At 44.7% G+C, this 132,343-nt stretch overlaps 1 protein-coding gene across 2 annotated transcripts; it reads right to left on the minus strand.

Moving 5' to 3' along the window:
- Positions 1-3,860: 3,860 nt before the first annotated feature.
- FBXW8 (F-box and WD repeat domain containing 8) lies at positions 3,861-116,448 on the minus strand. 2 transcript variants are annotated; one of them, XM_055404327.2, is made up of 11 exons: positions 116,051-116,448; positions 98,962-99,066; positions 85,289-85,453; positions 81,344-81,432; positions 68,528-68,685; positions 42,216-42,412; positions 39,063-39,269; positions 21,202-21,329; positions 7,618-7,791; positions 5,118-5,228; positions 3,861-4,529 (listed from the first exon to the last, which is right to left on the minus strand). In XM_055404327.2, the coding sequence occupies exons 1-11, from the start codon at positions 116,369-116,371 to the stop codon at positions 4,385-4,387; spliced, it is 1,800 nt and encodes a 599-aa protein (XP_055260302.1). In that variant the 5' UTR covers positions 116,372-116,448; the 3' UTR covers positions 3,861-4,384. The 2 variants fall into 2 exon arrangements, with proteins under 2 accessions (XP_055260302.1, XP_055260303.1); XM_055404328.2 differs by having other exon boundaries at positions 116,252-116,447.
- Positions 116,449-132,343: the final 15,895 nt, after the last annotated feature.

The following is a 132,343-nucleotide window of genomic DNA, read 5'->3' on the forward strand; positions in this document are numbered from 1 at the left end:
AGCAGGTTTATGTATGGATCTGATCCTTGTCACTGAGCAGGTGAATCCATCTCTGCTACCTGGGGTTCACCAGGCTGAAGCTCCATCTCACACAGCACAGTGACTTAAGGTAGGCTGATGGAGAGTTAAAAATCCAAGTGGCCTTGGCAAGGGTTCCGCAGACACCCGCCTTGCAAGCTGTCCTCCCACACAGTGACCTTGGGAAGGCCTTGGAGAGTTGAGTGCGAGGGGCCAGCGCTGTCACCACCACCTCCCAGGGTGTCAGTGTTGCCAGAAGAGCCCTCTGTGGGCTCTTCTGGAACTGGTGACCAATGCCAGGAGGGATTCAGTGGTTGGAGGAACTTGGCCCCCAGGAGGGCTGAGGACTGACGGGCATGTAGTGGCTGCTCTTCCTCCTAACCCGCTGGTGGGCCAGGTCAGCAGGGACTGGGTTTCCCGTCTTTACCCCGGAAAAGTCCACAGGGCAAGCGGGGGCATGGTCCACTGGGCAGCGGTCAGGTGGGCGGGTGCACTAAGGTGGATGGATCCCCCGGAGGAGCAGCTTGCAGCGCCTCCCTCTAAAGGAACCCAGGAGGGGGCGTTCGCACTGGTGCTGGGAGACGGGGGATCAGGACAGGCTCGGCTCCGGGTGTGGGGGAGCCTGCCCACCCATTCTAGGGGCAGAGAAGTTCCCCGGTGGAGCCTCTGCTTGGAAGCCCCCACCCAGCAGCAGAGGCAAGGAGAGAGCAGGCTGGCGCCCACATGGCACCGGCTGGAGCCCAATGAGGGGGGCCTTGCCGTTGCCCACCCCAGGCAGCGCCATCCAAATCACCCTGGGCCCTGCACAGCAGCCAGGGAGCCATCTGGCCTGGCTGCGGGTGAGGCGGGCAGGTCCCCGTGGTTGGGGAACCGGGGCCTGGCGGCCAGCACCGCTCGCTCCTGGATGCCACAGCTGCTGCACAGAGCGAAGGCCCAAGTAAGGGAAGGCCAGCAGCCCCCAGCTCCGCCCGTCCTGACAGGCCCCAGTAAGAGAAGGCTGCATCCCCACCAGGAGGCCACTTCTCTCCAATGGTGAGCAGGGTTGGTTCACCGTGGCCAGTGTTTGCCATCTGAATGCAGAGACACACTGTTCTCTCAAGTGGAGAGGACCCTGACTCTGGAGGGTACGGAGGACTTGGACCAGAACTCCCCTCTTAGGGACACTGCGTTTTCCTTGAATCAGCTGAACCCAGTCAGCCAGGGCAGGCTCTCTACTTGCAGGGGAAGATGTGGCCCTAAGAGTGAATCACTCATTCCCTGGGCAGCGCCGTCTAGTGGCCACTGCTGGAATCCTCAGGGAGCTGGGGTTTCCCTTGGAGAATCTGAGGAAAGAGCCACACTTCCTCCCAGAGAACGCCCTTATGCACAGTTTCACACAGTGTGTGTGGGTCTCCTGGATCCTGAGCTAGGAGCCCCTCTAAGTGCTTCTGGGGGAGAACTATTCAACATGCTACGTGAGATTTTTTGGGGGGAGGGGGGGAGAGCTGGTAGATTGGTGTGTCGGGGGGTGGGGGGGGGGCGGGGGCTGGTGCCACACACCTTGCCAGGGTGACAAATAATTTTGGCAATACACTTGAAAAATTTAGTATCAGAACATGGACATGTTATAAAGTAGAAAAAGCCAAAGCCAGACAAGACAAAGATCTCTGGCATTTGGCCCTCTCTGGCTCCCCCAGAAGGCCGTCTTGGTCTTCAGGGAAGACCTGGGGCTGAGGCTGGCGGAAGACAGAGGTACAGAGAAAAGCAGCCTTCGGGTCAGTCAGCTAAGAACTCCACTGGCAGAGGAGTTCCCGCGAAACAGCCAGGGGGACCCAGGTAAAGGTGGGGTGGACGTGGGCCCAGATTTCTTGAAGCCGCTGGAAAGTGGTTGTTCACAAAGGAACGCCGAACCTTTCCCCATCAGGGCAACTTCTTCCGGGACGTGAGGTTTACTGCAAAAATGCTGACCGAGCTCAGCATGCCTGGAGGCTACAGTCTGGGTCCAGGAGACTCTCACAACACCCAGGTGGCTCATGTTAGCAACAGGCCAGGAAGGAAAACCCCCACGCGGAACATCTGTACCCTGGACCAGCGGATGGCAGTGAATCAAAGTAGTTGAAAACTTTTTATCTTCAGTAAAATTTTCTGGGTCTAATTCCTTTTGAACTCTTTCATTATCCTTAATTCCTGCAAAGCTAAGAGAGAGACTGTATCTGCAAAATGAACTGTGAAATCAGACTGCAAGGGGGCTGCTGCTTAAAGGAAAAACAACTTTCCCTAGTGGGAGGACTGAGAGATGGAAACCACGCAGCGCAGCGTCCCTCGGGGGCCAGAGCAGGGGGACCAAGTACAATGCCTGTGTCATTCGCCAGTGCGGGCCAGCTTCATTTGGAAAGTTAATGGGGTTTTCTGAAGGGAAGCAGGAAACTCCACTGACAGAGCTGCCTTCCTGGGAAGGGTAGCCGCGCTCTTGGGAGGAGGGACGGGTCCCAGAGCCACTCTCTCTCTGGCTCTGTCGTCCTCTCTAGCTGGATGTGCATCTTTTATGACCGAGGACCTTAATCTGAAAAAGAAAGCCTTCCACAACCCTCAGGACTCAAAAGTTCCAGGACTCCAGGTAACGGTGGGTTTCCCAACCACATGTACAGGCTTGTGAACAGCAGGAAAGCTGCACTTTGCTCTTGGATCAGTGTAGGCAAATTATCCCCACGCTGAAAATATACTTACTCTGTGTGATAGTCCCTTGGGCCTTCTCTTTTAAAACCTTATTAACAGTTGTGTATTTCATCTTTTAAAAAAACTGCTTCTGGCTTTAGGATCAACTTCACTGTTTGTTGGTGTTCATGAGATTTCCCTGGTGGCTCAGGTGGAAAAGGGAATGGCAACCCACTCCAGTATTCTTGCCTGGAGAAGCCCACGGACAGAGGATCCTGGGGAGCTGCCATCCACAGGGTTGTAAAGAGTGGTACACGACTGAGCAACTAACGCTGAAACGCTAGTTCATCAGTGTTTTTATCCTTAACGCCTCCCTTTTGTCGGGATCACTGGACCTCATTTAAGCTTTCTGAGGGGTCCGCGTAGTGCACCCATTTCCTGTCCTGTTCTCTGTTAAGTCACACGGTCTCCCTGTCCCATTCTGGCCTCATCTCCTGGGTCTTGATGGTCAGTGCTTCCACTGTCACCCTTCCTGGTTTCCATTTTTATTTCCCTCTTTAAAAGCACGTTAGAGTCATGTTGCTGTACAGCGGAAACCAACCCAATGTTGTACAGCAGTTATCCTCCAATTAAAAATGTAAAAATCCCAAGTTAGTTCAGGAGCACCTGGAGTTTCCAGGACTTTGTTTTGCTTAGCACTCTGCTGATGTCTGACTGTAACCCACTGGGACTGGGGGCACTGGACTGGGCCTGTCTGCTCGTACTGCTCTTCATCTAATCTGGGCTGCTCCTTGTGGCCTCCATACGTGGTCATTTCTTGTGCGTGGCCTGTGGCTATCTGAAAAGGTACAGAATGCTATCTACATCCACTCTGTTGAGTTTATAAATTATATTAAGTATGTCTTCCAAATCCTTACGTATTTTTACTGATTTGATCTGACCACCCACCATGAGCATGGATTTGCCTGTTTAGCTCCATCAGTTTTCTGCTTTGGTATTTTGTAGGTAAGGTAGGCGGCGGCTGCTGCTGGTTACAAGAGAGTCTCTAAATCAAGAGGAATGCGATGGTTTGCCCTCTTCATCTTACGGAAATGGAAGCTATTTACCAGCATGAACAGGTCTCTTGTGTCGCCCTGTCTTACCTCAGCGGGCTAGCATATAGCGGCTCCGGCGGTGCCATCCCCTCTTTTCACTCTCTACTCCAGAACCCGTCATCTGCCCTACGTGGAGGACAGCTGTTTATTCAGGAGTGTGCAGAAAAGGCCTACTCTGTATCACATGCTACAGACACCGTAGTAAGCAAAACAGTTATCAATGAAATCATCGTACAAATATATACTTATAAATCAAAAAAGCTACCAGGATAAAGGATGACCCTCCCAGACTGGGGATGACCCACAGCTGAATGCGTGACCTCAGATCCAAGAGCTGGGTGGGTGATGAGGCCTTGTCAGCTCGGAGACCAGCGTATCCAAAGGCCCCCAAAGAAGGAGGGGTTTGCAGACTGGAAAGAGGGTGAGTGTGCTGGAGAGGGGTGCCACAGGGCCTCACCTGGGAGCTACAGTGAAGGCCTCTGTGTAGGGTACACAACGATGCAGGGAGACCCCCAGCAAAGGGGAAAGCAAAGCCGCAGAGGAATGTGGGGGTCACACAGTGCGCCCTGGGGTTGCTCTTCTCCCCAACACTTACAGCCCCGTGCGGTGCCCCTCCCGCTCTCCAGGGAAGCGCTTCCCTAAATACTGTCAGGCGGGAAGGCGAGTGCGAGGTCGTAGTTGTAGCCCGGCATGGCGTCACAGGCCGAGCGGCAGATGGGCACCGTGCTCTGAAAGGCCAGCTGGTCCACTGCAAACGCGTAGGCCTGGATCAGCCCCCGGTGTCTAGAGAAAGCACAGAGAAAGCAGCACGGTCAGTCCCAGGGCCAGCCCCTTCCCCCATGACGTCTGCTCGAGACAGCCGTTCATGACGAATGTCCCAATGTGTCCGACACTCCAATCCCACGCCTAGAGGTGAAGAGGTGAGCAGACAGGCTTGACAGAGGGAACAGAGTGTGGGAGGCACCTGGCTGGGCAGGGAGCCAAGCCAACGGTAATAAGAAGGGCCTCTGAGCCTCCTGCGTGGCAGTCTCGGGCTGAGCGTGAGGACTGGGCTTTGGCACTGTCGCTAGGCTTCTAACACCATCTTAAGCCCTTAGTCTTGGGCGCTAGGCAGGTGGTCACAGCCCCGCCATGTCCCTACCACCTCCCCACCCCCACAGCATCCGGCTGAAGCTGAAGCAGGTGCTCAGCCTGTGTTACTGGCCACATCTGTCTGTCTGTTCCTGACTTCAATGAAAAGAACGGCCATGCCTGAGGGTACACCCTACAGGGAACAAGGTGGCCGGGGCTCTTCTAGTAACAAAATCAGGCTAAGAGTACCTGTCCTGAATGCCTACACACCCAGACCAACCCCGCGCCCCAAGCGCTGACCTGCGGTGGGTGGTGAAGTTGTCCAGGTCGCCGTTGCGCACCACCCGCTCATAAGGCACGTGGGCCGTGATGAGGCTGTGGCTGTTGAAGGAGATGTGCCGCACGGGGTGTCTGGAACACATGGGGACGCTCATAGGGTAAGCCTGCGGAAACTCACGACCTACCTCTGCTACCAGGGCCTCACAAGTGGGGAGCTGCACGGGGCTCCAGAGCCGTCTAAGCCAGGCTCTTCCTTCACAGCAGAGGAAACTGGGCCCCCAGCCTCGCAGAGGCCAGGCCACTCGCTGGGCCTGCTCTGTACTTGCATCTCCACGGCCCTGTGCGCTCTGGCTGATGCTCCAGCACCTGGCGCGCTGGGACGTAAAAGGACAAATAACCGGAGACGACTCAGACACATGCGGTGGAGAACAGCCCACACGGGCTGGCCTGGGCTGAGCCACCCCAGCTCTCTCAGCCGGGTTCCCCAACTGTGCCCAGTGCTGCCCACGAAGGCCCTGCCAGGTCCTGGACTCAGGAGCCCCCTCACCTCATCACTCTCGAGAGAATCCTCTGCTCTGGCTGAGAATCCTGCCCCGCCCCCGACCACCCCCAGGAGAGGACTCCCCCTCAGCCCCTCTCAGAAGGCCAGGCTGACAGTAGTCAGAGGGCTGTACCTTGGGTTATGACAGCACATTCAGAAAACTGAGGAACAAAGTGACTTAAAACCTATGTAGTAAAGACTTTTTTGTTCACTTAAACTTCCTCTGGTGGAGCAATGGGCCAGACATAGGATAGAAAAGCTGTCTAATGCAAGCAGACGCCTGCCATCAGAGAGCATCCCAACTGTTCAGAAGCTGGGCTCTGTTCCCATGAAAAGCAGCCAGTATTCCCAGAGCACCAGAGATGCGATGAGACACGGCTCAGCACTGGAAGGAGGAACAGGAGACGCCAGCGCAGATTACAGGGGGCTTCTGGGCCCAGGAGACTCTGGCGTGTCAGCCAGGCCCTCTGAGAAGGGCAGAGGGTGGCCTGGAGGGGCAGGGGGTGTCCCTGCCCCGGAGATGGCTGGGGGCAGAACAGGCATCTTGGTCAGAGCAGAGGATCCTCTTAAAGTGGCAACGGGGTTCCTGAGTCCAGGGTCTGCGCACCGGCTGGACAGAAAGTGTTCCTGGAGAACTTCGCTTAGGGCCCAGTGAGGCAAGAGGGTCGGAGAGCAATACGAGAGGAGGACGGGGAGGCGACAGGTCGGGACTCAGTCCCAGGCATGCCGCTGGCTGGCTGAGGGGTGGGGGGACCTGGAGAGTGCGGCTGTGGTGGGCAGTGGGGTAGGAGACTGAGAACAGTGGGACCAGAGCTTGAGAGGGTATGGGGTACTGGCCGCCAAGACTGGACTGAGTCTGAGAATCCCTGGCAGGCTGAGCAGCATCAGCCTCGCACTGGTAAACGAGGCTTTGAGACCTTCTCTGGGACAAGCGCTAAGCACTGGTGAGAACTAACGGGCACCATAAACGAGCTAGGAAGATGGAGCAGGACACAGCTCTGGGCACGACCTTCCTTACCCCGGCTTCACCTTAACGATCCACCTGAGGGAAGACAGCTTTTCAGGGAGAGAGAAATGAGCTCTGCTCGAGGGCAGGCCTCGTGGGCTGTAGGAGTGGCCAGGCTGAGACAGCTCTTGAGAAAAAAGTAAAGGTTGTCCTTACAGGAGATGGTTCTGGGAGGCCACGGTTGTGGGTGTTTGCTGTCTTTTGGCACCACCTGGTGGCAACTCGGTGCATCACCATGGAGGCAGGAACCCCAGCTGAGAAAGCTGCTGGCCAAGCACAGGCTCCCACTGCCCCGCAAGAAAGCGAGCCAGTCCTTTTCTGACATCGTCCTTAAACCAGACCTGTGAGCGGTCTTCACTTCATCATGCCATGCAGTGGGCAGGGACGCGCCTCGGTGGGTATCTGCAGCCCCAGCTGTGGAAGCTCCGTGTCTCGTCACAGCGGGGCACTGATGGACAACCAGGGAGGGTGGGGGTGGGAGGGGTTTGCTGCCTGTGTCCTGCAGGGACGTTGGGGGGTGGGTGGGTGTGGGCGAGGGGATAGCCTCAGGTCGGCTCCAGCAATCCCTGCTCAGGCGAAGCCATCTCTGCTTTAAAGGTTAGAAGCAAGCTCAAGATGTTTAACAGGTGAGGCCCCCTTAGTATCCATTTACCTAGCCAACTGCTCTGCTTGGGACAGTATCTGTCTCTTGAATTTTATAGCTAAAGGTTAAAGTTACAAATTCCTCCTTAGTTAAACCTGAAATTTTTCAGTGTGAAGCACCCTTATAAACAGCAACACTCCCTGGAGTGGACCGATGGGGGGTCTGCCCCATCACGATCTCTACCCAAGCCGGGCGGTGGCCGTCTGAACAGGCAGCAGTGAACCAGCTCCAGTTCTGAGCCCATTTCCAGAGATCTCAGCAGCTGGCACGGAGGATCACAGCAAGGACAGTCTGCGAAGTGCTTGCCACCAGCACCTGCAGGCCAGCCTACCTGGAGTGAACCTCCCACAGCTTCTGGCTCATCCGGTAGTCCCACACGGAGACCAAGCCCTCCTCGCCTCCACTGACGATCTTCCAGTCGTCCATCTGGACTGCGGACACTCCGAGCTGGTGGGCGGAGATGGACAGGGCAATGCTGTCAGTGCGGAGGTCGTGGATCCTCACCCTGCAGGGCCCGAGGTGAGCACAGAAATTAGCATTAGAGCCCGAGGTGACAGATTCCTCCTCGTCTTTGCACAGCAACCCTAAGAAGATGAAGCATATGAAACAGTTACAGACGTCTGAATACGGACAGTAAACGTTCTCCTCACAGGAGGCTACGGGGCATGAGAAGGGACCTAGTTTAGAGCACCTACAACTACTCAAAGCACAGAAAAGTGAAGGCGTTAGTCACTCAGTCATGTCCGACTCTCTGCGACCCCGTGGTCTGTAGCCTGCCAGGCTCCTGTGTCCATGACATTTCCCAGGCAAGAATACTAGAGTGGGTTGCTGTTTCCTTCTCCAGGGCACCTTCCCAATGCAGGGATCGAACCTGGGTCTCCCATATTGCAGGCAGATTCTTTACTCTCTGAGCCACCAGGGTAGATCAAAGCACAGAACAAGGACACAGATACCAGCTGTCCTGGACAGCAGCCCACGGAGAGGGAGGCTGTGACCTGACTGGCACGCTGCCTCCATGGGGACATTGGCCCGAGAAGCCCAGCATGGCAGTTTTGCTGTTTGTATGCAAGTCTGTTAAGGGCAAGATGTAAAACAGCTACATTTGTTTGCAACCTGAACTGGTACCCAGTCCACCCAAAAAATAGCCCTTTTCGGGCGGAGTGGTGTATGGTTCATCAGCGTCGTGCTGAAATTTGGAAAGGGGACGCATTCATAGCTGACTAAGCATAAGAGAATCATGATGAGAATATGCGGACACTGGGGAGTTGCTTATCTAAAGTCTTGAGATAAGTACCTACCTTGTAATAGTCTGAATTTAAGAACATCTTTAAAAACGACTTTTTATACAAGTATGTGCTGAATTTCCACCACCAAGGAAGAGACTACTGCTGCCCTGAACAGATGCCACCGGCTGCAGGGGAGCTGGACAAACACGTCCCACACGGAGAACGCGGCGGGAGGGAAGAACTCAAACACGCTCCAGGTCCTAGGCTCTTACAGCTGCATGAGCGCACCCACACACCAGCTACTTTCAGCATTCTGCAGGGAAATCCTATACCGCATTACTCACCAAGTCTGAGGGCATAATAAAGACTTTCTAATTTTTACCAGAAAAGGACTCAAAGTGAGCGACCCGTGGACACTCCCTGAAAGACAGTGGGGTGGCAAACTATCAGGACAGTGAGGAGCCCCCTGCCCCCGCCAGAGTCGGGTATAAGCATCTCAGACAGCAGAGAAAGGCCTACCGGCTGGGCAGAGACACGCAGAGGACGAGGACAAACCCACCTCTTAAGAGGAAGAGCCTCAAACAGGTCACAGAGCAAAACTCAATGAATGCTACACATGAAAGGCGCATTTGCGTGTGACAAGACAGGAGACAATTTTAATACTTGAAAAGGTAGATTTCACAGAAAAAAGCATTAGCTGAGAGTACTTCATAACGATGAGACGGTACAGTGCACTAAATGTTTCATAAAACTTGCCAGGAAAAAAAAGCCCACATGTAAAAAGTATAAATCAAATATTCCAATTAAAAAACCACCCCATGATTTACACTTTCACAGGTGGGCTTTAGTACATTTAATAAACTGTCACGCAGGGAGCTCAATCAACCCAGTGCTCTGTGACAGCCTAGAGTGGGAGGGAGACTCGGGACATTATGTATACTTAACGGCTGATGCGTACAGTTACATCATATGTAAAACAAAAATAAACAACACTTAAGAAACTAATTTTCATTTTGCTGTGCCCCTTCCTTCCATTACAAGAAAAGATCCCACTTAAATTACCAATTAAAGACAAAATACCTTATAATAACTTTCTCAACGTGGAGCTCTACCCACCAAAACTATAGAGGACTTAGAGAATTAAAAACAATTAAAAACATTCCAGATAGGCAGGCCTTTCTAAAAACATTAAAAAAAAAAAACCAAAAACAAGTCAACGCAACTGGTAAACTGGGGAAAATGTTTGCAGCAGAGAGGACTGGCTAAATTCTTGTTTAAAAAAAATTTCATTTAAATTAATATAACCCATTATTTTTTAATATTTACTTGGCTGGTTGGGTCTTAAGTTGCGGCATGCTGGCTTAGTTCCCTGAGCAGAGCAGGGACTGAACCTGTGCCCCTGCACTGGAAGGTGATTCTTAACCACTGGACCACCAGGCAAGTCACTGATAACCCATTATTAAACCCATAGAAAAGAAAAAGTTGACAGGAAAAGACATATTAATACTAATGGCTTTTAAACACGTACAAGATGTCCAAGTTCACTGGAAACTAGAGAAATTATGCACTAAAACTACAGCACCATAATAGCACTTGTCAAACTGTCTACCCTGCAAAGGTAAAGTTCTGCAATACTCTGAGATCTTCCATGCTGATGAGTCCTGGATGGACAGGTACTTCTGTGCAGCTGATGGGAGCACAAGCCTTCTCTTTGGGGAGTGATTTGACAATATCCAACAAATTAAAAAATATACTTCACTTCGGACGTAGCAGCTCTACTTCTAGGATTTTATCTAGGCTACATCTAATACTGGGGCTTCCTCAAGACTCGGTGGTAAAGAATCCGCCTGCAACACAGGAGATGTGCGCTCGATCCCTGGTTGGAGAAGATCTCCTGGAGAAGGAACTGGCAACCCACCCCAGTATTCTTGCCTGGAAAACCCCCTGGACAGAGAAGCCTGGTGGGCTACAGTCCATGTGGTCACAGAGAGTCAGATACAACTTAGCAACCAAATGACAACACATCTAATAAACGTGTACATCCTCACACATACGTATAAGGCCATAGGTCACAGCGCTTTTTTAGTAGCAAAGATGAGGCTTCTGTTTCAGGTACCTGCTGACCATCCCAGTAAACATCACCTAATATTGCTGGGTAAGACATAACTACATCCTTCTAAATGCCCTGATGAACTCACAGGGCAGCTGACCTCCCTAGGACCCATATACAAAACCAGCCTGGAGCGCCTGAGCTGCAGTTTCCGGTGCCGGTAGGCATGCGCAGTAGGGTGAGGCTGAAGGCAGGTCCAATCACAGGAAGCAGTGGGCCTGGCTCTTACTGCACCTCAGAGCCAAGACTGCGGTCCACCCAGACGGGGGTACTGAGAAGTTGCTTCACAAAAAAGCAGTACAGAACCTCCAGACATAAAAACATAATCCTGCAATTAAAGTCACGAGACAGTCTAGAAGCAGATTAGACAAAGCACTTGTAAATTAGAAAATACATCTGAAAAGTTACCTAGAATGGAGCAGAGAGAGAAGCAGATGAAAAATATGAACGAAGGGTTAAGAGACAGGAAGGACAGAGCGGACGGTCCAGCTTATTTATGCACGAAAGAAGTTTCCATAGGAGAAAATACAGTATGGCAAAGAAGCACTATTCGAAGTGTTAATGGGTGATATTTTCCCAGAATGAAAGACAGGCATACTCACACTCATGAACACTAATCAGAATAACTTAAAAAGAGATACGTATCGAAGAATATCATCATAAAGTGGGAAACCACAAAAAATAGAGAAAGGTCTTAAAAGCAACCTGAGACAAAAAGATGTTATGATAATTAGAGCATCGTTTTTGCATCGTCATGAATCTGAGAGACTCGATGGTGTGCACAGGTTACCCACCTCCATCAGCTGAGGCCGTGACGGTGCGTCCGTACGGGTGTGACGGAGGCCTGCACAGGCAGGAGAGGATGAGGAGAACGACACGGACTGAGGGCCGCCGTCACCCACACACTACCACACCCCAGGTGCCCGGGCCCAGCCGTGAGCAGGGTGGGGAGGGTGGCGGCAGCTGCACCCACCTGACTGTGAAGGCCCCCTCTGGAGAATGCAGCTACCCAGCCTCCTCGGAGCAGACAGACGTTCCCAGGAGACAACTTCTCCCCATATATACTTTTTCGTGCTTTTGAATTCAATTTTAAAGGTGTAGATGACTTAAGTTAAAGACTTTTAAAGATAGAATTCCAGAAGAACGTACATACTGAACTGGTAACAGCAGTTACCGTGGGGAAAGAGCGTCAAGAAGAATGAGGGGAATAAAGGCAGCTTTTACTGCTCATTCTAGACACAGCCAAGCTGCTTAAAAAACAAGGTCTTTCGTGACTGGGAGGGGCTCCCGGGGCCTTCACTGGGCCGTCAAGTACTGGTCATGCTCTGTTTGTAAAGTGCATGTGTGTGCCGGGGGGGATGCCCAGGCATTCGGTTGTTCTTTAAATTCTACACAACATACCTTGTAGACAGTTTCACGTAGGTGTTTTGTTTCAAACCACACAGGGTTTTGGAAATCTAGTGTCTTAGGACACAGAGGCGAGGTCCAGGCTGTCGGCTGGATGACTGAGAGCTCTGTCGACCTCCTCCCCTCCCAGCCCCGCTTCCCAGTGAGGGGGTCATTGGCCAGAGAGAGGCAGGGCGAGTGTGATGACAAAGAGCTCCCTGGGTCAGCATTCAGAGACACTAACCTTCGGGCATGTGTGGGTGAGAGAAGAGAGAAAAGGTAAAGCTGCTGTGAAGGGAACTCTGCCTGCAGGCTACAGCTGCATGGCCTACTAACGGGAACCAGAAAAGGATGAGGGGGAGGGAGAGATTTTTAGCTCGGGTACTTTGCAGTGCATATTTGGGTAATAAGGGTCTACTCTGCTCTGGTGATTTTCATAAAGAGCTCCTCTGTTGAATATTTATACTCCCATCATTTACAGTTTGGCTGTTAAGGAGACAAAGGCAAACACAAATTTGGTCCAGAAGTTCAAAGTTTGCCATCTGTTTTCCTATTGTATTTAGATACCAGCATGGATGGCTCCAAACAAAACACAAATACACTGAAAGATACGACACTAGTGCATTATATCACTAAGGAAAACAAAGATGGGCCAAAAACAGACTCGAACTTCTCCCCACAGGGAGAAAGAAAAGCACTTAGAAGGCATCTCCTTAGAGAGGCAAGTCTCTGGTCTTGGGCAGAGAGACAGCAACCAGGGTGGGAAGTCCCCACGAACCTTCCGCGGCCCCAACCTGAACGGCAGCGCTCCTTGGCAGGGCGTGTGCCCTCGGCGCACAAATCAAACACCTGATGCGGGGAAACAGGTAGCACAGTGAACGGGCACAGACATGCCAAGACAACTGATTCCAGGGACAAAAAGAAGCCTGTGGTGGACACGGTGAATTCCCAGCCAGCATGCGTTTCATCAACTTTGCCCGATGAAAAGGAAAAATAAAAAAAAACTGGTCTGAAAGCTGTAATTGTATTATGTTTAATATTCATGGTTGGGTTTGGAGGACTGTTCCAACACTCCCCTTCTCTCCAGCCCCTCTCTAATGAAAATCACACTGTAGGAGTCGGCTCGAGCCCGCCAATTAAAACAAAAGACACCAGAACCTTCCAAAGACTCCCAACAGAGGAGCATCCATCTGATGGGCAGGAAAACGTGCTGGAAGCGAGAGGGAGGCACGCTCTGGCTGGTCCTGTGCTAAGAGCTCTGAATAACTTATTATAACACTTGCAGATGGAGCAAGTGTAACATTTACGCCCCACTCGCTCTCCCTAACAGCCGGCAGCAGCACCAGAAGCCATCACAACTCTGCATTTGTCAGGGCGAGAAGCAAGCTCCAAGACTCTTTAATTAGCGGTCACAACTCAGAGCTTGCTTCCCATTGGTTTGGACTAAATAGTCCCTTATAATAATAAGGCCAAAAAAAAAAAAGGCAAAAACTGTATTTGATGGCAAAGATGAAGGCTGTTCAGACTCTGGCTTGGCAGTTTCACGAAGAAAGACCTGACCTTCAGCTATACTTCTATCCAGAAAATAAAGGCAACAAGCAAGATGGCATGAAAACAGTCCTTCTTTTTTATTTTACTTTTTTTATTCTTTTTTTTAATTTAATAAATGGTACAAAGCACAATGCCATAAACATTAACAGTTAAAATATCACCAAATGAAAAAAATACTATAGAATACACAGTTGCAAAAAGCTACATTAAGTTATTTTACAACTGCCTCAAGCTGCAAAAAGGAAAAAAAAAAATCCAATGCCTTACCTAAGTTATCCCTCTCTCAAAATAATGCCATTTATATTATAAACCACGAACTCCCCATCAAAAGACGGGAACTGCTTTTGTTAATTCATATATATATATATGACTGTATCACTTTGCTATACACCTGAAAAACACAACACTATAAATAAAATATAATACAATATAAAATAAAAATAAGTAACAGATCTTTGGGGCTTTACACTGAGTTAGAGTTCCTATCAGAGGGATATCCTTCTTTTTTAAAATGACCAAATTAATCAAGAAAACAAGTTTTTTGTTTTTTTTTTTAAGACATCAATAACATGGTCCTGTTTTGTCTCATCAAAGCTAGGCTATTAAAAAAAAAAATAAAGAGGGTTTTAAAATATAACACATGGCGAATCAGTAGCTGCAGCTACCTACCTATCTATATCTACACAGCACTGATGATGGCCTTTGGGGAATGATTTGTTTTTAACAGCAACTAGAAAAACAGGGAGTTTCAGGCAGAACTGACAAGTTGAATCCAACCAAGCCACGGTCAGAGCTCTCTGTATTGTAAAGCTGTCTCTCTAGAGTGCCTTGTATTTTGCCCACAAAAGTAATAAGCCCTGTGAAAGTGATCACTCGACCTTTCTGGGCCTATCTCCTTAGCTGGGCCAGCACTGGATGGTCTTAAAGAGCTCTGTGAGACCGAACACTCTGTAATCCTTACAAGACAGCCCATGACACCACCTGTGGACAAAAATGAGATGTGTATAACACCAAAGTAACAAGGCACATTGGGAATATGGAAACATTTAGCTGACTGTAATATCCTTTAAAATTTTAAACAGATGAGTATACCTAGCATAACCTCTCTGTTTTATGGTCAATTGGTTTTCAACAGTGCAGCCAGACAGTCCGATGGGGAAAGAATAGCCTTTTCTCAACAGACCATGGTTCTCCTAGGACAGTCGATATCCATAGGCAAAGAAGAATGAGGCAGGACTCCCAACTCACACTATATACAAAATTTAACTCCAAACGCACCATAGACCTCCATGGAGGGTAACACCATAGAAATTCTTCTAAGAAAACAGAGGAATATATCTGTGACTTTGGGCTAAGTAATGGCTTCTTCAATGATACCAACAGCACAAGTGGTAAAGAAAAACTGGAAAAGTCAAACTCAATCAAAAATAAAAACTTCCATGCTTCAAAGAACACTATCAAGAGCGTGAAAAGACAACCCACAGAATGGGGAAACATATCTACCAGTCGTATATGATAAGCGGTTGGTATCCAGACTAGACAAAGAACTCGTACAACTCAATAAATAAAAAGACAACCTAATTCAAGAATGGGCTAAGGATCTGAACAGATATGTGCCCAAAAAGGCCAAAAAGCACATGAAAGGATGTTCAATGTCACGTCTTTTGCTGAGTGGAAGGAAGAAGCCAGCCACAAAAAGGTCGCATGTTCTGTGATTCCATTTATATGAAATCTCCAAAGCAGATCCATACAGGCAGGAAGTGATTAGCAGTTGCCAAGAGCTAGAGGGGTTGGGGGGACGTGGAGAGTGTCTGCTAATGGGCACAAGGTTTCTATCTGGGGTGATGAAAATATTCTAGGATTACACCAACCTTGCGAACTTTACACAGGATTGTATAATTTAACTTGGTGAATTGTAGGTATGTGAATTCTCTCTCAATAAGCTAAAATTTTTAAAAATAAAGATTACAGGAAGAAAAAGCAGTGGGATTTGTTGGTTCAGTGAGTGTTGCCTTGGCAGCCCACTAACAACCTGACACACACCCTTACTACCAACTCTTTTTTTTTGGCCCCGCCACATGGCTTGCGGGGTGGGGTCTTAGTTCCCCTGACCAGGGATTGAACCCAGGCCCCAGCAATGACAGTGCAGAGTCCTAACCACTGGACCGCCAGGGAAGTCCCACCTTATCACCAGCTCTTATTCTGGTTGTCCCCAGCGGAGCATTCCTAGTCTGGATCCCTAGTTTCATTCATTATAGAGGAAGGAGCAGCTCCCAGATAGGTGAGAGCAACAGAATGGGAAGGAACCCCATTTAATACAGCTCTCTGACTTCAAGTATGCCCACAGCTGCCTGTCTTCTGCTGCTACAACCAAAACCTCTGGACAAAAAGGCAAGGACCTGAGGAGCCTGGAGAGCTGACTCATCATACAGCGGGTTGTGGAGGATGCGGTCGGGGGAGGAAGAGCCTCACCCCGAGCATGCGCTCCAGGAGAAGCCTGTGTGATGGTGCGGGAACTAAAATGCTAACAGAATCGTCACCCTCCTTCTGAAGAACCGACGACAGAAGTCCCTACGTGCAAACAATGTGGGTGTGGGTCTTTGGGGATTCCCTCTCCTCTCTCTCTGGTTTTGCCCATGGGCAGTCCGTACTCACAGAGCTGCATTCACAGGTGAGACTCTGAGACAAACCCCATCTCCTGGTCAGAGGCCCTGGCAAAGGAGGCCCAGAAAGCTAGGAAGTGTAGGGATGAAGAGCGGGAGGAACTGGGAGCCCGTGATACTGGGCGTGACTCCTGCTCATGCAGACGCTAAGCAGTGCAACAAAGGCTCCAGCAAGACTGACATCTCAGACTAAGCTCCAGGCGGTACATGCAGGACAGAGTCAGAGAAAAGGGAACTGACACCCACAGAAGGCAAGACACAAGTTGCAGTCTTAGCCTAACCAGGGGGAGTGCCTGTTTGAAACAAACACAGAACTCAGCATCCTCCAGAGGATGATGCAACAGGACACAGAGCGGACACAAAGTGTCCAAGACACAACCCACATTACTTCATACTCCCCCTACCGTGAAAGCCCCAGGAAAATGTAACCCATTCTCCATGCAAAAGACAATGTCAACCCTAAAATAACTCAGGCTTTAGGAATCATCAGTGACTTTAAAGCAGCTATTGCAACTATATTCCAGGAGGTAAAGGTACAGGGATAAGAAAGGATGAGATTAGGAGCAGAGAAATAGAAACAATGGAAATTTTGAACCAAAGAGTATAAAATCCAGAATTTAAAATTCACTAGGAAGGCAATGGCAAGCCACTCCAGTACTCTTGCCTAGAAAATCCCATGGACGGAGCAGCCTGGTAGGCTGCAGTCCGTGGGGTCGCTACTGAGCGACTTCACTTTCACACACTGGAGAAGGAAATGGCAACCCACTCCAGTGTTCTTGCCTGGAGAATCCCAGGGACGGGGAAGCCTGGTGGGCTGCCGTCTATGGGGTCACACAGAGTCGGACACGACTGAAGTGACTTAGCAGCAGCAGCAGCAGAAGATGGGCTCAACAGTACAATGGAGATGACAGAGGAAAAAGTTAGTAGATCCAAATTTAAATCAATAGATATTTGCAACCTGAAGAATGCAAGGCTTAGGGAAGAAAATGAAGAGAGTTTCATGTATCTGTGAGATAAAAGGTCTGTCCTTCACATCACTAAAGTCCCAGGGGAGAAGGGAAACAGATCAGTGTGGAAAAAAATATTTGAAGAAATAACGGCAAAAAAACTCCCAAATTTGACAGAAGATATAAATTTACAGATTCTGAATGTTCAGTGAACCCCAAGCAAAGGTAAAACTAAAAAAAAAAAAAAAAAAACCCAAAACCCACAGTGGTCTATTTCTTGTAGACTTTATCTTGGTAACCCAATCAAGTTTCTCACAACTGTTCTAATTTCTAAGTTATGGACTTATTTTTGCCTTCACTGAACAAATACAAACTTTTATTTAATTGAAAACGCCGTCCAACGTAAGAAGCACTATTACTTTATGTAACATTTTAACATGCTGCCAATTATTTGTAAGATGTTGTAAAAGACACATCTTGATTTTATAGATGTGAAAATGTAAAAAAACAAAAATCAGTGCATCTTAGAAGAAATGCAAAATATATAGAGTTAAGGGCTTCTCTGATAGCTCAGTTGGTAAAGAATCTGCCTGCAATGTAAGAAAACCCGGTTCGATTCCTGGGTCAGAAAGATTTGCTGGAGAAATAGGCTACCCACTCCAGTACTCTTGGGCTTCCCTTGTGACTCAGCTGGAAAAAGAATCCACCTGCAATGAGGGAGACTTGGGTTTGATCCCGGGGTTAGGAAGATCCCTTGAAGAAGGGAAAGGCTACCCACTCCAGTATTCTGGCCTGGAGAACTCCATAGGCTGTATGTATAGTCCATGGGGTTGAAAAGAAGGACACGACTGAGCAACTTTCACTCACTTCACATACAGAGTTAAGCCCTCTCTGAGCACAAGACAGACACTGTGGTAAGACACAAGCTTCTATTTCTAACACTGGATGCACAATCCACCCCTCCTCCTCTAACGCTGCTTAACCACTCTTTCTTCTTGGCTTAGCAGCAAAACACAAAACACACATTTAAAAAACCATCACTGATCTAGTGTACTAAAACTCTTCTGCACAGCCCCACCTATAAAAGCCCACCGTATCATCCTTCCCTCCCAACGAGGACAAGGTACAACCCAACAGTAACTCAGTTCCCACACCGTGATCATTAAATGTTTTATCAGACTCTACTTAACCTCTAGTGACAAGTTAGATGAACTATTTTTTCATTTTTAATTTCAGCCTGTACCATGCCGCCTCCCTCCATCCCAAAACACAACTCCTTATAAAATTCCACCCATGTTTACAAAGTTACTCAAGCTGATTTCCTTACTTTAACGAAACTTTTTGTTTTAACCTTGGACAGTTTTATGTACCTTTAGAGCCTACTTCATTCTCAAGTTATTTATAGAGTACCAAGAGAATGCAATAGAAATTTAGTTTTTAAATAAAAAAGGTCCCAAGGTTTTAAACTGCATGTGTCACTAAGTGAAAGCCACACAGTATTTGTCCCTTCCCCTCACTTCTGAAATAAAACATAAGCTGTACAACCTGGGTGGGTATCGCTAATGAGATCCTACTCATAGTTATTAAATATTAAGCCTTTGGGAAAATTCCAAAAGACATGCCTCTATACACTTAAAAGTACAGAGTCCATATTCTTTCCTTTTTGAAAGTGAAAGTCACTCAGTCATATTTGACTCTTTGCAAACCCATGGATTATACAGTCCATGGAATTCTCAGGCCAGAATACTGGAATGGGTAGCCTTTCCCTTCTCCAGGGGATCTTCCCAACTCAGGGATCAAACCAGGTCTCCCACACTGCAGGTGGATTCTTTACCAGCAGAGCCACAAGAGAAACCCTTTCTTTTTACAGATGTGTAATATTTTAAGCCCCGTGTTTCAAATTCATGTTGCCAACACTGTAAATGTGATTCATAAAGAACAATCCTATATACAATGGTGACCCTCTGAGGTACCAGCAACGGTCAAACCAGTGGCACACAGATCTAGAACTGGCCCCGATGAAATGCCATTTTGAATAGCCCCCTCCCCAACTCCAAGTCCCGAGTCCATTCTTTTCATCCATAAAGACAAAAGAAAAGTGAAAGTGTTAGTCGCTCAGTCGTGTCTGACTCTTTTTGATCCCATGGATTATACAGCCCACCAGACTCCTCTGTTCATGGGATTGTCCAGGTAAGAATACTGAAGTGGGTTGCCATTCCCTTCTGTAGGGAATCTTCCTGAACCAGGGATCAAACCCAGGCTTACTGCCTTGCCAGCAGATTCTTTACCGTACGAAAAAACCATAATGTTGGTATATTAATAAAAAGGATTTAACATGGTCAGACTGGGCCTTCAAAATGCCCTGAGAGCCCTCTTACACGATGAGCTCGCTTCTCCTCTGGCAATGCGTATGTAGTCAGGCAGCTCTGCTCCAGAATAAAACATCGGCTTACGTGCCGGCCTCCTCACTGAGAGCAGGATGAGCGGCTGACAATGGTCAGGACGATCTGGCTGTAACTGAGCTTCTAGAGCTAACTGGGCTGTGTTGTGCAGAGAGCAAAGGTCTCTTCTCGGGAACATCATTTTGGTTTCCTGGCAGCCTCGCTGTGGTTCATCACCTACACGCTCCTGCTGTCGGCAAACACTGAAGCATAACCCACAGTCCCACACCCTTCCATCTGGATGCCCCCCTAGAGCACTCCTGGAAGGCGGGGGTGCTACTGGGCCCCTGGGGGAGCGCCTATCAGACAGGCTCGGAGCCTTTGTCCAGTTCAGATCGGAAATGAAAATGCCAAGAGTAAACCTACAAACGGGTTTCTTCCGTCTGCTATGCCACAAGTGGGGCCAGCTATCAAGCCTAGGGTGTTTCCTTTTTCTTTTTTTTTTAAATAAAAAGAAAACCTGCCTGCACGTATACCGAGGATTTTAATTCTCAAGTATGAGAAGTATCAGCTGTTTCAGGACTCCTTGAGGGGAAAAAAAAATAAGATCAAGTATTTTCTTTCAGTAAAGCACACTCACATTATCTTTTTGCTCTATGGGAGTGGGGCAGTGGTAGTGAAGGTCAGAAGTTGGAAATATTATTTGACAAAATAATTATTTTTGCAAGCTGCTGCACTGGTGTGACAGAGGTCTTGGATTTGGCACAAAAGAGGACCCGCCTCACGATCTGATACCCCAACCGAGCGGCCCGCCACCTGCAGCCCGGAGCCGGCCGGGGAGGGGCCGCCGGCCGAACCTGGCCTCCGGCCACCCTACCTCTCTCAGGGCACTGGATCAGACGTGACAGATACCCAGCCAAAAAAAAGAAAGAAAGACAGGAAAGGGAGAGACAAGGGGGAGAGGGGACAGAAAGGAAAAAAACCTAAAATTCGGGCTCCGTCTTTTCAAACACTCTAATCCTTTCGTGCTGATGGGTCCTGGAGCGGCCGGAGCTGGCACGGGACCCTGGAACGGGAAAATCTGACTCCCTCAGCCAATACGTTAAAGGGAAGACTGCTAATCAGCTAAATAGAAACTGGAATCTGTTCACATGAAGTCTCCCCCACCTCCCACATCACCAGAGGGACACCATAGTGTTCTGAAACACACTCTTGACATCATTTGGCAGGCAACCCTGTTTTGCTTAACATGATTCATCCCTTAGGTTATTGTTTTTAATATTAGAAAGTGAGCTTTTAAATGCCAAACAAATTTTATAGCAGGGGGACAAAAGATATTCCAAGTGGTCTCACTGGACTTTCTACCAACTGCGTCCACCAAATGGTCTAAAAGACCCCCTTCCCATGGAGTTTCTGAAATGAGGCAAAGAGGTGGCTCCATCCAACTATTACCTAATACGAGACTTTGTTCTCTAAGTTCACAGAGACAGTATTTGTGGGGTCAGGGCTGAACTCAGGTGGGCAGAGCTGTGAGTGAGAAGTGAGGAGGCTGAGCTCTGCAGGAAATCAAGCAAGTTCAGTGGGGATGAGTGGCTCGATCTCCCGAGAAGCTGCCTGTGGCAGCCAGATATGCAACTGTATGGAGACGTACCTCCGGTCCATGTTGCCACTGACCATGAGGTTGGGAGGGCTGTCCCGGAGGTTGACGCAAGAGAAGTCGCCCAGCGCGTTGCCCAGCTTCGAGACGCAGCGTTCTGCTTCCAGACTGTACACCAGGATCTGGAGAGGAGGAGGAACACACGGGAGTGCGTTAGGGGAGCAGGCCCGCACAAACACCTTCCACCCAGCATCACGCAGGGCACAGTCACACCACTCGCTCCCACAGAGAAGAGGCGCTGTAGCCTCATTTTCTGACCCCTTCCAGGTAATAGCAGTGCAGGACATCCCTGCCAGAACAAAAGGAAATGCAGAAGAAAAGAAACTCCAAAGAATTCCAGGCCAAGGTGCAAACAAACTCAAAGGACACACAAAAAATGCCAAGTGGGGAAATTAGGTATCCCAATTTCCTAACACAGAAAAAGAAGCATGGAACCCAACTAAGGGTCACGGCTTCTGATTACATAATAGGGGAGACTAACAAGAAGCCAGCATGGGTTATCTTTATCCCTCTCTGTATTTACACCACAGCAGGTAAAAGAACGAACAGCAAAAGCATTAAGGAAGATGAAGCTTGCAGAGTTAACCAATAGATGACTTCCTTTAAATGACAAACCAAAACACAAAGTCCTATTTGAAACATTAAAAAAAAAATTTTCTTTTAATTGAGATACAACTGATACTCCCCAACAATTCTCTCTTCAGTCACCCTCCACTTGCTAATTATAGGAAGCTCTGTTCCATAAGGTATGGAGGCAGGTAAGAAAGGATCCTTGGTCTCCAGTCAATGTATTCATTATGTTCGAACACTTTCTCTTCTCCCAGGCTTCCCAGGGTGGCTCAGCAGGTGAAGAATCTGCCTGTAATGCAGGAGACCTGGGTTCGATTCCTGGGTCAGGAAGACCCTCTGGAGGAGGACATGGCAACCCACTCCAGCATTCTTCCCTGGAGCATCCCATGGACAGAGGAGCCTTGTGGGCTATAGTCCATAGGGTCGCAAAGAGTCGGATACAACTGAAGTGACTGAGCATGCATGTACATCTTCTCTCCAGCGAAAAAGGGGGACAGGGAGGATGATTCATAAAGAATCTTTCTGAAGATTATTTAAGTCTCTTACTAAAAAGTAATTCATTTAACATTAAGTCCTCACTATGGGTCAGTAACCGCTGTTAAGTACTGAAGACACAGTCCTTGCCCCAGAATTCACAGTTCAAAAGCCTCTTCATTCACACACACACATATGAGCACACACTGTATTCTGTTGATCATGGGGTTAAAATTCATCACTGAACTCAAAAGTTTTAATGTAATATTTTACAGAAAGTCTCCTCTCACCACATATATGAAGATTATATGCTATTTTTTTTGTTTACCTATACACTTACCAACTGTCAGTATACAGATTCATATTTCAGAATTAAGAGGTTAATAAACTGACCCCACTTTGAAAACCATCGATCTCACTGGCAACATACATTTATAAGAACGGAATCTTTGGAAATTCCTAAGAAACTATTGCTCATAGTATCTGAAAGGAGAAAGGGCAATTTCAAAATGTAAAATGCCTTCTTAATCCACAAAGACTATAGAGAACACGCTAAATTTTATTTTTATTTCATGCAGTTGAAAATAAAGTTTCTGAGAAAATTTCAACTAAAAATATCCAAAATAGGATTATGTGGACCTAATAATAAATCAATCTGCTATCTACAGTGAATATCCTAAAAACTGCATAAAAATTAGTTCCTAGAGGAAGGGAAAAAAAAACACCAGCAATCTCCTGGTCTCTAACATTCCGCACTTACATATCTCTGCCGAGTTTTCAATAGGACTTGGATGCAATCTCTTGTTTTTAAAATACTTTAACATTGACAGCAGGAAGAAATGGTCCACAGTAAATAGAAGAATTAAAACCTGATACTGAGTCAATTCCTATGTCTGTACTTTTTCTGGAAGTTCTTTTTTGGCGAGAGGACAGGTCACTTCTGAATGAAACAGTGGGATCTAAACCCTTTCCAAAACTTCATCGTAAAGACGTCTAAGTTAGTAGTCAAGAGTCAAGGATTTTCTAAAGTGTTTAATAATTCAACAAATCAGAACTACCAGAAGAGTACCTTGACCATTATGTTTAGTTAAAGACCACAGAGATTAGAAAACACATTACCCATCTCAGAGGCGGTTCTTCCCACGTTACGAGTCCCTCAACGACCTTTACTATCTCCCTCTCCCTCCCGTGCTCTCTCTCTTTTAATAAGGTTGAGCAAATGGGACTTCATTTTATCTGATTGCCACAGACTAGTGAGATTAATTATTCATGCTCACGCTCTCCCTCTTGTTAAAGCCATGCATTAGACTAATTTTTCTCTTTATTGCCCTAGTTGGGTGAGTCTCAACCCATGGCCACTTGACTCGCTCTCAGAGGTGTATGGATATGCTGGAAAGAGGGAGAAAACGACACGTAGCTAAAATCTTGGGAGAAAATGTTCTGCACTAATGTGACCGCCAAATCAATAGATGTTGCTGGGGATTTTTTTCTTTGAAGTACCAAGAGTGTATCATAAAAGGGCTTAAATAGTGACTACAGAGCAAATTTTTGTAGGAGTTGGATGTTTCTTTAAGAATTGTCCAGAAAGACTGAACCTGTTGTCTATTTTACAAAGAAAACTGCAGGAGAGGCAGTGCAGGGTCTCTGGACACTGTGGGGTCTACTCCTTTCTCTCTGGCTTCCAGGTAGATGGAGAGGGCACCTGGGGGCAGCAACAAGCACTGTTTAAAAAGCACTTTGCTTTTTTCCATCTTAGAGAGATCTTAAAGTATTTCTACAAACCCTAGTCTTAAAATCCTTTCATTTCTGTCAATTACTGAGATTTCTCTGAAATTTCCAAAAAAATTTTTTTCTTATTGCAAACATAATGTATAACAAGTTCTAATACAACAAAATTATGTAACAAAAACTTGTAACCTTCTGCATATCCATCTCTCAAAAAGAGCCACTTTAACAGTTCAGTGTATACAGCTGTCCCTAGGTATCCATGGGGGTTGAGACTCCCGGATACCAAAATCTGCCCACACTTATATAAAATGGTATAGTGTTTGCATGTAACTTACATTTTCTCATCTACTTTAAGTCCTACTTACACAACTAACACAATGTAAATGCTGGGTATATAGTTGCTGGTGCTCAGCAAATTCAAGTTTTGACATTTGGAACTTTCTAGAATATTTTAAAAAATATTTTCAACCTAGGACTGGTTGCATCTGTGGATCTGGAACCTGTCTAGCTGATTGGCCACAGCTGGACTTTTTCTATACCCATGTCTGTCCTGTCTGCTGCTGCCTTTCTCACTCTGTGTGTAAAATTGTTCTTTTTTCAATGGCATTATTGTTCTGTGACTTATTTCTCCTACTAAATAACATGAGAGATCTTTCTTTATCAGTACCTGTTAATAAGTTCATCTTTTCCTTTTTAAAGGTTGCATAGAATTTGTCATGGATATATAATTCCATATTGGTGGATATCTGGGTTGTTTCTAACTTTTTTAGACAAAGTAAAGAACAACTATCCTAATGTGTAATTCTTTCTGCAGTCAGTCAACAATGCTGACGACTCTCCTTTGTGCAGCAGGCACCGGAACGCACAGGGAGTGTGGATGACGCGCAGGAGCCCCGGCGGGCTGCCAGCCGAAACAGTCCACCTCTGCACCAGCTAGTGCGGCCACCCGCTGTTCCACTCCTCCGTCTGTGGGACTTACCTCTCCGAGGAGACCCACCTTTCCACCATGTCCTAGAAGGTGGCGATGGCACAGTAGGGGCAGCCGTACAGCCAGGATGGAGGTGGCAGCCACAAGCCCAACATCACGTAAACCTCAGGCAACACCCTGGTGCAGGCAAACCCTGATCCTCCCAGGCGTGACCCAGACCAGCTAGTGTATTTAGCACTGGCTTTCCAACCAGACCCTGAAGGAAAGGGATGAGAAACGGCTCTGTCCCTGCAGTGGGGTGAGCTCAAGGCAGGTCAACTACACCCAGTAAGACCTGGGTTTAGCTGCAAACATTTCTGAAATCTGGGACTGCTATTCCCCTCATTATGAAACAGGAACCATTTGTGTACAGAAACAGTTCTGAAGAGATTAAAGAGCCTTGCAGTCCCAGACTTGTGGTCATGTGCTAATGAAAGGAACTCCATTTGTGCTTTAAGTTTACCAAAGACAGTGAGTCTTCCTCAGACTACTCTGTCATCTGTCAAAGGCATGACACCACCACCAATGTCACCTAAGCAGCAGGCTCACCTCCTCTGGACCCTGCTCAGTCGTGCCCAACTTTTTGCAACCCCATGGACTGTAGCCCACCAGGCTCCTCGGTCCATGGGATTTCTCAGGCAAGAATACTGGAATGGGTTGCCATTTCCTCCTTCAGGGGAGCTCCTCAAGCCAGGTGTCAAACCTGAGTCTCCTGCATCTCCTACACTGGCCAGTGGATTCTTTACCACTTGAGCCACCTGGGAAGCCCTACCACAGGCTTGTACACAAGAAATACTCAAATGGGGCTTGTCTGCCTTTCCAAAGAGGTGAGGAGTGGTCAGAAGGCTTCCTCTACAAGACTACATTTTTTTAAAAAGTGTGAAATAAAGATAGCTCGTCTGCCACCATCTTAAAAAGAAGCGACAGAGAGGAAAGCTGAGGAGATGCTGCACTGGACGGCAGCAAAGTGAAAGGCAAAAGTCACAGGGAGAGGACCTGCCTGCCATTCGCGCAGATGACAAAGTCTACCTACTTGCTTTTCTGATCTCTAACAACCACCACAACAATGCTGATTTGGAGTGAAATAAACAGACAAACTCCATCTAGTCCTTATTACTCCAAACAGTCAAGTGCCACACATCAGGGCAATGTACCAGAAGCACAAAGATGCCAGGTGCATGGGGAACCTCCAGAAATGGGGTCTGGTGTCCTGGATACCTGCACTGTTGTGTCTGGAACACAAGATGGACTTGGTATACCTTTGATGAAAGAATGAGTAAGTGCTGCACATTTCTGCATGTGTAGATTATAGGCAAATGATACACCGGCCTTACATTAAAGATACCGCCACACATACAAATGAACACATTAAACTAAACTGCTTTCCGCCAAGAGCAACATATTTAGCTGGTTTGTAAGTGGGAGGTACAGTTTCATTCGATACAGATCTTAAGACTAGTAATGCTCACTTTAAAAAAAAAAGATACAAAAGCAAAAGACCTCTCAGTGTGGGGGCAGAATTTACTCATGTGAACAACCCAGGTTGATCTCCTGACCTGACATAAATATGACCCACAGAAACGTGGTCAAAATTTTACTACAAAAAAATGCAGGGTCTGCTTATCGATGTTCATATACTAAGCTAAGTGAATTGCCTCTATAAATTCACAGATGAGCTAAGATTTAAAAAAAAAAAAAAGATGAGAAAGACAGACAACTGGGCTGGGAGGGCAAGCCGGTGAGAAAAGAGTAAATCATACGCAAAACAGCCAATAAAAAAATAAAAAAGCAGTTAATATACTGAATAATGGATGTCTGATTTAAAAGCAGTTTACTCCGATATGATGTAATTTTTGACAATCAGCCAGAGAGACTATTTTGTAAGTCCCTGCCAGAGATAAGTCAGTGCGCAAGGCCTGCTAAGGCGGCTTATCTGTGAACATGTGGAAGACGACTTTCACTACCACCCCAAAGGTGACCCTCTGCTGGCAGACAAAAACTTGCCTCTCAGGTGCTTTCAGCAGCAGCGAGCACAAGCTGCCGAGCTGAAGAAATGGACCCGACTCGAGCACAGATCCCTCAGCCGCAGCAGCCTCCATGACATGCAACAATCTCCATGACATGCTTCTGGCACGGTCCATCCTCAAATGCGGCACAAAGGGAGCAATAGCCCGGGCTGCTTTCATGTTTAAGTTTTAATTGGAGTGACAAGCCCACGAGGCCAAGATATCTCAGGGATGGGACGGTGCTGCTGAGTGGCGCCAGGCACTGGGTAGGCAAGGTCCGCGTGTGCGCCCCACCACCATGCGCCAATGCACCTGCAACCCCCGCTGTTCCAGGACTGGACTCTGCCTGGGAAGGCACTGCCAATCGCCACAGACGGTGCCAAACGTGGGGCTTTGTGATGTGGGCAGATGTCTACAAAGGGCCAAAGCGAGGCCAAACCGACACCTATTGTGACCGAAGTCTGAAAAGAACTCGGAGAGCAAGAGCACGCTCGGGTGACAATGCAGGTCAGCCTGTGATCCAATCTCTCCCCATCCCCCCTACATCCATAGATGCTGGAAATAATAAAGGAAGGGAGGGGTACTCTGTGGACTGAGCCAAGAATGGCTCTCTGCTCTGCTTCAGGGATCTCTGTAGACAGTCTGTGTCCTTGTGCTAGAACGTGAAGAGGTGTGACTAGCAAAACAACGGGTCAACGGGGAACCTGAAATGAACAGGAGATGTTCACGGTCAGAGAATTCAGTGCAATGAGGAGACTGTAAGTGTTATGCAAGTGTGCAACTCAAAGCTGAAAATCCTCACATCCTTTCAAGCACCCAACAGGCCTCAACATAATGAAGAGTGTGCATGGACAGTTTCAGAGCACTTCACATGTAACTAATCACAGCCCCCGTGAGAAAGAAGGTTATCATTAAATCTGCGCTTGTAGAGGGAGGAAAACCTAGGCTGCAGAGTACAAAATGAAGGCTTAAAAATTCAAGACAGCTTGGACATTGCTTTTTAACTGGGAAGAGTGCAAGTGAGATGACAGTAGTGTAACAACACTTGTGAACCTGAAGATTCACACTGTGTATGAAGGTCAGCACAGTTTGTGGCTTGGGCATCAATTTTCGACTAGCCTGGCAACTCCCCATTTGGCCCCAAGTTGAGGCTGAACAAAGGCTTACAAGCAGGTAGAATGGCAGAATGTGGCTACGATCAGCTGATGGAGGAGCATGAAAAACCGCAGTGAATTTGTGGGGCCTTTGATGGAGGGTGCATAGTCCGCCCCAGCAGACTTCACACGCTTGAGATCTAACAACCTTTCAATGACACTGTAGGGTCCATGTTGGTATCGGCACAAACGTGCTCAGCAGTGTCTTGCACATAAAGACAAATATCAGCTGTTAACAATCATCATGACAGTCTTTTCTCACAAATCCTATCAGAATATCATTCCATTTGGTTCTCACAACCAGTAAAGGAAGACTACCATTACTGTACACATTTTGTGCATAAAGAAATTGAGCCTTAAAGTAACTTAAATATTAGTAACTTGCCCCAAATGACACAGGTAACAACAGCAGCCCAGGATGCACAAGGCAGAGCCCAACTAGTCTCATTTCCAGGTCAGTGTTTGCCTGACCATATGACAAGCTTTTTCCTTTTCCTGGCAAAAATAGTCATTAATAATGGCTGACAGTTACAGCGTCCTCTATGTCCCAACACTGGGACACTGCACTCACTCATCTACCTGATCCCCATAATTCCATAAGGTGGGTACCACAATTTTACTCACTTTATATATGAGGAAGTGGAGGTGTAGAGAGGTCAAGTCACTTACACAGTAGTGAAGTTCTGAAACCAGAACTCACGGCCAGGTGTGAGGACTTCTAAGCCCATCGTCCCAAACTTCCACCCCAGGGTGCTCAAAATGCAACCCCCAGACTAGCAGCATCAGCAGCACGGAGCAGAGCCTCAGGCACTCCCCCCACCCTCGGACTCATTGAGTCAGAAGCCTGAGGGGTGGAGGCCCAAGATCTGTATTTTTCTGAGATTCGCTGGCGTTTGAGAACCCCTGCCCTACACCTACCCTGCCTCCCAAGCCAAAAAGACTTTCCGACCTTAGAGCAGCGGTGCTCAGCTCTAAACCCTCACTCCCTTGCCTCCCAGCTGGCGGCCGTCTGGTTAAGATAGCGCTGGGCTGGGCAGTGACAAGACGGCAGTGTGAGATGCAGGGCCTGTGCTCCTAAGGGTCAGGAAAGGGAGGCGCTCACTGAGAGCCAGCGCTATGAGTAAGGCTGCTTCTCACAGGGGGACCCTGGATGGACTCCCTGAGAGGACGTGAGCAGACAGGAGGGGAAGAGGGGCTGCAGGGAAGAAACACAGCATCCTCTGCACCGCACACGCCTGGCTGGAGCAAGGGGTTCCCTCTGGAGGTGTGGAGAACAGGACGCAAGGCCAGGCAGAAGGTGGGCCCCAGGGCTTCGTCTACAGTCCTCGGCACGCAGCCACTGCTCCGACAAAACCCGAAAGGGGCCACGAGGAGGGGCACTGACAGGTGGCACAGGAGCCCAAACGCAGAGGCAGGCGAGGGAGGGGGGCTGGGGAGGAAGCGTTCTCATGTGACTTTCAACATACATTTCAAAACTTGTGAACAGGAGATGAGAGTTCACACCCTAAGGCAACAGTGCAGAGAGGCCGCCCAGGGGAAGAGGCGGAGCCTGGGCCAGAGGTCCGAGGCTAGAAGGAGCCAAAGAAACCTGTGCCATCCAGGCCGTCAGTTCCACATCTGCAGCGGGGAGGTGAGCCAAGGCTGGAACCAGGTAACGGCAGAGCTGCTTCCTGCACGTGGCAGAGATGCCGGGCCTCACTGAGAACCTCCTGAGGCCCGTCCTCTGGAAGGTGACCGCTCACCTGTAGACTGAGCTGGGGTTTCCTGTGTCCATCTACAGAACCAGATTTACCCTGTAAATTAGTAACACACTGGGAGGACGAGGAGAGATCAACTTTGTGTCCATTAGAAGAATGCATCTGCCAACTCAATAATTGATAAGTTAATTATAAACCCACTCTCTAACACAGTGCCTTATAGACTGAAGTGCTGGGCAAATTAATAAATCATATTTATCTACGTACTGAATAAAAAGCAAAAGCCCTCCACTTTGTAATATTTTCACGAGTCTAGTTTAAGGTGCCATGTGAACCTGCAAACAGTAAAACCTCTTAAATATTCTGAAATTCAAACTCACTCAGGCCATTTTCTATGTGCCCTCTTCTCCTGTCCTTGGCCAAACCAACACCGTTTGTCTCAACTGTCTGGACATATGTACATGGAAAGTCTGCGGCCTATTGTACAGTGTTACTGTTCCTATTGTAGGACAAAGGCAAACATTTCTGACAGGTCCCCTTGATCTTCATTAACTGGGAAAACAAGCTGATTTCTAACCCTAACAGATCTTGTTGCTCCTCATCGGGCAGGAAGAAACCAAAGCCACAGGTACTGAGAAGTTGACATAAATGCAAGATAACTCCAAGTTCACTCTTTCCCATGGCTGTGGAATGGTAAACCAGGATGAAAACTCCACGTAAATAATCAAGAAAGCCATTAGAAAAATTAGGCCCTAAATAAAACTCTAAGCTTAATTCAAAAGACAAATGAGAAAAAAGGAAATGATCATCACATGTCACTGTAAAGGTCGTGTAAATGTGCTCAGCGATTTGAGAATACGGATCAATGTTTTTTAGAAATCAGAAAATGGTAAGAACGTCACAGAGAAACAAAAGGACGCCAGCGTGAGTGAAGAGAGAAGACACGTAAGACGCAGTGCCAGTCCTCCCGGACAGGGCTCCACACCTCAAAGGGACCGTGCACAAGGTGGCTCAGCACACGTGTTAACCTCCTGTGCTCGTCCTGCCAGAGGCCAAGCTCCCCCAGCCCTCCCTACTCTACACGCATTCTCTCAGAATAGCTCTTGGGAAAATGAGCCCTGTGACGCACACGGACTGCTGTGACTGCAGGCGTGGCTTCAGCACAGCTCCCATACCCGCCCTCCCCACCTGTGTTCCAGTCCACCTGGACCACCCCAGCGCCCGGAAACCCTCCTCCAGGCCTGATGCCTCTGCACTGGTCCCCTCGCCCAGGCTTTCCTGATGAACTCTGACCCAAAGCTGGTGGGGGTGGGGAGGCGGAGGAGGAGTCTGAACAGGTACTGAGCACCAGCCAAAAGCACGCTACCTGCTCTCCCAGGTATTCTCCCGTTTCCAAATGGGAAGCCTGAGGCACATAAGCAACCTGCATAAGGCTTATATGGCTCTGAAACCCCTGCTCCGTCCCCAGTGGTTATACCACTGCCTGACTTATTTGAAAATACTTTTCCCTATACGCACTTTCAGTAACTTCCTCAGTCTCTCCCTGGAGTGGTTCCAGACCGCTAGAGATCCTAAAGCATTCTCAGCTTCTACAAGTGGCAGCATTCCAAAAATGGGTTTTGCAGAATCACCCACTACGGGTGTAGAGAATCCGAGAGATGGTCGGGTCCCCAAAGGTCTCTAAGTCAGAGACGGGTCTTGAGAAGCCCTGGGGCTCTACAGAGGCATTTCAAGGTTTTCACAAAGATGTGAAAACTATTCATTTTTAACAATATACTGACAGTTATGCCAATTACTGATGTATTTTGACATTAAAACATATTCAAAATGCGTATGAATGTTCAATCCTCATCTATGTATTCATCTACGCAATTTTCTATAATTACTCTGGAATCCAGCAGATACACTATGAAGGTCTCCGTATGACCTCATGTCCATCTCAACATGGAGGAAACCATCTTTGCATTTGCCACGCTGCTTTAAGTCTGCAAGACGGTGAGAGCCCCGAGGCAGATGTCATGTTTTGAGACATCACTGTTTCCAGCACAATCAGAAATCCAGCATAGAGCACGTGTTCAGTAAGCAGTGGTTAATGACAGCATCCTGAGCAACATAAGTGGGACCTCTGGCAACATCACTAACAATCCAGAAAATGGGTCTCCGAGTGCTATTTTCTTAAACTTCTCCAAGCAGAAAGTAAATAAATATGAAAAATATTAAAGGTTTAAGGCTCAAGTAAAGAGGAAATGAGACATTTATTTACTCTGTGAACTTTAAATTTCAAATTAGTCATCCTGCTCATAAAATACTGTTTTTAGTTCTCTTCTGGAATAGAACCTTGAACAAAAAGGAAGACAGATTTCACAAGTTACTGCAGGTATGGAGAATGGAGCTGGGATCTATGAGCACTGCGTTGGATACCAAAGGCTCTCCCAGACAGGTATTTCAACTTGTGATGTGGGCAATAACCAATCCAGAGTCTTTTCACATCTGCATTACGGGGAATGATTATCCTAAGAGACATTAGCAATTGTTTTCCAGTGTGATGTAAGCTGAGGAGGCAGCGCCAAGCCAGGGTCCTTGTCAAACACACCCAGCCTCCTGGATTACTTCACTCATGTCCCCTGATTAGGATGCATGTCGCGTGTTGCTTAACACAACCTGCTGCCGAATGCCAAGCACATTAGAACTAAATTAGGAAATATGTCCAAATACAAAGAATGACACGAAGAGCTCTAAGTGGGTCTCTCTCTTCCTTGATGAAGCATGAGACTCAGCGTCAACATAATGCTCTTAAATGAGGCAATTCTATCTCCTAATCCTCCACCTCAGCGAGCAAAATTTAATTCAGGTAGCAAAAGAATTAATAAAGATGACATAGCATCATAAAAACATTTTCATGGATGGAAGTATTTTTGACAGGTTCAGGAAATATGAGACATAAAAACAAATTTTAAGGGGCTGTTTGGGCACAGAGGGCTGCAATAATGGAGGTGACACCGATCTCTGCCCTGCAACAAGAAGAGATGAGACCAGAGATGCTATTACACTTGTTTTCTTTTACAATCATATGCCACCTAGCAATGGCTACCTTTAAGATCATTTATGCCACCGAAGTGTGACAACCAAAGAATGCAATGTCAAAACATAGAAAGTCTCTTTTCAAATAAAAGTAAAAGGACCTTCAAGCAGCTCACGACACATCTCCCTTGTCCAGCAAGACACAGGAACTGATGAAAAAGTACCAAACAAGTTCCTGCCCAATCATTCCTGCCAGCAATAAGCATGGCCTTTAGGAGATCCCGTCAGAGATTGTGTGCTCAGTCGTGTCCGACTCTTTGCAACCCCGTGGACTGTAGTCCGCCAGGCTCCTCTATCCATGGAATTCCCCAGGCAAGAATACTGGAGTGGGTTGCCATGCCCTCCTCCAGGGGATCTTCCCGACCCAGGGATGGAACCCGCATCTCCTGCATTGGCAGGTGGCTTCTCTACCACTGAGTCACCTGGGAAGCCGTCTCATTAGAGTAGGGGGCCCAGTTTACTGGACCTGATGACTGATGCCCTGAGCTGGAGCTGATGTAACAATAATAGAAGTGCACAGTAAATGTAACGCATGTTAATCATCCCAAAACCAACCCTCCCACCCCAGCCCGCAGAAAAATTGTCTTCCATAAAACCAGTCCCTGGTGCCAAAAAGTCTGAGAACCACTGTGCCAGAGAAGTATCAGGAGAGCAAGGGATTCCTTGACCCATTTCAGAAGCCCTCAGCTCCCCAGCAGCCCCCTAGGATGGATCAGCTCAACACAACTCCACAGGTGAAGGAAAAAGTTTAAACCACCTAACCGCCTGAAGACTCAAGGAACGTGGGTGCTGGACAGAAACCAAAAAGTCACATGTCCAGCCCTCATTTTACAGAAGAGAGGCAGGTGAGTCCACAGTCTTTAAAGAACCATGAGCTTCTCCCCTGTGGCAGCCAACAAGCAGAGAAACAGCACACAGTAGCATGTGTTACAGTTCTTTCCGCCCTAACGGTGGTCTGACAGGGCTGTCGGGCCCACTGCACTGATTCCGGGTGAAGCCTGTGATTCTAGATGAGGTCGTTCATCATCAAAGCAGAGTGCCACAAAATAATTTAAATGAGGGTCAGGACCAGACAGAGCCCTGTTTATTCCCTCTGGCCTCATTTTGTTTGTGACCTTTTTACAAAGCCTGTTGAGAGGAAAGATGCTAAGTAACAGCGAGGAGAATGGGACGCACTGCCATCCACCACTTTCCAAGGAACACCTTCTACAGAGGGCAACAGTTATCAAATGATGAAGGCTCAGACCTTTCTGACCCAGCAGGTCTTTACTTTGAGGAACTAATCCTACAAATACGTTCACATGGACCAAGTGTTGCTCACAACAGCAAAAGACTGGGAGCAAGCTAACATCCATCAACAGGGGGTAAGGTAGCCTAACTACTTAAGGGACAACTACAAAGTGCAATATCATTAAATCACACACACACACACACACACACAAACTACCAGGAAGTTCTTTATTATGTTACAAGAAATGATGAAATGATCTCCAAGACATTCTGTTGTAAGAAAAAGCAAGATGCAGGACAAAAATGGTATGTTTTACCATTTATATTTTTTAGAAAGAAGGGATGGAGGACACGTATGAATAATTTGCTTACATACGCATAAAATGTCTCTGCAGGGTTGTACAAGACACTGACAACACTGTCTCAGCTCCAGGAAGAGAACCTGGGTGGCAGGTCGAAAGCACTGGGAGGAGTCATCCCACTGTACATCCTCCCTTTCGCATCTTCTGATTTCTGAATCAGGTAAATGCATTACCGAGTCAAAAAACACTCTTTTTTTTCAAGGGTGTTTAAAGATCTGCTCTTTTAAGAAAGAATGAAAATAGATAATAGCCATTTTTCCATGACTTTACCTGGCCAAAGAAAAAGGTGGTAAGCCAAGGCAAGGCCTCTAATTCTGGCCTCTGAAATTCAGAAATCTGAGGATCCTTATACCACGGGCAAACCAAGATACAGCTGACCGTTAACATTTTCTCTGGTCTTTCCTACCAGAGCTGCACATGGCTAAGCCACCTGTAATCACATGTGTTTCCTTAGATTAAATAAATCCGTTTCTCCTAAGTCACTTGGCTTCATTTCCTTATAAAACTATGTCTACTAGCTTAGCAACCTGACTAAGCGGAGAAGGCAATGGCAAGCCACTCCAGTACTCTTGCCTGGAAAACCCCATGGATGGAGGAGCCTGGTGGGCTGCAGTCCGTGGGGTCGCTAAGGGTCGGACACGACTGAGCAACTTCACTTTCACTTTTCATTTTTACACATTGGAGAAAGAAACAGCAACCCACTCCAGTGTTCTTGCCTGGAGAATCCCAGGGACGGGGAAGCCTGGTGGGCTTCTGTCTATGGGGTCACACAGAGTCGGACACGACTGAAGTGACTTAGCAGCAGCAGCAACCTAAGTACCAGACTACTGAGACCTGTGCACAATGCTGTTTTAATTTTCCGATGCTGAAACACGACTGGTGCACTGTAACTCTCTGTGATGAATACGTGACAGGTAGTTTGCTAGTAGGCATGTCAATGGATGAGTCTGAACCATTATTACTATGCTCAGACAGCTACAGTGCCTAAAGAATGCTGGGATCATCAGATGGTACAAGGATATTCTCCAAGTAAACAAAAATAACACTACTGGAATACTCCTACAGGTCAGGGAAACCAGTTCCCGCCAAAAATCGACATCAACATTTGGACTTCACATCTACATTTATCACAGTCAATCAATAGTGGGCTCCAGCTGACCCCCAGTTCTGTATCTGGTACAAATGAAGAAACACCGAACTCTGTGTTCCCATAATACCTTCTTGAATCCTAGACATATGGCCAGAGGCAGACACAAATCCCCATGTGGACGCAGCTGCAGGCTCGCTCTACTGCTAACAATCTCACACTAACCTGATAAAAAGTGCTGTTCATATGCTTCCAGGCCAGAGACCAACAGAACCAAAGTGCGGAACTCACAAGCAAGGTAACTAGGAGGCCACACAAAAGACTTTGAGAATTACAATAGTGCATCATGCAATGGCAGGAGGCTACTGAAACCTCACAGAGCCACTGTGACACAGCTTAATTCACACGACAATGCTGATTTTTCTGAGGAAGCAGAAAACCCATTAAGCATAATCAGATGGAAAGTTCCACCTCTGCAAAAATAAGGCAAGTTTCACAGCAAAGGCTTGGCTTTCCTCACGTTCGAGTGGCTGGCGTTCATGTTGGAGAAACATCTTAATGCAGAGTTCTCACCAGTGCTACTAACAACAACCCACCCACTTACCCAAGGGTATGAAAGTTTGCTGGTGTACTCACAAAACTTCTGGATAACTAAATGCCATTGCCAGATTTCAGAGGTGCTTAAACACATTCCTGTAGCAAATTAACTTCCCCTCTTAAAACACCAATGAAAAACACCCACTAACAAGTGACAGACATTATTTTCTTGGGCTCCAAAATCACTGCGGATGGTGACTGCAGCTATGAAATTAAAAGATGCTTGCTCCTTAGAAGAAATGACAAACCTAGACAGTCTATTAAAAAGGAGAGACATCACTTTGCCGACAAAGGTCCATCTAGTCAAAGCTATGGTTTTTCTAGGAGTCACGAATGGATGTGAGAGTTGGATCATAGATAAGGCTGAGCACTGAAGAACTGATGCTTTCAAACTGTGGTGCTGGAGAAGACTCTTGAGAGTCCCTTGGACTACAAGGAGATCAAAGCAGTCAATCCTAAAGAAAATTAACCCTAAATATTCATTGGAAGGACTGATGCTAAAGCTGAAGCTCCAATACTTCAGGCACCTGATGAGAAAAGCCGACTCACTGGAAAAGATGAGTCCCTGATGCTGGGAAAAACTGAGGGCAAGAGGAGAAGGGGACGGCCAAGGATGAGATGGTTGGATGGCATCACTAACTCAATGGACATGAGTTTGAGTAAGGTCCAGGAGACAGTGAAGGACAGGGAAGCCTGGAGTGCTGCAGTCCATGGGGTCACGAAGAGTCAGACACGTCTTGTAAGTGAACAACAACAAGTTATTAGAGGGAACAGGAACTTTCTAAAATGAATTTTTATCAAATTAACATACAAATCAGCTAATTTTCATAATTAATGCTCCAAGTCTAATTTTGTGCTGAGCTATTTCTTTAAACAGGGGCTTGGCTTCCCAGGTGGTACAGTGGTAAAGAATCTGCCTCCAAAGCAGGAGACACAGGTTCAATCCCTGGGTTGGGAAGATCCCCTGGAGGAGGGCATGGCAACCCACTCCAGTGTTCTCGCCTGGAGAATCCCACGGGCAGAGAAGCTGGTGGGTCTCACAGAGTCGGACATGACTGAGCGACTGACCACACACACACCCCTTTGTATTTGTTTCTCAAATACTAAATACATCTGAGTACGACTAGATCACTACAGAAAGAGATCCACTCAGATAATTCAAAGAGAAATAGGACCTGTCAGCTGAAATATTTATTAAAATATTATGAAAGATTTAAACTAGGCTAGTATTAATTCAGGTATCACCTCACTACATTGAGAACTTGAGAAATAAGTGAGATAATCAAAACCTGAAAGCATGATGGATGAAAAATTAAGAAGCAAATAGTCTCTCTTCTTGCAAAAAATGAGCTTGCCAGGGATGGGAAAGAGTGTTTTCGAAGGCTGACAAAGGAAACTGTCTTAGGAAACCAACTGCTGTCCCTTTTCCCCCACTTTCCAGGAAGACAAAACACAGGAATTATATCATCACAGACTTTCCAGCTAAGATACGCTGAACAGGCTCCAGCAAAGCAGGCCAGCTTGAGCACAAATGAGTCTCATGTATTTTCAACCACTTTATCTGTCTTCCTGGTTGAAGAACATATAATAGGAATCCAAGTCACAAAACCAGTGAATGCCTAGAGAAGTGAGATGTGACCTTCCAAGAGACTACATAGGAAAGACAAAATGTAGAAACCACAACCAGAGGCTCAGCTCAGACTAGGAGTGGGAGAAAGAACAGGAAGCACTCAGAGACTGTTAATTCTCTGATGCCAGGGACTATGGGTAAAGCTTTACATACGTGTTTCTTTAATCCTAGAATTCTATGAGGTCAGAACTTCCTTTTTACAAATGAGGAAACTGAGGCACAATGCAGGTTAAGCCACTGTTTAAGGAGAGCAGCGGCAGGGCTGGACTGGAACAGACAGCCCGCATCCAGTCTCGCCCTCTCCCAGTTCACAACACTGCTACGTGGAAAGGGCTCTTTCCACAGGAAAAGGACGATGCCAGAGGAGGTGCTGGCTTGGGGAAGCTCCTTCCCAGGGATTATACCCACTGCCAGCAGGGTCAGGAGCCAGCAAATTGGAGGAAAATCAAAACAACACAAACCTGTATCCATAGCTCTCCCCGCTGATCCCACTGGGAGAGAGAGTTCTGTAAGTCAGTTTTAAGACTAAGTATCTGGCCTACAGTCAGGATGGTAAAATACTAAGTAATGCTAAAACCGAGTCATCATGCAAAGAATTTCAATTAAAAACCAGTCTCCTTGTTTCTGGCTCAAAGAGTATCAAGAGGCGCTTCACATACTGTGGAAAAGGATATAAATTTTGATGCAACCTCATCAGAAGGCACTTTGGCAATGCCCATTGACCTTCTGACCAAGCGACATAAATGCTAGGAATTTATCCCAGAGATTTACAAGTTGCAGTGTGCACTGGAGCACTATCTGTACCAGTCCACAGAGAGAGAAAGCAGTGCCCACCGATGAGGAGACTGGTGAAGCAGACTGTGTTGTAGGCGGTGCTGGAATCCTAGGGAGAGGGAGCTGACCCGGAATGCTCTCCAGGGTACACGACTGAATAAAACCTTGGGCACAAAACAGTATGTATACTATGACCTCATTTCAAAGATACGCTCTTTTAGTGTATGAATGTACCCATCTAGGCATTAAAATTTTCTAGATGGATATCTAAACACTGTTAATAGTTTCTTCTATGGAGTAGGGCTGGGGGATGGGAAGAGAAAGGAAATTACTTACCACTTTATATCATTTTGAGCTACTTGAAATCATTTTAACCAGGCTGATACTGCCTGAACACATCTTTTAAAAATATATCAGAGAGATTTAATTTTCAAATTGCCTCTTAAAAAATAAAATTCATGTTTTTTTGTTAAATCGTACATCTTGCTATCTTTGTACCTTGTTTCCTTCGTACACCCATCCCAGACTCTTCACACCAAAAGCTGCCTGGTTGGCGGAGACATCCAGACATGTGACAGGCTGCCCGTAGACGTAATGGAGGGTTCTGGCAGAGTCTTCAGCTTTTAGCAGGTATACCAGATCTCCAGCGGTGGCCACTGCCACAGGATACCTTTCAGCATTTGGAACTATTTCAAGGTAGTCAACCTGTTAAAGGATAAGCGTTGTTTAGTCCTTCAGGTTTCACCTACAATTCGTCCTGACTTGGTCAAAAATACACAATTCCTCCTGCATGTCAATGAGAAGATCAGCAACCCAACAGAAAAAGACAGGTCAAGGGCCGGTTCACAGGAAGTGAAACACAATTCCTACACAAATGAAACGATGCTCATTCTAAAAGAAACACAGCATACTCCTAATAAGAGAAATGCAAAGTGAAAATTCACCAAGATACCATTTTCACTTGTTGTGTCAGTAAAGATCAATTAGTCTATAAAGACACTGGGCTAGAAGTGAAGTGGCGGACAACCATATCTGTGGATCCCACAAATAACCATAAGGTTGGTGGGATGTAGTCTGGCCCAACTTCTATGAAGGGAAATCCTGGAACATTTAATGCAAGCAAATTGTGCTCTGATGCAGCACATTTGATGATCCAGGGATTTATTTAAACATAAACTCACGTTTATGCAAAACAACTGTGTACAATGTTATTTGCTGCAGCCCTATTTGGTCACAGCTAAAAACCAGAAAACCCAGAACATGCCTTCCTAAGGGACTAATTAAACAACTTACAGTACACCGATGCACTGGAATACCGTGCAGTCACAGAAAAAGGACAAAGACATTCTTTATAAACTCTTACAAATGGATCACTTCCGAGACACACTTGGGGGGAAAAAGCAAGGAAGCAAGTTAAGAGGACTTTACAATGTGCCAAGGTGTGTAAAAGTGGCAGAGGAAGCCTGTGACACACTTGGCTTGTACGTGCATAAATCTACCAGTGGCCGCCTTCAGGGAGAGAAATGAGTTGTGGGACAGAGCAGAAGGGACATTCTCACTGTAAACCTTATTGTGACTTTTAAATTCTGAACCATGAGGCTACAATAACTATTCAAAAACCAGAGTTAGTTTTTATTTCTTCATAAGAAACTGAATAAATGACAAAATTCACTCAGTTCCAAATTAGCCAAAATTGTATTTTCACGTTTGGGCAAATACCACAAATGTGTTGCTGCAAGTGTCTGAGTTCCCTGCTTTCTCCCTGTTGCAACCTCATCCAGGGTAGGAAGGCCACAGCAATGTGCGGACGCCACACAGTCCTGCCAGCTGCACTACTGCTGCTGCTTTCTCTAACTGGCGTGCACCAGAGGGGCTCCCGTTAAGAATAATTTGCTTTTCTAGATTCATAAGGGGCATGCCTGCCCCAGGGCCATTTACATCGGGTTTTCACATCCCTGAATAAATTCTAAGAGGACAAAAGCAGAAGGTGAGCCACCTCTGTAATTATGAAAATCCACAGTCCCTGACAAGAAGCCAAGTGAGTTCAAAGGCCTGAATCCTGAGACCTGTCCAGAAGCGCTTGAGAGAGTAAACATCTGGATGACTCTGCTAATCCTCAGGCCCGACGGTGTGAGTGGTGGCCCACACCCCCAGCCCAGGGCCCATCACAAAGGACAGCTGTTCTGGGCCGGCATTACAGACCCGGGAACACTGCCATTGTGACTCGGGGAGCCTATCTGAGGAAGACAAAGATGGCCCAGCCACCGGCCCAGAGGTGCCTTTTCCAGGGATGGCCCTCATCCAGGATGAGAAACAATAAACAGTGTTATGACACATGCCTCCTGCAGTGGCTGCTTGAGTCCTCTGTCCCTCATCCTAAATGTCACTTCTTGCTTTCCTAAAATCAACATCCTCAGTCTAGCTGTTAAATTTCACCTTCCTGTTGGATTTCTGACAGACCAAGAGCTCAGACTGACTGTGACTGTGCCATTTGCTGGGAACTGGACGCGACTTCACAAAGCTGCTGGTTGGTGCCAGCATGCCACCTGATTGCCAAGGCTGGATTTGCACTTTCTGGAGGGACTCACATCTTAAGTAATTGTCTGAGTTCATATAATCACTGTTAATCTACAGAGTTCTTTAGGCAGAGGCCAAATAACAAGCACTATGTGGTTTTGAGAAGAAACAGAAATATGGTACTTTTGCATTTCTCTAACAAAACCTCAAGAGGAGAATACAGCACCAGGCATTTTGGGGAACACCACCCCCAAACCAGAGAGGCTTGTTGTTAAAAAGGGACAAGCAGCTTACAGAGGTAAAGTGGTGACACCATGGCGTTTTAGTTATTCATGTCTAACAAGATTTCCACTGGGAGGAAAAGGGAAAGGAATAGAATTTGTTCCAGGTCAGGCCATCAATTTATTATTCAGTGTTGGCTTTTCTGTTCACTCTCCTATAAGTGCCAAAACTAAGTTCGCTTTATACTAAACCCAAATTCAGCATAAACAGGTTTCAGCTCTTCCTTCTTACCATCACATCGTCTCCCACCATACAAACGTAGAGGCTCGGGCACAACTAAACTCAAAAACAAGGCTCCATGTAATGAACTACTAAGGTGTAATGAACTACTCAGTTTCACACATGGTGTTGAGGAACACGGCTACCTGATCAACAGTGACTAAATCTATTCTCATTCAAGAATTACTCCTGATGCCAAGTGAGAAAACCTTCAGATGGAAAAAGTGTAGGAGGGAAACTTTCTTTCCCACGTGACCTGTGATGTACCACTGCACTCATTTTCACTCATGTATCAGGCCAGATCCTGGTCTCAGATTCCCGGGGTGAATGTCCTATTAATGCGAAGGAGGCTGAGGATGCCGGCGATGAGAAACTGCAGCCCCAGTGTCAGTCCTAGGGTCGAAATCACAACTTCTTATCTAGGGCAACAGTCAGTTCACCACTTGAAGTCTCTACTGACTTCTTGGTAAATGGAGGAAACAAAACTACCTATTTCACAAAGCTCTTGTGAGATTTATGGACAAAGAGCCACAGGAAGCCCCGAGTGGATGGGTGCTGTCAGTATCATTTCTGATTATATCAGACCCAGAGATTCTAAGAATGAAAAACAAAACAATCAGACTAAAAGCTCACCAGTTTCTGAACTTCAAATTCTGCAGCTATTTGCAAATTTCCCTCCTCGTTGGGGCATAACATTACGACATCAAAAGCAGAAGCTGTGGCAATTGTTGCATCTTCCTGGCTGAGGGCTAGTGCTTGTATTCTTGCATCATGCTCAAAACGATGAATAGGATACTTTCCAGTCCTTAGATTCCAAATATTAAGAAATCCTATGAAGAAAAAAATAATTCAGGAATCAAATTCACTTAGTATGCACAATTATAGAATAATCATGTAACATAAAGAAAATTAAAGATAAATAATAACTTGGTAAAAAATACTTGCATCATACATAACAGGTCAATTTCCTTAATATACAAAGAGTTTATATGATTCAATAACGAAAAAAGCAACTGAAAAGTGAGCAAAGGACCTAAGCATGTTATGCTGTTCACAGGAAAAGAAATACAACTGACAAACAGCATGTAAAAAAACACAAAAATTCACTCACAATTAGAAAAATACAAATTAAAACTATATTAGGATACTATTTTTCATCAGTTAAATTGACAAAAAAATTCATAAAACATTTTGTTGCTGAGGATATGGGGAAACAGGCTTTTGTTAAACTGCTGTTAGGAATGTAAACTATCTCACTTTACTCTGGAGGCAATTTGATAATATGTACCAAATTACAAATGTATGCAGGATAGTCACTACAACATTTTTAACCATGTCAAAAGACTGGAAGCTACCTAAAAGCTCACCAATAAAGAAATTCTTAAATAAGATTTTAAGAATTTAAATACCTCCATAGTTTGTACCTCCATTGCATGGAGTTTAAATGAGCAATCAAAAGAGTCAGTCTCTTATATACGAGCTATATGAAATGATTAACAAAATATACTGTTAAATGAAAAAAGTAAAGTACAGAATACTGCTATAGCACACTGTGTTACGTGTTTTAAAACTGTACACACACACACACAAATGTATACCTGGATTATCCCAGAAGGACACATAAAAAATTTAACAATGACTGACCTCTAAGGAAAGAAACCAGGGGAAAGAGACAAGAGTAAAAAAGAAATTTACTGTACATCCCCTTGTATATAAAAAATTTCCTCCAAAATTATCTTTGCCAAAAAGATAAACTTTTAAAAAACGGTTTTATGAGAGATTTAAGAAGAATTGTTTTTAGTTGCTAGGTCATGTCCGACTCTTTTGTGACCCTATAGACTATCGTCCACCAGGCTCCTCTGTCCATGGGATTCTCCAGGCAAGAATACCTGGGTTGCCAATGGGTTGCCATATCTTTCTCCAGGGGATCTTCCCCACCCAAAGACTGAACTTGCGTCTCCTGCATTGGCAGGCAGATTCTTTACTACTGAGCTACCAGGGAACCCCCTAAGAACAATAGGAGAACATAATTGCTGAATAGTTTTAACATATACACACTAGTAAAGTCATGCTCAAAATTCTCCAAGCCAGGCTTCAGCAATACGTGAACTGTGAACTCCCAGATGTTCAAGCAGGTTTTAGAAAAGGCAGAGGCACCAGAGATCAAATTGCCAACATCCGCTGGATCATGGAGAAAGCAAGAGAGTTCCAGAAAAACATCCATTTCTGCTTCATTGACTATGCCAAAGCCTTTGACTGCGTGGATCACAATAAACTGTGGAAAATTCTGAAAGAGATGGGAATACCAGACCACCTGACCTGCCTCTTGAGGAACCTGTATGCAGGTCAGGAAGCAATAGTCAGAACTGGACATGGAACAACAGACTGGTTACCAATAGGAAAAGGAGTACGTCAAGGTTGTGTATTGTCACCCTGTTTATTTAACTTATATGCAGAGTACATCATGAGGAACGCTGGGCTGGAAGAAGCACAAGCTGAAATCAAGATTGCTGGGAGAAATATCAATAACCTCAGATATGCAGATGACACCACCCTTATGGCAGAAAGTGAAGAGGAACTCAAAAGCCTCTTGATGAAAGTGAAAGAGGAGAGTGAAAAGGTTGGCTTGAAGCTCAACATTCAGAAAACGAAGATCATGGCATCTGGTCCCATCACTTCACGGGAAATAGATGGGAAAACAGTGGAAACAGTGTCAGACTTCATTTTTTTGGGCTCCAAAATCACTGTGGATGCTGATTGCAGCCATGAAATTAAAAGACGCTTACTCCTTGGAAAGAAAGTTATGACCAACCTAGATAGTATATTAAAAAGCAGAGACGTTACTTTGCCAACAAAGGTCCGTCTAGTTAAGGCTATGGTTTTTCCCGTGGTCATGTATGGATGTAAGAGTTAGACTGTGAAGAAAGCTGATCGCTGAAGAATTGATGCTTTTGAACTGTGGTGTTGGAGAAGACTCTTGAGAGTCCCTTGGACTGCAAGGAGATCCAATCAGTCCATTCTAAAGGAGATCAATCCTGGGTGTTCATTGGAAGGACTGATGCTAAAGCTGAAACGCCAATACTTTGGCCACCTCATGCGACGAGTTGACTCACTGGAAAAGACTCTGATGCTGGGAAGGATTGGGGGCGGGAGGAGAAGGGGACGACAGAGAATGAGATGGCTGGATGGCATCACCGACTCGATGGACATGAGTTTGAGTGAACTCCGGGAGTTGGTGATGGAGGCCTGGCGTGCTGTGATTCATGGGGTCGCGGAGAGTCGGACACAACTGAGCGACTGAACTGAACTGATGGAGTTCTTAACTTACTCTATTTGTCCTCTTGCACAACAAATAATTTTTTTCTAGTTTTGTTAAAATATAATTGATACACAACATTATATAAGCTTAAGGTGTACAACAGAATGATTTGATATACTGTGACATGATTACCACAATAAATTAACATCACCTCACATAGTTACAAATATCCTTTTCCTTATAATGAGAACTTTTAAGAACCACTCTCACAGTAACTTTCAAATATACAATATGGTATTATTAACTATGGGCTTCCCTGGTGGCTCAGTGGTAAAGAATCTGCCTGCCAATGTAGGAAACACAGGTTCGATCCCTGGGTTGGAAGATCCCCTGGAGAAGGAAATGGCAACCCACGCTAGCACTCCTGTCTAGGAAATCCCTTGGACAGAGGAGCCTGGAGGGCTACAGTCCACGAGGGTGCAAAAGAGTCAGATATGACTGAGTGACTAAACATTAGTGACTACAGTCATCACTGCACATTACACCCTCAGAACTTATCTTATAACTGGAAGTTTGTAACTTCTGTACCCACCTTAAATCAATTTCTCTACCCTGGCAACCACAAGTCTGATCTCTGTTTCTTTGAAGTTTTTCTTGTTTTAATGATTCCACATATAAGTGAGATCATACAGTATTTGTTTTTTCTCTGACTTATTTCACTTAGCATAATGCCCTCAAGATCCATCCATATTGTTGCAAATAGCAGGATTTCCTTCTTTTTTATGGCTCAATAGTGTTTCATATACCATATACATATACCACATTTTCTTTATTCATTCATCTGTCAATGGACACTTAGGTCGCTTCCATGTCTTGGCTATCGTGAGAAATGCTTCAGTGAGCACGAGGGTGCTTATATCTCTTCGACACAGTGATTTTGTTTCTTTCAGATGTATACCCAGAGTGGAATTAGATCACATGCTAAGTGCTACTGTTAAGTTTTTGAGAAACCTGCATACTGTTTCCCACAGTGGCTGCACCAATTTACATGCCCACCAACAGTGCACGAGAGTTCCCTATCATCCACATCCTCACCAACTGTTCTCTGTCTTTTTTTTTTAATATATAATTTACTTTTGACTGTGCTGGGTCTTTGCTGCCACACAGACTTTTCTCTAGTTGTGGCGAGCAGGGGCTACTCTCTAGCTGCGGTGTGCAGGCTTCTCATTGTGGTGGCTTCTCTCGTTGCTGAGCACAGGCTCAAGGGCACGAGGGCTAAGCAGTTGCGGCTCATGGACTAATCGTTGTGGTTCCTGAGCTCCAGAGCATAGGCTCAATAGTTACAGAGAACAGGCTTAGCTGCTCCTCCGCATGAGGGGTCTTCCTGGATCAGTGATCAAACCCATGCGCTCTGCACTGGCAGGCAAGTTCTTGACCACTGAGCCACCAGGGGAGCCTATCTCTTGTCTTTGCTTAGAGCCATGCTAAGAGATGAAGTAATATGAAACGCATTATTACTGAGCACTTGTTATACGCCAGGCACTGACACAGACTCTAGCAGGTTCTGAAAACAGCCGTTAACCTACATTCTAAGTTCTTACAAATACTTTACAAACTTCCTCACCACTACCTTCTTCTAGCCATGGTTAGCAGAGGTGTTTTCTTTTGCAAAATCTACAACACAAGCTTGACTTATCCCAGACTTGTTCAAAACTATGACTTAGGAAGAAATTCCTTGATCATACTACATAACCTTTTCCCAGTCTCCTGAATGTTGACCCCAGATGAATTCCCTTTACACACACTGGTTGTGTCTCCACCCTTCTCAAACTGTCTACAGCAATGATATTCAAGTGTAGCCCCTGGACAAGCAACATCAGTATCATTTGGGGGGCTTATTAGAAATTCAGATTCTTGGGCAGCAAACTCTGGGGATGTATGCCTAAGTTTGAGAACAAAGTATCTGCAGAAACTTACACTTTTCTATAGAAATATAAACTTTCCTATATTTCGAGTCCCACTTATTCTTTTCTTGTCAAATAATTTCTTTTTACCATTCCCATCCATGAAGCTACTTCCCCCCCCACAAAGATTTAATAACATGTTATTCAATACAGACAAAGGATAACTAACATGCATAGTTTTTAAGTCCTGAAAGAAGAAAACCAAATTCTAAATGAAACAAATATTTAAATAGATAACACAAAAATATTTCCTGACACATAAAGGCTATGAACATTCATATTGAAAGGGCACATGATATATCAGGGAATAAAGAGTTAATACCAACAGAATTGTTAATACGATTATCACTCCAGGGACATTCTTGGTTTTCTCAATAAAAGGAATAATTCCTTAAAAAAAGAGCCTAACTTTCTGGCTCATGCTGGATAATGCAGATGATCTGATACCAACTGGTTTTACTTTTCAAAAACCACTGAAAATAACTGCACACAGACAACGCAGTACGTGGCTGTCTGAGCTCAAAGCTGGCTCCACTGTTTGCCTGCTGAAGGCCTTGGGCAACTTACTTAAAGCTGAGTGTCTGTTTTCTCATCTTAAAACTGAAAATATTACCTACTACACAGGACTGCTGGGCAGATTAAAGGAGAAAACCACACAAAATGCTGGAGACAGAGCAATCGCTTTTACACCTGGATGTTATCCTATATGGCCTGCCATGTTACAGAGCCTGGCTCAGTGGTAAAAAATCTACCTGCCAATGCAGGAGACGTGGGTTTGTTCCTTAGGTTGTGAAGATCCCCTGGAGAAGGAAATGGCAATCCACTCCAGTATCTTTGCCTGGAATAGTCCATGAACAGAGGAGCCTGGTGGGCTACAGTCCATGGGGTCACAAAATAGTTGGACATGACTGAGCAACTAAACAATTTCCTCTCTGCAGCCCATCCATAAATCCAGTCCTATTTATTACAACTTCCTATTATCTAAAGCAGATAAAACTTTCAATTTCCATCTTTCTGCAATCCCTCTTCCCATTTTTCTTTGCCTTGTACTTTGTCTTTCACATGTCAGCAAAACTGGAAAACTCAGCAGCAGCCACAGGACTGGAAAAGGTCAGTTTTCATTCCAATCCCAAAGAAAGGTAACGCCAATGAATGTTCAAACTACTGTACAATTGTGCTCATTTCACATGCTAGCCTAGTAACACTCAAAATCCTTCAAGCTAGGCTTCAGCAGTAAATGAACTGAGAACTTCCAGATGGACAAGCTGGATTTAGAAAAGGCAGAGGAACCAGAGATCAAATTGCTAACATCTGTTAGATCATAGAGAAAGCAAGGGAATTCCAGAAAAATATCTACTACTGCTTCACTGACTATGCTAAAGCCTTTGACTGTGTGGATCACAACAAACCGTGGAAAATTCTTAAAGAGATAGGAATAGACCACGTTACTTGCCTCCTGAGAAACCTGTATTCATGTCAAGAAGCAACAGTTGGAATCAGACATGGAACAACGAACTGGTTCAAAATTGGGAAAGGTGCATCAAGGCTGTATATTGTCACCCTGTTTACTATATGCAGGACACATGTGAAATGCTGAGCTGGGTAAATCACAGGCTGGAATCAAGATTGCTGGGAAGAATATCAACAACCCCAAATATTCAGATGATATCACTCTAATAGCAGAAAGCAAAGAGGAACTCAAGAGCCTCTTGATGAGGGTGAAAGAGGAGAGTGAAAAAACTGGCTTCAAACTCAACACTCAAAAAACTAAGATCATGGCATCTTATCACTTCACTTCATAGCAAATAGAAGGGGAAAAAGTAGAAACAGTGACATATTTTATTTTCCTGGAATCCAAAAATCACTGTGAATGGTGACTGCAGCCACAAAATTAAAAGACACTTGCTCCTTGGATGAAAAGCTATGACAAACCCAGACAGGCTATTAAAAAGCAGAGACATCACTTTGCCAACAAGTCCATCTAGTCAAAGCTATGGTTTCTCCAGGAGTCATGTACAGATGTGAGAGTTGGACCATAAAGAAGGCTGAGTGCTGAAGAATTGATACTTTTGAACTGTGGTGCTGGAGAAGACTCTTAAGAGTTCCCTGGACTGCAAGGAGATCAAACCAGCCAATTCTAAAGGAAATCAACTCTGAATATTCATTGAAGGACTGATGCTGAAGGTGAAGCTCTAATACTTTGGCGACCTGATGCAAAGGGTCACCTCATTGGAAAAGACCCCGATGCTGGGAAAGATTGAAGGCCAAAGAAGAGGTCGGCAGAGGATGAAATAGTTTTACAGCATCACTGACTCAATGGACATGATTCTGAGCAAACTCTGGGAAATAATGAAAGACAGGGAAGCCTGGTGTGCTGCAGTCCATGGGGTCACAAGAGAGTCAGAAAGACTGAGTGACAACTTTGTTTCTTTCTTTTTTCTTTTTTACAATATTGTATTGGGTTTGCCATACATTAACATGAATCCACCCCGGGTGTACGTGTGTTCCCCATCTTGAACCCCCTCCCACCTCCCTCCCCATATCATCCCTCTGGGTCATCCCCATGTACCAGCCCCGAGCATCCTGTATCATGCATCGAACCTGGACTGAAGATTTGTTTCACATATGATAATATACATGTTTCAATGCCATTCTCCCAAACCATCCCACCCTCACCTCTCCCACAGAGTCCAAAAGACTATTCTATACATCTGTGTCTCTTCTGCTGTCTCGTATACAGGGTTATCGTTACCATCTTTCTAAATTCCATATATATGCGTTAGGATACTGTATTGGTATTTTTCTTTCTGGCTTACTTCACTCTGTATAATAGGCTCCAGTTTCATCCGCCTCATTAGCACTGATTCAAATGTATTCTTTTTAATTGCTGAGTAATACTCCATTGTGTATAAGTACCACAGCTTTCTTATCCATTCGTCTGCAGATGGACATCTAGGTTGCTTCCATGTCCTGGCTATTATAAACAGTGCTGTGATGAACATTGGAGTACATGTGTCTCTTTCAATTCTGGTTTCCTTGGTGTGTGTGCCCAGGAGTGGGATTGCTGGGTCGTATGGCAGCTCTATTTCCAGTTTTTTAAGGAATCTCCACACTGTTCTCCATAGCGGCTGTACTAGTTTGCATTCGCACCAACAGTGTAAGAGGGTTCCCTTTTTTCCACACCCTCTCCAGCATTTATTGCTTGTAGACTTTTGGATAGCAGTCATTCTGACTGTCTTTAAACAGTAAATGCATTGAACTTAGGATCTTACTATAGGGTAACATTCAGCACTAAATAAATGCAGCACGTTAGAAGAAAATAATACATCTGGGTTGCTCTGCAAGCCTTTCAAACTGTCAGTAGGCTAAGGAGGTGATTACGAACAAAAGCAGAGCTTTCTTCAAGTTAAACAGTGCTTCAGATGTAAAACAGTGCACTTTTCTAAGAATTATGATAAACTTGTTAGTAAGTGGATCGAGAAAGGCTCCACAACACATTCCTCTGGCAAATATTTTGGCAAATTCTTTCCATTCAGACTCAGAAACAACAGATACACTGTAGAAAATGCCAAGGGCTCTACATATTAAATGGGAGACAGGCACGTTCCAGGACGCGCCTCTTCCCAACAAGCCTGCATTACATTTGTTTGCTGACAACACAATAAAGCAGTAAAGCAACCGCTACTGCACGAAGCCTGCGAGTATTCACACGCTCACTTGTCTCCTCTCCTACAGTGCTTACTTCCACCTCAGGAGGAGCATCATTATCTTCATTTGACAAAAGAGAAGAAACAGAAGCTCTGAGTGGCTCAACAACGGGTCCAAGGCCACTTAGTAAGCGATGAGGCTGGGCTGGAAGTCAGCTAGAAAGTGCAGGGTGAGCGGCTGCGTTTACAAGTGCATAAAATAACCATGAACTCGATGAGTAATCGACATAAACTCAACCTGTGTTCTGCCAAGTGTGGAAGTTACTCAACCACAGCTCACTCGAAGCACACATGGAGTTTATCTGTAAACACATTTTTCATTATTAATCAAGTACTGGTTTTGTTGGCATCATTTCCCCAATAGAATTGTATGCAATCAAATACCCTTCACCGCAAGACAGCAGAGCAGTTCTAAGAAGGGTCTTCCTTGAGAAAACACACTCCAGGAGCGTCCATTTAACGGTCACACCTTTCTCTTCTGAACGTCTGTGGCGCCACGGTCTCTGCCAGTTTTCTCCAGCCGTGGTGTGTGTAACTCAGCCAGACCCTCACCTGCCACCCGTGCCAGCACTGCCCACACAGTCCTCCAACTTCACCTTAAGGCGTGCTAACATTTAGGCTGCACTGTTCTCTTGATGAGCGACCTTCTGTCATATGAAATGTCTTTCTGTTGCGTTCTGCCCTCCGAAATCTACTTTGATACTGCTAGTCACTCCGACTCTGGAGTAGTGTTAGCATGCTGTGTGTTTTTCTGTCCTTTCTCTTTCCCTTGTGTCTATCTACAGTGGGTTTACTTGGAGATGGTGAGCAGTTGGTCCTGCCTTTAACTGGGTCTGTAGACGACTCATCTTTACAGTGACTATTGGTAAGGGTGGGCTTGATCTACCATCTGGTCTTGCTTTCTACCTGTCCCGTGTGTTCTTTGTTCCCTTTCCCCCTCTTTTTCTGCCTTCTTTTGAACTGAGTATTTGGGTTAATTATGTGTTCATATCATTTTGATTCCTTTGTTGGTCTATTAGCCAAACTTTTTTAGCAGCTACTTTAGACTTGCAGCACTCATCTGTAACTCACCGGTCTGCCTTCAAGCAATACTGCACCACTTCACACACAGGGAAGCAGCACATTCCCATTCCCTCCCACCCTGCCTTTCTGCTATTATTGCCATACTTTTTAACCTCTACATACGTTATAAATCCCACACGCATTGTGATTATTTTTGCATAAGCAGGCAATTATCTTTTAAAGAGAAATAAGAAAAAAAAAACCATTTATATCTACCCATGTAATTACCACTTCTACTGCTCTTCCCGTATCACTTGTAAGATAGTTAAAACTCCAGCAGCTTTTGCAAGATGTGCAATTTCACTTTCCCACTGTGTTCCTGGATATCTGACCCCAAAATACAGAGACAAGTGAGCAGGAGCCAGCACAGCAGCTGGCAGGAGGGGTACCTGAGTGAAAGCTAATTTCATGAAAGGTCATTTTTTATTTTTTTTTTAGTTAATATAGTTAAATCATGCTACTTTTACAACCTCAAAACTACAGGGGCTTCAACAGTGAATACTTGAGTTATAAGAGTATTTTATAATATTACGCTTGAGTTATTACCCATGTTAACCAATACTTAGCCAAAAAGCAGTCAATGCAACAATACATTCAACACGTACTTGAGCCCCTGCCCTGGGCCAGTCACTATTCTAAGCACCAGGAAAACTGCAGTGAACAAGACAAAATAAAAAGTCCCTGACTGCCTGGAGCTGATGTCCTGGTGGCATCACCCAGCATCTTATTTGGGGGGCATGCAGGAAGGATATAAGCTTTACTCTCACAACATTCACACTGCAGAAAGACCTGTTATAGTCACGAAGATACAACAAAAACATAGCAGATATATACACAAAGTGCGACGGGACAATGGGTAAGCTTAACTTTTTGTCTTGCAGACAAACTATTTTAAGATTCCCAAAAAGGAGCGGCTAACTTTCACAGACATTTCAAGTTGAACTGAGTCCACACACATTGCATAATATTAAAGAAGCTGTAGTCAACATCTGTCAGAGCCCGATAAACTCCATTCCCAAACAGGTGACAGTTTAAAAACTCTGATGTAAATTCACTTGAAAGGCCAAGTTTTACCATATTGCAGACACGGCACTAGCATGGATTTGGCTCCTAAAATGGGTGGATTTCTGAAGTGGCAGGCGTGTGTCCTTTTTCTACTCCATTTCCAACAGAAAGTGGCTGAACATCCATAAAGGTTTGCTGAATGTTTGTCTTATGTTTTAGCAATGGAACATTTGGTTGTAAGAAACAAATCCACTGGCCTAAATACAAAAGGAAACAGACTGAACAGAAACGAGGCTAGTTCATGGAACCCAAGGGCAGAAAACATAGCTGGACAGGAAAAGGGATCAGAACTGGAAGTAGAAAAACATTCAGACCTAGGCAGTTCGTCTTCTGATGCACCACACGTCTTGCCTCTGCATCTCTCTGTACTGTGCATCCCTCCCTTCCCACCCCTCTCCACAGAGCAGCTTTCTCGCTTCCCAGTTTCACAAGGGCTTCTACTCCAAGCACACAGCTGAGACTGAGAAGTCTGGGCCCAGCGGCTCAGCCAAGAGCACGAAACAGCCGCCCCAGGCCTGGGGTCCCCATCATCGTCTACTCTACCGAGGCCAAAAGACCAACTCAAGTGCCACAAATATGTCCACCTCTAGAGGGGCTTCTAAGCAAGGAGATGCCCCCGAGGGTGTCTAGCACCTGTACTCTGCATGCTCAGCCAAGGTGAAGCAAGAGAAAACTTCTCAGCAAACACGAAGAGAGCTTCGCTGTGGCTCTTCGGTGGTGACCGAGTAAACAGGTCGTCGCCACCATTCCCTGAACCAGGCACAAATGACCCTCAGCACCGGGGCTGATGGCCCATCTGCCTCACACCGGGAAAGTTGAGAGGAGAGCAGGTGTGTCTGCCTTTCCCTCGGTCGCAGGGTAAAAGATGTGTAACTCTCAGCCAGTGCTGGATCTCCACAACACTGCTTCACTCATGAACAAAACAAAAAGGACTCAGAGAAAAGAAAAAGGAGGACCACAGCGAGGGAGGGCCGCCGGCCCAGGAACGCAGACAGGAGTTGGGCTTGGCAGGCCCCCCGCTCTCTGGGCCCGGGACCCTCCACCTTGACAAGCATCCGCGAGGCGGTGGGAACTCCAAGCTCACCCGAGCCTAGGAACAGTCATTAGCGGTGACATGAGTAACGACGGCCAGTCTTTGGAGGAGACATAAAGCCGGCTCGGCAGCTGTGGATGGGCACTGGTGCCAGTCTGCAGCACGTCCCTCCCACCTCCCAGAGGAGGCCAGCCAGAGTGTGGTAATGAAACTGCACAGAGTGGAGATGGGATCTCAATGAGTTTAAACTGATTTATGTTAGCTTTTGTAAAGAGCACGCGATATCATGAAAGTGCTACCACTGTGAAATAATGTCGACAATCCTTAAGACCTCCGCCTAATGGCACTTGGGCAGAATATTTATATGCCTCGTCCTGGGAACAAGGGCCATAATGGATACCATTTTTGTTTTATTAGGGATGCATATTTAAATTAATCTGCTATTTGCCTAAACAATTAGCTGCTTCTGTTTGCATGCACAAAGCCAAAACTGCAATTAGGCTTCCATCAAAAAGATAAGTCCCAACTAAAACTGTCCCAGTGGAGTCGTAAGAGCTCAGGGCAGAACTTTCCAAAATTACTTTTTAGCATAATGGTAATTATGTTAATTGCTTGAAAGGTAAATAACTGCTGAACTGGTTTTGGGAAAAGACAATTGGTATTACCCCTCCCCTTTGATCTTTTCCATGCACCATAAAATTTACAACAGGTTACCAGATTAGAAAGTCAGAGACTGGTCACTTCTTGAACTGCAAGGTCTGTCTTGTGGTCTTCTGTGCTATCTAAATTAGAACTTATTTTAGCCACGAGCTCCTCTTCACTTGAGGTGGTGTAACCAACACCTGAGGCTTGGTCTCAGCTTCCTAACAGTTAAGGAGACAGGATCAATTAACTGCAGTTCAGAGACACTCAGTGAAGCTGACTAATCCTAAAGATGGCTGGCAATCTCAATTTCCACCATGTAAGTAAAAACTTGCCTGTAAGAAACGAAGCAGGAGTCAAAAGGAAATTCTGCAATGAGAAAAAGCATCTTAATAGAAATTTCAGTTACACCCATAGCACTCACTGAATGTGTACCTCTTCACTCATTAAGCCTACACAGCATCACCATGAAATGCAAGCCAGAGATGGAGGCTGGTGTTAAGTTTGAGAGGACAACACAACTTCTGCTTTCAGAGGAGAAGAGGTAAGTAGGAGGTTAAAACCACTGCAAACAAGGGTCATAAGGTAGGGCTAACTCACAGAAGATCTTGAAAAAGATGAAACAGAATGAAATTTATTCTTTACTGAGATGCAGCAGCCACCTGCATGTCAGCCTTGACCTCCCAGTTGAACGTAGCTCTAAAGCTGAACTCCTTTGCTTAAGGCAGAAGAACTGTACACAGGAAGCATTCTGGAAGCTGCATCCCAGACTGACAACTAAGTGGATCTCAGTGGGCCTGTGGACCATAGAACTGACTGGTTAGCGCATAAGCAAGGGAGCGACCAAAGCAGAACCTGAGTCAAGGAGGAAGAAAGATGAATATATTCAGTAGTCTCAAGTTCAAAGCAGAAAGAACGAACATTCTAAAGAGAAGACTCAAAAACAGAGACAGGAAACTGAAAAGGAGGCAGATGATATGGTGTAAGAATACGACAATGTGACTAAACAGAAAAATTCACAGTTAGCAAAGTCAAAGGTAAAACAGACTGGTGGGGAAGAATTTGGACCGGTTCTCCTGTAAGGGGATATAGTTCGAGAAGGCAGCTGATGCAAGAGAGACGTTAACGTGTACACAGCCTCTAACTCCAGCCGGTCCCTTCCTGCAATACAACTAAATGATGTGAACACAATACAGGCTGTGTCTGGAAGAGGGCATCAGACACTGGGAGTGGTCAGTGTCTTTGGAGAAGAGATGGGGATGACCGGGGGAATCAGGACCCTAAGGTGGTAGGGAGAGAAACAATACTTTTTTTTTTTTTACTACATGTTTTTTCTACAAGTAGTACTATATCAAACTATTTGTTATAATTTGTAGACATATCTCTATACATATTAATTTGATCAGTGATGTTAAATAGATGGTCATTTCTTCATCAAAGGATGTTGACACCTTTCACAAAAACACGTTTTTTCTGGACTTCATTCAGTTCCACTGGTCCACAGGTCTATTCTCAGGCCAGTATCAACACTGTTTTGATTACTGTCATCTTACAGTAAATCCTCCAATCAGATAGCATAAGAACTCCAGCTTTATGCTTTTTTCCAAGATTGTTCTTTGCTATTCTTAGTCCACCACATTTTCTTTCAGATTTTAAATTTCAGAATCAGCTTTTCAATTTCTACCCAAAAAGCCTAGGGGATTTTGACTGAACTTGGATTGGAGCTCTAGATCAATTAAGGGAGAACTGGCGTCTTAACAGTATTCAGCCTGCTGACCCGTGAGTCTAATAATAAGCCTCTCCCTTCATTCGTGCTCTCCTCAAGTTCTTCTCAGTAGTATCTTATAGTCAGCATATAGGTTTTAAACACACACTGCTGAGTTAATCCCCAACTATGGTATATTTCTGATGCAAAATCAATTTCAATTGTTTGCTGCTCACTTGAATACTATAGACTTTTGCATCCTGACCTAATATCCAATATCATTGCTAAAGATTATTAATATTTATTCTAGTAAAATACTTTTGTTGCTTGCTTAGGAGTCTGTCCATTTATTCACAATTTTATTTGCTCCCTAACTGGATACCTTTTTCTTGCCTTACTGCCCTAAGTAGGCCCTCCAGCACAACATTTAACAATTGTAGTGAAAATGGACAGTCTTGCCTGTTTCTGACTTTAAAGGGAAAGCATCTTTTACCACTAAGTACAAAATTAGCTCCAAGTTTTTCACAGATTCTCTTAAGCAGACTGAGAAAGTTAGCTAAGTTTTTAATAATGAGTAAGAGTTGGTTTTTGTCAAAAAATTTTTTTTGTTTCGTTGAGATGAACATACGGTTTTTCTTTTATAGTCTAACATGATGCATTATATTAATTGTTAATAGAATCAAACTCACCCTGAATTCCTGGGATGAATCCTAACTGGTTATGATGTATTATCTTTTTAATATATTTGCAGGATTCAATTTTATAATATAGGATTTTTACATCTATGCTCATGAGGAATATCCATCTGTAGTACTCGTTTTCAGGTGTTACTTATTAGTTTCTTCTTTATCTAGCCTTAATGCTGGTCCCATAAGCGGAGTTGAGAACTGTTTCTCTTAGTCTATTTTATGGAAATTTGTAGATTTGGTATTATCTCTTCCTTAAGTGTTTGATAGGATTCACTGGGCTTGCAGTTTTCTTTGTGGAAACTACTAAATTGTAAATTTGATTTTTTAAAATTAGAAATAGAGCTATTCATGTTTTCTAGTTCTTGTTAAGGGAACTCAGGTAGTTTGTCTTTCAAAAAGTCAATTCATCCATTTTATCTAACTTATTGAATTTATTGGCATAAAGGTGTTCATAATATTTCAATGGCAAGCCACTCCAGTACTCTTGCCTAGAAAATCCCACGGATGGAGCAGCCTGGTAGGCTGCAGTCCGTGGGGTCGCTAAGGGTCGGACACAACTGAACGACTTCACTTTCACACATTGGAGAAGGAAATGGCAACCCACTCCAGTGTTCTTGCCTAGAGAATCCCAGGGACGGGGGAGCCTGGTGGGCTTCCGTCTATGGGGTCACACAGAGTCGGACACGATTGAAGTGACTCAGCAGCAGCAGCAATATTTCATTTTAACTTAATATTTACAGGATTTGTAATGCTGTCCCATCTTACATTCCTTATGTTGGCAATTAATTTCTTTTCTCCTTTTTTCCTGATCAATCTGGCCAGGGATCTGTCAATTTGATCAATTTTTTCAAAGGTATGGTTGTCCCCTTCATTGATTTTTTTCTATTTTTTTTCCTCTATTCTACTCCATTGATTTCTGCTCTTTATTACTTTATTCCTTCTGCTTATTCAACTTTCTCTTCTTTTTCTATTTTAAGGTGAAAAGCTATACTGTTGATTTGAGACTTTCTCTTTTCTAGTATAAACAGTCAATGTTATAAATTTCCCTTTAAGCATTGCTTTAGCTACATCCCATACAATGATATACTGTTTTTAATTTTCCTTCAGTTCAAAATATTTCCTGATTTCTTTGGTGATTTCCTCTCTGACTTATGGGTTATTCAGAAGTGTGTTATTTAGTTTTTAAATATTTGGAGATTCTCCCTGCCCTAGCCCTGGAGCCAGCCATTATGCCAAGAAGCCTTGGGTCCGTTTAGTAAAGAGTGATATTTTTCAAGACCTGCGCACTAGGTTGGCTTATCGCTACTGGACTATTGTTGCTTCTACACCTTTTTCAAAAACAAAGCCAGGACATACATGAAAACATATGCATTTGAACATACATACATCTCTGACTGCTTATCAATCGATACTGAAAACCACGCACTCCACACCGACAGCTCCTATTCCAATCCAGCCCCACAGAGTTCCTTCTGGCCATCCCCATCCAAACCCTCCAGGTCACTGTTCCCCTCGGACTCCCTGCCCCACTTATCCCTGGCACCCCTGGGCTGCTGTCCCACTCCATGGGGCTCCCTAACAGCTTTGTGACTCAAAATACTGAATACAGTTCACAAATATATTTACCTCTGCTTTAACAGAGCCCAGGGTTCACAACAGAGTAAGCACTACAACTAAAGCTGGAAGTACTGAAGAGGAAATTAACTTTTATGGCTTAAAATTAATTTTCTTGTAAAAAAAAAAAAATCATGCTTAGTTTTCATTAGGTAGATTGAAGAACTTGGACAATTTATTTCTGTAGTTCCCACTATACCCCCAAAGCTCCCCTGCGCTGTTTATCGCTCCCTTCTGTTCTGAATCTCAACTGTAGTAACACAGGACAGCTACTCTGAATTCATGCCTCATGCTGTGCCTTATTAAAAAACCAGTGTTCAGTAAAACCAGACCCCCAATAAACCAGAAGATTAACACCAGCTCCAGGATCATTAATACAATGTGCCAGTGTTTTCTGCATGATAAAACTATTTCAAATCATTTTCATAGTAACTTCAAAATTTGTAGTTATCCAAGAAACTGCTCATTTGCTGTGTGTGTCTAAAGCATGAGAACGTCGCTTTCCAGTGTTTCTTAAATTCGAGAGCTTACAGACCTCTAAGAATTCATCTATGGGCCAGTTAGTGTGAAAAACAAAGCATTACAAGGCACCGAGGTGATCACTGGGTGCCAACAGCCTGTGACTACAAAATGCAAATTCAATGAATGAGATCTCACAGTATGGTTCAGCTACAAGGTCAAAAGTTTCAGATTCCTGTTTAAAATGACCATAAAAAGACACAGATTTTTAAAAATTTCCTAGAGATCTCACAACTCCCACCAACAGTTTTGTCTGTGGAATGCCACTTAAGGAACACTAAGCTATTATTTAGTTACAACACAAATGCAGTCCAAAGCATGTATAAGCAAGTATAAAACAAATATAATTTAAAACTCCCCTGCGGAACAGAAAAATCTTAAAATAAATACTTTTATTTGACATCTTCCTCCATAACATAAACACAGTCTCTATGGCTTGTCTATGAAACAAATTTTAACACCCTAAGACCACTCCAAGTGCAATCACCTAAAAAGTTCAATGCTCTAAGAAATACTTTCGCAATACTAAAAAACACCACCTCAGTTCAGAATTCTGCATTTCAATTTTTAATTCCACTCTGAATATCTTTAAAATGTAAGCACTTGTACTATTAAGAAAACTGTTTAAATGTATTCTTTTAAAAGAACTCTACCTGGGGGACTACCCTGTTGGTCCAGTGGTTAAGACTCTGCCTTCCAATGCAGGGGACAGCGGTTCAATCTCCGGTCGGGAAACTAAGCTCCCACAAGTCATGAGGGAACTAGAGAGCCCAAGCACCACAATGAGAAACCCTTGCAGCACAACTAGAGAAAGTCCACAAACCTCAGTGAAGACCCAGAGCAGACTTTAAAAAAAAAAAAAGGACTCCACCTGGTTTTTTTTCTGGTTTTTATCAGAAAGATGTTTCATTTTGTTTTGTCCGTCAAGTGTCTGAATAAGGCTCCTAAGACCAAACGGTAGACAAAGGTTTCTGGCAAGAATTACTTACTAAGACTTTAAGAAAAAAACGACCAGAAAAGGAAAGCCTTGATAGAAAACAACCTCAATCCTCCACAGTCAGGTATGCTAGCCATCTCCCAAATAATTATGTTAATAATCAACTTCTGAAACTTCAGTTTTGATCAGGGGAGAGGAGCAGATTGAATACAGGTTATGTTATGACATTGAAATGTCATCAACATCTAAGAGACGTCAGCAAAACTACTGAAGAACCGATTTTTTTATTAAGCATAAAATCACAACAAAAACTTTGGAAGCACCTAGTCTCAGTAGCCACCTAAGTAAAACATGGTCCTACTGTTCACTGCTGAAAAGAAGCTTGGAGAGACCAACTCCCATCCATTGTACACACGTCAGGAAATGAGAAATCATAGTCACTCCAGCCCAGGGCAGGCAGAGTCCTGGACAATGGAGTGAGTGTGGGCGCAGACAACTGCACTGGTAGTGCTGCACAAGTGGATAAGCCACTCTGCCTGGCTCCATGGCACCCCAGAAAGACTGCTGGCAGTCCCACCTAGGCTTCCATGTGCTAAAGAGCACTGGGTTTCCACTCTCCGCTTACAGGGACAAATTAGAACTTTTTGCACCTAAGAAGTGTGTAATCTCATTTCTAACCAAAGAGTGAGTTTTTGAGACAAACTCTGAGCAGGGAGCGGGTTTCGAGTACACTGCCATTCCCTAATGTGGTGGCTCGAGGCCAAAGGCAGGCAAGCATGGAGCAGATGGAGTCCTGGCAAGGTCTGCACTGTCCCTGCATTAGCAGCATCTGCTCATTACTCAGAACCTTCGCCTGCTTTATCTAATGCTCCAGGAAAAGCATTCTGATTTGATTCATTTCGGTATGGTAACGTGCAACACAATTAGTGGTAAAATCAAACTGGAGGGCGGCCAGTGCTGACAATCGGAAACAAGGCAGAAGAAATATGAGGCCAGTGGGTTGGAATTCAAAAAATCACAAGTGTGGATCATCTTGGCAAATCTCACCACCCCAGGTGGGTTTAAGAGTGTTCCTGCTGGGCAGGGAGGCTAAAAAGGACATGGGGATGACTTACTCTCTCCCAGACCAGCTTCCATCTCCCCCTCCGGACCTGATTCCTTTGGTGGAGAATACATGTACAGACAGACCATTGAAGGGGTTTCCACGGCTACAGAGCTTCCCTTTGGCACAACCAGGGAGCTGAAGTTCATTAACTCGTTTTATTGTCTTATTCTTCTTTTCTGTGGAGCACAGTCACAAATTTCAGACCCCCAAGGTGAATTTCCTGTGTGCCATGGCACTGCCTAACAAGTGCATGTTCACTGCTCTAGAGAGGAGCACTACAAAATGTGCATTTGATTATCTCAATCTGTCTTTGCCCAGAAGTAGCTACTCATGAATACGTTAGTACAAATACCATAGTTTCAATCTGCTAAACTGAAGTAAGACTAAAGACAGTGCCTGCCACCTGAGGTCTGGGGGTGGGAGGGGGGAATGAAAAGTTGTTGCTTATCTCAGAAAGTAACAGTTCCTATCAGCCTGATAAAACAAGCTTAGTGAGAGAGGAACAAGAAGAAAACTCAGGAGTTATCATCAAACAAACAATCCTAATGCTAAAAGGAGTGCGTGCGTGCTGAGTTGCTCAGTCGTATCTGACTTTGTGCAACCCCATGGACTGCAGCCCACCAGGCTCTTCTGTCTATGGGATTCTTCAGGCAAGAACACTGGAATGGGTTACCGTGCCCTCCTTGAGGGGACCTTCCCGACCCAGGGATCAAACCCAGGTCTCTTCCAACCTCCTGCATTGGCAGGCGGGTCCTTTACCACTAGTGCCACCTAGCGCCACCTGGGAATACCAAAAGGAATTTGAGACAAATCAAAGATTTCAACACAAATGATGCAGCCAAGGAAGTACTACAGATTTTACCCACAGAAGGGTAAAATGAAACCCAAAATAGTAAGACTGAAACGTGATGATGCAAATGTAAGCAACCAGACAGACCACTTGGACAAAATGTAACATCCAGAAACAGACGGGAATACTAAGAGTTTCATGTGTAAAATCTGTAAAGGCAGCATCTCACACCAGTGAGGCAGAGACGGGCTTTCCACTAAGGAATGTTGGGAAGATATAATCAGAGTCATATGCTATTCCAGGATGAACTCTATACTGGTCAAGATTCAAACATAAAGATAACCCATAACACTGTCATCAAAAAGAACACAAGTGACAAATGCCGGTGAGGATGTGGAGAAAAGGGAACCCTCATACACTGCTGGTACCAAAGTAAACTGGTATAGATACTGGAAAAGAATATTTCTCAAAACACTAAAAATGTACCCACCATATGAAGACGCAATTCCACTCTGGTATATATTCGAAAAAAACAAACAAACTAATTTGAGAAGATACATGCAACCCCAATCTTCATAGCAGCATTATTTACAATAGCCAAGATATGGAAGCAACCTGTCCATCAACAGATATAAAGAAAACATGGTGTATATATACACACACACACACAATGGAATACTACTCAACCATAAAAAACAATGGAATTTCCATTTGTAACAACATGGATGGACTTAAGAGGGTATTAGGCTGAGTGAAGTAAGTCAAACGGAAAAAGACATCATCTCACTTATATGTGGAATCTTAAAACAAGCTAGCAAACGTAACAAGAAAGAAACAAGCTCATGGATATAAAGAACAAACTAGCGGTTACTACTGGGAGAGGGAAATGGGGAGGGGCAGAGACCAGACAGGGATAGGAGCTTAAGCATTACAGACTACTATTATAAAATTTTAAAAGTTACATGGATATATTGTACAGCACAGTGAATATAGTATTTTATGATAACTAAAATTGGAGTACAACCTTTAAGACAGAATTACTATGCTGTACACCTGAAATTTATTTAGTATTGTACATCAACTATATCTCAATTAAAAAAAATTTTTAAGCCCTAAAAGTAACAGAAGAAAAAAATTACAAGTGGCAGGTACACATGTGAAAAAACTCAACCTCTCTCACACTAAGAGAAATGTAAATTCAAGCATTTGGATATCATTTCTTATCAAAGTGACACCTAACATTTTGAAACAAACAACTTTGCTGATAAAACTAAAAAAAAAAAAAAAAAAAAACGGGCTGGTAAGAATGCTAAATAATATAACCCCATTTTAATTTACCTTTTGACACAGACATTTTTGGGCAGGAAACAATCCGTCCTGCATTCACATGAAGTATCATATGTACAAGGCTTTTCACTAAAACACTACAACAGTGAAAGCAGAAACAACCCAACTGTTCCTCAATAAAGGACTATGTAAATAAATCACAGTTTACAAAATGGGACGCCATGAAAAAGGATCACCTTCCCCATGCACCGACGTGGACAGTCTTTCGTGTTATGTCTTTAACGAGATGGAGCACTCTCAGGTTTATTACAGGATTATTTCCAATAGCCAAGATATGGAAACGACTCAAATGCCCATCAGCGGATGAATGGATAAAAAGGCATGGTATAGGGACTTCCCTGGCAGTCCAGTGGCTAAGACTGCACTCACAACGCAGAGGGCCTATGCTTGATACCTGGTCAGGGAACTCAGCTCCCACGCGCCACCAACTAAAGACCCTACACGCTGCAACTAAGACGCTGTGCAGCCAAACAAACACTTTTAAAAAAAGACATGGCGCTAAGTCTCTTCAGTTCTAACTCTTTGCAACCCCATGCACTGTAGACCACTAGGCTCTGCTGTCCATGGGGTTTTCTAGGCAAGAATATTGGACTGGGTTGCCATTTCCTCCTCCAAGAGGTCTTCCCCACCCAGGGATCGAACCTGCATCTCCTGCATTAACAGGTTCCTTACCACTAGTGACACCTGAGAAGCCCCTTAAAAGGCATGGTATGTGTACCCAAAATACACACCACACAATAAAATATCATTCAGTCATGAGAAAGAAGGAATTCCTGCCATTTTCAACAATGTGGATGGACTTTGGCCATATTATGCTAAGTGAGACAAGTCAGACAGAGAAAGACAAGTGCTGTATGGTAACACCTACATGTGAAATCTATGTCAAACTTATTGCTAAAAAAACAGTAAAATGGTGGCTACCAGCAGGTAGGGGGCACGAGGGATAGGACTGATGGTGTTTAAAAGTACAAATTAAAAAATACAAAAGTATTTATCACTTGTCAAGTGATAAACTTATTAAGTGATAAGTAAATCATAGGGTTCTAATGCACTGTACAATGAAATACAGATAATAATACTGTACTATAACTATGTAATATGATAAATGTTGCTACAATGGCCATCATATTACAATATATAAATGTATCAAAGTAACACACTGTACACCTTAAACTTATACAATGTTATATGTCAAGTTTACTTGATTAAAAAAAAATACACCATTAAGTGTAAAAAAACAAACAAACACGTCAAGGTATGGCATAACGTTATAAAGTAGTATGCTGACAAAGGTCCGTAGAGTCAAAGCTATGGTTTTACCAGTGGTCGTGTACGGATGTGGACCATAAGGAAGGCTGAGCACCAAAGAATCGATGCTTTTGAACTATGGTGCTGGAGAAGACTTTTGAGAGTACCTTGGACAACCAGCAGATCAAACAAGTCAATCCTAAAGGAAATCAGTCCTGAATATTCATTGGAAGAACTGATGCTGATGCTCCAATATCTTGGTCACTTGATGCAAAGAGCCAACTCACTGGAAAAGACCCTGATGCTGGGAAAGACTGAAGGTAGGAGGAGAAGGGGGCAACAGAGGATGAGACGGTTGGATGGCATCATCGACTCAATGGACATGAGTTTGAGCAACCTCCAGAAAATAGTTAAGGACAGGGAAGCCTGGTGTGCTGCAGGCCACGGGGTTGCAAAGAGTCGGACATGACTGAGCAACTGAACGACAACAATCTTTTGTTTAAAGCAGGGGAGGAAAGGATAAGAACAGATATTAATACTTTGTATTTACAATAAAGAAATACTGCAAGGCTAGACAAACTAAAAAATATGGTTGTATGGTTGCTTTAGAATGGAGTGAACAAAACCGGGTAGATGACTTTGCAATGAACAACTTTATGTTAGCCTGACGTCAATGTATCAGTCAAATATATTAAATTACAAAATAAAACCCACTCATTTATGAATTAAAAAATTAAAATCACACATATACATACACACATAACTACTATCTAGAAAAATAAACCATAAACAAAGTTCACTGAAGAATAAGTGACAAATTGAAAACATATTTAAGAACAAGGACAAGCTTATTTCCTTAGCCCTTATTTTCAACCACAGAAGACAACAACCCAAAGAAAATGAGGAAACTATTCACAGAGAAAGAAATACAAGCACCTAATAACACAAAAGGCTGCATATTGTCACCTTGCTTATTTAACTTATATGCAGAGTACATCATGAGAAAGGGCAGGCTGGATAAAGCACAAGCTGGAATCAAGAATGCCAGTAGAAATATCAATAACCTCAGATATTCAGATGACACCACCCTTATGGCAGAAAGTGAAGAACTGAAGAGCCTCTTGATGAAAGTGAAAGAGGAGAGTGAAAAAGTTGGCTTAAAACTCAACATTCAGTATCTTAAAACGAAGATCATGGCATCCAGTCCCATCACTTCATGGCAAATAGATGGGGGAACAATGGAAACAATGAGAGACTTTATTTTTTGGGCTCCAAAATCACTGCAGATGGAGACGGCATCCATGAAATTTAAAGACGCCTGCTCCTTGGAAGGAAAGCTATGATCAATCAACCTAGACAGCATATTAAAAAGCAGAAACATTACTTTGCCAACAAAGGTACATCTAGTCAAAGCTATGGTTTTTCCAGTAGTCTTGTACGGATGTGAGAGTTGGACTATAAAGAAAGCTGAGTGCCAAAGAATGATGCTTTTGAACTGTGGTGTTAGAGAAGACTCGTAAGAGTCCCTTGGACAGCAAGGAGATCCAACCAGTCCATCCTAAAGGAAATCAGTCCTGAATATTCATTGGAAGGACTGATGCTGAAGCTGAAACTCCAATACTCTGGCCACCTGATGCAAAGAACTGACTCACTAGAAAAGACCCTGATGCTGGGAAAGATTGAAGGTGGAAGGAAAAGTGGACGACAGAGGATGAGATGGTTGGATGGCATCACTGACTCGATGGACATGAGTTTGAGTAAACTCCAGGAGTTGGTGATGGACAGGGAAGCCTGGCATGTTGCAGTCCATGGGATCGCAAAGAGTCGGACATGACTGAGCGACTGAACTGAATAACACAATGAAAAAATACACAATTATATAAACGAAAACAAAAACAATGGTGAAACACCATGGCCACCCAGCAGACAAGCATGAGGAAGCAGTCACTACACTTCTGTGTACATACTGTCTGGAGAAGGCAACGGCAAGCCACTCCAGCACTCTTGCCTGGAGAATCCCAGGGACGGGGGAGCCTGGTGCGCTGCAGTCCATGGGGTCACTCAGTCCGACACGACTGAGCGACCTCACTTTCATTTTTCACTTTCACGCATTGGAGAAGGAAATGGCAACCCACTCCAGTGTTCTTGCCTGGAGAATCCCAGGGACGGGGGAGCCTGATGGGCTGCCGTCTATGGGGTCGCACAGAGTCGGACACAACTGAAGCGACTTAGCAGCAGCAGCATCCATACTGTCATATACTTTTGGTGAGACTATAACCTAGCCTCACCTTTTTGGAGGGCAATCTGGCAATACTTATCAATATGTAAAGCATCCATAGCCTCCAATCCAGTGATTACCAGTAAGTTACCCTGTAGATATACTTGTATAAGTCCATCTCGGTATCTGCTCAAGGATACTGCTTTGCAGTACTGTTTATAATAACAACAACAAAAAAATCCAAATGTGCATCACCAAAGGCCCTAATAAATAATCTTACAGCCACATAGTGCAATACTACACAGGCTGAAAGAGAACAGGGTTTACCTATAAGCACTAATACAGAAAGACTCCAAGACATGTTATTATGTGAAAAAGCAATGTGTGCACAAAATGTGAGAGGAACTAGAGGTAGGGGAACAGGGAGGAACACTTCAACTTCTTTTTGGATATCCCTCTTACATTTTATACTTTTGTACTCTGCATTTTAACTACTAAATCTTTTTAAACCAAGTATTTAAAAATACATGTTGGCAATTACTTGCCAAGTATTTACTGAAAAGAGAAGTTCCTCTGGCATATCTATAAGGTTTCCTAATATTTCTGTGCAACAACAGGGAGGAGGGTAACAAAGACAATTCTAACCAACAATCTAAAACCAGCAGCACACTTGCAAATCATCAAAAGCCGGATTTTCAAGCTCATGAAATATGAGACGTGAACATGCAGATAAATCAGATGCACCATTCTGTAAGTGTCCCTGTGGAGTATTACATAAACAGCGCTGGATCCTGGGTATGGCCTAGGAGAGACCACCACAGTTCTGGATTCACCACTGATGAAGGAGTCAACCAAAAGGAAATCACTTGGCTTCTCTGAACCTCAGTTTCCTCATCTGAAGAAGTGTGTGTGTGTGTGTGTGTGTCTGTGTCTGTGTGTGGCAGGGTGAGGCTATCAGATTGTTCTGCAGTGTATGATTCTAACGGAGAAGTACTGCAAACCTTTGCACAGCGATACGGAAAAAAAACCTCACTGGTAATTTGGCATGTAGGAATCACACTCAAGCTGCTCTTCTGTTATCTCTGCAGGATCTCAACAAACACACCTCATCTATGACATACCCCAGAGACAGCTTAGCGGAATTACTAGAGGCCAAAAAAAAGATCCATCAGTGGTGTCCAACTAATGCCAAACCCGAACAACAGAGTTCGTGTTGTTACAGTAACAAAATGAACATATTTAAGATTTCAGCCCTAAATTTTTTTAATGGTATATGCATATAAAGTTCCCATCAGCTCCATTACCACAGTTCTGTCCTACCTCTGAAGATCTGCAACCATGCCACGACATGAACACTAACATTCTGAAGTATCTCATGGTCCCAACTTTCAAGCAAGTGGGGAGATTCTGGAGATTCAGACTTTACAATATAATGGAAGTCAGGAACATGAGAGCTGGTATACGGTATCATGGCCATTGAAATTATTAGACTCTTCTTACCCAGCTCTGTAAATCCACAGTTGCTAGTACACAAGAAGAATTCTTTGAGTCCCAGAGAGACAACATATTACCATAAATTATCTCCTATGGTGTGTCAGTGCCAGGAAAAGGCAGACCCTGACTTTTATTTTTCTATTTCCGTATTTGTCAAAAGATTATCTCTGTCTGTCCTCTTTTCACTGTTTCCTTTGAATCAAGCAGAGCCAACAGGAAAAGTAGGCCAAGTATATTTAATATTTTACACCAAACAAGTTATTTGCTTAAGATGGCTTGGCCAGTCTCGTGTCTGGCACTAAAACCCAGCCTGACAGTTCCAGTAGGAATTAAACACCAGTTTTAATGGGTGCTGTGTTCCAATGCCTACTAATGCATTGAGGGTATTGGCCAACTTCTTCACATAAAGACAAGGACGAGTGCATGTGTGTGAACATGTGTGTGTGCCCACGTGTACGTGTGGGGGGATTACAGCGGGGAGCTGGCCACAGCTGCTTAATTTTTGTCAAGCTTTTTTTTTTTCTTAATAGGGAGGAGGGTTGCTTACCATCCTCGTAAGCCGCCACCGCCAGCGAGCTGTTTATCCTCACAAAGGAGACATATGGCTGCATTCCAGGCTCGTCCTCCTCAAACTCCGATTCCAGGAAGGGGGCTGTGTAGTCCCAGGTGCGGGTGTCCCACACCCTCACGTCCCCTGACGTGTATCTGGAAAAGAAGGACACACTTGGTTCCAAATGGGGAGTGAGCAGCAGGGCCACGGTGCAGAGCCTGTGGGAGCCTTAAAAGGCCGGTGGAGGAAGACTAGGCAGGTAGGGACCCACCCCCGCGACACTGTTTACACGAGCCACCCCAGCAGGAGAAAACTGCGACTCGGTAACAGAAAGGTGGAGAACACACTCCCTGTTCTCGTGGCGCAATGGCGACGATTTCAAAGGGGAACACTGTAATTAAACACTGGAGAGCAAGATCTGCTTGCGTTCCTTTTCGACTAGTATACCCCTTCTGCTACCTTAAGTTCTCCCAGTAAAGGGATCACTAGCAGAAATGTGCAGAAGCCACACTATTTACACACATACGCACACAGGCAAGAGACAGGGAACCGCTAAGGGCTAATGGTCTTACAGGCACAAGCTTTCTAATACCTCATCCATGCAGCAAATTTGACTGATTAAAGCCCCTAAAGACTAACTGATTTGCTGAAACAATTAAATCTTGCCTTCAGCAGCCAGCACTGCCTTCTCATGAAAAGCTCTTGCCGAAATGTGTGACGCTCCCTGGTTTCGCCCACTTAGGGCGCAGGAGCACTCACTCTCTCTGATCACTCCTGCCACTCCAACAAATGACTCTCTCCATCACAGCCGAGGCAGGGCCAGAGCCTAGGCAGACACCAGGCCCCGGGGACAATGGAAAGTCCAGATGACGAGGTAGTGCGCTGCCTGCCACTGGAGGCCTTTATGTGGAGTTCCTCACAGCTGCTGCAGAGGGTCTGCTTCAACACCGAAGCAACTGTGCCGAGGCGTGTTAGATACAGGGTCAGTGCCTCAGGATGAACCACACAAACACAAAGACATGCAGACAACGGGAAAGGTGTTCGGTCTTCCTGAGGCCAAGCCACAGTTCCTTCAGGGTTTCTTTCATCTCACATTACAAGTGTAGAACTGAAAAAGATAACTCCGAGACTTAACTACTGAAGTCTATGACATGATAAATCTATGAAGTAGTTGTAGATCAGTTTCTCACGTAAGGTTTCTTAATAAACTAAGGTTACTCTGATTCGGGAATGCTGCACTTACTAAATGCAGCAGTGTTTTCTTCACATTATTAGCTGACAACGAATATACACAGCATGAATTCAGAGGTCGTCCTGTCACGCACCTTCTCTAGGCTGGACCACTGGGCTCTGTCCCTGTAGGATGGCACCCAGGGAGCGGGCATGTGAAGAGGCAGGCAGGACAGGCGTGCTGTCTAAAATTGGACTGATGGACCTCTGACCACTGACCCTCCAGCAAACAAAAACGCTCACTCCGTGACAGTCATTAAGCCTGGTGACACACAAGCAAAGGCAAGATATTGAAATCGCCAGGGCCAAAGCATGGCCACTGGCTCTCAGACCCTTCAGACAGCGCTCCAGATCATGTGACCTCAATGAGGACACCTCGACAGGAACACACACTCCACTGCACCCAAACTACCCGGCTGACTCTGACACCCTAAGGATGACTACACCGTTCCCTGGAATAAGGCCACTTGCTTAGCAACAGACACATTCAGAGACAACATGTGTGAATTTCTAGGTTGTATATGCTTAGATTCTTGAGGTTAAATTCTGTGTGAAAGGAACCGACCAATTCACAAAAGGTGGCTGAGAAGGATGGCAACATCATTCAGAAATAGAAGTGTCAGACAGACAGGGGGACTCAGGAGCTTTGAGAGAAAGAACTACACAAACCAGGAAAATGTATTCCCTTTCTGTCGGTCTCTGTCATTCTGCTTCTTGTGACCTGCATATGGGAGCACACCAGTCATCCTCAGGGCCTTTGTGGCGCCCCCTGAGGGGACGAGAGAGCAGGATCTCAGGGGCTTGAAACCCACCATCTGCAAGCTCCCTTAACACAAGGAGTTCCAACGTAAAGCAATGGCGACCAAATCCAAACCCGAAACCTGCTGCACCCCACAACCGTGAGCCATGAAATACAGTCTGCCTCTCTCTTTTGGGGGAAGAGGAGAGACGGAGGGCAGAGGCCGCAGAGAGAGGAGCATCCATTAGTATCAGAAAGGCTCCTGACTGCCTTTTCTTCCAAGAAGTTGTCCCCTTCATGCTGCAACTCACTCACCTAAAATTAAACATGTGCTCTCCTCAAAAAGCCTTGGCCCATGACCAAATGAGCCTGTTGCAAGTTCTTGATTCTGTCAGAGACAGAACTCGTCCCAGGTCACCAGCACAAAACCGGGAGGGGCTCCTCAACGCCTCTCTGCCGTCACGCACACATCACCACACTACTTATACACGTGCGGTCCACACCCGTCCTGCCCTCGCCGCTCCTAGGCTGCCTCTGGGCCTGGCCCACCCCTCACCCCCAGCCACCCCACGACAGCCGCCCCACTCCCGAGCCTCACTCACCTTAGGCCGCCCTATACCAGCCAAGCCCTCAGAAATACCTGACTACGTGGCTCTCTCTCCCTTTCTCCCTCCACCCTCCACACCAGACCACGGGTGCTACCACCTTCCAGGATGGCAGCGTGGACTCTCCTCTGGTGGCAGCTGTTCATCTCTCCTATGAACCCATGAGCTTCTAAGGCCAGGGGCTGGGTCCTGCTCCCCGCTGTTGATCCAGTGATCAGAACAGTTGAACTAAAATAGCGCTTGACACCTAGGGAGCTCTTTGTAAATCCTGAGGCCTTAACAACACATTGAATGAAGCTTTAACTGTCAGCCGGGCACTGAGAACCCTCCACAAACTTGCCTCACTCCTCTCCCAGCCTCAGTTTCTCCTCTTCCTTAGCAGGAGCCGGTCTCTAGCCAGGACGGTTGGTCACTCACTGCCTTCCACAGCACGAGTGCCTCTGCACCTCGGGCCCAATTCTTGAGCCCCACCCCTCCTCGTGACCCAGCCAGGTGGGCCAACCTTGGCTACACATTAGAATCCCCTGGGATGCGTTTAAACTCCCAAAACCAAGGGCGCACCAGATCAATGAAATCTCATCCTCTGGGGGGTGGGACCAGACAACGCTGTTCCCAACGAGCTACCCAGATTGAGAACCACCCACCTCACTCAAGCCTGTGCTGTGTGTGCTTAGTCGCTGTCGTGTCCAACTCTTTTCAACCCCATGGCCGCAGCCCACCAGGATCCGTCCGTGGGATTCTCCAGGCAAGAATACTGGTGTGGGTCTCCATTTCCTTCTCCAGGGAATCTTCCCAAACCAGGGACTGAACCCAGGTCTCCTCCATTGCAGGAGGACTCTTTATCAGCTGAGCCACCAGGGAAGAACTAGCTCAAGCCTAATTACATCTAAAGCTCTAGCCCAGGCCCCCCTCCTCCATGACACCTCTCTGCCTCCACTACTGTGGCCCTGAATCTGAAGAGATGGTGTTCACGGCTACGTCCCATGTATCCTCAACTTGTCTGTGAAGGCCTGACCACCGTGCCACAGCCTCCATCAGAGCCTTACACGCAGCTGAGAGAAGGGGGTCCCCAGGCGACAGCCCGACTGGCTTGAGTGGCACTGCCTTCTCTCTGCTGTCCCACTTCCAGTGCCAATGGTCAGTGAAACACCCAGCACACACACATCGAGATGCATTAGACTTCTTCCATTTACTTCCAGACTGATTAAAACCTCTCTACAAAACACAGATAAGTTACTTTATTTCAGTAAACATAAAACTTTCTGTAGATATCCATCTAAGTCAACGCCATTCTTTATGGCCAAATGATAACAGCATAAACGTTTTGCTGCAAAAAGACTCACTTGGTGCTCCTTTAAGATGGGAACGGAGAATAAATACCCTGCTTCAGCAGGTACTGTGTGATGACTCAGCAACAGGCTCTAGACCATACCACATGAAAGCAACCACAGCAGCGGTGCTTGGACACCTTGCTCATGAACTTGTGCTACTGAAGCGGACATTTTCCTAAGGAAGAAACACTGGCTGGGGCAGAGGGACCTGGACCCGACTCTCGGTGCAGTTTCAAAGTGCTTCCCAACACTGGCCAGGAGAAGCAAGGACAGAGATGGAAGGGCGAGGGCTGATTTTTCTCCGGAGCTCCAGATGTCCTTACGGCTGCCTAATGACAATTACACTCAACCAATTAAGACACCACTATGACAGTTGAATTGTCAGGCAGCCTCTGGACCCCAGTGTTGATGCTTCTCTAATTAGAGCCTGTGCAAAGTACAATGGCAACTAATATATTAGCTGATGGAAGAACACTAACGGAACACTAAGGAAGAAAGAAGCCATTCCCAAATGAGGAAGGCTGCCCCAGCCCACGGCACGCATCAGTGAAGCTGTATGCTTTTCCCAGTCTTTCTCCTGCTTGGCAAGGTTGAGTTTACCTCCAAATAAACAGGTCAGAGACCACAGCTGATTTTTTTGTTGAAAAAATGGGAAGAGAGCCTCTTTCAAGCTCGGCACGCCAGAGCAATTACCAATTTCAAATGATTTGCCACCAAAGAGCTTTCATTAACTAGTACATTTCCAATAAGGAGACTACTTATTTGGACCAAGAGACCTGAAGAAAAACGGGGAAATGCTGTACAGCTAAAAACCACCTTTAACCTTTTTTCCTGTCTAAGCAGCCAAGTGGAGGAGGGGATGGTTCCATTTTATTTCCAGGTACCAATGCCAATTTGCTGAAAACAATTTTTTCAAGGCTCTTCATTACAACCAGGGGCATTGTTTTCATTTAAGAATCTGGGCATAAGGTTAAGTGACTCAGCCAAGGTCACAAGAAACATTTTAGTGGCACAGCTGGGATCAACCTGGGTCCCCGGTCTTTTCTCTAACCTCTGCTCTAGCCAACAAGTCACTGCCTTCTCCAATGACAGTGTCTTGGAAACAAATATGGCTTTTAAGAACCATTCCCATTTGAGTGCAATATAAGGAATTTATCCTTTTCAATACTCTTGACTCAGGCTTGCAGGACACTGCCCCTGACCCTAACTCATCAGTTCTACCACTATAGCTCAACTGGAAGGCAAGAAGCCAACAATTAAAAAGCTCCATGTGCTGGCAAAGGGGTGTGGGACTGGGCAGATGCAAAGGTGCCTCCCACACGTGGAATGGTTAAACTTCACCCTCGGGATTCCCTGGGCAGTCCAGTGGTTGAGACCAAGTTTTGCAATACATGGGGTGTGGGTTCGATTCCTGGTTGGGGGACTAAGATCCCACATGCCTCCTCACAGCCAAAAAAACCAAACCATAAAACAGGCGCAATACTGTTACAAATTCAATAAAAACTTCAAAACTGGTCCACATAAAAAACAAACAAAAAAGTCTTAAAAACACTTCACCCTCTACAGGACCATGCTCAAACAGCCACCTGCAAACTAAGTCACAAGCTCCTTGTGATCAAGTACTCACGGCAGCCAAAAGGAGCCTAGTTACGGGGGCCTCAGGCCAGGAAAGCGAATGGTTTCATCTGTGTGGCTGCCTCCGGCCCTGCACTGAGCAGGATTCTGAAGCTGTACTGCGCGCAGCTCACTGCAGCGGACTTCCCAAGCCCACTGCTGGTTTGGAGTGAGCAGGGGCAGCGTGGGCGTGAGTCACGAGCACCCTTCCTCCACGCAGCACCCCCTCGCTGTCCCTTCCAGACTCAGCTAAGGAGTCACTTCTCCGGAGAAACCTGCCTGGCTGGGAGCCTACCTGGTGCCGCTCCCGCGTGTCACGGCGCCTGCTCTTCCCCTGCCGTGCTCTCTCTCACACTAGCCTTTGACCACCGATGACTGCACTGCTTCGGCCTGTGAGCAAGGGAGGTGGACCCCTCCCCCGAGCAAGGAATGAGTCTGCACTGTTCCTCTGTGCTTAGTACATGCTCACGAATCTGACTTAAACTGAAAAGATGAAAGTGGTTTAAAGACTACAACACAATTAGGCCAAGGCCCCTGCAAGTGCAGAGCCCACATTTCAAAAAATGTTTATGCCCTTAACATGCAGAGGTTTTACGAACAAGTCACATACTCCATACTTTCCTCAGTAATACCAAAGATTACAAATCAATGAAGGCAAGAGTATTTACTGTTTTCTATGAAACACAACTGTGTTGTTATTATGCAATTAACAAAATGAACTCAATCCCACAGTGCAGTCTTTCTGTGGAAATGCACTGCTGCAAACATCAAGTGCAGCTTAAGATGCATCAATTGAGAAATAATGAACATCTTAATGGACCTTATGAGATCCATGCACTACACACTCAAAACTGTTTTCCATACATCTTGGTTAATCACAATCAATAGAGTCAGAGTCAATGATGATTATGCAGAGTTATTGTAGCTGTGGCCCTTCCCATTATTCCTTGGAGAACCCGAGATGGATAAATGCAGCCATGAGTTCACCAGTATTTATTAAGGATATTCCAGAGCTCCTTCATTAAGGACATAATAAATGTGAAGCTCTCCTCTGGTCTCTTATCAATATCTTACCTCAGACTTATTTACCAGAGAAGCATGTACACCTCACAGCAGAAAATAAATAAATAAAAAGTATTTTTAAGAAGAGGTCCCTAACGGGTAATGATTGGATTCCTTATGGGAAACAGCTCGACATCATAATAAGCAGCAGCACAAAATCTATATAACACAAGGTTGAAAGGAAAACTGTCAAAAGAAAGAGTTTTTTTTTCTTTTTAAGGGGGAAAGATAAAGCAAGTCCTTAGTAAGTGCAAATACAGGGTGACATTTATCTAAGGCAATTTTTATCACCAATCTGTATTTACAAGGCATCTGCTATCATCTCAAGAGCCTCAAAGTAATCCTAGGTATTATATTATCTAGTTTTATACATTCACATGAAGCTAGCAGACTATTAGAAACACCACCTTGAGGTCTTCAGCTCCTGAACAGAAGTGTTTTAGAATTCAGGGCAAATATACACTACTTCAGAGAAAAGCCGTATTTTGGCATGGTTTGTGGTCAATACTAAGGGACATTTTTAATTACTGGGAAAAGTGGTGGAAAAATGGCTAAAAGCAAGATATTTCAAGATTACCTTAGACACATGCCTATGTCTGAAGTATTATTTTCCAACAGTTCTTAGCTATAAACAATGATACCATTCCAAGAAAAGTGTCAATAGGCAAAGTGAACCCCGAGATTCAGACACCCAATTTAACATATATAGATCAGAAGCTCAAAATGTTGCTTCACGTCTACAGAAGACTGGCAACCCTCTTGACTCCAGGTCGTGTGGACAGAGTTTTAGTCACAATAAAAGCCAGAAGAGCAGCCAGAGGTCACTGTGACTGCTGGAGACATGTAGGCAGCTTTGCTCTACGTCTTCCTTGCCTCAAAGGGAATGGCGATGGGGAAAATCAATGTAGATCAAATGGGACAACGGGGAACTTCTTAGGGAAAGATGACTGCTAACACTTGGTGACATTCAATGATAGAGATTTCCCTCCAACCATACATACTTGGGGGTGAAGAGAAACACAGATACACAGTCACCATTCTTTTCAGTACAGACAGGAAGCGTACCCTAAAAAGGCAGATCACCATAGTACTTAGGGGTGAAGAGAAACACGGATACACAGTCACCACTTTTTTCAGTACAGACAGGAAGCATAACCTAAAAAGGCAGATCACCATAGTACTTGGGGGTGAAGAGAAACACGGATACACAGTCACCATTCTTTTCAGTACAGACAGGAAGCGTACCCTAAAAAGGCAGATGACCGTAGTAGAAAACAGAAGAGGGGTGGGAGGAGCATTCAGGAGTATTGAGAAAACCTTGACACAAAAAGGGGACTTGATGCCTTTTTTTAAATTGAAAGGGGGTAAAATGGTCCTCTAACATGAACAGAAAAGTGTGCTTTCCTATGCAAACTGAAACGCTGCAGACTTATGAATCTTAAGTAACAGTGAGGAGGGAGTTTATTGCAAAACACACCACGGTATACTCCTGGGCATCTGATAAAAGCTTCTGGTGAGCTAATAGCTTAATGGCCGGCACAAGGCCTCCAGTGAGCCCCCTGGTTGACTTTCTCCTCCAAGTTTTACCTGAGATGCTCTCCTTCACTAGATGGCAGTAAAGCAAACATATTTCTGGCAAAGTATGCCTAGCCCTGCTTCTCAGGTTATAATGTGGCCTTTCTGAACTCATGATGTCATCTGTTTTCAAAACCTGTAACTCTCAGTGTGACTGTGGAGAAAGTGGACTGTCTAGGTCCCACAACACAACCCAGGACAGGGACGCTCTCACAGCCTCATCCCTTCTGGTCTTTTCCCTCAATGATAAACATGTCATTTGGGAGACACTCTACAATTCTCAGAGCTCTCACCATAAAAAAAGAAAAAGAAAGAAACAACCACCATGCTTCCTAACCACTTATTATCAACCAACTTTCCAGGTAACATCTCCTTCTAAGCCCAAGGACGGCACACACTAAACCTCACCGCGTTTCAGGAGCGCTACCAGATCACAGAGGAAATGCAGACAGAGGCTCAACTCTGACAGAAAGAGAAAGGTGGATTCTGTACACAGACCGGTGGCTTCTCGGCACAAGTTACTCTAGGGTTAAAGAAATAGGAAATCTTAGCGGGCAATAAAAAAGTCCAAGTACAGGCTGTGTTTGACTCACATACTTTGTCACAGTCGCAGGGACTTCCAACAGCAAAGAAAAAACTGTTTCTGGTATCTTCTGGGATGCTGCACACACTGCCAGGCGGCCACGCGACACCACGGAGAGGTGAGAGGGGGACCCGAGAGGGAGTCTGTGAGTCAAAGGTGCAGCAAGGAGGCTTGGGAAGCACAGTGTGCGGGGGGCTCTTCCTGCTGTGTGTGCCTGCCCTGAAGCTCCCTGGGTGCTGGGACTGGTGTTCTTTAGGCTCTGCAGTTACACAGCCCCCACCATTGTAAGGGGAGCACAGTCCACAATAGCCAACTCTTGTTATTTATGGCACTGACCGAGAACAGGAAGGCACGCTCAGGAGAGCAGGTTTGAGGGACAGTTTGAGACTCCAAGGCAAACAGTTAAATGGAAAAGAACTTGAGGATTATTGAAAGCATTTTGAGATAATTTTTTTTTTCCTTTGGCCACACCATGCAGCATGTGGGATCCTAGTTCCCTGTCCAGGGATCAAACCTGGCTTCCCTGCTGTGGAAGTGCAGAACCTTAACCACTGGACGGCCAGGGAAGCCCCTAAAATAATTCCTTAATCTGGAAAGGATAAAAATCCAGCCACCAAAATCCAGTAACATGCATTTGAAAACAGAAACATAAACGGCACACACCAAAAGCCATAATGGGAGCTGTGCTAGCAAGCTGGAGATGAGGTGGCTTTCTCTTCTCCATTTTCTAACAGTTTTGCAAAGACAACATGGTCTTACTGCTGTTTTCATTTTTAACAGAAAAGAAAGGTCCATACATGTCATAAAGGAAAACAAAATGACACTATAATAATAGACAGGCCATCCAAGCATGCAGCCAGGGCTGGAGATGGCAGTGAGGCGCCAGGCTCTCACGTGCCCCCTTCAGAAGCACAGAGGGGTGGGCAGGGCACATGTATCAACCCCACTTCCCAGACCTCGGGAGTCTCCACGACCTCACACAGGAGGAGCATTTCAGAACAGAATCTCTAAAGTTCCTTCCAGGTTTCAAACTGTGTGATTCTACGTTGAAAAGAACTAGGAAATCAGAACAGACAAAAGAAATCCGGAATTCCTCCAGTTTCTCATGTAACATGTAGTATACAGGTTGGGGGAAGGGAATCTATTAAGTGTTAACACTCTTCTTCAGATTAAAAAATGTATTAGTACTACAGGGAGCTTAATGAAATGCTATATAACACCTCGACTTTTAAAAGATGCTTACAAATTAACTGGGAATTTACATGACTATAAAGTTTAAAAATAAAATAACAACATAAGACAAATATGTTTCTGTGAAGCCTCAAAGCCGTGTGGTTAGCTGCGCCATGAGCTGCAGATAATCACTTCCCTGGGAGGCATGAGAAGGGGCGATGCTGGCATGGGAGGCAGTGAGAGTAAATAGGCTAGTGTGCCATGGAAGCTCTGGGAGGCAGCAAGACTTGAGCTAAGCCTTAAAAAATGGAGACAGGGTTTCTTTTGGAAGTGATGAAAATGTTCAAAAATTAGATAATAGTGGACAGTTATACAACCTTGTGAATGTAGTAAAAATCACTGACTTACACAATTAAAAGGGTGAATTGTATGGGATGTAAATTGCATCTCAAGTTTAAAAAGACATGGTCAGAGGTAACTACAACAGTATGGGGGAGAAAAACCAAAGGTACCCTGGGAAGAGTAATGAGGAAAAAGAGAAGGTTGGAAACAAATTTCAAAGGGCTCCAAGCATCAGGAAAAGGTAACTGGAAATTATCATCCATGAGGTAGGAAGGGAAACAAACACTCATGGACAAGAGGGAAAGATCAAAAGCTTTGAGAATAATGTCTGCTTCCTCTGGTGGAAAACAAGCCTCAGGTGAGAGGCATCCACGTCCTGTTCACTTGACAGGGACCCGAGTGTCTCAGAGTTCATGAGCAGACAAGCATTTGACGGGCACCCTGGTTCTGCGTGAAAAGAAGACTAAGGCAGAGCCAAGACGGGGTTAGCCCCGCCTTTATGTGCAACACACATCAGTCTAAGTCTGAGCAACGCAGCTCCAAACCAGGGTCACCTGCAGAAAAGACCGAAAAACTGAGAAGCTGGGAAAAGATTCTGCAACAGAATCTTCAATCACATAATGAACAGGTTAACATGCAAACATGGAACATAGGTTACCTGCAGATATATAAAACTAAGCCTCTGAACAGATTCCACTTGCATAAAAAATAGAGAAGAAGGAAGGGAAGAAGAAAAACAGGAAAAATGCATGAGAAGTAAATGAGGAAGAAATGGTGGGGTAGCCACTGTCTCTTTAAGAAGCTCCTTGGAGATACATAACTGCAGAAAGCCTGGTGAATACAACATTGATTGAGAATGAGGTAACCGCAAACACCGCTGTTCTCAAATGAAAAGGGATTCAAGATCTGACCCAGAAAACAAGCATCGTAACCACCAGATAAAATTTTAATGATAAACACAAGATGTTGTATATACAAGCAAGATTGAAGTATCTGAGGCTAGGCCATCAACGTAAAGTTCTCTTAGAAAAAGGGGCTGTGAGGAGCCTCTCTGACCCACGGATCAAGTTTCATCTTATCGATCCACAAAACTCTGCCATCACTGTGCTTTGTGCTGGCATAATCTGTGACGCTGAGCAGGCCTCAGGGGAACAGAGAGGCAGGAAAAGAAGGACCGGTATCTGGACTCATGGACAGGCTGCCTTTTGTAAGGTCCACGTCCAGATAAGAAATTCATAATTGGCTTTCAAGAGTCATCTTCCCTATTTCAATCCCTTTCATGACTTTCAGTTCAGTCTCAACAGTCTGTTCTCAAAGGCCTCTAACCAGGAGACCCCTGTAAGCCAGAAGGACCCCAGTCCCTCTGGGAGTTACTAAGGAATCAGAATTAGCAGGTGAAGAGGACCTCACCTAGCATGACCTCTCAGGCCCACACTTGAGTGACAGGGGCAGAAGCCTAGTGCCACACTGATAACTGGATGGACAGAATTCTAGATTTCTAGTCCATTAGTTTTTCTAAAAGTAACAGTTTTATGGCACTGCCGAGAAGGGCATTAACCTCGAAATCATGGCCAGGAAAACACAAGCTAAAGGAAAGTGTTGCTCCTAAGGCATAACCTGTTTAAAGCAAAATACTTTTACAAAGGTACTACGAATCCACAAAATTTTAAAATAAACTGACTCTTTGAAATTTCAATTCAAACAACACTCTTCAAGGAATGCTTCTGAAGGAGTTTTCTTTCAAAGGAAAAGGCTCTCCTATGACTATGTTGTTAAGTCCAAGGTTTCTTTCTGTTTGTCCATCCAGGGAGAAACCTCTTTTGGGTGGCTCACTTCAGAGTCAATCCAGACCCAGAAGTTTGAGTGTCCTGGTCTCTATGGCATTAGGTACACAACGTGAGACTCTAATTCAAGACATACTGATTAATCCAAAAAAGAGAATCACCGCCTTAGAATACATTAAAGAAACACATAAAAACACCTCTCTGATAAAACATGAAGAATTCATGAAAGTGGTTTTTGGAATAGAAGTCAAATTCACAGAAGCTAAAATTAAATTTCTCGGCAATGGAGACAGACACGTAATAAAACTCCCATTTCAGGAGAAGTTAACTGCAAATATGAACTGTGTGGTAGGTAAGGAAGATTACCTGTGTGGCCACAGCCCTTCCTCATAATGAAGGCTTCAGAACGAGAAATCAAGAATAGGACCTGTTTCTGCCAACACTTACTATTCTTGCTTGAGTTTTTTATGTCTTCATAAAGAACAAACTGTTGGCCTTAATGAAAACCTAACATAATAACATGCCACAAGAGTCATTTAAAAGCTCAAAAGATATGAGACAAATGGATTACAGAGCAGCCCCACCCCACTTGCTTCAGAGCCCTTGACTACTGGAGGACACAGTCAGGGGCTCCGTCTTGTCTCCACGCGGGCTGTGAGTGGGAAGGCACGCGCTCCCAAAGGTAGAATAAGGTGGCTGAGACGCAGAGGGTGGTCCGTGAAAAGTGAAAGACCTTAGGATGAAGAGTATTAAACGAAAAACTGTTTTCGCTTACCCAGCAATGACAACGCCATCATGAGAATGCACATCACATAAAACTGCGTCGGGAATGTGTTCCAGCTCACTCACGGCGCCTTTCCGATTCTGCATGAGGAAAGGGGTGCAGTTTTTACTATTCTCGGGATGGCAAGGAGACAAAGCATTTCGCTCTCACCTATATTCCATGGTGGACTGTGTCCACAGTTAAAGAGACTCAAAAGGACACAGATGACAACCAACATGTTAAGCTACCAGCGCTTATGAGCTGCACACACTGAATGGAACTAGACTGTGAGACACTGACCCACCCCTAGGGGATTACAGGACGTACAGTACTTCACTCTGCAGAGGCTGCCAGTGAAGAAATACATAAAGGGTATTTTAAAAGTTCAGTTTGGTGGAGAGAAAGTAGTAAATGGTATTTTACCTGGTAACAGCTCTCGTAAGTGCTCTCAGAATAAAATTAAAACATTCAAATCAGGGTAGGGGGGAAAATGAGAGAAGACATTATTTCTGATTGAGAGGTCAGAGGAAATGGTTTATAAAGGAAACCCTAAAACCCATAACACAGCAGCTCCTGATGTAGGTGAAGAGAGGCAAGAGGAAGATGTATTTTCCAGTATATGCCCTTTGATGACTTCTGATTTATTGTATCATGATTATTGATTCAAAATATACACAAATAATTATTTTTAAAATAAATGGACTCTGGAGGTATAGAAAGTATTTACATGTGGGATGTTGGGAAGGGTGGGACAGTTAAGCCAAAAAGCAGGCATGCATAAAGGTATTCAAGAATATCAAGCCGTCAAAAAATATAAATGCATAACTGAATCACTTTGCTATACACCTGAAACACAATATTGTAAGTCAACAATACTAAAATTTAAAAAGAAAGAATACCAAGCCATCTATAACTTCACCTTTGTTGTACCAGCACAAGGATCAGAAATAGTATGAGTGCCAAGGACAGTTCTGCGCACACAAGTTTCCAAAAAATGGTAGCTACTATAACTATCTATATCATTATCAGGAGACAGAGGATGACATCCATTCCATTAAAAGCAACATTTATTAAGCAGCTGAACTCCAGACGCTGCGCCAGATGATCTGCTCAGGGATTGCACTGAACTCGAGAAATGAGTCCAAGGCTGAAGGACACAACTGGACATATCCAGGTGGGGCTGTCCTACTGATATGAGACATGGGAGGGACTGCAAAGTCATCCATGCAAGGACCATGGCCAAAGTGAGAAGAACAGCAAGCTCTTTTGAGAGACCAGGCAGTGAAAGCAAAGGAGAGGGTCTATGCACTCATGGCCTCCACTAAGTTCAGTCACGTGGCTTCCTCTCCGTTCTGGGCTCCAGCCCCACACTGGTATTCTGGATTAAGAGACCCTAGCACTCCACTGTGAAACAAGTGTGTGCAAACACCAGGGAAAGGAACACCATTTCACCTTTGCTCTAAAGTCCAGGTAAGTTTGTGCATTCACAGGTCACCCTCTATGTGAAGTACTGAGAACCCTGGGATCCCTTCTGAGCTTCCCCAGACACTGACCTAGGAGATTCCAAACCAAATCACCTTCCTGACCCATCCAGAGGATGACCAGGGATAGCACCAAACCACAGCGTCTGTGCCAAAGTCAAGGCTAACTGAGCTGCAGACATGGGCCAAGCCCTGTGGGAGGAGCATTAGATACCATTAGACAGTCCTCTTTACTGCAGCCTGGAGAGCACAGCTACTCTCGGCTCCACATTAGAGATGGGAAAGCAGAGGCACTCACAGGGAAGGCATCCTGCTCTCTGCTACCTTTCATGTTTTCATAAGGATTCCTTTCATTCCAGAATCACTACTGTTAATGTGAGGGCCGTCACTTGACACTTGACCTCTACAGTCCTTACAGGTAACAGTGCAGGATGTGGGCCCAAGACGCTCCAAAGAGAAGCCTCCCTCCAGTCTGACTCCAGTTCATTCAAGCAACAACCTCCTATTGAGCACTTACCAAACACATGGCTTTGTGCTTGTTAGAGAAAAACAATAAACAGATGTTCAGTTAAACTGTATGCAATCTGTACACAGGCATCAAGTTCCAGATGCTATGAGGCAGGTCGTTAAACAGCTTCACTTCTGCCCTCTCCAGCCCGGATGAGGAGGGCACACCTGCTTCCCTCCCTCATTCCCTCTGGTGTTTGTAGGTGTGTGTGCTCAGCCGTGTTCAACTCTTCTGCGACCCCATGGACTGTAGCCTCCCAGGCTCCTCTGTCCATGGAGTTCTCCAGACAAGAAGACTGGAGGGGCGATCGTTTCCTTCTCCAGGGGATCCTTCCAACCCAGGAACTGAACCTGCGTCTCCTGCATCTCCTGCACTGGCAGGTGGGGTCTGCCAGGTCACCAGCTGCACCACCTGGGAAGTGCCCGTTGTCTCTGGGGCAAACAAAGAACTCAGCTGCCGTGCTCTCCCTTAGGGTCTGAGAGTCGTGAACTTGAGCCATGGTACATGGAGTATCTCCAGCTCTTGTGCTCACAACTCTCAAAAGCATCCCTCCTTCCTGGACAGACTGCCCTCCTCTCAAGCGTTCCTTAAATTATGGCCCCTCCTGCCAGGGTTAGACCCTTGGCTTTCCTATCTCCAGCCTGTCTCAGCAGGTTTGCTCTCACTTATGTCCTTCACACAGACCGACCAAGCAAAAGGGGAAGAGGGGGCCTCCACCTGGTCTGGATGCACTTGGCAGGGCAGCGGGACTTTTATTTAGTGGAGTTGTCTTTGTGGTCTAAGGACAGCTATGCTAATTCTCTTTGGAAGGGTGGCTCTCAACCAGGGGTGATGCTGGGGGAAGGAAGGGAATGCTTTCTGGCCTGTACTGGGGAGAGGCTGGAGATGCCGCAGAAGCAGAAGATCCTGCAACGCCAAGGACAGCCTTCACTAAAAAGGATCTGGCCCCAGATGGTGCCAGCACTGGGGCTGAGTAGTGCCAAGTTAAAGGAACACTGCTCTTATTGACTTTGCTAGGAACTGTGACACTACCCAGGATCTAGAATATGGTCGCTAATCAGGTTGTGAGGTGACTGGGGACAGACGTGCACACAGGCAGTATGTCACCATCAGTAATGAGCAAAAGCTTGTTCATCTCAAAGTCTATTAGAACTGACTTTTACAGGAGGGGAAAAGACAATACAGTTCCATTCCTTCCCTCCACCTCCACCTGAATATCCAGCCACCCAGGTGGGAAGAAACGGCCAACAGGCTGGCATCTCCTCATGCCTCAGACAGCTCCATGTAACACTGCTCCTGACAGTGATTTCTACAGAAACACTTCACTGGGCAAATGCGTAGCTGTGATCTAATATTTCTGTAGAGATTTTGAAGTGATAAACATTATGGAAGCAAGCCAATAGGTTATGTGAGGGAAGGGAAGACAGTACTTAAAGATGCTTAGTAATCTCCCTCTTACATTGACTGGAAAGAGCACTTTCAGCCCCTCTTTTGTATTCAGGTGATGCTTTCTTGGTCCATCCAGGGAAGACGGAACACTGAAAGGGGGCTGCATGGAGCACCACTCCAAACACCCCACCATCAGAGGGAGGTGACTGGCACCTCAAGCTCACCTCCTCTCCTGAAGGACAAAGTTTAGTCACTAAGTTGTGTCCGACTCTTGGCGACCCCATGGACTGTAGCCTGCCAGGCTCTTCTGTCCGTGGGATTCTCCAGGCAAGAATACTGGAGTGGGCTGCCATTTCCTTCTCCAGGTCTGAAGGACAAAGGATGCTCCCAAATAAGTGGCTGGAAATGAGGGCAGATACTCTAATGGTCAACAAGCCACTGTCAGCTGCAGGGACACTCACCACACCCTTCTCTCTGCTTTCAGCAGTGAACCTCAGGTTGAAACTGGAGGGACTCAGGGTTTCATCCTGGGCTTGGATTCCTGGGTCCCTGCAGGTAATGGTACTGGCCACTGCCTACCTTCCAGTTGGTTCTCAACATGTGCTCCTTGGCTCGGCACTCTTGGAAGACGAGCTTCCAGCAAGAATAGTCGGAGATGCTGCTCTCGGGGAGGTGGCCCTCCTGCTGGCACAGCCTGTACCACAGCACCTCGTCTTCCGCAATCACCCTCCAGGTCTTGCTCACCTACAACAGCCCAAGTGACACAACGTCAAGTTCTGCAATTAGAGACATTCCTTGTCATCCAAAAATCAATCAACACCTTTCTTTATCACTGCCCTGGGTTTATGGCAGTATAAAATGTCTCATTAACAAAATCCTCCGAGGCGAAAAAATTACAAGCAAAGGTTTCCAGTTTTATCTTTCAAGATTTCAAAATTGCTGTCCTACCGACCTAATGCCACATTTTAGACTACTTGGTTATTTTATAAATACACATGGAAATACAAGATATAAAGAGAAAAATATACAAAAATGTAAAAGACAAAAAATACAAACTAACATGTCAACAGATACAAAATCACAGCTTTTCAGAACAGAATCTCTGCTTTTTACTAATAGGCACTTGTATTTCCATCTTATAGAGCTAGACACTGATGACCTCTGAAGTAAAAAGCTGTGATAAAATTAATATCCATAACCCAAACTTCTGGTCCATGTGAGAAATTCAAATTCATTTTATGTGTGAAAACTCAGATTTTTAAGTGTGTAAATAAAAATATTCAACAGAAAAGGCAAGCTATTAACTAGGATGATAAGATCTGATAGAGAGAAATGAACACTATATCTGGACTGGATTTCAAATCCCAACAGTATCCAAAGGAAAGGACCGTTTTAGCCATTAAGAGCTTTGTCTTCCAAGCCTAACTTTGGGAAACGATGGATTTTCTTCATCATGAGAGTTACTGTACAAAGTTGGGCAGACTGTAAAGGATGGACTCTGCTGGCAAAATGAGACACTGATGCAGCAGATCCACATGATCTGAGGTCTGCAACACATTCTGCTTGCTGCCCACCCAGAGGCTGAGCCTCACTTCTAATAAAGTCATGACCAGTGGTTCTCAGTAACCTGTGCTCCATAACACTCCCTCGGGGCTACTTCAAGACATCAAATACTCAGATAAGAAGAAAGAGCATGAGACACAGTGAGACAGAGCACACAGCATGTGCCCGGCAGACTCCCATTACACAAGGGCGCCTCATTTGATAAAGTGCTGCTGGAGAGTTAACTTTCTAACTGCAGAGTGAAGATCGCTGAAAATCTGCTCCTCGAAAGCACCAACAAGAATACTGCCAAAAATCGTCAAAAATCAACCTTTCCAGAGCTCCAGAAATTAACTAAAAGCTTGTAATATTCTGAGGAGCATTTATTCAAAGAAAACGGCTGAATCTTAGTAAGAATGGCAACGTTTGTGTTGTTTTCACTTGCATTAATCCCATCCTCGTCCTCCAGCTCCATGGTAGCCTTGAAAACCAAGAGTCTCCAACTACAGTAGCTGTAAAAACCAGAGGTCTAACAACTCCCAAAGAGGTCAAATGGGTTTACAGCTCTCCAAAAGTACCATCAAAAATGTCACTCTTTGGTCTGTCTGGCAGCTTGTTAGAAAGTTCTGTTCTCAAGGCTTGTCTTCATCTGATCTGACTTAGATCTAACTCTGTCCTATATCCAGGGCATTTGTCATAAAAAATAAGGGACTGCTGTTTAACAGTGCAGCTGCCTGACATGGCACTACCAACTAGGGCTAAAAGGAGGCTGATCGAAAGACTTAAAAGGAAAACCTGGGGGACTGGAACATCCCATTATAAATATGTTCAAAATACTAAAGGAAAGCATGTCTAAAGAAATAAACATATACGCACAATGTCTCAAAAAGTACAGAATATTGATAAAGAGATAGAAATTATTTAAGAACCAAATAGAAGTTTTATAGTTGAAAAGTATAATAACTGAAACAAACAAAAAAATCACTAAAGGGGCTTAACAATCAATTTGAGCTAGAAGAAGAATCAGAAAATTTAAAGTCAATTAAGATTTTCCATACTGAGAAAGAAAAAGATCAAAAAACAAAAAATGAACAAAATTAACAGAGCCTCAGAGAACCATGAGACACCATCTGAGTGGACCAATATAGGCATTATAGGAGTCCCAGATGGGGAAGGAAAAAGAAAAAGGAGTATAAAGGACACCCGAAGAATTAAGGCCAAAAACTCTCCCAGATTTGAGGGAAAACATTCATCTGCATAGCAAAGAAGCTCAGCAAACACCATGAAGAATAAACTCAAAGAGACTCATACCTACACACAGTTAAACTGTTGAAAGCTGGAGACAGAATCTTGGAAGGATCTAGAGAAAAAGACTATTGCACAAGATACTCCATACTTCTCCTCAGAGATCATGGAACTCAGAAAGCAGTGGCATACTGCATATTCAAACCACAGATAAGAGACAGCCAATCAACAAATCTATAGGCAGCAAAACGATCCTTCAAAAATAAAAGGAGAAATTAAGACATTCCCAGATAAACAGAAAATAAGAGAATCCATCTGGAGTAGATCTGCCCTACAAGAAATACTAAATACCATATTTTGACTGCCTAAAGGCAGTCCTTTAGGTTGAACTGAAAGGAAATATACTTTATTTTCCAAGTAAACATCACTATAAAGGTAAATATAAAAGACAGAATAAATGTACTTGCATCACTTTTCTTCCATCAGATTAAAAAGACACAGCCTAAAACTGCTGATGGGCTTATAAAGATAGAATTTGTACACAATAATAGTACAAAGGAGAGGGAACACAGTTATGCTGGAGCACTTTGGTTGTACTATCAGAATTAAGTTGGTATTAGTCAAAACTAGATTGTTTTATGAGGCTCACTGTAACCCCTAGGGCAACCATTAAGAAAATAACTCCAAAATATGGTACAAGAAACAAAAGAATTAGAATGGTATGCGAGAAAAATATCTAACACAAAAGAAGATAATAGTATTAGAAAAGAGGAACAAAAAAGACATACTAACAGTTTCATAAGTTACTGAGGGCAGGCATCATGTTTCCCCTTAGTCATTTCTTCACTGGTCTAAATAAACACTACACATTTCCTTCAACCAACTGTCAGAGAACTAGCTCCCATATTCATTACCTCTGAAACATACCCGCATGTTTATGCGTCTGCATCGTCCCTCTTCAAATGTGGTACTTGGGACCCCAGATACACAACTTTCAAGTGTCATCAACAGAAGGATTTTATCAGATACTAATTTGCTACTTCACTTAAAGATACAATGCAGAACCCACAGTCCAGAGCTTCTGGAGTCCATTTATTTTAATAAATATTTAAGGCAGACAAAGTTATATATTACAAACACCCATGGACACACCACCCTGCTTAAGAAATATTACCAATAAACTTAAAACTCCTATGTATTTCTCCGAGTCCACATCCTTTTCTCCCCAACAGTAATCCCAATTTGGTATTTATCAATCTTCAGTCTTCTTAAACACCAACTGTAATTAAAGAAAAAAAAAGCCCCCATTTCTTGCTCTCACACTATCATGTTTTAGATTCTTAGCTTTCTAAACTTCCTATTCATTTTAAATCCCAGCTCATCACACATACCCACTCCCAGCATTTTATATCATCTTTGCATTTCAATTCTGTCATCCATTATATGTACGCTACTTTTCCTTTACACAAGTCATCTGCAAAATGTAGTCTGTGGGCCTTCATGTCTTAATTATTAAAAAAAAACTAACCAGGTTGGAGCTGACGACACAGCCTGTGGCAAAGCACTAGAGCCCTCCTCCCAGGCTGAGAGGGATTCATCAAGCAGCCCACCCTGGGCATGGCCACAGCATCAGTTACAAATCCACGTAACCACACTGTCATCCCACACTTCTCCATCTCAGCCATAAGGGCATCGGGGAAACAAACCCTCATCTGATCACAAGTGGTCAGGCAATAAAGAATAGGATAATGACTCAATAACACTGGAGTCCCAGTTCTGACTAGCGAGAACACCATGGTTTTATTTTTGGCATGTCTGGTCCACAGCTGAGCCTGTCCATGACACTGGGTGGTGTCTGTCCATCTGTCTGTGCCAAAGGGAGTCTCAGCACTAGTCAATCAGGCAGAACAGACAGGGACAGACCAACATCCGCTGTGATGAAGGTAGGCAACAACTCCAATAGCTCCAGAGCACAGTATTTCTCCCACAGGCCCCTGGAATTCAGGGTTAAATAAAGTAGAAGATAGGGTGAGCACACAGACACCCTCATGGTTTCTGAAAGGCACAGACAGCTGACCAAACTGAACACACAGCAGTTTACTCTGATCCCTGGGATACATCAGTCCTTTTTTTTTTTTTTTTGGTAACAATTGTAAAAGGTAAAATTTTGTAGAAATTATGAAATGTAACTACCAGATGAGAGACTCACAGTAACTAAGTCATTAATTTCTATTTCACTACACACTACACAGCACTTGCCAAAGCATAGTCAGTAGAATAGCAGCTCCCTAACTTTAGAAAACGATTCTCAGGACTTCCCTATGGTCCAATGGTTAAAAATATGCCTTGCAATGCAGAGGACATGGGTTCAATCCCTGGTCAGGAAACTAAGATCCCACACGCCAAGAGGCAACTAAGGCCTCAGGCTGCAGCTGCAGCTGCTGCTGCTGCTGCTGCTAAGTCACTGCAGTCGTGTCCGACTCTGTGTGACCCCATAGACAGAAGCCCACCAGGCTCCCCCGTCCCTGGGATTCTCCAGGCAAGAACACTGGAGTGGGTCGCCATTTCCTTCTCCAACATGTGAAAGTGAAAAGTGAAAGTGAAGTCGCTCAGTCGTGTCAGACCCTTAGCGACCCCATGGACTGCAGCCTACCAGGCTCCTCCATCCATGGGATTTTCTAGGCAAGAGTGCTGGAGTGGCTTGCCATTGCCTTCTCCGCAGGCTGCAGCTAGAGAAGCCCATACTCCACAACCAGAGAAAAGTCCATGTGATGCAATGAAGACCCAGCACAGCCAGATTAACAAATAAAAATCAAAAGGATTCCATGGTCACACAAGTTTGGAGAACACTGGTTTAAACAAAACTAAGCAGGACTCTTCACTGTGGGAACTCCTCAGAGCTTTTAACAGACTGACATGTGCTGCCTATCTCTAAGAAGGAGATAGAAGCAGCTGTTGTTTCTCAAACATATCTGGTTCCTGAACTTTTCTAACAAGGACTGTCTCGAAAGCCTAGTGCCCTCCAGAAGGCACCTTAGAGAATGCTGATGTGTGTTATCACCAGCCAAGAGATTAAAACCCATGTTGGGCGCTCACCATACAATAGACACTAAGGCCAGCAATTCTCATCCACTTTCCACCTTAACCTGTCTCACTGACACCTTTTGCAGGTAGGTAACACCCCAAGACGTGCCCAGATTGGGGGCTACCTCCCCATGGCCAGGGGAGCTAGAAAGAGGAGTTCCAGTCTCTGCCCTCAGAGCTACACTGGATCACAAGACTAGCCCTGAACGGGGTAATCTTTGTAATTCCGGAGTTTAAAAATTAGCCACAAGGCTGAACTTTGTTAGATGGAGCCAGCGAATCATCAGCATCTCAGAAGAATCCAAATTCAGCACTCACTGATTACAAACTAGAATATCCCAATTAAACTCAACATTCTAGATGAGGTTCTACCAGTACTGCACTGTACAAAGATCAGTCACTTTAAAACAGAAAAACTTTTCAGAGACTTTCAAGAGCTCTCAAATATGTCAGACCTTGTAAAAGTTGGGAGCTGAAAACTTTTTTATATGTATCAGCTTCAAAGAAAATGCCAAGTATTCTCAAATAACACAATCTGAAATCTGTACGACAGGGTTATGGGATGAAAACCCAAGAATAAAAAGTTGATGTTTCTGTGCATCATCCCACCAGCAACCCCCAAACCTCAGGGCTTCTTTTATAGAAAATAATATTCAGGATAAAGTTTAAACCCTGGATAACAAACAGTAAAGCTCTTTGAGGGATTTAAAAAGATTAGAGGTGAGAATAACTTCCAAAAAGGGATCAGGATTGTACTTACAATTAGGTATTAAACACAGAAACATGCCAACAATTTCTTTAGCAAACTGTAAAGGGAGGGTTGCCTTTTTATTCTTCTTTAAAGGAGAACAAAAATGACAGGCTTTAAGAATTTCTTTTAAGCCTGAAAGGGGGAAAAAATCAACAAGAAAAAGACCTAGTTAAACTTACACAAGTAAATTTTAGAGTCTCAACAAAGGGAAATCTAATTGTTTTGATTTCTTAAGTTACATTAAATCTAGAAAGCTTACAAGTCTGCATTTTCCAAAGACCTAATGGTCTTCCTTTAATACACTGAGATTGGACTGGCCCTGCCCAGTAAAAGTCCCACTGAGTGAGCCTCAGCTGCAAGAATTTGCTAATAAAAGTGTCTCCAGCATTTTGCTTTATAGCACCACTATGAATTGTAGCATTAGAAAAAAAAAAAAGCCCTTGGCTCAAAAACTAACTCATTAACTCTGCCTGGATTAAGGTTACCAGTGGGGCCCACAACAGGGGAAAGTGTCATTGTTCCCGTCAAGCAATGATGTACGAAGTCTACCTGGGGAGAACACTGCTGAGGTCCAGCTACTAAACCCAGGAGTCACTTCTCAGTCCTCCTCTCGGCTGACTCACAGTACCACTCATTATGCTGGATCACCTTCACCTCCTTGTAAAATTCTCTTCCTTGGTTCAGAACCTATGCATACTGGGTTTTCTTCCCACTTCCCAGGTACTACCTTCTTAGTCTGCTTATCCTCTGATCACTGTGGTTTACAGGCTCAGTCCCCCAATCTCCTCCTCCATCTACACTTGTGTCCCTGGTGAGCTAGTTGTTTCCTGGCTTTAAATATCATCCATGTGCTGACAGCTTCCAGATTTACATCTTCAGTCCTGAGTGCAACCCAGAACTCACCTGCAGCTTTACATCCAAGCACTGATCTTTGCTCATCCCACCACTTTCCCCTCCATCACTAATGGCAACTTCACCCCCTGGTTGCTCAGGCCAAACACCCTGGAGTGCTACTGACTTCTCTTTCTCTCCCCACATCAACACATAAGCAACCCTGATTCTGTCCACTTCCACCAGCCAGTCCTGATCCAAACCATCATGGGGGTGTGTGTGTATGTACATGTGTGCTCAGTCGTGCCCAACTCTTTACAACCCCATGGACTCTAGCTCCTCCATCCGTGAAATTTTCCAGGCAAGAGTATGGAAGCAGGTTGCCATTTTTTACTTCAGGCCATCTTCCCAACCCAAGGATCAAACCAGAAACTCGCATCTCCTGCACTGGCAGGCAGATTCTTTACTACTAGCGCCACCTGGGAAGCCCCACTGTGTGCTCCTGGCAGCCTTCAAACTGATCTCCTAGCTGAAGGTCTTGTCCCCCAGTGTATTCTCCACATGGCAGTCCAAATGATCCCTTTTAACACATAGGTCAGACCTATTACTCCTTGGATTAAAACGCTTCAGTGGCTTCCCATCTCATTCAGAACCCAAGTTCAAATTCCTTTTATTCAAGTTCCACAGATTAAGTGCCTTTCCAGTCGCGACCACCTCAGCTTCTCTTCCCTGGAGAAGGAAATTGGCAACCCACTCCAGTACCCTTGCCTGGAAAATCCCATGGACAGACGAGTCTGGTAGGTTACAGTCCATGGGGTCGCAAAGAGTTGGACACGACTGAGTCACTTCACTTTCTTTCTTTCAGCTTCTCTTAGCCCTGTCCACTCACTGTATTAGTCCTGTATTAGTTTCCTACTGATATTCGAACAACTTATCACACTTATGGCTTAAAATAACACACATTTATTCTCTGACAGTTCTAGAGGCCAAAAGTCTAAAATCAAGGTCCTGGCAAAATTCCCTACCTGTCCAGTGATGAGGGCTCCACGCTTCTACTGCAGGGGGCAGGGATTCAACCCCTGGTCAGAGAACTAAGACCCCACAGGATGCATGGCCCAGTCAAAAAATAAATAAGTAAAAGTGTTGGCAGCCAGGCTGCATTCCTTCTGGAAGTTTCAAGCAACAAATCTGTTTCTTTACCTCTTCCAGGTTTGAGAGGCCACCTACATTCCTTGGCTTGGGGCCCCTTCCTCTGTTTTCAAAGCTAGAAACGTGGCATAAACCCAGAAACATGGCATCTCCCCTTCTTGCTGGCATCCCCCCTTCTTGCTGACCTCCTGCCTCCCGCTATGGAGCTTTGCAAGTTCACTGAACTCACCTGGATAATCCAAGATGACTCCATGTCAAGATCCTTAACACACATCTGCCAAGGTCCCTTTCCAGTAACACATTCGCATCACAGGTCTGAGGACAAGCACATGCACGTCTCTGGGAGGCCAATACTCAGCTACCCCAGTCGAGCCAACTCTGACCTTCCTGCTATTCTCAAACACAACAGCTGCACTCACCTCCAGGCCTTTGCACCTGTGATTCATCTCTGCCAGAGACGGTCCAGCTTCCTGTTTCCCTCCTTTCAGTCTCTGCAGAAAGGCCACCTTCTCTGTGACATCTTCCCCAGTCACTCTGAAGTGCAACCCCAACATCATCTCTGCTGGTCTCTTTTCTCTACAGAACTGACCACCACCCGATACACTCTATATTCAATCCTGTATTTACTGCACATAATTGTAAAGCTTTCTAAAAGGTGGGGGGAATGGGGTTTCTGTTTTGTTCACTGCTGTACTCACTGTCTAGAGAAGGCAATGGCAACCTACTCCAGTACTCTTGCCTGGAAAATCCCATGAACTGAGGAGCCTGGTAGGCTGCAGTCCATGGGGTCGCTAAGAGTTGGACATGACTGAGCGACTTCACTTTCACGCACTGGAGAAGGAAATGGCAACCCACTCCAGTGTTCTTGCCTGGAGAATCCCAGGGACAGAGAAGCCTAGTGGGCTGCCGTCTATGGGGTCGCACAGAGTCGGACATGAGTGAAGAGACTTAGCAGCAGTACTCACTGTCTAGAACAGTACATACATGGCACATAGCAGGCCCTGAGTAAATTATTGAATGAGAAGAGTAAGTCCAACACTGTTTAACACTTAAAAAAAACTGGATTGCTTTTATTTTCAAAGGTCAGCTCCTGGCATGTGCTGTCCTCAGAAGGCTCTGACTTTCTTATTGAAGTATCATCTCTTGCTTTTTTATTTTCTTTCTCGCTTAAATTTTAATATGGAAAATGTCCACCACACAAAAGTAAAGTGAACAGTATAAACAACTCTCAAGTCCCCCCCCAACTCCGTTCAAATGATTATCAACCCTCCACTGACCCTGTTTCATCGAGCTCCCCATCTTCTTTCTGGAGCTGCTCTGCTTTTCCTTAATCCCATTTACAAGGAGCAGTCATTGCAACCCGGCAAATTAAAAGAAAACGCCTGTAGGTGCTTGGGTGTCAGGTGCGCACGAGCCTCCCTGAGAGGAGTTTGGGGGCAAAGGTGAGGTTAGGAACTGAGGGAACTCTGCCAGCAACCGCAGGTCCTCAGCATCATTTCTGCTCTGAAAAATCAACCCAGAGCGCTTGGCCCTGAATCCCCAACTTTTAAACATATCATTAAGATCTGCAGCTAGAAAAAGTCTGGTTTTAGTTTCTCCTATTTGGACATCTGGGAAGATCATAAGATCACATTTTCCTTGAAACTTGAAATATCATAATCTAATAGACTAGGCTTTAGTTCCAGAAGTACTTCTTTATTTTGGTAACACCTACTTCTTGCTTGCCAATTTTTATCATAAATCTTACGTTTTTAACCTTTCCATCTTCCCTCTTTTTCATGATTACATTCTTTAAGCACATTTTTCTATGTCTTACTTGAAAAGCATGACCTTTTTGCCTTTGCAGCTCTACAGCTAAAATTACACATTAGGAAATACACATAACTAAAATATATGTTAAAACTGAAAATGAGAAAATAAAATTACAGGGCTTCCCTGGTGGCTCCATGATAAAGAATCCACCTGCCAATGCAGCAGACACGGGTTCGATCCCTGGTCCAGGAAGATCCCACATGCCATGAAGCAACTAAGCCCATGCACCACAACTACCGAGACCGAGCACCCAGAATCCTTGCTCCGCAACAAGAGATACCGCTGCAGTGAGAAGCCTGTGTCACTCGAGAGCAGCCACCGCCTCATCACAACCAGAGAAAAGCCCGTGCAGCAACCAATACCCACTGCAGCTAAAAATAAACAATTTTTTTAAATGAAATCTCTAAAAAATTGTTAAAATAAAATTAAATTACAGAGATGGAGAATAAATTCAACGTTTCCAAGCATTAGTGAAGGGGAAGGGTATAGCTATAAAAGAGTAGCAGGAATGCTTGTGATGAAAGTTCTGTATCTTGACTGTGTGGTCACTCAAATCTACACACATGATAAAACCACACAGAACCAAATACACACAAATAAGTGTGTGTTAAACTGGTGAAATCTGAATAAGCTCTGTGGACTGTGCAAATGTCAATCCCTGGTTTTGAGACCATGGGACAATTTTCCAAGACACTGATAATGGAGGAACTGGGGGAAGGGTACACAGAACTTCTCTGCACTATATTTTGCAACTTCCTATGAATTTAAAATTATTTTTAAAGTGTTTTAAATGAACACTGGCACATACTTAAAAACCTTTACTTCTTAGAATTATACAGTAGTATAACAGCACACTTATTTTTTCTCATAAAAAACAATTCTGAAATCAACAATTTTGTCATTGTTACCCATTTTAAAATACTACGTTGGAAAGATTGGAAATTCTGTGGACATACACACACTCATACAAAGAACATAAAATTATAAGTAGCAAAATGATAAACTGCTCAATGAGCTGTCCCACGCATAATACCTTACTAAAAGCCACACTGCTTGAGCCATCTCAGCGTGAGACTCTCCCACAGAGATATAAACCCCTTGAGGGCCAGGTATGGACAGCAACAGGCTAGGGAGGCCAGTATCCAGAGTCCACAGGGTCACAGACTAACATGGGGGGACTTAAGTTCTGAAGCATCAAGCCTCACAAAGCAGAAAGGAGATGAAGTCAGAGCCAAATCAATTCTCCAAGTCTGTGGCATAATGAAATCTCAGAAGTCCTCCCCAACCAGGGTTTCTTACTGTGAGTCAGTTACCAATTTGGCATAAAGATCTAAGCAAACAGGTTTTCTCCAAGGGCACACATATAGTTCATGGTGCCAATTCCCCATAACTGGCCCAACCAATTTCACTCAAATCCCAAGGCGGCTAGATTAAAAGAGAACCAGAGGAAAACAGTAAGACAGAGAGAGCTAGCCCCCTCTAAAATAAAATCATAAAGCAGCAGGACGTTCCATTGAACAGAAGGCCCTTTCCCGTTTCAAAAATAAAAACACCGTGAGAAACAAATGAAAATGCTACTTATTTTTATTACTTTGGGGTTTTATTTTAATGCTTGAAAAAGAAACAAAGCCAAGTCTACAAACTACTGGCCATCCATTGTCCTTCTTGTGCAAAAGCTCAGAAAACAAACAAACAAACAAAAAACCCTGGCTTCACAGATCACAGCCACCTCAGGGGTTCCAGTTAGAGACATTTTCTATTCTTACACATGTGCTTTAAAAATTAGGTTCAACAACAAAAAAAATCCAAATCAAACTGGCCCAAGAGGGAAGAATTCTGGTGGACAACTGGACTACTGTGTTGCAAATTAAACTGTTCACACCTGCAGAATAACCTCACCAGCATAACCAATCAACCCTGGAATGCAGCCCCACTACACCAAAAGGGGGATCTCTTCTTCCACCAGATCCTATCTTTCCACTGATAAACTCTCTGGATGAGAAAACCAGCAGCAGATGTGAAAGCCACATGGCCCTCTACAAAGCGGGAGAGCAAAAAGCAATGTTAAAAGAAATGATTCCTTAAACAGCAGCTCCGTATCAAGAATGAAGATTTTATCACTGAACGCTGACTTTGTGGAAAGCAAGCTATCAGACCCTATTCTAAGGCTTCGGCTAACGGCATCCAGCTGAAATCCAGGAGCTGGACTCAATTAGCTACGTCCTTGTTTTCAATTCTTGGGCTAGGGCCAATATGTAAAGTTAGAATATAACAAATTCAACTGCCAAGGGAAAGAAGACAATGTAGGTACTCTTACTTAATGCACTCGAGAGGCTCTGAGCACAGTTTATACTGCAAAGATTTTTATTTTGTGAATTTTACCCTTTGAATAATTTCTTCCTAAAGAGTTTCACACTCTCCATCAAAAAATATTAGTCAGCATCCCCTTTTAACTGATACTGTGGCAATCAAAAATCCTGAAAACTTTCTCAAATTCATATTTAAGTAGAAAAACACTTTGATTAAGCAAACTGTTTCATATCAGGGTAAAACCGTAATAGGGAAATAGAGTAAAACCAGAAACTCTCTAAATTGTCTTGTATTCTGTCGTCATTTCACTGAACTGCCATGGGGTCAGCCAGCTCTAGAGTCTAAGTTTGAGCACAGTTTTCACCACTCTCAAACTACCTTAATATTTTTAACTTCACATTCATGGCAGTGTTTTGGATTTTTAATGTATAGTTTTCCTACCACTTAATGTCTTTTTTTTTTGGCCACATTGCCCAACATATAGAATCTGAGTTCCCTGATCAGGGATTGAATCCCACACCCCTTAGAGTGGAAGTGTGGAGTCTTAACTGCTAGACCTCCAGGGAAGTCCCTCCTACCACCAATTCTTTCTCCTAAAGGTATAGAGACCTGTGTCAAACACATGATAGGATCTAGAGATGGGAAATGGTAACCACTAAACAGATTACTTCTTTGGCTGATATGGGCCATGGATACTCCACTGTCTTCTGGGAAACACAGCTGTCTGTGAAACGCCAAATGATCAGCAATCACATTCACTCTTCACCAAGAAGAGAATACAAAACTAACTTTAATGGCATAAATGCCTGCCTCTTAAAGCATGGCCAAAGCCACACCGGCTTCAGCTGGTAGAAATGCAGACTAGTGGGGGCCACACCCCAGACCTCCTGAATCTGAAACTGCATTTTATCCAGACCCTCTGCAATTCGTGCATACAATAAAGCCTGGCCTAAACTATCTGCCACCCACCATCCCACTCCACCAGCATGTGACCCAGAGCAGGCATGCGATGGGGGACGCTGATCTGCAATTCCCTCGGTGGGTCTCAGTTCTCACATGCCCCTCACCTCACCGCATGGAATTCGGGTGTCTGAAGGGTAATTTGGACTGTACAGTGGAACATGATGTCACTGTTTTGTCCCCAGGCTGACCCTCAGCTCCCAACCTAACGGCTGGCTTGAATGAACCAAGGCCTCACACCTTTGCATCAGAAACAGTGAGGACATTAACAGCTCTGGTGAGCTCAAAAAGGCGAGCACAGTGCTGTCAGCCTTGAGCACACTGCCACGGGTCAGCCATAACTCAGACTGCAGGAGGAACGCAGCACTGGGGCAGTCGGTCACGAAAAGATCAACACCACGTGGGGATATGGAACACGATCGTTTAAGTTCAAGGTTGCTTTCCTTCAAGTAAAGCTGCTATCCAATTTGTTAACTCCGCAGAGTCTGTCATTCTGTAAAGTACACTTCTGTTACGGAGGGGCTTCCCACACTTGAATTACACATGTAAGCAAATCCTGACCGCTTACCTGTGCACACCTTCCTAGTTCTCTCCTGTTCAGATACTGAAATATATTGATTGCCAACTCATAAGGCAGTTGGATATCAAAGAAGGGAACATCATCCATTTCATTCTGAGGAGGGAAAAAAAGAAAAGAAATATTAAAATTATGAAACATGAAAATGCAGGCCCTTTAAATAATCAGCAATGGCTTTAGGTGGTGACAAGAGAGAGAACTGTGATACCGAGGAGAAACAAACGTTCTCACTATTCCATGGAGCACAGTCATAGAACTCATTCAGAGCCTTATAGTCACTCTCAAATCTCTGACCCCCCCACATTCATATGAGGTCTCCTCACATGCACTTATAAACTCCACAAGACCATCTCACACAATGATTCAAAAAGGAGAAGCAGGGGTGCCATCTCACAAGCTGAGGGGTACCATGGGAATCAGTGCAGAGGTCCGTGGAAAGCCTCTCAACGTCTCAGGAAAGATGGGTGGCAGGAAGCCAAGAAAGAGCCTTAAAACCAGGGAGGGAGGCCAGTGGTCCTTCCAGGACAACTGCTCCTATTCCCCAACCTGGACGGGAGTGCGTGTCCATAGCAGAGAAACGCTGACCTAGGTCACTGCAGTGTTTTCTCCAAGAAGAGGGGGAAAGGGCTGTTCTTGTGAGCAGAAACTACATAAACGAGGCGCTGCTCCTGAGTAAGGTGAGCACATCCCCCCTCAGCCACAGGAGAAGCACAAGGTTTCCTAATGCACTCAGGGGCTTGCGCTGGTTAACCGAGTGAGCCAGTGCAAACAAAGCAGTTTCTTCTTGGGTGTCATTTATTAATGCGGAGAAATTAGAGCTCGCCTGCCTTTGGATAAGCAATTAGGGATGAGGTAACAGGCTTTATTTGAGAGATAAGGCTGTCATGACGATCCTGGTAGCACAAAGAAATATGAGCATGAAACAGAAAAGAAGGCCAAATGTGCACATGTATCCCTCTGCCTGCTCCCAAATCCACCTGCCAAAGCTCGCTTTGGAGTAGACTCCTGTGAAGCTGGGGAAAGTGGCGCTATTCGTCCCAACAGAAGTTGCTTAATAAAATTCATTTCTAGTAAGCTTTGGCTAACACCAGTGACTTACTGGATACAAACAAAAGTATTAATTCACCACTCAAATACAGTTGTATTCTGCAAGGCTGCATGGAAAGTCTCAGCGTGCTAAGGCACCAAGAATCAAGGTGAAAATTTTTCTGGAATTGTGTTTCCATTCATCTAGGACTCTCAGGGCTAAGAGTACTCAGGGCATAAGGAGGTAATGTATTCAACTGCAAAAACAGTGCAAGGCTAATAAGCATGAAGGCCAAGAAGGCTCTCTAGAGGGAAAGGGAGGAAGGGCTTACAGTTCTCGGCGGGTAAAGAAAGAACAGAATGTTAAGTCAGGACAGAAGTGTTGGCTGTACCGAAAACAATAAAAAAAATTTAAAAATCTGCAAGTGTAACTGAAAGACAAAAGGGATCCCTGCCTAAAAAAATAAAGGAAAATCATTGGTCAGGCTAGGTCCCCTCCTACAGCTAATCGACTGTACCCATCAAGAAAAAGAGGCATCATTTTCTCTCTGCCCAGATTCAACTTCAGATGCCTTATTGTAACGGTGGAGGGAGTCAATGAAAGCTGCACACATTACAAGACTATCATTCACAGCCCTGGTCTTCCTTTTGCTTTCTCTTTTGGATTATTTGACTACAGTGAGGTGGAGAAGTCTACTTTAACCATTCAGTAGAGAAGCAAGAGGAAAAAATGTTCCCTGTCCTATACAAGCAGAATAAAGGCAAAGTCTGCATTCATGCAAACTGTACTCATAATTAGCTTTTTCTTATCTATTGCCAGCAACGTGCCAGGCATTGTTTTCTTCAATCATCTCTTCGGAACTCCCTACAAACTGGTGTCTGGATTTGACATGATTAGGAAGAAGGGTGAGAAATCATCTCTATTTTTTAGTTTTATTGGTGCACAAAAGTCAACTTCTGATGGCAGGTGCCTTCTCCCTTTTACCTATTCAGCTGGCCGGTTCTCTCTTCTCCTCCTAGAAAAGAAGGCTTCTGCCTTAGCATACTCCAGACTTTGCCACCACCCATCCTGACACCAGTGACCTCTGGGATGCGGTACCACGTCGGGGTTTAGAGCACAGATTCCAACTGGTCGTCCTGGCTCTGCCATCTCACTAGTCATGAGACCAGGCTACATGCAACTGACTCTCAGCATCCTCATCTGTGAAACAGATGTGAGCATACCTACTGTGTTATTCACAGGGCAGTTATAAGGATAGAATGAAATAATTCATGGAAAGGACTTGGCACAAGTACCCAAGGCTAAGCATGCAATCATCGATTGTTAAAATTACTGTTTTCTTTCCTTGAATGGTATATCCCAGGCCCCTTTTTTTCCTTCAACAAGTATTTGTTGATTAGGCCCACATTCCACTTTGCCCCCACATAAGCTTGTTGTTTACACAGAAAGCTGTCTCCCCTTGTCACACGATAAGTAGATGACGGTCAACAACAGTGGAAAGGGAACGGTACAGCAGAGGCTGTCATTCAGGAGTCTGAACACTGAAAGTATCCACACAACAAGGTCTCTTCCAAAACGGCTTTCAGAAAAGAATCATTAGGGCTTCCCTGGTGGTTCAGTGGTAAGGAATCTGCCTGCCAATGCAGGAGACACGAGTTCGATCCCTGGTCCAGGAAGACCCCACCTGTCACAGAGCAACTAGGCCCATGTGCCACAGCTGTGGAGTCCATGCTCCACAATGAGAGAAGACAGCACACCACAACTAGAGAGGAGCCCCCGCTCGCAGCAACTAGAGAACAGTCCGTGCAGCCACAAAGACCCATACGACCCAAAATAAAACAAATAAATGTTTTAAAAACAGAATCATCCATTCTAGACGGTTATACCACAGTAATGGCTTGAAGCTCAACAATTCAGAAAACAAAGATCATGGCATCTGGTCCCATCACGTCATGGGAAATAGATGGAAAAACAGTGGAAACAGTGTCAGACTTTATTTTTTGGGGCTCCAAAATCACTGCAGATGCTGATTGCAGCCATGAAATTAAAAGACGCTTACTCCTTAGAAGGAAAGTTATGACCAACCTTGATAGTATATTGAAAAGCAGAGACATTACTTTGCCAACCAACGTCCGTCTAGTCAAGGCTATGGTTTTTCCCGTGGTCATGTATGGATGTGAGAGTTGGACTGTGAAGAAAGCTGATCGCCGAAGAATCTATGCTTTTGAACTGTGGTGTTGGAGAAGACTCTTGAGAGTCCCTTGGACTGCAAGGAGATCCAACCAGTCCATTCTAAAGGAGATCAGTCCTGGGTGTTCATTGGAAGGACTGATGCTAAAGCTGAAACTCCAATACTTTGGCCACCTCATGCGACGAGTTGACTCACTGGAAAAGACTCTGATGCTGGGAAAGGTTGGGGGTGGGAGGAGAAGGGGACGACGGAGAATGAGATGGCTGGATGGCATCACCGACTCTGTGGACATGAGTTTGAGTGAACTCCGGGAGTTGGTGATGGACCGGGAGGCCTGGCGTGCTGTGATTCATGGGGTCGTGGAGAGTCGGACACGACTGAGCAACTGAACTGAACTGAACTAAATAACTACAGAAGAGTCTGCTCTAGCGCACACTGGATGAAAATGAGGTGGCCAGCAGAGTGGGAACCACCAGTAGGGGGTGTTAGGGCTCCCACACCAACAAACAATCAGAGACGCCACACTGGTCTCACTGCTGACACACAGTTGTGATGGCTCTTGATCACTTACAAGTTCTAGAGGGTAACAACTGCTTGGAAGCACTGAATTACAATTATGGAAACACCAAGAGCACAAAGCCAACTTTTTTTTTTAATCACTGTGCTCTGAGAATCATTATCTAAACTTCTAAATGACAGTCAATCCCAAACAGATCAAGTCCCAGACTCTTACGTAAATGAACTTCCCTGTTGCTACCATGGCGGGGAATGGCAGGGAAAAGCATAAAAGAAACCAATATAGTAAAGAGCGGTCCACATGCCCACATCTTCAGAAATATGTAGACCCACAAGGTCTGGAGACCAAATGCTGCAGCTTCCTGTTGCACACTTGGAATCCTTCTGGTGAGACACTCTCTCATTAGCTCTTTTCATGGAGGCTGTGATGGGTCACTCAGTCTCCCTGTCTGGGTCCACGACACGTACCCCCCGCAGAGGCCCAGCATGCGGCCTGCCAGGGGCTCACAGCTGCATCCCTACTCAGGCACTCCCTGGGGCAAACAAGCTGCCTCATTCCAGGTCACACTCCCTCTTCAAGGGCAGTGTGCAGCCAATGACCGCTCAACAGCTGAGTAAAAAGACCTCAATATGGGACCCCTCAACAAGGTCAAACCAGGAAACCACCTGCATGCAAACCTCTATCTCAGAGTCCGTTTCACGGTTATTCCTACCTTTATTCCAAAGCAGCCCTGAATTCAACACATTCCCCAGGGTTCTTATGCATAATTCCAGTGTCATTGAACCAGGTAACCTACTTCACTTCCCACTAAGGAGGCAACAGAGAAATGCAAGTTAGAGTGACACTATTACATCAAAAACCAAAAAACTACAGAGGAACTCCAAGGTTAAGTAAATCACTCATAAATTTCACTTTGTTATTACCAGTAACATATCACTTGCAAAACACCTTATGAAAGATTGAGAGTTATGAGCACGCTTGATCCCATGGTTGAAAAGGCAGTCCTTTTACAGGCACAGCATGACTGGACAACGAGATAGAGCCACATCCTGGACTGAGGCTGCAATCCAGTAACCACATGTAAATTAACCGCAGCAGCAGGACGGTCCTAAGCGCTCTCATCTGGTACTTCCTACAGTTCATAAATGTAAGTAAAAATGATAATAATAATACTTGCTACTAGTGTGCACAGAAATACCTTGTAACCTGAAAGGTGCCATCACAGACTTCTACCTAGACGATTTTGAAGCATGTGCCACTGTGCTCAGTCGCTTCAGTCACATCTGACTCTTTGCAGCTCCACTGCAGCCCACCAGGCTGCACTATCCATGGAATTTTCCAGGGAAGAATACTGGAGCAGGTTGCCATTTCCTACTTGACCCAAGGATCAGACCTGCATCTCTTGTGTCTCTTGCACTGGTAGGCGGGTTCTTTACCACTAGCGCCAACATACCGCTACCCCAAAAGTTACTGGACACATTAACCAACTATATCTGTACTAACTTAAATATGGAAATGGAAAAGTTGTCATTTCAGAAACTAAAATATCCTAAGAAGAAAACAGACACTCCAAGGGTTCTCCTGATGGTCCAGTGGTGAAGAATGCACCTTGTGATGCAGGTGACATGGGTTCAACCCCTGGTCAGGAAGATTCCACATGCTGTGAAGCAACTAAGTTTGTGCACCACAAGTACTAACCCAGAGCTCTAGAGCCCAAGAGCCACAGCTACTGAACCCAAACACTGCAACTACTGAAGCCCACGCACTCGAGAGCCCACGCCCTGCAATGAGAAGCCCGCACATCGCAATGAAGAGCAGCCCCTGCCTGCTGCGACTACAGAAAGCCTGCCCAAAGCAACAAAGACCCAGAACAGCCAAAGACAAAATAAATCAATCTTTAAAAAAAAGACACGAGATATTACAGGAAACTCTGTCGTACTCTAAAAGTGTCAGTATGACTACAAAGTTTAGAGAATAATTTAGAATGACCAAATCTATGGTACGGAAGACCAATAAACTTAAAGTATTAATATTAATGTGTACATGCTTGATTGTGTCTGATTCTTTGCAACCCCATGGACTGTAGTCCGCCAGGCTCCTCTATCCATGGAATTTTTCAGGCAAGAATACTAGAGTTGCCATTTTCTCCACCAGGGGATCTTCCCAACCAGGGATTGAACCCCTACTTACTGCATCTCCTGCACTGCAGGCAGATTCTTAACCCACTAAGCTACCAGGGAAGCCCTGATGTATTAGTATTAGTATTTCTTCAAATTTAAAGAAAAACATTCTTTTGACAGCATACAATTTGGCTTTTAATTTTTTTTTTTAATGACTCAGATATTGACTCATTATCCACTACTGGTCACCCCTGTCCTGTACCAAACATCAGAATTATCTTTGGAGTTGTCTGGGTGTGTGTGTTTTAAACCAAAATCCCAGGGTCTCACTCAGACTTCCTGTCCCAGATTCTCAGGGGTGGGACTCAGGCTTCTACTCCTTAGGAATTCTCATGCAAACCAAACGTTGAGAAACACAACCCTAACTTATCGACAGATATAAAAATCAATCCTTTCCCAATCATGTCAAAAAAAAAAAAGAAAGCCACCACAGAGGGGTGATGTTATTTTGTTAATTCAAAGTCAGTGAATACTCGATTTTCCCAAAGTCTACTGGACTTACTCCAGTAAATGCTAAAAGAAACTGCAAACAGATCCATCCCCAGGGAGGCCGATTTGTACTCTCATGTACTAATGTAAGACTAATTCTGCAAATGGATTGGTTTGGTGCCTTACTGTTAGAAATTTAATCTGTCTTCTCTTGTTGAGTAGAAGGGATAATCACTCAGTGCCAAATCAGTAAAGAGTGAAGAAACGGACTTAAGGTTTGTTCCCAGCGTACATTTCTAGGGCAAACAGAACACGAAAGCTCTCTCTCTAGATGGTGTCTTCAGAAACTGAGACAAGGACCTTGAGTTTAGACGATACGCAACATTTCTGCGAAACCTGCCCCTGAAAGGGGATTGTTTTCTACAGGAATTTATCTCAACTGTTCACATACTGCTGAAGAGTGGAGCAGACCCACACAATCTCCATCAGAAGGAGTGGATGAGTTCCAGTTTCACCTGCATTTTCTTTAAGAAAAATAAAATTGGTTGATTAGGGGGGAAAAGGTCTGAAATACTGTCGAGATAAACAGGTATTCATTTACGTTCCTAAATGTCTCAAAACACGTTATTTATACAAAGGGGGAAAAAAAAGTGACAGAAGCCCACCAAAATGTTAACAGCCATAGCCTCTGAGCAATGACATGACAAGAGTTTTGTTTTTGTCTTTCTGAATTTCCTCAATATTTTTACAATAACTATGTGACGTTTTGACAAAGAAAAGCATTTTAAAAATAAGGTAAAATGTTTTACGTCCAAAATACTATCTGACTTGAGGATTATGCCAAGTGCTGGGGGGAGGAGAGGTACTATGAGTGGGTGTATAAAAAATGATGTCAACACTCAGAACTAAAATTTTTTATTGAAATATATCATTGTCACATAAAACGGGATAAAAACTGAAAGTCTACAAAAAGCAATAGAGACAGTCCCCCAAGGTATTCCCAAGTTCATTAGGAAGCCAGCTATTTAGAACTTGGAAATCATTTCTCTGAAGCAACAATGCTATAGTTCAGTTCAGTTCAGTCGCTCAGTCGTGTCCGACTCTCCGCGACCCCATGAATTACAGCACGCCAGGCCTCCCTGTCCATCACCAACTCCCGGAGTACACTCAAACTCATGTCCACAGAGTCGGTGATGCCATCCAGCCATCTCATTCTCCGTCGTCCCCTTCTCCTCCCACCCCCAACCTTTCCCAGCATCAGAGTCTTTTCCAGTGAGTCAACTCGTCGCATGAGGTGGCCAAAGTATTGGAGTTTCAGCTTTAGCATCAGTCCCTCCAATGAACACCCAGGATTGATCTCCTTTAGAATGGACTGGTTGGATCTCCTTGCAGTCCAAGGGACTCTCAAGAGTCTTCTCCAACACCACAGTTCAAAAGCATCGATTCTTCGGCGATCAGCTTTCTTCACAGTCCAACTCTCACATCCATACATGACCACAGGAAAAACTATTGCCTTGACTAGATGGACCTTGGTTGGCAAAGTAATGTCTCTGCTTTTCAATATACTATCAAGGTTGGTCATAACTTTCCTTCCAAGGAGTAAGCGTCTTTTAATTTCATGGCTGCAATCAGCATCTGCAGTGATTTTGGAGCCCCAAAAAATAAAGTCTGACACTGTTTCCACTGTTTTTCCATCTATTTCCCATGAAGTGATGGGACCAGATGCCTAAAGGGTGGTTAAACTCCCAAACAGTACACAAAAAGCCAGTTTCTCATTTAACACTTGACGTAATCCTGTGCATGTCATCGTGAGAAAGGACAAAAGGAATTTAATGAATTTTGGTTGACCACATACGTGATCAGGTTGATGTACCTGAACTGTAACACTACAGTATCTACCAGGTACACTGCACTGCATATAGCAGATGCACACTAAACATCCATGGTACGTATTTCTTTTAATTGGCTTGCCAACTTCAAAAGCCATTATCATTCACCACCTACTGGTATGCTTCCCCCAGGCACTGACAAGGGATGGACACAAAATGGTTTAGCAACTGGGGTAGTGAGAGCTGGGGCAATCCCAGGAGGCTGGGCAGTGGGGGAAGCTAGGAAGGCAGAAGAGGCTGGATCTCTGCTTTCAAAGCCCCCTTTTCGTCTACACTGGGATGTAATTTCTCTCTCCAAGAGGAAGAGAAGTCAGGAGAAGAGGGAGCCCCTTGTCAAAAGCATCAGGTCCCAGAGAAGCCTGTATGGGTACGGCTGGTTTGTAAAAGTTCCTTGTCAAGGGTCCCAAACTCTCCAAACACATTCATACCATCAAGACTAGATATATAATTTGTGTAGTCCAGAGGAAAACAGAAGTGTAGGGCCCCTTGTTTAATATTAAGAATTTCAAGATGGTAACAAGAGGGCATTAAACTAAGCACCGTATGCTGCTGAGCCTGGGGCCCTAGGTGACCACAAAGGTCACACGGACCCACAAGGCCAGCTGGCCCTGGCCGCCACAGAACCTTTGCACTTGCCGTCCTCTGCCTAGAATGCCCTCCCTGAATCTCTCCCCGCTTCTGTAAGTGTGACCTTCCCAAGAAGGCTTCTTGGATAGACCAATCCCCAATACATACACACTCTATCCCTTCTACCTGCCGTATTTTTCTCCAGAGCATCTACTACCCAACCATTATTTGTTCATTGTCCATCTCCCTCTTGCCCAAAATGTGGACTTTATAAGAGCATGGATTCCTCTGTCTTGTTCACTGCTGCAGCCTCAGTGCCAAGAAGACTGCCTGGTGCCAAGAAGCCCTCTCTCTAGTGCACGCGTGCACACACCTGCTCAACTGTGTCCAACTCATTGCGACCCCATCAACTGTAACCTGCCAAGCTCACCAAGAAGCTGCCTAATGAGTTACCTGAGGAGTGAATGAATGCAGCCCAGGCTGCTGCATGCAGCAGAACCTTCCGACAAACAGATGCCCTGAGTTACAAACTGTTCTGGGGCACACACAGAGACTGTTTCAAAACATGCCCAAGTAGACACCTGCTCATTCACAACAGGAAAAATGAATGGCACTGACAGGAGAACATTGTAGTTTGGGTAAGGGAGAAGGCAGAGAAGCCTCGGCTGGAGACATCAGGAGAGCGTAAACAGAGGAACAGGAATCAGGTGAAGCCTTAAAAGGAACGCAGAGGGCAGAAAGGAGGGGGGTCTCACCAGGCAGGCCAACACATGAGTTCACACTTGACTCGGGTGCCTTCTCATTTTCTATCAGTGTCTCCCTGCTTGTTTCTAAGTTTAACAAAAAGAGGAAAGTCATCAGACTGACCCTGCTGACGACACAGGTGCAGGCTCTGAGAAAACAAGTGACAAAGGGAGTAACAAACGCTGGCCAATAGGATAAAACTTTTTATCAGGCCTGAAAGCCCAAATCTTAACGCTCTGAATGGTCACCAGGGTTCTCAGCACCATAGACCCTCCTTATGAGGTTGCTGTTGGAAGCAGCAGTTCAGTCCCTGTTATTTCGACTCCACAAATGCAGGCTGGGCCTCTGCTACACTCAGTACCACAGGTGGGGGCACAGGAGGAGGACAACAGACCTGCCCTTCAGGGATTCCAATCCAAGGCGGGGTGGATGCTGAAGCAAGAGACTGACCAGGAATAACTCCTAGCAAAGAGGAAGTGAGATAGCATGATAAACTCTTCTGCAAAACCACTGATAATAACAGTGCTAGCTTTACTTACTGGCTACTTACTGTAAGCCAGGCTTGGTACTAAAATGTCCCGTGCCTCCACACAAGATGATACTAGCATCATCCTCTTTTGATAAGTAAGGTAGCGTAAGTGACTGCCAAGGTCAAACAGCTAGGCAGCAGCAGAGATCAAATGTGAATTCCAGTTTGCCTGATTCCAGAGGCTGGACTTGTACAGGGCCAACCTGATCCATTAATGTCATCATTTCAGTTTAAAAAAAAGCAAGACTGTAGGCTTCTGAGGTCCGTGACTGTGTCCATTCTGTTTACTGCTGATTCCCCGGAACCTAGCTGGTCCTAAATACATGTTGGATGAACAGAAAACACCTACAATTCCTGCAAACATTTTGAACACTTACCCCCTTAAACAAGTCATCTGTTGTTTCTGCCCAATATCCACTTCCTCTTTTCTCTTAGGAAATCATCCCATTCTTAGTCAACATGGGTAAGGTGAGGCTGACCCCACTCATCTGCAGAAGACGACAGTGGATACGAGCCTGGCCAATTTGCATCAGTGACTGGTTCGAGGGTGGACCAATGACAATTAAATTTCATGACTCTGGGAGCATAAAACATGCTCTTTCCCCCTGAGTGGCTTAGCTGCTAGCATAGAAAACTGAACTGGCCAGCAGCCATTTTATCCCAAATTGGAGAGCACCTGTCTATGTATAAAGCCAACAAAAGGAAAGCAGGACTAAGAAATGAAGAGATTTCTATCAGGAAGAAAAAAAAAACAAACTTTGCTAACTACGAGGTAAAGGATGTTAACCAAACTTACTACAATCATTTTGCAATATATAGCTATGTCAAGTCATCATGCTGTACCCCTTAAATTTAGTGTTCTATGTCAATTATCCAAGTAATCCAAGTCTATGCCCCAACCAGTAATGCTGAAGGAGCTGAGATTGAACAGTTCCATGAAGACAGACAAGACCTTCTAGAACTAACACCAAAAAAAAATGTCCTTTTCATTATAGGGGACTGGAATGTAAAAGTAGGAAGTCATGAGATACCTGGAATAACAGGCAAATTTGGCCTTGGAGTACAAAATGAAGCAGGGCAAAGGCTAACAGAGTTCTGCCAAAACAACGCACTGGTCATAGCAAACACCCTGTTCCAACAACACAAGAGAAGACTACACATGGACATCACCAGATGGTCAAAACTGAAATCAGAATGACTATATTCTTTGCAGCCAAAGATGGAGAAACTCTACAAAGTCAGCAAAAACACCACCGGGAGCTGACTGTGGCTCAAATCATGAACTCCTTATTGCCAAATTCAGACTGAAACTGAAGAAAGTAGGGAAAACCACTAGACCATTCAGGTATGACCTAAATCAAACCCTTTACGATTATACAGTGGAAGTGACAAATAGATTCAAGGGATTAGATCTGATAGACAGAGTGCCTGAGGAACTATGGACAGAGGTTTGTGACATCATACAGAAGGCAGTGATCAAGACCATCCCCAAGAAAAAGAAATGCAAAAAGGCAAAAGAGTTGTCTGAGAAGGCCATACAAATAGCTTAGAAAAGAAAAGAAGCAAAAGGTAAAGGAGAAAAGGGAAGATATACCCATTTGAATGCAGAATTCCAAAGAATAGCAAGGAGAGATAAGTAAGCCCTCCTCAGTGATCAATGCAAAGAAATAGAGAACAGAATGGGAAAAACTGGTGATATCTTTAAGAAAATTAGAGACACCAAGCGAACATTTCATGCAAAGATGGGCACAATAAAGGACAGAAATGGTATGAACCTAACAGAAGCAGAAGATATTAAGAAGAGGTGGCAAGAATACACAGAAGAACTATGCAAAAAAAGATCTTTAAGACCCAGATAACCACGATGATGTGATCACTCACCTAGAGCCAGACATTCTGGAATGCGAACTCAAGTGGGCCTTAGGAAGCATCACTACAAACAAAGCTAGTGGAGGTGATGGAATTTCAGTTGAGCTATTTCAAATCCTAAAAGATGATGCTATGGAAGTGCTGCACTCAATATGCCAGCAAATTTAGAAACTCAACAGTGGCCACAGGACTGGAAAAGGTCAGTTTTCATTCCAATCCCAAAGAAAGGCAATGCCAAAAATGCTCAAACTACTACACAACTGCACTCATTTCACACACTAGCAAAGTAATGCTCAAAATTCTCCAAGCAAGGCATCAACAACATGTGAACTGTGAACTTCCAGATGCTCAAGCTGGATTTAGAAACGGCAGAGGAACCAGAGATCAAATTGCCAACATCTGCTGGATCACTGAAAAAGCAAGAGAGTTCCAGAAAAACATCTATTTCTGCTTCATTGTCTATGCTAAAGCCTTTGACTGTGTGAATCACAACAAACTGTGGAAAATCCTGCAAGAAATGGAAATACCAGACCACCTGACCTGCCTCCTGAGAAATCTGCATGCAGGTCAAAAAGCAACAGTGAGAACTAGACATAGAACAACCGGCTGGTTTCAAATCGGGAAAGGAGTACATCAAGGCTGTATATTGTCACTATGCTTATTTAACTTATATGTAGAGTACATCATGTGAAATGCCGGACTGGACGAAGCACAAGCTGGAATCAAGATTGCCAGGAGAAACATCAATAACCTCATATACACAGATGACACCATTCTTAAGGAAGAAAGCGAAGAACTAAAGAGCCTCTTGATGAAAGCGAAAGAGGACACTGAAAAAGCTGGCTTAAAACTCAACATTCAGAAAACGAAGATCATGGAATCCGGTCCCATCACTTCATGGCAAATAGATGGGGAAACAATGGAAACAGTGACAGACTATGTTTTTGGGCTCCAAAATCACTGCAGATGGTGACTGCAGCCATGAAATTAAAAGACGCTTCCTCCCTGGAAGAAAAGCTATGGCCAACCTAGACAGCATATTAAAAAGCAGAGGCATTACTTTGCCAACAATGGTCCATGTAGTCAAAGCTATGGTTTTTCCAGTAGTCATGTATGGATATGAGAGTTGGACTATAAAGAAAGATGAGTGCCGAAGAATTGATGCTCTTGAACTGCGGTGTTGGAGAAGACTCTTGAGAGTCCCTTGGACTGCAAGGAGATCCAACCAGTCCATCCTAAAGGAGATCAGACCTGAATATTCATTGGAAGGACTGATGCTGAAGCTACAATACTTTGGCCACCTGATGCAAAGAACTGACTCACTGGAAAAGACCCTGATGCTGGGAAAGACTGAAGGCACGAGAAGAGGATGACAGAGAATGAGACGGTTGGAGGGCATCACCAACTCTATGGACACGAGTTTGAGCAAGCTCCGGGAATTAGTGATGGACAGGGAAGCCTGGCATGTTGCAGTCCACGGGGTTACAAAGAGTCGGACACAACTGACACCTGAACTGACTGATGTCAATTATAGCTCAGTAAAACTGGGGTGGGGAGGGATTTCTAGTTACATTATAAAAGCACCCAGAACAAGAACTACCACCTGAAATTCTCCATTATGTGAATCAACAGACTCCAGATTGGTTTTTTAAACCAATTTGAGTTGGGTGCTGACTGCTTGCTGCTCAGAGTCCTGATATACCACCTAAAGAGAAATGAGACTGAGCAGCTGGATTTCATGACCACCACAGTGAAGAACGCAGCTATATGCTTGCGATTATACTCATGCAGCTCCACTACCTATGGGAACCCTGAGTTTACTGAAAGGGGTGAAAAAGACAAAAAAGGCAATGCCTCCAAAATTCCATCCAGGGCCATATCATTTCTTTCACTAATTCAACCATATAACAAGAAGACAATTCAGGTGTCCCTAACTCACCACCTAAAACAGATGGTCTCTAAGCACTGTTATCAAAAGCTTCATAAGAGAAAGCTCAACAGCAATCATTTCTAAGTTTTCATTTCAGCTGGGCTTGTCCATCAAAGGTCTGGCCTTTACCCGACTGTGTAAGACTACAACACTACCCCATCAAGAGGCAATTTCACTCCTGACTGCAGTGTCGATACTGAAGACTGAAGTGAAAGAGACTGCACCAAAAATACAAGACATGACAGTGTAACAGAGCACCAAAGACGGGGAGCAGAGGGGAGAGGGGATGTTTGGAGGTGGTGCTAACTTTTTATTTCCTTTTCAGGTCGAATGGATGAGACTGTCAAAAGAGTTTTTTTTGTATACCAAAATAGTGGCGCATACCAAATAGAACTCAATCTTCCTTTCCAGGAGTCACCCACAGATCCCAAACTCATGGCCCAAGGCAGATCTAGCCCAGAGAGGTGTTATGGAGAACTAGAGGAGGGAAGAGTTCTTGTGGCAGACGGTTGTATTAACTAGTCCCAACTTGTACGTGATTCTCTGTACTCAAGTATTTGGGTACAGGATGTGGCCATATGAATTGCTCTGGTCAATGAGACAATAACAAACACACAGACTTCAAAAGCACTTGTGGGTTAGGACTTGCCCTCCTGCCACTCTCATAACTCTGATAAGGTCCACCCAGGTTAGCCCTGGGTGGCTAACCTGCTGGATGATGAGACGACAACACACACACACACACACACACACACACACACACACAACCAGATCTGTTTCAGTGACAGGAGCTAACTTCAGACAGGTACATGAGCCCACCCGTGCCCAGCCCAAACTGCCACCCTGAAAGACATTGAGCTAAATAAATTCTTGTTGTCTTAAGCCAAAATTTGGGGGGGGGGGATTGTAGCAAAAAATCTTTGGTAAGAGTTGGACTTCCCTGGTGGTCCAAGTGGTTAAGAATCCACCTGCAGCTGCAGGGAATGCAGGTTCGATTGGGAAGGCCCCACATGGTGTGGGGCAACTAAGCCCATGCACCATAACTACTGAGCCTGCGTGCAGCAACTACTAAAGCTTGTGCGCCTAGAGACCGTGCTCCGCGATGAGAGGACAACACAATGAGGCCCACACACCACAATGAAGAGTGCCCTCCACTCACTGCAATCAGAGGGAGCTCACACACAACAGCAAAGACCCAGCAGAGTCAAAATATATAAAACTATTTTAAAAATGAAAAAGAGACTGCTAAGAGTCCACATAAAAACACAAATCACAATCTGGGGGGGAGGAAAACACCTAAAGACTCTACACCACCAGGACCACATTCTTACATGGCAACAACCAGCTAATCTGGGTCAAGACTCCCACGTTTAGCCCAGCCATAGCATACATTCCCCAATTTGTCACTATCATCTCATCCATATTAGGGTCAAGTTCATTGCCGCATGTCATCTCAGTTGGGTGGGAGTATATTTATGGCAAAGAAAACAGTGAAACACCGTATTCCACATATTCCAGTTACTATGAACAGTGAAAAAGTTAGTACAATTACTTTGGAAAACGGTCAACATCTACTAAGGGTGAACATATGCCTACCCTGTAACCCAGCCATTCTACTCTTAAGCAGACACCCAACAAACGTGTTCATATGTTCCGGAAGATGTACAAAATGTTCATAGCAGCACTTTTCCAGACAGCCCGAAACTGGTGATTAACAAACTAGTTATCAGTAATGCCCATCAACAGTAGAATTAGTAAGATGTGGCATATTTCTAGGGATAAATCTCATACACAATGCTCTACACAAGAACTCAGACACAAAAGTGCATGCTGTATGATTCTACTGATACAATTTTAAAAATCAGATAAAAATTTAAGGTGTTAGAAGTCAGGTGAGAGGTTACCCCTAGGTGGAATGGCACAAGGTTCTGAAAAGCTGGCAATGCTGTTCTGTAACCTGGGTGCTGTTTACATGGCTATATACACTCCTGGAAACACAGCAAGATGTACATTTATGGTTTGTGCAATTCAATACAGAGGTTGCTTTTTTTAAAAATGGGGAAACAAGACTAAGAGGAGGGCTGTGCATCAAGAAAAATGGTTATTTTTCTTTAGCGATATCATGAAGACAATTTCTACACTGTTATGATGTTTACCATTTAACGTGACAAAAAGAATGGCAGTCGTTATCAAACAAATTATTACAAAAGTAAGGCTAGAATCTGTGCTCAACATCAACACCTGATGAACTAGGAAAAAAAGGATCAAATGAGTAACTGCCCACTTCACTCATTCGCATTCCTGCCTGCCCTCTGTGGGCTCTGGGACTTACAACCCCTGAAATACAAATCCAGATCTTTTTTATAAAAGCTGCCATCAGTTTTCTGGCTGAAGATACTGACTGTGTGGGTCCCTTAAGTCAATTATATTCCTAAACCTCATTTGCCAAATGGGTCTAATGCTAGCCACTGGAGAGGGTCACTGGGAGAACTGGAAATCACGTTTCTAAACCCTGACAATACCAAGGAGACAACAAGTAAGCACACAATAATTTTATTAGTTTATTTTTTATTTATAGTCGTATTACTGATGACTGCTAAGTACAGAAAACAAAAGAAAACCACTAGCAATGCCCCAAAGGTTGAATGCTGCTGATGGTAGTGTAGAGACTGAGATTCTAAAGTCCCTTGGATCCTCCAGAAGGCAGGCTGCTTCCATTTTTAGGATACTTAAGTGAGGGCTCCTCTGTTTTTCGAATGGACGCCTGTGCCTCAGGAGTGTTAGGTCTGGAAAACCTCGAGTGAGCATCAGGACCCCAAACCAAGAGACGGTACAGCTGAGAACAATATCTCAAACTCACCTGATCATTCCAATCACCAGGTTTTTGGGCCCATCCTCCTGAAACTGACCCAACAAGTTTAAGGAACTCCTAACTGCGAAAGTCCAACAGATCTGGACCCAAATTCGCCCCCCGTTCGGAACCACACCTTCCAAAGATAATGCATCCACAAACACAGGGTTGTGTTGTTTAGTCGCTAAGTCGTGTCTACTCTTGGCGACCCCTTGGACTGTAGCCCGCCAGGCTCACCTCTATTCATTTCCCCACCCCCACCCCCAACGGTGGCACACAGTCACTTTCCAACTCATGAGGCGCTCTGCATCGGGGCGGGAGCCAGCCCGTGCCTCGGCGGAGGCGACAGCCACTCACCAGGTCCCGTATGAGCTGGTCCACCAGCTGCTCTCCGCCCCCGGCAGCGTCGCGGGCCGGAGGGGAGCGGGAACGGCTCGCCGCCTCCTGCCTCTCGGCCCGGGTCGCCCGCGCCGCCGGGGGCCGCCCCGCACCCTCCAGAAGACCCTGGGCCAGCGCCAGGTACCCCGAGGCCTGCTGCTCGCCGCGCCCGGACACCACCTCGGGCCGCCGCGGCCGCCGCTCCGCAGCGTCGGGCCGCCGCCGCTTCCTCAGCGCCTGGGCCTGAGCCAGCTCCTCCTGCCAGCGCCGGCGGAACTCGTCCAGACTGTGGTCGTCCATCGCCGCCGCTCCCCGCCTGCCTCGGCGCGCCGGGTGCCACGGGACTGTCCCTCCGCGGGAAGTGTCCGCCGCCGCCGGAAACCGCCGCCTCCGCGGCGCTCAGGTTCCGGGCGGGCGGCCCCGCCCCCGGGCGGTGGGCGCGCCCCCTCGGGCTGCGCAGGGCTGGTGAAGCTTGCGGCGGAGCTCAGGGTCGGGGTCTGTGCCCCGCCCCCAGCCTCTCAGCTTCCCCGCTTGTGGCTTTTGCGAAGTGCACGCTGCGGCAAGCCGTTTGTTTCTGTTTTTGTTTTTCAAACGTGCATTGAGCAACTATTGTATGCCAGGCGCTGAGAATTCAACATTTACATCTGCAGCAACAAAAATAATTCCTTCCCTCTTGGGGTTTGGATTTAAGTAAGGGGATGGGGGGAGGAAGAGACGTTCGACAAATAGATATGAACGTCTGATCCGTGGGAGGTGTTATGAAGAAGCTACAGCAAGGTAATAAAGTAAGGCGAAGGACGGGGATGGGCGGATTACTTTTAGAAGGATGGTCCCGAGAATGGACCGTCTGACATACATGTGAACTAAAAGCTAGATCAGAAGAGAAACCAACTATGAGATGATCAGATCTCAGAAGAGATCTTTCCAGAAGGAACTACAAATGAGAGGGCTGTGAGACTGGAAAGAAAAGACGTACAATCGCATACCAACTTCGAATGGCTTTGTATCAATTGTTACTACAGGGAATTTTTCTCCTCACCTGGACCTGATTAACTCCTCCACAGCTTTTCCTGTCTCAGCTCATCTCCCAAACCCTGCCCCCACAAATCAGATCTCCCTGTTATTCATTCTTATAGCATCCCATACTTATAGCACAGAACACAATTTGTAATCTTTTGTGTAATGGCTTACTAACATTTCCCTGCCCTACTGGACTGTCAATTCTTAGCTTGGAGGTCAGTGATAAGTAGGAGCTCAATAAACATTTACTTAGTAACAACCCTTAAAGTGAGAACTAATATCTCCACTGTATTGACAAACAGCCACAAATCACACAGCAGGTAATTTGCATACCCAGGATTCTAATCCTCTTTCTTACTCCATGTGCTTAGTGGCTCAGTCTTGTCTGACTCTTGGCGACCCCATGGACTGCAGCCCGCCAGGCTCCTCTGTCCATGGGGATTCTCCAGGCAAGAATATTGGAGTGGGTTGCCATGCCCTCATCTTCCCAACCCGGGGAGCGAACCCAGGTCTCCCGCATTGCGGGCAGATTCTTTATCGTCTGAGCCACCAGGGAAGCCCAAGAATACTGGAGTAGGTAACCTGTCCCTTCTCCAGGGGAACTTAGCAACCTAAGGACTGAACCAGGGTCTTCTGCTTTGCAGGCGGATTCTTTACCAGCTGAGCTACCAGGGAAGCCCTCTTACTCCATACCTGACCTGCTAATTGTCAAAATCATAGAGTCCACACATCTGAAACAGCTAGGAACCATTTGACTGCACCTCTGGTTACCGTGTGTGTGTATATATGTTTTCAAATTCAGTGATATCATCAGCACAGTTATTGACAGCCTGGGTGCCAGAGTTAGATCTAGATGGGGATTCCAGCACCTTCATTTACTCACATCCTCTTTCTTCCAGCAATTCCCCTTCTAGGAATTTATCCAAGAGAAGAAAATTGAGTGAGGAGTCCAAAGAATGCCTTTAAGAATGTTCTCTGAAGCACTGTTTATAGTACTGAAAATCAGAAGCAATCTAAGTAGTTGAGTAAAGGGCATTGGTTAACTAAGTTACACAGAATCAGAACATAAGAAAGATCCTAACTGGATTGTCAGCTTCATGAGAGCAGAGACCTGATCTGTTTGGTCGTGGCTATGTCTTCAGTGCTCAGTACAGTGTGTGGCACACAGTATTACACGTGACAAGTGAGGAAATGAAAAACTGTGCAGCTATTAAATTACACTGGAGAAGAAAACCATATGAAAATATTCACAATAGAGCAAGTCAGGATACATAGCCATATGTATGGCAGAATCTCTTCAAGTGTATGCATTACAAAAAATACACACCCAAATCTTACCAGAAGAGATCTCCAGAGAGAACAAAATTATGGGTGATTTGCTGTCTTTATCTGTATTTTCTAATTTTCTACAATAAATGTTGTCCTAGCCTGAGTTCTCCCAGAAAGCTGAGCTTGAGACCCCAGGCTTTCAGGCAGCTGGTTATTTGTAGGAGTGATTCTAGAGAATAAGCATGGGGGACCAAGAAGCAGGGAAGGAGGGACAGCTAATCCAAAGAGCATTCTTGGCTTGGTCCTGCTTTGGACCACTCAGTCTCACTGGGACCTTCTAAGGAGCCTCAAAGATCGTTCTCCCAAGAAATAAGAACTGGAAGGGAATATTTCTCCATTGATTCATCCTCCATTAAAGAAAGGTTAAACCACGGGTTCTTCATAATCTGTTCCTTCCAGGGTGAATATAAGTAAACAGATTCCCATGGATGTCCCACACCAGGGCAGTATCTTTACCCTGGGGCAGAAAGCAAGAGATACTCTGTGCAGTTAACCTGTCAGGTTACCCGTGCATGAAGTCAGCCACAACTAAAGGAAACAACAAATCAAGAGGATGTGGTGTAGGCATGAGAAGCACTCAAGAAAGTATTTTTGTAATAAGGATAAAATGAGCTATTTCCCCCAAAACATTTAGCTAACATCTTCCTTCATTCTAGATGTTTTGCATAAGAATTCCAAAGGTCAAACTTGTTTTTATTTATCTGCCTGTAGGTCAAAAGCCAAATAAGGCTCTTCTGATCTCTCTAGGATACCTGGAGCACCTAATACTTGAAAAGCAGACTGGAAAAAAATTTAAATACCTAATTTTGATGGTCAAAAAAATCAGTTTCTTTTTGTCCCTTTAAAAGAATTTTAAAGGGCAGTGGGGACAGGCTAATGGGGCCATTAGTCACCCAGGGAAAATTTTAAAAGGGGGAGAAATATGCTAAGAGGAAGGAAACTACTGTCCTTTCCTCAGTATTACCTACCATTCACTAATAACATTATGTTGACTTTATATATTCCTAATAAAATAGCAAATTCCTGGGCCTCTGTATCATCAAATGAAAAATAAATGGAAAGATATCTTCCTTTTAGAATGACTGTAAGGCTAGTAGGATGCCATAAAATTCCTAGCATCCATAAGGCAGATAGCAGGCATTCTATGAATGATCATTAAGATCCACACTGATATGGTCTTGGCAGTTAAAGATTATGTCTAACTTATCATCCGTACCTCTGGTGCTCCATGAGCCCCACCCTTTCCCCTATCAAGAGTACCCCTTGCAAGTTCAATCCATTAGAGATCTTTGGTTGCAAGCAATGGATACCAGAAATTGATACCATAAGCATAAAGTAGTTGAACTTGGAGAGATAAAAGAGGAATAACTAGACCCTGGGAATGCCCAGAACCAGATCAGATTCAGAGATGTCATTTAGGAAGTCATGAACCATCTGATTTGGTTGCACTCACCACTACTCTTCAACCTTCTGGCATTCAAAATCCCAAAGCAGGAGTTCTCAGAGTGTGGCCCCTAGACCAGCATCACCTGGGAACTCGTCAGGCATGGAAGCTCTCAGGCCAGACTACTGAATCAGAAACTGTGGGTGTGCAACCCCAGAAATCTGTGTTTTAACAATCCAAGTGACTCTGAGGACCCCTACCCCAGAGGATCAACTGAATGGCCTGGCCTGAGTCACATCCCAGACCTTGACTGGGGAGCAGGGACTCCAGTGGGAGAATTTCCAGGACCAGACCAAGTGGAGAAGCAGAGTTTCCCAAAACAGAAGAAGGGGGAACGTATACTGCTCCAGACTAAAACATCTATATGGCTATCTATCATAGGAGGGAGACTCTGAGAAGTCAATCTTAGTGCTCCCCATGCCTGCACATCCCCTCAGCCCACTGTTGAGGTGCGAAGCGCTCGCCACCGAACCCCAACTCTGCTGGAGCCCCAGAAAGACAGCTGAAAATGGCCAACACCCTTCCCCAAGTACTTACTGCCTCACTCCCCCTCCTCAGTCACACACTGGCCTACTGGGGTTTAAGAACTTCACTGCAGAATTATGTAGGTCTCAAAAAAGTAGTTAAAGTGGGGGACAGGAGCAGAGATCATTAATGTTCTTTCATGTACAAGGTAAGAGGGTGTGTCAGTTTCCCACGGCTGCAGTAACAAATTAATAACACATGAAAAGAGCAAGTGACCTTAAAACAACACGCTATTGTTCTCTTACTGCTCTAGAACCCAGAAGTCCAAAATCCATTGCACTGGGCTGAAATCAAGGTGCTGACAGGGCCCTGCTTCCTCCAAGGCTTGAGAGGAGACTGTTTTTTTGCCTTTTCCAGCTTCTAGAATGTGCAGTCCTCGCATTCCTTGCCTTGTAGCTTTTTCCTCCATCTTCAAAGCCAGCAGCAGAGTCTTCCTTCTGTCATCACACTGCCTTCTGCCTCTGTGTTCAAGTCTCCCTCTCCCTCCCTCTTGCTCTAAGGGTACCTGTGATGACATAAGGCCCACCTGGGTAACCCAGGCTCTTCTCTCCATCTCAAGATCCTTAGTTTAGTCTTTTATTTTGGCCACACTGCACGGCGTGTAGAATCTTCGTTCCCCAGCCAAGGATCAAGCCCATCCTCCTCATAGTGGAAGAAAAGAGTCTCAGGCACTGTTCTACCAGGGAAGACCCTCAAAGTCCTTAATTCCATCATATCAGCAAAAACCTTTTTGCCATCCAAGGTAACATTCACAGGTGCCAGGGACTCGGACTTGGATATTTTAGGAGGTCATGGTTCAGCCTGCTGAAGAAGGCCTTCAGTGACCGCAGACTCAAATGCCTTTAGGTGACTCCACAAAATGAAAATGAGCCTAGTAAACCAGGTGTGAACTGTGGCAAATGAAGCATAGACGCCCATCTAGAGAGAAAAACCAAAACTCGGCTCCACTCGGCTTCTAAAAACCAGTATCTTGATTTTTAATTACTAGCAACAATTTCTGACTTTGAAAAAATAAATTTTTTATTAGAACTGTAAGTTGCTTTCAGTAGCCCCAGAACCTAACAGTAGTTCATTCTTGAGCAATCCATGAATTAGGACAAAACTGCCTTCCACTTAGTCAGAAACGACTGAGCTACTGAGCATGCACACCCTTCCACTTAACACTGAGATACCGCCTTAGCGCTTGTGAGCAAGATTGAGGAATCACACCTCATTTGGAACCACTAATGAGTGAAAAACACCAGGAGACTCACCTGAAGCTAATAGAAGGAAATGACGTGATTTCACCTGTTTAGAGACAGTAGCATAAACTTTGGAATTTTACAAGCAGCTATTTCAAATATCAACCTGACTCTGATATATTTATCACCATAGGTATTATTGCCCTTTGCTGCTGTTTTATGCCTTCAAGACTAAAAAACTATTAATTTCTTGGCATGCTAAATTGCTTCAGTCATGTCCGACTCTTTGCGACCCTATGGAACGTAGCGCGCCAGGCACCTCTGTCCATGGAGATTCTTCAGGCAAGAATACTGGAGTGGGTTGCCATGCCCTCCTCCAGGGGATCTTTCTGACCCAGGGATCAAGACCACGTCTCCTGTGTCTCCTGCATTGGCAGGTGGGTACTTTACCACTTGTGCCACCTGGGAAGCCCATTAATTCCTTGCGTGTAGGAACAACTTTGGTCTTAAAGAAAAACTACCTGTAACAAGAAAAGATTTGCTTGTACTTGAGAATTCTCCCATCGATAGTTTCATCTTTTTAAAGGCTGCACAGGCAGGATTCAGTGTCAGCTGCTAGTTACAAACTTAATCATTCAAGAGGAGGTTGTCCCACGAGGACACCACTCCCCATATCTTCCTCTCTCCTCTTGCTTTTTTTTTTTTTTTTTTGCTGTCCCGTGTCTTAGTTGCAGGATGTGGGATTCAGTTCACAGACCAGGGATGGAACTGCATTGGGAGCACAGAGTTCAACGGAGGTGCTTTGCACACACTTCTATTGTCCTAAAATACTCTTTCCACATCACTTCTCTGTGCAGCTAAAACCCTATCCACTCTTTGCTATGCTGTGCTTAGTGGCTCAGTCATGTCTGACTCTTTGTGACGTCATGGACTGTAGTTCCCCAGGCTCCTCTGTCCGTGGGGATTCTCCAGGCAAAAATACTAGAGTGAGTTGCCATGCCCTCCTTCAGGGGATCTTCCCAACCCAGAGATTGAACTCAGGTCTCCCGCATTGCAGGCAGATTCTTCACCATCTGAGCCACCAGGGAAGCCCAAGAATACTGGAATACGTAGCCTACCCTTCTCCAGAGGATCTTCCTGACCCAGGAATCAAACCAGGATCTCTTGCATTGCAGGTGGATTCTTTGCCAGCTGAGCTACCAGAGAAGCCCCACCTACCCTTTAGCTCAGCTTATATGTGACCTCTTCAGAAAAACCATCCCTAGTGCCTCATCTGAGGCATCGATCACAACTGTTTGTCACTGAAATCTACTCTTACTGTAACAAGTTGTTTCTTTGTTATTTACTTGTTTGTCATCTCCTCCATTAGAATGTAGGCTCCCTAGGAACCATCTATATCTTGTTCATCCTTGTATTCTCCTCTCAGTTTTGTTCCTAGAATTTGTTGGAAAATGGTTGGCTGGTTGGTTGGATGAATGACTGAATGAATCCATGGGTGATGAAGCTAAGAGAAAGCAGAAGGTATTTCTGAGGGTTTTGACCACACATAGTAGAGGCTCCGGAGAAGGCAGTGGCAAGCCACTCCAGTACTCTTGCCTAGAAAATCCCATGGATGGAGGAGCCTGGTGGGCTGCAGTCCATGGGGTCGCTAAGGGTCAGATACAACTGAGCGACTTCACTTTCACTTTTCACTTTCACACATTGGAGAAGGAGATGGCAACCCACTCCAGTGTTCTTGCCTGGAGAATCCCAGGGATGGGGGAGCCTGGTGGGCTTCCGTCTATGGGGTCACACAGTCGGACATGACTGAAGTGACTTAGCAGCAGCAGTAGATGCTCAATAAATGTTTGTGTTACTGAGGAGGCTACAATAAAGATATGCACAACTACACACACACTGACACAAAGCTTAAGAGAAAGATGAATTCACTCCTTTAAGAAAGAAGTGAGGGACCTCACTACAAGTCTCATAAATCTCAACACAAGTGCTTATATAGGAGCTGGAAAGGGTTTCTTGGTCTATTCCATTTTACAGACTGCTGGAAACACGTGTCTCTATTTTACAGAAAAATCACCCTGAGCACTTTGGTGGACAGAGCGCTTTGGAACTCTAATTACAGGTGACACACAAATGGAAAGAAAAATAGGAAATCAAACAATTGAGCCAGTAATTTGCAATGTATGCTGATGTTGCTGCTGCTAAGTCACTTCAGTCGTGTCCGACTCTGTGTGACCCCATAGACGGAAGCCCACCAGGCTCCCCCGTCCCTGGGATTCTCCAGGCAAGAACAGTGGAGTGGGTTGCCATTTCCTTCTCCAATGCATGAAAGAGAAAAGTGAAAAGTGAAGTCGCTCAGTCGTGTCTGACCCTTAGCGACCCCATGGACTGCAACCTACCAGGTTAATAGCAGCAAAGTGCCCTAAGCCACTCAGAATTTCGTCAAAACACTTTGCAGATGGAGCTGTTGTGAGGATGAAGTCAAGAATGTCTATAATATGGCTGAGTTTCTTGGTGACATCTCAGTGCTCTGAATCTTAATGTCCACTTTCACAGATATTTCTGCAAGGTCAATGCCATGTAAGACCTTCTGGAATCTGACTCTGGCTCACCTCTGTAGTCTGATTTCTCAGCACTTGTCTCAGCCACTAAGCTCTAATCATCTCAGTCTCATACAGCGTCCTACCACATGCTCTCACTCCCTCTCACCTGCATCTGCTGAACTCCTTGTTGCTGTCATTGTTTAGTCCCTAAGTCATGTCCAACTCTTTGTGACCCCGTGGACTGAAGCATACCAGGTTCCTCTGTCCTTCACTGTCTCCTGGAGTTTGCTTAAATTCATTGAGTAGGTGATGCTACCTAACCATCTCATCCTCTGCTGCCCTCTTCTTCTTTTGTCTTCAATCTTTCCCAGCATCAGGGTTTTTTTTGAATGAGTCAGTTCTTCACAACAAGTGGCCAAAGTATTGTCACTTCATCTTTAGCACCAGTCCTTCAAATGAATATTCAGGGTTGATTTCCTTTAGGATTGACTGATTTGATCTCCTTGCAGTCCAAGGGACTCTCAAGAGTCTTCTTCAACACCATGGTTCAAAAGCATCAATTTTTGGCCCTCAGCCTTCTTTATGGTCCAACTATTACATCTGTACATGATTACCGGAAAAATAATAGCCTTGACTATACAGACCTTTATCTGCAAAGTGATATCTCTGCTTTTTAATATGCTGTCGAAGTTTGTCATAGCTTTCCTTCTAAGGAACAAGTGTATTCTAATTTCATGACTGCAGTCACTGTCTGCAGTGATTTTGGAGCCCAAGAAAATAAAATCTGTCACTGCTTCCACTTTTTTCCTTCTGTTTGCCATGAGGTGATGGGACCAGATGCCATTATCTTAGTTTTCTGAATGTTGAGTTTTGCCAGCTTTTTCACTCTCCTCTTTCATCCTCATCCAGAGGCTCTGTAGTTCCTCCTAACTCCTACCAGATTTCATTTTAGAGGTCACCTCCTCCAAGAAGCCTTCTTTCCTTCTTCCTTCTCCAGACTGACTTAGATTCTGTTTTACTTAAGATTCTTAGGTTGACTTTGATTCTGCATTTAAGGAGCTTGGAAGCCTTCACTCTGTCATAAGAACACGTAAAAAGCTGAACAGACTGAAAAATCTTCCACTCTTCTTGTATCCATAAGAGAGGTGATGACAGAGGAAACCATTGTCCCCTAGACTGGTGAAACATGCATTTCCCTGGTGGTCCAGTGGTTTAAAATCGGCCTGCCAATGCAGGGGACACAGATTTGATCCCTGGTCTGGGAAGATTCCACATGCTGTGGAGCAGCTAAGCCCGTGGGCCACAACTACTGAGGCTGTGGCCACGTGGGCCATGACTGGCAACTACTGAAGCCCGAGAGCCTAGAGCCTGTGCTCTGGGACAAGAGACATCCACTGCAACTAGAGAAAGCCCACATGCAACAACAGACACAGTGCAGCCATAAATAAATAAATAATTTTTTGAAAAGATTGATGAAACTGGTGAATACAGGGAGTCTAGCTTACTGAAGCGGAGAAGGCAATGGCACCCCACTCCAGTACTCTTGCCTGGAAAATCCCATGGACGGAGGAGCCTGGTAGGCTGCAGTCCATAAGGTCGCTAAGAGTCAGACATGACTGAGCGACTTCACTTTCATTTTTCACTTTCCTGCATTGGAGAAGGAAATGGCAACCCACTCCAGTGTTCTTGCCTGGAGAATCCCAGGGACAGGGAGCCTGGTGGGCTGCCGTCTCTGGGGTTGCACAGAGTCGGACACGACTGAAGCAACTTAGCAGCAGCAGCAGCAGCTTACTGAGGCAGAGGCTCACAAGCAGAACAGTGCCAGGATAGGAAAACCTGAGCTGTGATGGATGAATTGCCTGAGGTTCAGTGTGAACAAGTCTGAGAGATTAAGGCTCCAGGGGGACCCAGTCACAGGAGCCCCACTCTTTTGTGAGTTTTCCTCCAGAAATTTGACCAAGTTTTTACCACAAGTTTCAGAGAAAAGTCCTCTCACAGTTCCAGAGGGGAGAGAGTAAATGAACCATTTTGAAATACACCAGAATATTCTGTTTAACCAGCTTGCCCTCAGGAGAAACTATTAATAGTTAACCAGAGTACAACTTGATGGGATTTTATCAGAGCCTAAGTGACCTGGGGGTAAGGGAAATGTCCAAATTCCATCAGCTCCAGCCTCCACATGGGAGGAGGGGAAGAAAGAGAAAGGATATAAATGACTAATATCAGAAATGAAAGAGGAGCTATCACTACAGACTCTATGGACAGTAAAAGGATAATAAAAAGAGTATTAGGAATAACTGTATGCCTACCAATTTGATAACCTGGATGAGAACACAGACAAGAAGAAATAGATGATCTGATTAAGCTTATATTAAAGAAACTGAATCAATAGTAAATAACCTTCTAAAAATACCACCATGCCCAGATGTGTTCACTGGTAACTTCTAACAAGCATTTAAAAAATAAGTTATGTAAATTCTCCACAATCTATTTCAGAGGATAGAAGCAGAGGGCATACTTCCCAATTCATTCAATGATGCCAGAATTCCCCTAATACTCTTACTATCAGAAAAGAAAACAACAGACTAATAGCGCTCATGAACACACATGCAAATAGTCTCAATAATATATTAGCAAGTCAAATCCACCAACAAATAAAAAGAATTATAGGGACTTCCCTGGTGGTCTGGTAGTTAAGACTCTGCTCAGGAAACTAAGATCTCGCACACTGTGAGGCATGGCCAACAACAAAACAAGAAAAGGAGGATACACCATGACTGTGATATTGTGATTTTTAAGAAAGATATGGGGATTGATGGGAGTGCAAACTAGTTCAGCCACTATGGAGAACAGTATGGTGATTCCTTAAAAAACTGGGAATAGACCTGCCATACAACCCAGCAATCCCACTGCTGGGCATACACACTGAGGAACCCAGAATTGAAAGCGACACGTGTACCCCAATGTTCACTGAAGCACTATTTACAATAGCTAGTACATGGAAGCAACCAAGATGTCCATCGGCTGATGAATGAATAAGGAAGTTGTGGTACATATACACAATGGAATATTATTACTCAGCTATAAAAAAGAATGCATTTGAGTCAGTTCTAATGAGGCGGATGAAACTGGAGCCTATTATACAGAGTGAAATAAGTCAGAAAGAGAAACATAAATGTTGTATATTAACGCATATTTATGGAATTCAGAAAGACGGTATCAGTGATCCTATATGCAGGGCAGCAAAAGGGACACAGATGTAAAAAACAGGCTTTTGGGCTCTGTGGAAGAAGGTGACGGTGGGATGATTTGAGAGAATAGCATTTAAATGTGTATACTACCATATGTGAAACAGATGACCAGTGCAAGTTTGATGCGTGAAGCAGGGCATCCGAAGTCAGTACTCTGGGACAACCCAGAGGGATGGGGGGCATGTTCAGGATGGGGGGACACATATGCAACTGTGGCTGATTCATGTTGATGTATGGCAAAAGAAAAAACATCAAAAATTATAAAGTAATCATCCTATAACTAAAATAAAATAATAATTTTTTAAAAAAGTAAAATATGGGACCTCCCCTGGAAGTCTAGTGATAAAGACTCCATGCTTCCACTTCAGGGGGTGGGGGTTTGATCCCAGATCTGGGAACGAGATCTCACAAACCACAGCTAAGAGTATGCATCCTGCGTGCTGCAAAAATGTCCTCAGCACAGCCAATAAATAAATATATATATTGAAAAAAAAACTGTGGGGATAAGGAAAGGAAAAGTTTAAGAACGATAGATAAAAGGTCTTTAGACTTGGAATCATGATTGTATGAGGGTATTTGTCGCTGTTGATTTTTTTTAACTGTGTTAATATACATAAACATAAAACTTTTTTTTGTTTTTGGCTGTGCCACACCACTTGTGGGACCTTAGTTCCCCTACCAGGGATCAAACCCAGGCCCCAGCCACGAGACCCCTGAATCCTAACCACTGGACCACCAGGGAATCTCCCCTATCTTCATCATTTTTAAGTGTACAATTTAGTTGCATTAAGTACATTCACATTGTAGTAAACATGACCTCCATCCCCCTTCAGAACTTTTTCATTAACCCCAAATGAAACTCTAAACCCATTAAGCACTAAATACCCACCTCCTGCCCCCAGCCCCTCACAACCACCATTCTGTCTGTCTCTATCGGTTTGAGTTATCTAGAAACCTCACAGAAGTGGAATCATACAATACTTGTCCTTTTGTGTCTGACTTCTTTCATTTAGCATGTTTTCAAGATTCATTCACACTGTAGAGTGTGTCAGAATTTCCTTCTTTTTCATGGCTGTATACTATTCCCTTGTATGGCTAGACCTCATTTTGTTTACCCATTCAACCATCTGTAATATGGTTATCTTTTGACCGAAGTGTCAGAACTTTCATTTCAACAAAGGTGGAAGGTCTAACATGGTTATTGTAAGGTTTCTCAAGAAGTCGATCTGAGATGGAGATTAGCATATAGCGATTTGTTAGGGACACCCTTGGGGTCCAAAATCACTGTGGATGGTGACTGCAGCCATGAAACTAAAAGACGCTTGCTCCTTGGAAGAATAGCTATGACAAACCTAGACAGTGTTTGAAAAAAGCAGAGACATCACTTTGCCAAGAAAGGTCCTTATAGTTAAAGCTATGGCTTTTTCCAGGAATCATGTATGGATGTGAGAGTTGGACCATAAAGAAGGTTGAGGGCTGAAGAATTAACACTTGTGAACTGTGGCACTGGAGAAGACTCTTGAGAGTCCCTTGGACAGCAAAGAGTCAAACCATTCCATCCTAAAGGAAATCATCCCTGAATATTCATTGGAAGGATTGATGCTGAAGCTGAAGCACCAATACTTTGGCCACCTAATATGAAGAGCTGACTCACTGGAAAAGACCCTGATGCTGGGAAAAATTGAGGGGAAGAGGAGAAGCGGATGACAGAGGATGAGATGGTTGGATGACATCACTGATTCAATGGACATGAATCTGAGCAAACTCAGGGAGACAGTGATGGACAGAGAAGCCTGGCAGGCTGCAGGTCATGGGGTTACAAAGAGTCGAACACGACTTAGCAACTGAACAACAACGAGGGACACCCTTGGGATCACTACCTAGGGAAGGGAGGAGAAAAAAGCAGGACTGGGCACAAGGAGATGCTGAGTTTTGATGTGGCCCCCATGATAGGTAGTTCTGTACCTTAGTCATTTTCCCTCTGTGTATGTCTGTGTCCAAATTCCCCTCCTCTTATGGGGATATCAATCATTAGATTAGGACATACCCTAATCCTATATGACCTCATCTTAACTTGCTTATGTATGTAAAGACTCTATCCTTAAGTAAGCCTATATGCACAGCTTCCAGATGGAGACAGACTTTGGAGGACACTATTCAGTCCAGTACACATGTGATATCTGGAGCTGTGGCAGCCATCCTACAGCCATGAGACAATAAGCCTGAGGACCAAAACCAAAATACTGAGGACTCTGGAGTAGAAGTAAAGGCATAGCCTGATTCTTAATGAAATAGTTGTACCACAGACCCAATCCTGGGCTTGTCTTCCTCCAAATTAGTGGTTGACACACTTTTTTTTGTAAAGGGCAAGATAGTAATATTTTACCCTTTGCAGGGCATACAGTTTCTGTTGCAACTATTCAACTCTACTGTTGCAGCAAAAGGAATTTACAGAAATAATACATAAATAATATGTATAATATTATTTAATGTATTTAATAATACATAAATGAATGAGCAATGCTGCAATGCAATGCTGCATTCCAATAAAAATTTTATAAAAATATTTATAAAACCAGGCAGCAGACTGCCTCACATACCATAGTTTGCCAATCCCTGCTCTGGACTGGTTGTCAAGTAAATAATAAAAACCCTTATGTTTTAAGTCTTTACCAAATGCATGCTGCTGCTGCTGTTTAGTCACTTCAATCATGTTTGACTCTGCAACCCTATGGACTGCAGCCTGCCAGGGTCCTCCTTCCATGGGCTTCTTTAGGCACGAGTACTGGACTGGGTTGCCATGCCCTCCTCCAGGGCATCTTCCCGACCCAGGGGTTGAACCCGGGTCTCCTGCATTGAGCCACCAGGAAAGCCCCTACCAAATGCATATCAAATGTATATCTAGAACAAGGTTTCTCACACTTGGCCCTATTGACATTTGGGGTCAGATAGTTCTTTGCTGTCTGTGCACTGTAGGACGTTTTGCAGCATCCCAAGCTTCTACCCGTGAGATGCCAGTAGCACCCTTAAGTTTTGACAACCAGAAACCATCTCCAGACTTTGCCAAATGTCTCCTGGAGAGCAAAATTGTCCTTAGTTGAGAACCACTGATCTAAGAGTAAATAGCTAGAAACGGAATCACCAGATCATAGGGTATATGAATTTCTGATTTTTCCAGGTCTGCCAAATTGTTCTCTAGTATTTATCCTCATTTACCCTCTCATCAGTATAATTTCAAGTCTAGTGATTCACGTGTTTAAGCTCAGTTGCCTCCAATAAAATGATTATTGCCTGAGCAAGGGACAATACGTCTGAATTTTCACAGCAGGAGTGCAAGTTTAATCAACCCTATCTCTTGTGACTCCAGTAATCAAAGCATTAGGTTTTATTTAAGTGAGCTTTACCCTTTACACTTAAAGGATTGATGAGACTATAATTATGCGCTGGTTAAGCTTTCCTCTCCTGCTGTGGACATTCTGTCTGCTGTTCTCTCTTCACTTACAACAGAAACATCCTTAAGGGAGAAGTAGCAAATGAATACTTGAGAAGTCTCTGGAGGAGTTACCCCACTCCATAAACAGGGTAAATGTGAGAGATGAGTGCTGTCTTGCTCTGGGTCTATTGAATGCAGGGGACTTTCCTAGGAATAACTGTGATGTCATTGAATACTGGACTCACTGAAATATGAATCCTCTTGTTTTCCCAGTGGCTTTGGGTCGGGGTCCCTGTTCTTGTTTCTTAAGTGGATGCTTAATAATCCTGATACATCAACAAGGATCATAACAATTATTTATTGAGTGCCAAGCACTTAGCTAAACATGTGATACAGTCTTCCTTTTAATCCTCACAACAACCCAATGAGGTAGGTGCTTTGATTATTATTTCCATTTTACAGATGGGAAAGTGGAGGCTCAGAGAGATGAAAAATATGCCCAAGGAAGGGCCCTAGATTGCATGGTAGGGCTAGGGTTCAAACCTAGGTTTCTCTGGCACAGGGTGTCAGTCCACTGTGGGATAACTCTGATTTTGATTCAAGAACTCTGTTGTTCATCATGCTGATTCCTGGCATCAAATATGCCCCTGGCACTAATATATGGCTTCACAAAACACAGCTGTTTGGAGGCAGCAACAGCTGCTCATTCATTTACCACTTCACCAAGCCACAAGAATTAAGACACCATAAGGTAAGGCTCAGTTGGTCTCAAACACCAGGATAGGTAATTATTTTTTTAATTAAAGGAGAGAAATACCACCACCATCCTCCTCCTCATACACACACACTCCCTGCTCAAAATACTTGAGTTTTGATTTCTGTCAGAGGTAAGGGAATGACTTGCAGTAAGAATTTATGTTATTGATGGTAACAATTCTATGTACATTACCATGTATATCTGAAAGTGAGAAAGACAAATCAGAATGCTCACCATTCACTCATTCTTTCCTTCCCTCCCTCTTCGTTTCTTTCTTTCCTCCTCACCACAAATATTTACTGACCACCTGGCAGTTGCAGCATATGGGATCTTTAGTTGCAACATGCAAAGTCCTAGTTGCCTGACCAGGGATCAAACCCAGGCCCCCTCCATTGGGAATGAGAAGTCTTAGCCACTGGACCACAAGGGAAGTCCCACTGAACCCAGTTTTGAGTACCTGTGTACTATAGGAAGTCTTCATGGACTAGAAAAATCTATCATTTCTTTATGAGAGAGAAGCTATGCATCCTGGCAATTGGTAGGGAAAGTTTTCTCTGAATAAATGTGTCAACTGGATTTCACAAAGCATTTCTCAAAATAATCCACTAAAACAACATCTCCCTTAAATGTTTCCAATAGGACATGAAGGAGGAAGAAGGAAACCCATGAACAGTCCTAGAAAAATGTCCAAGCAAGTGGCCAGCAGTAAAAGTGGGAGCAGTCTGGTGAATATCTGCTTCTAGCTTTTAGGACAGGTCCCCCCAACCCACACATACACACTTCTTCTGTGTT

The sequence above is a fragment of the Moschus berezovskii genome, chromosome 19 (genome assembly GCF_049115385.1).
Source record: "Moschus berezovskii isolate FMDL1 chromosome 19, NW_MosBer_1.0, whole genome shotgun sequence".
Taxonomy (NCBI): Eukaryota; Metazoa; Chordata; class Mammalia; order Artiodactyla; family Moschidae; genus Moschus; species Moschus berezovskii.

Excerpts from the sequence above, each read along its gene's own strand:
- FBXW8 (XM_055404327.2), bottom strand. The coding sequence starts at position 116,371 with ATGGACGACCACAGTCTGGACGAGTTCCGCCGGCGCTGGCAGGAGGAG. Across the intron at positions 99,067-116,050 it reads ACCAGCTCATACGGGACCTG|AATGAAATGGATGATGTTCC; the intron begins GTGAGTGGCTGT and ends TTCCCTCCTCAG. Across the intron at positions 85,454-98,961 it reads AACTAGGAAGGTGTGCACAG|GTGAGCAAGACCTGGAGGGT; the intron begins GTAAGCGGTCAG and ends GGGCTGTTGTAG.